Source organism: Panthera pardus, unplaced genomic scaffold (genome assembly GCF_024362965.1).
Source record: "Panthera pardus isolate Hobbes unplaced genomic scaffold, ASM2436296v1 HiC_scaffold_6, whole genome shotgun sequence".
In the NCBI taxonomy this organism is placed as follows: domain Eukaryota; kingdom Metazoa; phylum Chordata; class Mammalia; order Carnivora; family Felidae; genus Panthera; species Panthera pardus.
The window spans coordinates 16,175,837-16,320,015 of record NW_026526991.1 but is presented as its reverse complement, the minus strand read 5'-3'; the positions used below and the strand labels follow the sequence as shown (position 1 = coordinate 16,320,015).

Below are 144,179 nucleotides of genomic sequence, written 5' to 3'. Positions count from 1 at the left end.
GGATTTTCTAAACCGTCATTGGGTATGGATGGTCCTATCTGTCTGGTATTGTTCATCTTGCTTCTCCGATGCAGCTGCAAGTTCCTTGAAGAATACAGGAATCATACTTTTTGGGTTTCCTCTCCCTGGCCTCAAGCAGCCCAGAGGAGCACATACTGAGCTTGGAATGTTCTTTGGTTGAGTGGAATGGGCAGGGGTTGGTGAATCATTTGGTGGACATTTAGCTTTTGCGTTAACATACTTTTCATTGACCTCCCGCTCACCCTCATCTATCCTATTGTCAAACCCAAGAAATGACCAGACTGTATCATCCAGAAAGTTCTAAAATGCATCAGAGACTCTTACGTACCAAGAAAAAACAGGGTTGCTGGAGGGGAGTTGGGTAGGGGAATGGGTTAGATGGGTGACGGGAATTTAAGGAGGGCACTTGTTGGGATGAGCGCTGGGTATCATACATAAGTGATGAATCACTTGGTTCTGCTCTTGAAACCAGTACTATACTGTGTGTTAACCGACTTGAATTTAAAGAAATAAATTTGAAAAATGAAATAAAATGCAGTGACAAGTGTTATGTGCTTACGACTACAACTGTGTTTCATCTCAAACGTCCTAGGCTTAGTAGATAGTACGCAGACTTTCCTGCGTCTCTCAGAGCACCACGGCCAGCATGGTGTCTGAGAACGAGCACAGGGTTGGGAGGTAGGAAGCATGTGCTTGAGTCCTCTTCTATCATCTTTTGGTTGCAATGATGGCACTTACCACCTCCTTCTCAGCTCGAAAATGGGAATAATAAAATACCTGCCCCATGAACGCGTAGGTCAGATGAGAAGATATGACGTAGGGGAAAGTTCTTTGAAATGGTAAATACACCAATGTAGTGATTGTTCCCATTATCAAATCTAAGAATCCACCAGAGAGAGGGTGTCTCACAGAAGAGGCACAGGCCGTTGACCTCCTAGTGTGTGTTCAGCCTAATTAACATTCACCCAGAGAGATTCTGAGACTGAGGAATGAAAAGAATGGGGGATGTGGGCATGTGGGTGGGGGAAGGACAGTTGGGGATGAAAAAAGAAAAATCTAATCTTCTGATAATACTGAGGGCCCCAGCTTAAGAACACACAAGTAAACAGTGAAGCGTGGTGACCCCAGGACCAGCTGGGGGACCTCCTGAACAAAAGCTGTTAACAATACTGCTTTCTTCTGAGCAACTCACCAGGGCCTGCTCAGGCCTGGGGCTGCTGGAAGAAGGAGCGGGGTTCCTGCCTGGAGCCCCAGCCTCACGGTCAAATGTCAGCCCATCAATACCAAGTGAGCAGAAAGGAGCCTGATGCTCAAGGCCTTTGTTTCTTTGTTTTTAATTAATTAGTCTTTTGTTCGTCAGTCTGGGTCGTAAAGAAATCTCTTTTGCAATCCTTTCAAAATCCAACTCCCCCACATGTACCCACATTAGTGAAAACAGAATAAAATCTGTGGTTTTGGCTCATTGCCTTGGCCATGTGGTCAAATAGGACTTTGAAGGGCTCCTTTTTTTTTTTTTTTTTTAAACAAGTGTTTATTGAGTGACTGCTATTCATTCAACAAACATGAAGCGAGTGCCCTACTACACTCCTGGCCCTGTGCTTGGTGTTAGGGGCACAAAGATGAATAAAACCCAAACTTGGAACTCAATAAGCTCTGTAGGGGAGGTCAGAGACCGACCCCAGTTAGCACAGTGCCTGGTAGAAACTGCTAGCTGCCATGAGACACAGCCGGATGGGATGCCCAGTGAGCTCCCAGGAGGAAGAGAACACTGCTCTTGGGCAGGAGTAGGGAAGGCCCTATTTCATGACGGCATGTGAGTGCCGAAGTACTCAGGCGTGCATTCCCCCACGTGTTTACCACGTTAAAATAATAGCAAACTGGTGCAGAACATCCACTGGGTGTGCCAGGCTCTGTTCTCAGCACTTTCCCACTAGAACTCACACAGTGATCTTTAACATGGGCCCGCTGGTTATCTCCACTTTGCAGATCTGAAGCCAGGCAGCCAGGCTCCAGAGCCCAGGCTCCTGACCTCAAAGCTCTGCAGACTCTGTGTTCCAGACCTACCACTTCTGGGAACCACCCGCCTCTTACCCCGGCTCACCCTCCAACCCCCACCGCGGGCTGTCAAAAGCAGGGGACATATCTTACTGACCTTCATGTCCTCGGAGCCCAGCACTATTCCTGACACGAGTTGAGCCTTCGAAAGAGCCGCCTGGAACTGGTGGACTGAACCCTCTGCCGCCAGATACTGAGATCCCAGCAGGCCCCCGCGGTAGGGACTGGCGGGTCAGAAAAGCAGGGAGGCCAGAGCCGGGCCTGGGCTGGGGTGGGGTGGGGAAGAAGGGAAGACACAACAACGCGTTTCATAAGGCCTTGCTTGTGGCTTTTTCCCAGCGCAGGAATGAGAGCAGAGCTGGAATTTGGGAAGTGGAGGCCCCAATCCTGCACGACCCCATGCACATGCCGCTCCTCCTCTGGGCACAGACCTGCCCTCGGGTGCACTTTTGTGGCTGTGAGGGCAGGGTTTGGGCTTTAGATAATAATTGCATAGATTTGCTTAGTAAACACAGGGCAACCGTAGGATAATGACATGTTCTTACAGAGATGGGGCTTGGTAACTACTTTCAGTGGCCCCAAAGTATTATTTAACACATATTCTGGTTTATAAGACAGAAATAATGATGAATTTGCTTGGTAATTACACAGCACTTACCCACTCCATATCCTGCCAATAGCTGATACTTAGCCCGTCATTAAGGGGCTAGCAGTCGCTTTGGTAAATAGTAACTTCTTCTTCTTATTGGTCTCTAGGCCCATAAAGCATTATTAAAACACCATTAGTGACATTTCTCCAAAGACTACATACACAAGTCTGTGTGAGAAGCCAACTTTCCTTGAGCTAAATGCTTTATTTTTATCTTTCTGACAGGAGCAATAGAAAAGAACTAATTCTAACCTGAGGCTGTGCTCGCTGTAGACATCCCCTCAATGAAACGGAGTTGAAGAGGCAAATGTGCCCTGGCTGAGGGAATGGGAGCCGAGTCACCACCGTCTTCAGTATGAAGGTTGCTCTTTAACTCACCCAAATCGTTGCTCCAGTTGAGAAGGAGCCCCAGGTCTGGCGCCACAACCCCGGTGGGGGGCTGGGTCAGCAAACTGAGAGCCAGGGCAAACCACAGCCTTTCGATGGGTCCCGTTGGTTGCATCCTCAAGGCTTCTCCTTGGATGGGGCCTGAGAGGCTCATGGGGATGTGGGGCTTGGGGGGGGGGGTGCTGGGACTCTGGGAGAGGGGGCACCTTGGTTCTCAGGCCATTTGGGGTACACGTGGAGAAGGAACATACACACACTGGATACCAAACAAGGGAGATGCAAGTCCAGGACCAGCCTCCTTGTCCTTGGAAAGGGCTCTTGGGAAGGCTGCCTGACATATTTTGTCCGGAAGGCAGTAATTTGGGGGGCTATGGCGCAGCTGTAACTGCCCTTGGCTTAGCCACTTGCATCAGAAGAAATCAACCCTCTGTAATCAATAGGGGGCTTAAACAGGGTGGTCAACCATGATGGCTGGTGGGAAGAATAGGGAGTGGGCCCTCTGGAGCAAACAGAGCCCTCATTACCATTCCATTCCAACCCATCTCGTTTCTGGAGGGTACGATTCAACACCAAATATGAACTCAATTCCAGATCCCAACTGCCAAGGCAAGTGGCCAGTTGCAATGGTCTGTTTCTGCTGTAATGAACTCCAGGACTCTGACTTTGGCTTTGGGAGTGACTTCAGTTACCATGGAAGCCAGTGGGGAGTAGTTGGGAAAAACTTAGGGTTAAAGCCAGAAGACCTGGGTTCAGATCCCAGCCCTGCTCCTTACTGGCCCGAGAAATCTTTGGCAGTCACCTCTCTGAGCTTCAGTTTCTTTGTGTGTGAAGCAATCTGCAAAGGCTATAAACTCCATTAGGCCAGAAACCATTTTATTCACCATTGACTTCCCTGGGCCCAGCCCAATGCCTAACACTTTCTAAATATATAATCAACATATTTCACCAAATAAGATTGGGGAAATGCATCACACAAAGAGAAGGAAATAAAAACAATTATTTAAATAGTCCAGAAGATTCTATTTGATAATCCACTGAATGCACACGTGTCCCAGGATGATCTTAAAAACAAAGATGTGAAACTATTCTTCTCTCCCTTTCTGGTTGTGAAAAACTTGCTGCATTAGATGCATAAATGGCTGTATTTTGATATTGCACTTTGGGAAATGTTCTCTCCCTAAATAATAGGCAATATGTTCGTTTATCCATTCCACATAATTCACAAGTATTCCTGTATTTGGTCACAATCACAAAACCTTTTAAACTGTACTTTATGGATGATTTATAGGAGTTTCCAGGGAAATTTTGATTACACCCAGTTTTTGCCTTAGACTTAACCTTGAAGCTTACCCCATAGCATTTGGATTATCTCACAGGGTCATTGTAAGTGAGCCAGCAATGTAAGTATTGTGAACCAGAAGCACTAGACAAAAATAGCTGTTATCCTGCTCTGTGCTCTCTTGGTATGGCTACTTAGCTCGGCAAAAGTCAAGAGACTTGATTACAACCCACGCCTTTTGATTTCCAGGCTTGAGCACTGGCACCTACATCACAATTTCACAATAAAACCCGTCGGGTAATTGTTAGGTGCTCACCAAAGTACTAGATACATAGGGTGGTATAAGAAAAATAGAAGGCATATGGCACTGACCAGCAAAAGCTCAATGATTCACACAGACTCAACAAGTGTTTGGCTGGCCCCAAATCACAGCAAATCTTGGCATCCCATCTGAACCTGGAGGCAGCCACTGGGGGGCCTGAGATGGAGAAGCACTCATACATACAGGTAGAACTGGCCCCAGTCCTTGTCACTAAGGCCCGTTTCTTCCCTGCTCCAAACTAATAAGTGCTGTAACTATTTCCCCCTGATTCAAAGCTGCCTCGTTTCCATTTGATTTCACAGGGTTTCAAACAAGGAAAGGAAACACAATGTGATTCCTGCCCCCCATGTACTACCTATCGCCCCGATTACAGTGATTACTTCATAGGCAAGCACGAATGTGTCCCAAGTGGTCCAATCAGGCCTATCCCCAGGATCACTTTTTCCACACGGGAGTTAACATGATAACATGCAAGACTGGAGCCCATTCAGTGCCTACCTGAAACTCGGGCCAACGTAAAAGACAGAGTCTAGACCTGAAGAAATAGACTAAGACCAGGTCCTGGAAAACTCATTTGAACGCCTAGATCCAGGTGGACCTATCTTTGAAGTCAAGTGGTCCTGGATTTTAAGTTACGTTATTCAATAAATGTAGTTTTTTGCTTCAAGCAAGTTGGATTGGGCTTCACTTAACCTCCATGGAAAGAGTCCTGACAAATTAGATGGTCATAAAGAAGGGGAGGCTGTACAGAAATGGAGAATGACATGAGCAAAGACTTAGAGGCAGGGTTATAGGTTTGGGGGCATCTCAAGCATATTCATCAAGACCATAGAAGATAAACGGGGAGGGGGGCACATATAATGAAAAACACTAAGTGATAGTGACTTGGGCTTCACCTGAACTTCTGAGAACCCAAATCCAGAGCCAAAAGGAGGAAAATACATGCCTGGACCCAAAGGCATCTCATAAGCTGGCTGGTCCAGTTACCGTTCTCATTCAGGGAAATCCCTATCGTATGCCAGATGCTGCACATCTGTGGTTCGCATTGTTCCTTTAAAGAATAGCATAGATTCTTCCCCGGGCAAGCCACACATTTTCATTAGCTGTGGTCAGGAGGGAAGCGTGCTCCTTCAGACAAGTTTCAGCTGACAGACTGCTCTGGGGCACGTCTTTCAGGGAAGCTGATTCATCTTCTCTGTCGGCTGGCTGGGGGGGATGCACACCTGTGTCCTGGGATGACTTCAGAGAGAGGGGAGACAAAAGACCACTTTGGGCTCCAGCTGCCTCTGCAGACACTCCTGCAGTGGGGCGGACACAAGTGCAGCCATGCCTGGTGGGCAGTCAGCACCGGGGCTGTTTATGTTCAGCTCCTGGGAACCACCCCCCCCCCCAATGGGGACTCTTCCCCTGAGTTCTGTCCCAGCCCTCAGCTTGGGTCGGGGGGAGACTGACTGACATCTGGGCTTGATTCGATCCCCCACTTATCCACCTCTCAGCCATCCACACGCTACTCGTTCTTCAACTATTGCAGAAAGCAAGCTGTTCAGAGATGCTTTGATGGTGGAGTCCCAAACAGGGCTGGAGGTGAAGTCACAGCAGGCCCACATTTAATCTAGAAGAATTCCGCTAGATGTGGTTGGCGAGAGGGAGAAAAGAGAGACCAAAAGAGAACAATATGTTATGGACATGACTTGACCTTCCAACCCACTTAGACGGCACCTGCTCCAGAGTGACTTTGAGAAAGCGTGTCATCTGTGCTCTCTGTGTTCATACGCCTCTCATCACCCACAGCCTTGCTTTGCTGACCACAGTTGTCAGAGTAAGTAGAGCTGGCTGCTGTAACAAACAATACCAAATCCAACAGGCATAACACAATGGAAGTCACAGGGTGAAGTGTGTCTGGAGGTGCTCCTTAGTGACTGTCCTCTAAGCAGTGATGATCCAGCACCTTCCATCTGTGACACTGCCATATTAAACACTCCAGAGGGAGATGACAGCTGCTGCTGGCTGGATTCCCCAGAAGCAGACTCTGAGGGTGAGATTAGAATGCACGATGTTTATCAGGGAGGGAGGGCTCCTGGGATCAACACTTGTGGAAGGGAGGCAAGATTGGGCAGAGGGAGAAGATGAGCTGCATTGCAGCCCCAAAATAGTCTCCGGGAGCCCAGTGGAGAATTCTGGAACTGGGTGGCCTCCCAGAGATGCCCTGCGTCGGGGCAAGGTGGTTATGCTGTGAAGCCTCGGTGTTACCAGTCGGTGAATGCAGATGAGACCACCCTTCCGCAGCACTCCCAGCAGCTGAGGAATTAAATTTTCACTGCTAAAGAGGAAAGCGGGTGGTGCGTCAGAGCAACCACTGCAGGGGGACTAGAGCAGATGTCCGTGAACTTTTGGTAAATATTTTTTTCCCCAGGTTTTCCCCCTTCTAGTGTTTTTAATTTTAATTCCAGTATAATGTACAGTGTTCTATTAGCCCCAGGTGTACATTAGTGATTCAACACTTCCAAACCACAGCCGGTGCTCATCGCAAGTGCCCTCCTTAATCCCCATCACCTATTTCACCCAACCCCCCACCCCACCCCCTGTGTGGTAACAATCAGTTTGTTCTCTATGGTTAAGAGTCTGTTTCTTGGCTTGTCTCTCTCTCTCTCTCCTCTTACTTGTTTTGTTTCTTAAATTCCACAGGTGAGTGAAATCGTATAGTATTTGTCTCTTTCTGACTTACTTCACTAGCATAATACCCTGTAGCTCCATCCACGTCATTGCAAATAGCAAGATTTCACTCTTTTTCTGGCTGAGTAATATTCCATTATATATATAATGGAATATATATATATATATATTTCTTTATTCAGCTATCGATGGGCACTTGGGCTATTTCCATAATTTGGCTAGTGTAAATATCACTGCTAAACATAGGGGTGCATGTATTCCTTTGAATTAGTGTTTCTGAATTGGGGGTGGTGGTGGTAAATACCCAGTAGCATATTTACTGGATCATAGGGTAGTGTTATTTTTAACTTTTCAAGGGATCTCCATATGGAGATTCTGTTTTCCACAATGGCTGCACCAGTTTGCCTTCCCACCTACAGTGAAAAATGTTCCTTTTTCTCCACCTCCTTGCTAATGCTTGTTTCTTGTGTTGTTGATTTTAGCTATTCTGACAAGTGTGCCGTGATATCTCACTGTGGTTTTGATTTGCACTTCCCTGATGATGAGTGATGTGGAGCATCTTTTCATGTGTCTGTTGGCCACCTGTTTGTCTTCTTTGGAGAAATGTCTGTTCATTTCTTCCGCCCATTTTTTAATTGGGTTATTTCTTTTGGGGTGTTGATTTGTATAAGTTCTTTATATATTTTGGATACTAACCCTTTATCAAATATTTCATTAGCAAATATCTTCTTCCATTCAGTAGGTTGCCTTTTAGTTTTGTTGATTGTTTCCTTCACCGTGCAGAAGCTTTTGATGTGATGTAGTCCCAATAGTTTATTTTTGCTTTTGTTTCCCTTGCCTCAAGAGACACATCTAGAAAAATGTCGCTACAACCAATGTCAGAGATCTTTCTGCCTGTGCTCTTTTCTAGGATTTTTATGGTTCCAGGTGTTTAATCCATTTTGAATTTACTTTTGTATATGGTGTAGGAAAGTGGTCCAGTTTCATTCTTTTGCATGTGGCTGACCAGTTTTCCCAACACCATTTGTTGAAGACAATTTTTCACATTGGATATTCTTCCTTTTGGTACATATTTTAGGTTTTGCAGGCCATGTGGTCTCTGTCACAACTACTTGTGTCTGCTCTTGTAGCATGAAAACAGCCAGAGGCAATGTGTAAACAAATGAGTGTGGCTGTGTTCCAATAAAACTTTATTTACAAAAACAGGCAGCAGGCCAGACTGGCTTGGGGCCATAATTTGTCAACTCCTGGGCTATCGAATGACAGAAGTATTTAAAATCCAACACTGACAATGACGTAGATCACTCCTGTCCATATTCCATTGGCCAGGACTCAGTCACATGGCCCAATTTCACTGCAAAAGGCTAGGAAATGCAGTCTTCCTGTGAGTCCCAGAAGAAAATCAATGAAATTTGTGAGCATCCAGCCAGACTCTGCCAGTGCGATTCTTGTGTTGAAAGCCATTTTTTAAACATGATACAGACCCGAAATATATTAAAGTGTTCTACATATCTATTACTAAGTAAAGTAGTATCCACTGTACTTCAAAGGAGACTTGGGAGATTTTCAAGAGTTCTTTTCATGGTGTGTGAATTTTGCTCCATGCACCCACTTGGGAACCTAATCCGCCTGTGAACTGTGATTCTACGTCAAGTGAAATGGTGAAGGGCCAAAGAGGCAGGATCTAGATAGACCCAGGTTTAGAGCTCAGTGCTGCCACTAACCAGCTCTGGGTAGCCGGTCTCATTTCCTTCTTGATCCTCAGAGTCTCTTGTTCTAAAATGAGATGCTAATAGGGCCCGCTCCATGTGGTTTTTGGAAGGACAAAAGTGCCACTTAGCAGCTGGCACATAGTAAGTACTCAACAAATGGGAAAGACCATCATCAGTTCTTCATTAAGAAAGGGGGCATATAATATAGGCGATCAAAGTCTGCTGGGTGACGAGAGGCAAGTTTGTGCATCTCCCCAAACCTGTTATTACATTTGTAAAATAATCAGACAGTCCCCCCAGATGTGAAGTTGGGATGAGTAGGAATTTCTGTGACTCTAACAATTAAAAATAAATACAAAATGGTAGTAATACTTACCTGACAGGGTTGTTGTTGGGAAGATAAAGCTTACTTCCATAAGAATGCCTTGAGGGCAGAAATATGCCAGGCAATATAGTAGGTTCTGGGGAAACAGGCATGAATAAGTTGTTTTATTGGTTATCTATTGCCACAGAACTCATTAATTTAAAACAACAGTTTAAGTGCCACAATTCTGTGGGTTGGCCAGGTGGTTCTTTGACTAGTTTCACTTGGGCTCACTTACGCAGCTTCACTTAGCTGGTGGCTTGGTTGTGGATTGTGCTCAACAAGGACATCTGGGAAGGCTGTGTTCCATGAGAGCAAGCACAAGCCTGGAACAAGCTTCTGATTACATCATGATTGCTGACATCGCATTGGCCACCACAAGTCACATGGCCATCATGTGAAAGGGAACCACATGAGGGCATGGATACCAGAGGAGGAATTCATCTGGGACCGTTATTGTAAAAATTTACCACAAGTACCTTATATGCTCTTAAGAAAGCTGCCATGAAATGTCCATCTTGCTCCAGTAGACTCATTATTTTCCACAGCCCATCCTCCCTGACATCTCTAAAGGAAGCATTGGTAAAAGAACCATCTAGTGAGCTTGCATAAAATTGCGTAAGTCAGAGAAAGACAAATACATGACTTCACTCATGTGAGGACTTTAAGAGACAAAACAGATGGACATAAGGGAAAGGCAATAAAAATAATATAAAAACAGGGAGGGGGACAAAACAGAAGAGACTCATAAATATGGAGAACAAACAGAGGGTTACTGAAGGGGGTGTGGGAGGGGGGATGGGCTAAATGGGAAGGGGCATTAAGGAATCTACTCCTGAAATCATTGTTGCACTATATGCTAATTTGATGTAAATTTAAAAAAAAATTGCATAAGTCAGACTCTCCACCTAGAACATCAGGCATCATAATGTCTATCTCACATCATCAGATCACTCCTATTCAGATCCCATTGGCCAGAACTCAGTCACATGACCCAATACAACTGCCAAGGAGGCTGGGAAATGTGGTCATTCTGTAAGTCCCAGAACTGAGAAATGGCTCAGCTTTCACAGAGACTCTTACACTGATGTTACTTCTGCCTCCACAGGTTCCTTCACACTCTGGGAAGCTCATAGTAGGATCTTCCTTTACCTGTTGGCATGGCTTGGCTGACAGTGTAGCAACTAGGAGGACGTAGTAGGATCTATGGAGGTTGGACAGTTGCCCAGGCCTCAAGTAGGTTGGGTTCAGGAACATCCAGACATTATACCATGGCCCCAAAGTCCTGGACATGAGCCCCTCAAACAGACACTGGGTGGGACAGCCCTGGAGAGTGTGTCTCTCCTTACATTCTGGGAAAACAGTGTAGGAAGATAATTGGCTTCACTGTTTTTCTATAAAGGTAGCATGTCATGGAGTCAACTAGGACTTGTCTCCTCTTACCATTACAAAGGACGAGGACACTTGGTTCTTGGGGGTAACCCCTACGTGTCCAGGGAGTATCCCACATGGAGTTTCTCCTCCACTTATTCTCTACTTCTCTTGTCTCTCTGCAGACCTATAATTCTCTCTTTTTAAGCCATCCCCTGTATAGTATCTCTGCTCTGCTGTTTCCTAGACATGCCAACCCTCCTTAAAGATTAGGGGGGAGGGGTATCTCACAGAATGATGGAATTGAGGGATATGAAGGAAGGCAAGATAATGAAGAGATAGCCAAGCTAAGAAGACTCAAGGGACAGAGAGAAAAGATATTTAATTGGTAGTACCAACAAAATTCGGTGATGTGGGGCTCTTGGCCTATTTCCTACCCAAGGCCAGCTTCATAATTTGCAGGCCTCAGTGTAAAATAAAAATGTGGGATCCTACTTAAAATGCAGGAAGAAAATTGCCATCAAAGGTACTAATTGTTGTTTTTTTCTCTTCTTCTACAGTCTCTCTTAGGATTTTTCATGGTACTTTTTATTTTCTATTTATTGTCATTCTAAGTAAAGAAAAAGTAAAAATTATAAATTAGTAGCATGAATGTACCATTCACCTTTATACTGCTCACTGTCAATTTTAAAGTTTTTATTTATTTATCTATTTTTGAGAAAGATACAGAGAGCAAGGGGGGGAGGGGCAGAGAGAGAAGGAGACAGAATCCTAAGTAGGCTCAATGCTGTCAGCCCAGAGCCAATGCAGGACTCAAACTCCCGAACCATAAGATCATGACCTGAGGTGAAATCAAGAGTTGATCACTTAACCAACTGAGCCACCCAGGTGCAATGCCAGGTTGTTGTTTTTTTAATTTTCAAAAATGTTTTATTTCTTTTTGAGAAAGAGACAGAGAGACAGAGTACGAGAGGGGGAGGGACAGAGAGACAGGGAGACACTAAATCTGAAGCAGGCTCCAGGCTCTGAGCTGCAGCACAGAGCCCAATGTGGGGCTAGAACTCATGAACCGTGAGACATGACCTGAGCCGAAGTTGGATGCTTAACCTACTGAGTCACCCAAGCGCCCCCAATGTCAATTTTAAATGCAAATAGAAGAGCATTTAACTCCTATGTATAACCATCAAAGGTGCACAATTCATGCCTCTTACTTGCATACGTACCTCGTTTTTACCACAACAGTAGAAATGCTGCACCAAACTAACTCAGTTACTTTCATTTCTTAAATCACCCATCCTCTACCCAGAATTATGAGTAAGGAAGGAACAGAAGGAAAAGGAATGATAGGTTGCCTATGTTTTCCTTTCCTTCTGTACCTTCATTTTCAGCTTAAGTAAGGATCTGATAGGGTTCCTTGGTTATTTGTGGTTCTTAGAATATCATTGTTTTCCTTCTGTGTTCTAAGAAAGTTGTTTTAAGTGGAAGGTATGGCTTCTGGGGGTTGTCGGTGCCCTCATTTGGCCAATCATAGATGTGCTCACCTTGTGCACCTACATTGTGCTCACTTTGAGAGTCTCACTGAACTCCTACTCACCATGAATCTACTAAAATTTGTGCTGGGGACATGACAACTACTATATGTGAATGGGGGGACAAGGAATGGCAGACATGCAAACTGGGTGTATTTCTTCTGCTCACACACGTGCTTCATTGTCCAATCCAACTTCACTTAATTATTGGGAATTTCAAAATGGCAATAGGAGAGCATTAAACCAAGCTCAGGAGGGCTCATCCTTCTAAGCAAAGAGCTCTGCACATGCCCACGAAGCTGAAATAGGCATTTGGAATTTTCACAGGCACCTCCATCTAAATGCATCCCAAACTGATGTCTTGATCTACCCACTACCACCGCCATCAAATATTCTCCTCATCTCCTCTTCCCATCTCAATGAATGGTTCCACTCTCCACTGTCTTGCTTAAGTCACGCACCTGGTAGACACCTTCCTCTCCCTCACCACCAGCCCCTCTCCTCTACCACATCCAATGCATTGCCAAATCCTATTGATTTTCACCTCCAAAATACACCCCCAATCTGTCCACTTGTATTTATCTCCACTACTCCTAGTGTAAGCCACCATCAACTCTTACTTGGACAACTGTAATTACCTCTTAGTTGGTGTCCCTGCTTCCATTCCTGGCCCTTACAATTCATTTTCCACATGGCTTTCAGAGTGATCAACATAAAATGTGAAAATGAAAGTGTGTCAACCCCTGCTGCTGAAATCCATTCCTTAACTGGCTCCTTCTGATCCTTGAGATCAGAAGTTCAAGTGTTCAAGTGTTCCTTCCTCAGAGAGGCCTTCTTGGGCCCCCAATATAAAGTAGGCCTGCCCTACACCTCCCCCATTCTTCTCTCTCAGAGAACCTGTTCTTTCCCTTTGCCATGCTTATCACCACTCGAAACTATATATTTGTGGGTGTTTCTCGAGCCAGCATATAAATTCAAAGAAGAAAATGCTCTGTTTCATTCACCACCTTATATACCCAGCAACTAGCACAGTACTTGGTCCTTGGTGGGAACTCAAACCTTTTTTTTAGGAATGAATGAATGGACTCATGAGGTCAAGGAGAAGGAAGAGCCTAGGCTACCTCCCAGACCTCTGGCTAAAGAGGACAGGGAGCTAGTGGTGGCACACAGAGGAAGGAGCGGTTCTGAGGGGAAAATAATCAATTTGGCAAGAGAATGAGCTGATGTAGGTGAAATTGTCTTATAAGCTATAGATATCATAAATGCGCAGTAGGAAGTAACAGAAGGCAGTTCCTGTTGGTGTGAATTGAGGTGAACATATCATCAAAACCAGTGTACTTTAAGAGTAAATGGGACACTAGAAATAATTATGTTTGGGTAATAGGATAAGCCAAGACTAGCCAGGCAACAGGACGTATGGTCACCCTAGGAACAGATTATAAAGACAAAGACACAGGTCTATGTTATAGGGCCCAAGAGCAAGAGTGCCCTGCTTTGGCCAAGTGCCAATCCCCTAGTTCACTCTACTAGGAGCAGGGGGAAGAAGACCACTTCACAGACATGGTTTCCAGGTAGTACAAGAAGCCAGGTAGATTTGATCTAAAAGAAATCAGTCATAAGATGTTAAGGCATTCCAACTTAACTGGCAAGGCATGATGGCACATTAAATAGGTGGTAGTTGAATGTTTGCAGGCTCCAAGCTGGGAAAGGTAGTCAGGGAAGACTTCCTAGAAGAGTTGCTCCTTGAGAGATTGGTAGACTTTGGACGGAGGCAGACGAACTGGAAGAGTGTTTCAGGAGAAGGGAACACATGAGCAAAGGGCAGGAGGCAGGAAAAATGAAGTTAAGTTGGTCATTCTCATTCATCCTTTGATATTATCACCCCTCACCACCATGTAGCCCATAGTTCCTTATTGTGGAGTCTTTTCTCCAGTAACAATCTGTTCGAGGATTTGAAACCTTGATCCTCATCATCGTCCTGTCCCGTGTGGGTGAGCAACCAGAGCAGCTGACCGTAACTGGTGTCATCTACGGGGTCCGGGGGTCCGGACCTGGGACTGACTAATTAATGAAGCCATTTTAGGAGAAGCTGTTTTTTGACCAAGATGTCTATAACAGAGTTTTTCCAATCATGCGTGAGTGGGTCAACCAGTAACTTTTTTTTTTTTTTTAGTAATATAAAATAGAGTGGAAGAGAACATTCCAGAATTTATTACAAAAGTAAGGGTAAATATTGCTTTGTAAAACTTTTGTTTCAGTCACATTCACATGGATGTATGGGTCATGCTCACAAATATTTAAGAACACTGCCTGAGTCAGAGCCTTTTTATTACCTCCTCCTCCCGAAGAAATGGCTCCTTGGGAGAAAGCGGGCTGGAGGTCTGTGATGGTAACTGGATGCTTTCCTAAGATTCAAAATGCAGACAGAAGAGAATGCTCCAGCTTTTGGATTTTGCATTCTAAAAAGGAGCCAGAAAAGCATGTCATGGTAAATTATAAAGTGCTTCTGTTACCTTCCTTTCCTTCTCCACCTCCTACCCTCCTTCTATCCATTAATAGGTTCATCAGTGTGGACCAGACAAAACAGAGATGACACAGGCTGCCATGTAATACTGACGCATGGAGTGGACACAGTGACTGATCATGACCCTTAACCGTCTCTCTAAGATACAAAATGACCAGACCTCCCTCCCGTCCATGAACAGATCAACGCTAATCCTCAGACAGCCATGCCAAGCCTTTGGGTTTCCCAGGTTGCTCAGGGTGAGCCAGAGACTGATAAGCAAGCTAAGCAAATTCCCAGGGTTCCAGCTACTAGGTCAAGTTCCTAAGAGCCAACGGATCCTGCTGTACTCTTCCCCACCCATGGAACATTGCAGCTCGGGTCACTGCACAGGCCGCTGAACAAATGCCCAGTTGGCCCGTGAGCCACGCCTTGATCGCTTCACTGTGGGAGGTCAGTTTCCTTTTCCCCCAAGAATCCAACATTGAACTTCCCAGTCCGTCTTTTCTCATTATATAAGCCAGCTGTTTCCTGCAGCCGCCTGCTGGGATGAGAACACTGGCCCCAGGACCGGTCTCTCCCGCAGGCCGTGGCTACGGCCTCTGTCCTCTTGGATCTCCGTTTCCTCATCTGCAAAATGGGACAGCCCTCCCTTGCCTTCCCACAGGGCCGTGGGGAGGATCTGGTGGCCTGGTTGCCACTTCCTTCCCCTTCTGCGAGCGAGGTGGTGGTCGTATCATAAGCCACTGCTCCTGTCTGCCGTCTTGGGGGAGCCCGAGGGGTGGGGGTGAGAGAGAGGCTGGGGTTGGTGCTCACGCGAAACGCTGACCCAGGGATACCTCCATCGTACTTGGCCCCCGGCCCACCCACAACTTCCCCAGCAATCTTGCCGCTGCCGCACCTTAAAACCACCCAGCAAGAAAAGGGGGAAAGTATTTCTCTCAGTGAAGCCCTCAGGTCCTCCCTCTGAAACCAGAGCTTCGGGGAGAGCAGCGAGTGAGCGGTGACTCAGTGTTTAGTCTGTGGCATTTCGTGTGCGGACGGACTCCGGAGGGTCTAGCTAAGCTCCCAGCGGCTCTAGGAGGGGTCCATGTGGGAACGAAGCACACTCAGAGGGCGGCTGAGCCCGGCACAGCCGAGGCTGAGGGGAGACACCCGTCCAGAGTGAGTGAGGACAGAAAGGTTAAAAGGTAGCCCTGAGTGGGCGAGTTGGGGTCAGGCAGGGGATGGTCTGGGGCCAATCAAGATAGACATCCAGGCGGAAGCTTCTGGAGCCAACGTGAGGCAGCTTGGCAGCCAGAGAGTTTCTTCCCCCCCATGGATCCCTGGCAGGGAATGTCAACAGCACGGGGTCTCGTCAGGGCCCCACGCGTGACCGAAGCAGGGGAAGAGCTGCCGGCCCACCTCAGGCTTCCGGTCAGACCCCCCACCTCGAGCCCAGTGAGCAGGCAGGGATGGTGCCCCCACATCGCAGCCGCTCCAGACGAGGAGAAACTCACATGAGAAACATCTGCTCCTCTTCATGGGAGTAAAATGGCCTCTGTGTGTGCTTGTCTGTTTCCTCCTCATGCCTCCCCTCTTCGATCTCTCTTTCCTCTTGACTTTTGTAAACATAAAGTGTGGTGCCAGGGCTCGCAAACCAAATCCCAGAGATATTGGGGTGGGTTTGACGTGTCATTTGCTACCGCGAAGGCCTGCTTGCCGGGGGAGACATGTCTGCGAGGAGAGGGAGGGAAGGAACGGGGGGCAGGGAGCACGTCGGAGGTGTGAAAGGAATCCAGGGAACGGGGACGAGCTAGGCTCACACCTTGGAGATGTCACCACCTTCTCAGCCCATGTGCTTAGTGACAGCTGTGGAAGCTTTGCTTGGTCCCATCCTTATGTGGAAACCTCCTCAGCCCCAGGCCATGCCTTCCACCTGCACCTTATTTCATCCAAAGCCTACTGCCAGGACTCAGCAAGTCATAAATAACGGTAAAATAAAGAACATCCAGTGGACGTTAAATAGTTCAATAAATCAGGCTAACTAGACTTCTTCCTGCTCTCACTGGAGGGACTGGTCACAGCAAAAGCAGCTGTTCCCCGCTGGCCACTAGCCACTCCCTGCATGGCCACGCCATGCATTTGGACTAATAACTCGATCAGTTTGGAGCACCCATAATTATTTCCTTCTAACGTTATTGCAAAGTCTAGCTACTCTCTCAGGCTCTGCCTTTTATCTCCTGGCTTCCCATTTCCCACTTATAGGAGACCAGATATACTCCTGCTGATGACCCAAATGTCTTCTGAGGAATGTCCTTCTGATTCAGAGACTGAAATGTGAAAAGAGAGTGGTGTCCTGAACACAGAGGTCACTCGCTTACTGGTCTGGATAGGGGGAGATATGACGAGGAACAAAATAGTCCTTGTGTCATAGCAAGAGAGAAGGTGCTTAATCCCCTTCCTTCAGAGCATATCATTTTATCACTGCCTGACATCATAGTTTATGTTTTATATGTATCTTCTTGCTGTTCCACTACAAGGTAAGCTCCGTGAAGGCAGAGACCTTGACTTTTAGGGTTGATTGCTCACTACTGTATTCCAGTGCCCCAGACATTGCCTGACACATAGTAGGCATTTGGTAACTATTCATCCAATGGATGAATGGTTGAATGGACCTCTCTGATCAGATTGGATCATGCATGACAAGTAAAATGTCTAACCACATGCACACAATGAGCACAGATATGCACGCACACCCACACACAGGGGGTAGTGAGGGTTTGTGAGTGAGTATGATAATGATTCTATTAATTCAGACAGTCATGGCAAAAAGTCAAGCTTTTCTGTGCCAGGGATTGTGCTAAGAGTTTATGAGCATTGACTCAGTCAATACTCCCAATGTCTTGTCCTATTTTAAAGCTGATAGAACTTTCAGAGAGATTAAATGACTTGGCAAAGTCAAGACTTAGTTAAGAGCAGACCTGGGACTTGAAATCAGGTCCATCTGCCTATAATGTCCCTACCTCTTAACCGTGATACTTCCTCAAAATCATCTTTTCAGTCAGACACTCATTGTGTTCAGCAAAACACTATTAGATGATTATTATTTGACTTCTCATGGTTGCCTTATCTCCACTACTAAATTAGAACTTCCTAGTGAGGGACTATATCTTATTTCTTTATTACATTCCAAACAAGACCTCGTACTCTGACCTGCACATAGCAGAAACACAATGCGTGTCTATTCCATTAGTTAATTAATATAACCATTAGGTACATAACAAAAGAGAAGTCAACCACAGATGACACCCAAAGAAAGAAAGAAATGATAAGATGAAAGTGTCAAAATGGCCCTACCTGGTGGGAAACCTCTGGTTGCTAGGGTCAAGTTTTATTCCTCTTTATATTTTCAATTGTTCACAAAAGTCTTGGCATCATCTTTGATGCATGGATTAAGAAAAACTGGTTCACAACCTGTGAATTTCAGAGTAGTGGAATTAAAGAGTCTTGAGGGGTGTTTTATCTAGATATTCAAAGGCTTTGATGGATAAGCACCTATTATGATGCCCAACATACAGAAAATACTCAAACACCTTGTTGAATGAATCAGAATGGTATCTGACATAGAGAGAGGATTCAATAACTGGTTGCCAAAATGTACGATTAAATGATTTTTGCTGGTCTAATAAAAATGTCCCCATTTATCTAGTCAGGCACATTTTTGCATATATTATTTCAGTTAATCCTCATATCAACTCTATGGATCAATAATAATATAGGAAACTAAGGGAATGGCCTGGGAAAGAGGGCCTTCACAATTCCATCTAGGCCTTGTCTGATGTATCACCTGTATTTTACAGGTAAAGAAACTGAGCCTCAGAAAGGTTAAGTAATTTGCTTAAGGTCCCACAGATATAAGGGGTGGATATAGGAATTGAACTGCTTGACTCCGAAAGTTTAGCCATGATGCTTGGTCCTGTCCTGTCGGTTCCTTCTGGCAGAAGTGCTGTGTCCTGGCATCATAATAGTCCTGGGAAACCCCTAAGCCAGCTACTGGAAAGAACTTCAGATACATGGCAGTGGCTTAAGGTGGCCCTCAGTCTCTGACTTCCCCAGTGTTCCACAGCCAGAGTCCTCCCTGCTCTCCCTCCTTGGCAGTAACAACTTCAAAGCATGGGAAAGAACACACAACAATTGAGGGCTCTTGGCCCAGTGAGGTGTCCAGTATCCAAGTTCTTTGCTTTTGTTATGTAATTTAGGTCTCTCAAAAACATATGAAGTGGATTTTGATCTTATTCCCATTTTATGAAGGAAAATACTGAGGCTTAGGGAGGTTAAGATATATGTCTAAGTTCACACAGCTGGTAAGTGGCAGAGCTGAGTTCAAACTCAGGTCATCTGGCTTCCCAAACTCTTAAGCACCATGACTGCTTTATTTACATTTATGGTGTTTAGAAACTACCAGTTAAGACATTACTGTTGATATAATAATTATAATCATGGCAATCATGTAGTTACTTATTGTTTGCAAGGCATTTCAAAGTGTATTCTTCATCTGATCCCTCTGCTAGTGTTATGGAATGAGTAAAATGCCACATTTTACTGATAAGAACCTGAGGCTAATGCAGGGAAACAACTAAAGAACTGGGAATTTGAACCCAGGCCTGGATGATTCCAACAACTGGATAACACCAACACCCTCCTGGTATCCCTGTCCTTACCCTTAAATTTTCTGGCATTCTTATTTTGATGTTACCCTTGCCCTCGAAGTTGTACTACACACCTCATCTGCTCTCCATGTCTTGTACTGTATATTTCTTGGGAACTACAGTCAGGAAGATTACAGGGAAATACAAAGACTTGATGTTGATGCCTCAACCCTCTACCTTCTACTGCACCGATCAGCCCTGGTTGTCTGCCCTGTCCCACAAAATTATTAGGGCTCCGCTCTCACAAGGACTTTAAAATAGATGGACGCTGGGGTGCCTGGGTGGCGCAGTCGGTTAAGCGTCCGACTTCAGCCAGGTCACGATCTCGCGGTCCATGAGTTCGAGCCCCGCGTCAGGCTCTGGGCTGATGGCTCGGAGCCTGGAGCCTATTTCCGATTCTGTGTCTCCCTCTCTCTCTGCCCCTCCCCCGTTCATGCTCTGTCTCTCTCTGTCCCAAAAATAAATAAAAAACGTTGAAAAAAAAATGTTTAAAAATAAATAAATAAATAAATAAATAAATAGATGGACGTTGGAAGGATGCTCCTGTTCCACCAGAATGCATTTGGTTAGAAAAAATGTGATATGGGGTACCGTCTCATTAACGAGCAGAATGGCTTCATCAAGTAGGATCTGAAATCATCCCTTTAAGCAACTACTAACCAACAGAAATAGAGGTAAATATATGTGCAGAGTAAGAAGTGCAGATGTTAAGTGGAATGCCCTTTAGCATGTAGGTTTAGACCCTTTCAAATTATGTTACAAAATCTATAAAAACCTGTTGGAAAATGAGTAATTCAAAGAGATGCCTCTGGGTGTTTTCCAGAATAAGCAAGTTTTGTTGTTATCATTAGAATCAACATTGTCAGAGCGAGTCTTACACATTAATTGAACTAGCAAATGCTTCTGAGTATAATTTTAGCAATCAACGAATTATATTAATAACCCTTAATGTCTGTATGAATTTATGGCATGCAATATTTTTTCACATATAATGTACTGTTTTGTCCTTACCCCAACCATTGAGATCTTTCCATTTAGATAGAAGAAAACGAAGGTTCAGATCTGAGATCCCCTGAATTCAAATTCATTGTTTTTATTTTTCTATTACTCTTAAATATAATAATAATAATAATAATAATAATAATAATAGAAATTAAGGGAATGGCCCGGGAAAAGCGATATTCTTTCCCACCCTTACAGTTCTGCCTGGGTCTTGCCTGATGTATTTTTCTTCTTGTATTTGACTAAGGATGATGAAAAATGAGTTAAATAGATGTGATTCCTCCCTTCTGGATGATTACATTTCGATAAGGCAATAGTGATGCCCATCTAAAGAGTATGTATTTCTTCATTCATCAAATACAAGGACATGGGGCTTTGCTGGCACCTAAGGAGGTCTTGTGAAAATTACAAAAAGGCTCTTCACCTTCTGAGAGGATGTGACCCCAGATAAAGACACAACTACCAACCAGCAGAGCACTGGTCAAAATTTTAGCCCCCACTTGTCCCTCAAGCTAGATACCTTTGTCTAGTGTACAAATTTCACAACCAGAGGCAGAGACTCACATTCTAGAGGAGGAGGAGAATATATATATAAATAGATCATTACAGTGATGCAACAAATTTCATTTAAAAATTTTTGAGAAAGACACTACAAGAGAATAAACTAGGAGTTCCATTCAGAATTTTACTTTCATACTCTTGCTGAGGTTTGAGAAAGCCCAACTAGTGATGTCCTTTTTTCCCTTCCTCAGAACCAATTGGGAGATAAAATTTAGAAATAAGCTGTTATCAGAGACTTTAGGTCGATGGATAAGTAGACTTCTTCATACTAAAACCCCAGAATCAGACTAATTTACCCATCTGGTCAGTTGCAAACAGTTTCAGATTTTCACTGCATACCGCCCACCTGGACCCACCCTGGGGCCTAGCCATGCCAAACTCAATTTTTGGAGAGACCCAGCAGAATGTGTGCTTCCTGCAAAGTGAATTATATGCCAGAGAAAGCGGGAAGAAAAGGTGGAGACTCTCATTCCCAGTCACCTATCCTAAATTCACAATTTCAAACATTTGAAAGGCTGGGAGCTCTAACAGAGCTTCTCCTCCATGGAAAGAAACACCAGACGTGAGGAAGAACTCCCAGTCTACCCCACTTCCCATTTAATGAACAGAATGATGTATTCATTCCTATTCCCAGAACCGGACCACAAGCAGGGGCCATAGCTGTGCCACTTTCCATTTTATCTCTGTGGTATCTAGTAGGAACTCATTAAACATCTGTTGAAAAAAATGTGTTGACTGAAATGATCAGAAAGGCTTCCAGAAAGGAAATAACATCTGGGTTGAGCCTTAAAGAATCAGTAACCAAGAAACATCAGTGATTAAGGGGATTTGGAAGTCGTTCAATAGGGTCACAAGATTTTGTGAAAAGGGGAAGATTGGAGGCAGCACGGGAGAAAGCGGGTCATAAAATGCCTTGTGTGCCAATCAAGCAAGTATTGGAATACAAAGAAAAATAAACAAGGATGAACCATAGATGAATGTAGTAATGTCTGGTTTCACATGATAGTAGATGTGACCTTATGGGTATGCCTCCTCCAGACCTCCTATTCAAATACCCATGGAGATGCTCCAAAAGGTAAAAACATCTTCAACAGGGTGATCAAGATAAGGAAGCATAGTAAAGTGCATGGTTTCTGGAAGCGATACATATGGTAAAAATTTTGAGAAGAAACTAGAGCAAGGTAGGGAGTCAGAAGTGCTAAGTTGTTGGATGGTGGGGGTGGAGCAGGTCGTAACTCTTTCCAGAGTGTTTAGGGTAGGCCTGCCTGAGGAGGTGGCATTTGAGGAAAGATCTGAAGGAGCCGTGGGAATGAGTATCTAGGGGAAGTGTGCCAGGCAGAGGAACAGCCAGGGCCAAGGGCCTCTGGCAGGGTGCACCTAGACATTCCAGGAGCAACACAAGGTCCAGGGTGGTTGGCGTGGAGAAGGCAAGGGGCGGGTGGGAGGAGATGAAGAAACGGGGCAAAAAGGGATGTCACCACAGAGGCCTTGAGGACACTTGAAAGGCCTTTGACTCTTCCCGTGCAGGAAACTGGAGACTTTGGGGTTTTAGTAGATAAGGGTGTGATGTGACTAAGTCTCTAAAAGGGTCACTCGGATGCTGTATTGAGGCGAGACCATGGGGGACCAAGGATGGGAGCAGGGAACCAGTGTAGGGAGCTATCACAGTAATCCAGCTCAGAGAAGGCGGTGGTTTGGACCACGGTGAAAGACGGGAGATGGGCTTATTCTGAACCTATTTTGAAGGGACAGTCAGCAGGATCTCCCGATGGATTGCTTAGAGGTGTGACCGCAGGGTCAAGGATGATAACACCATTTGTGGCCTGAAAAACCAGAGGGGTAGAATTGCTGTCAAATGACTAAGTTTGGGAAGACTTTGAGGGAACAGGTTTAGGGGATAAAAATGTAGTGAAGTTTTGACGTGCTGAGTTTGAGACATCCATCAAACATACAAACGGAGATGTTGGGTCTACAGCTGGACATTTGAGTAAGGAGTTCAGGTGACAGATGCCTGGGATGGAAGTTTCAGTTTCAGAGTTTTCAGCATGTGAGTGGCATTGAAAACCATGAAGCTGGATGGGATTATCAGGGGAATGAGTGTAATCCAGAAGACCAAGTCCAATTCTCAGAGCTCTCCAACAGTAGCAGAGGAGGGAATAGCAGGGGAAACAGGGAGGGAGAAGCCAGAGGAACAGTAAAACCAAGAAGGTGGTACTCTGGAAGCCAAGGGAGGAAGTAAATCGAGAAGGAGAAAGTGATCATCTGTGTAACATGCAGCTAATAGGCCAAGTAAGATAAGGACTAAGAAATGACCCTTGGATATGGTCTCAGGTTAGGCAATGGGGACCCCAACCACAGTACTTTCAGTGGAACAATGGGGCAGATCAGAATGGGCTTAAGAGAAAGTGGGAGAAGAGAAAGTGGACACAGAGTATAGACACCTCTTAGAAGGAATATAGCTGCAGAGGGAATCAAAGAGTAGAAAGGCTTTGGAAGAGCAGGATCATGAGAAGTTCATTTGTTTTTAAGACGTAAGGGATAACAGCACATGTGCATGTTTGCAGATTTGATCTAGCAAAGAGCAAAGATTGATAAAGTAGGGAAAGAGGGGAGAATCATTGGAGATACTGTCGAGTGATTGGTTTTAGATTAAAGCCTGCGTAGCACATTTAGTGTAAAGAAAGGGCTGGCAAAGAAGGTGGGACGGACACTTCTATGGCATGGACAGCAGGGCAGGTTGGTCATGGAGTAAAGGGCTGGGGGTGAATGGGGACACTAGCTAAATACATTACGGTATTTCTGAATAACCAGTGTACGTATTTAAATTGAAAGTCCAAAACTATAATAAAAACTAAGATGTATATGGCTTTACAAAAATATACAATATTGACGGTAATGACAAGAAGAAGCTGGCTCTATAACTCAAATTTAAACTTAAAAAAAACTAGGAAATACGTGGTAAAGGGAGGCAGAAGGTGAAAAGATAAACAAAACTCCTCATGGATTCAGGGATTAAAAGCAATGGACCCTCAACTCTGATAATTAGAGAAATATGGATTTCAAGCATATTTTATAATTTCAGAGATAACAAAATCTGTAGTAGAATATAAAATAAGTATTTGAAATTTGGATGCCCTAAAATCCAAGAAGTCTGATCGCTTTTCCCTATAAACCACATGGGACAGGCCAAAGCCACGCCCAGAATGAGGCCCCAGGAGTTTGAAGGCTCTGCCGGAGAAGCAGGAAGTAAGTAGCTAAGCAGCTTACTTCACTTTTATGTTTCCTTCCAGGGGATTTGAATTATTTGTGAGATTTGCAAATTTGAAGGCAAGCAAAACCCCCCACATATCCACTGAGCAAACAAGGACAGGTTCTGTCACCTGTAGCCATCATCAGTGTCATATAGATTATAATCTTGGGGCATCTGCTGAGTTTGGCTGCAGGAAGATCCCTGCTCCTTCTTAAAGACAGTAAGAAGCCCACATTCCTCTTCTCTGCATTCTCAGAGAGTCCTGCTCCACCCACCCTCCCTTCCTCTCCTTCTCCCCAACTGCTACCCTTCCCTACACACACACACACACACACACACACACACACACACACACAGCCCCACTCCTTCCCAACACACAAGCAGCTGGGTTCTCATGATTGGAACGATACGAGGTCTATTTATTTTGGGTTAAGAAGAAAATGTTTATAATTCACAAAGTCAATGAATGGTTTCCTAGCAACTTCTTGTACAACTATTGTGAAATAATATTCCCTTTCTTTCTTTCTCTCTCTCTCTCTCTCCTTTTCTCCCTCTCATATCCTCTTCCTGACCACTGAGGATTCGGTTTTTTTTCTGTTTTAAATAACAGAACACATTGAGGGTTTTATAAAAACTGGGAATCTTTCTGTAGGAAATACATGTAAATATGTACATATTCACTCACAATTCAATTGTGATGTACTCAATTCCATTCACGATTCAAGGAGTTCATGGAATTCCTGAAACCTACCCGGTTAATAACCCTGTCCTACACACAGGTAACATAACATTCATTTTCCATCCCTCTCATCCAGACAAGGAAAAAACAAAACAACAGCACGTGGTTATCCCTGCAAAAATATGATGGACTCCACTCACTTCAGAATATTTCTTCCACCCTTCCCCAACATTATTCGTTCAAACCCCAAAGCATCAGTGCTCCTGCCCAGAGGGATCTGATCTGCCTGCTTCTGCCTGCATTCCCCCAGCCAGCAAGCATTTGGGAAATGGGAACATACCTTATGATGGCCTGAGGAGAATGCCATTAACATAGGCAACTCGAAAGCCTTCCAAACCCAATAAAAATGGCATCAGTGGTCTCCTCACCCGGCTCCATTTCACAGGCTCATCACCACTGGGTGTTGACCATCTGTGAGTGCCCAAGAGCCAAGGCCAAGTGCAGAGGCTGTACTGCCCTGGACCCTTAACAGAGCCCAAAGTTGACTTCATTGCGTCATGAGGCCCCAGGGGCCTTTTAAATGTCAGCTTAGATCCTTGGTCACATCAGTGTCACCAAGTTGGAACATCTTGATCAAATCCTTTACAAAATGAAAAACACATTGAATAAAAGAAGATATTAACAATTGTCTTGCCCTGAATATTCTTCTTTAGTTCTCCTCAGAAACAACCTTCTGAAATATCACTTCAAGGAGCCAATATGGCATGAGGATTAAACAGGTAGCCTCTAGAGTCAGAGTAACCTAGTTGGAAACCCATTGCCACCACATATCGGCTCTGTGCCTCAGTTCCGTCTGTAAAAGGAGACCAATAATGTTGAAAAAAACCTCTGGTATAGGGTTGTCATGTGGATTAAATGAGTCACTATGTAGAAGACACTTGAAACAACATCTGGCGATAGGAAGTGCTCAATAAATATAAGCCACCACCACTCTTCCCATTTTACAGATTAGAAACTAAAGCTCAGAGGGCAAAGTGACTCTCTCAAGATCACACCTCTAAGCTACATCTCTAGCAAGTGATTCTAAGGACTGGGGTCACAGCCAATCTGTGATGCTTCCAATCTTCCTTGAACACCAAACCCTTCAAAACGATCGCCTTTTTAAAATCAGTCTTTGTGATACTGCATCATTCCTGTGATAGTCCTGCCCAAAATGCAAACCTGCATCTTACTATAAGGAAACATCACACAACCCAAATTGAGGGCCATTCTTTAAAAACAACTGGCCCATACTCTTGAAATATGTCAAGGTCATGAAAGACAAAACGTGAGGGCTATTCCATATTGAAGGAAACTAAAGAGACATAACAATCAAGTTTAACACACAGTCCTGGATTGGACCCAGAACCAGAAAAAAATTTTTTTTTTGCTACTAAGGATGTTATTAGGTCAATTGGCTAAATTTGAATAAGGTATGCAGGTTAGATATAGCATTATATCAACATAAATCGCCTGATTTTGGTCATTGTAAGAGAATGTCCTTGTCACTTAAGAAAATATACATTGAAGTATTTCAAGATAAAAGGACACCGTGTCCACAACTCCCTTTCAAGCAGTTCAGAAAAAAAAAAAAAATATATATATATATATATACACATATACACATATATACATACATACACACACGCACACACATGGGGCGTGGGGGGAGAATGACAAAATAAATGTGGCAAAACGGCAACATTTGGGGAATCTAGAAGAATATGAGGGAATCTTTGTGCTATTCTTGCAACTTTTCTCTAGATCTGGAATTACTTCAAAATAAAAACATTTTGGAAAAAGAAACACAAAGAACCAATCTTCTCCCTGCCAGTGATTGCCCCTGAGCATACAAAGTGTGGGGTAGAATTTCTCTGCGGCCTCACCTACAGATACAGCTTCATTCCAGAGAAGACTTCCTTGTTGATGTTAACACAGTTGATTTGTTTTTCCAAGAGAAGATACTCCACCACCACCCATTGGACCCTTATAAAAAGAGAGACATTTCAAAATTAGAAGGCATTATTCTCTCTTGTCCAAGAGGATGTAGCAATTTCTCACTCCTTTTCCCCACTCCTGAAAACTGTCCATGGTTACACTCATCACTCGACACCCACTGACAAAACCCTTTTTTGTCTGCCAGATTTTCACAGGCTTCTAAAGAATGCGGCGAATTTGCCCTGCCTGACTGTGGTTCATTTGTGCAAAATTCCTCAACCCCCTTTTCCATTCACACTTTCATCGTCCGTGCCCTTTTGTCCCATAGGCCCCTTAAAAACAGCACCACAGAGTGAGTGGATGGTCGGGGCCAGGGGGGAGGCCGCAGGCCGCTGAGTCAGCAACGGTAAGCACCTACTGGCTACTGCCAACTGAGCCAGCCGGGAAGGAGGCAAGCCTGGCCCGCCCTCACAGAGCTTCCACTGGGCAAGGGAAGTGGAACCAAAGTTTGGAGGGTGTTGCCGAAGGGAGATGCAAGGTGCTGGGGGGGGGGGGGGGGGGGGATGGGGAGCTGTAGAAAGGGAGCTGACTTATCCTGCCCAGGTCAAGGGAAATCCTGTGCCATGGATCAGGGGGAGTTGGGTGGGGAGTGGGGAGCAAAAAGAGTGTTTACCACTCATAAGAATAAACACCTGTACTTTTTTTGGAAACAAAACAGCACCAGGGGTAGAAAAAGGAGTGAGTGATTCTTCCTTATCTTTTCACCCACGGGGATACCTATTCTCAAACTCCGTGTGCACTTCCCCTCCTACCTCCCTGCCACCTGGGGTCACCTGGCCACACCCAAAGCTGGATGGCCAGTGGAAGGAGAGCACTTTGACTGGCACTCACCAATCATGATTCATCCCAGGGCTGGGTAAGGGCTCAGCCTCTCCAGAACAGCACAGCCACCATAACGCAAAGCCAAGCTGTTCTCCCGGTGGTGGGTAAGGTAGCCCTGGGGCTGCTGGGTAGGAAACCAAAGGTATCTGCCTCGTCCTAAGCCAATGTCTCCAGCCTTCCCTCACAACTCAGACAATCCGGTTTTGCATACAGCCTCAGGGCAGTGGTCCTCCAACCTAAACACGCATCATTATCACTCGGAGACAGAAGCTTCTGTGCTTGGCATCCTTCCAGATTTTGCCCTACGTACCACTTTATCAGCTATTCATTTGTATCTTTTATAATGAAATGGTATCATAAGTATAGCCCTTTCTTAAGTTCTGTTAGGTCATTCTAGTGAACCATCAACTGGGGGAAGGCACAGGGGTCATGGGAACCCCCACTGGTGGCTGGCATTGAAGAAAGGGCAGCCTTGGTGGGGAGCTTGCCCTTTAACTAATGGATCTGATGTTAACTCTGGGTGGTTAGGGACAGAATTGAATTGAATTGTGGGACACACACTTGTCAGAGATCTGGTGTAGGAATGCACTCATTTAATCCTTATATATATCACATTATCATCATTGTCCCCAGTTTAGAGATGAGGAACAGACTGATAGGGTCCCACATTCCCATGGTCACATAGGAAGCAGTGGAGTCCAAACTGAAACTCAGGTGGGGGTCTCTAGAACCTGAGCTCTAAATCCAGGTGACAGCTGAACACAAGGCCAGGGTACCACGCACCTGTTGCGTATGTGAACGATGCTCCGGTGTTGCGCCACGTGGAGCCCCGTAATCACCTCCCCAGTCTGGGTTAGACTCATTCGGTCATGAATCACCTGGGGCATTTGTTAAAAATAGGGATTCCCAAGGCCCTTCCCCTGAGGACTCTGATTCAGTACGTTTGGGGTGAGCCCTGGGAACTTTTATTTTTAACAGGCTCCCCAGACGGTTCTGACCACCTGGCAAGTTTGGCAAACGTGGTGCTGTGCCACTCTTAGCAGCCTCCTTCCCCAGCTGCACGGGAGGGCCAAAGAACCTGCCTTGCTGCCACCCAGTATTTGTCTGAGTACCTGACACGTCCCTATACAGAGATCCTAAGAGCTGGATATGGTCTCCTCCAGTCTCCACACCGTGGCTCAGTCTTCCACGTGGAGGAATTTTAATCAATTAGGCAGTACGAAACCAACGCGACACGGCCAAAGCCAAGCCCATCCACAGCCCCACTCCTGCTTCCTGCTCTTCCTCCTGTGTTCTCCAAGTCAGCAAATGACCCGCCATCCACCCAGACGTCAGGGCCACGAATCCGTGGCACATCCTTCCTGCACTTTCTCCTTCACTCCTCCACTCCTGGTCACCATTTTCTAGCCATTTCTTCCTCCTTTGTGATACAAACCAGCTCGTCCTCTTCTTCCTTCCGCTGGGGGACACCCCACTCTATTTTTCCCCCAGACCTGCTTACTCACCAGGCTTTCCGTCCTCGTCCTTCACACCCACCCCATACATGCACCCTCTGGAGGCAGACTGTATACTCCAAAGATGATTACGACAACATCTCCCATTTCACATGCTCTTCTAGAATCTTCTCACTATTCCAAAAGAGGTAGGGTCTAATGTCCCTTCTCTTGAGCATAGGTACATTTTTGTGACTATTTCAATCAAGAGAGTATGCAGAAGCGATGTTACCTGACTTCTGAGGCGACTTCCTGGTGGTGACTCAGATACCCCTTTGCCCACTGTGACTGACACTCACTCTTGAGACCTTCAGTCTCCACCTGTGCCTCCGTGTCGGCAATCAACTGCCCTGAGACTGCCGAGCCAGGAAAGAAGCCCAAATTTGCCCACACTCAGAGACCACATGGAACGGCCCCGAGGCTACGTGAAGAGAGATGCCTGACAGGCTCTCAGGGGCTCCAGCCCCTTCGGCCACCATTTGGCTGCAACCACGTGAAAGACCCCAAATCAGAATTGACCAGCTGAGCCCCTTCCCAAATTCCTGACCCAAAGGAATTATGAGAGATGACAAAATCATTGTGGTTTGAAGCCAGAAAGTTTCTGGAGTGGCTTTTGCATGCAGCAGCTGCTAACTGGAACCCTCTTTAATGGACACACAGTGGCCAGAACTATATGAAGCCAGAGAGCAAACTATTTGTTACCACTCAGCATGGATATTGAGAGGAAGTGCTTTTGACAGGGGGATTTCCTCCTCATTGAATCCTGTCTTAAAAAAAAAAAAAACAAAAAAACAAAAAAACAACTTGGGCTTGTGCTTTGTCTGGATTTGGGCAGATCTGGGTTCAAAGAAACCACTTTGGCTGGGTTGGTTAGACACCACCCTTCTTGGAAACTGCACTGCATTGAAAGAATGAAGAGAGGCCATGGATGAGGAGGGAAAGGAAAAACACACCAGGCAGAGGCAGTAGTGGGGGGGGAGGGGTCCCTATCTAAGGCAAGAAAAAGAGCAATATGTACTCAGGACTGCAAGAAGGCGAGGGGCCCTTAGACAAGTGCCCACCTTGGAAAACCCTGTTCCAGGGGCTTAAACAATTCAAGGTTTATTTTTCTCATTATATTAGAATCGTGTCCATGAGACGCCCATATGATCTTGGCACTGGACAACATCTGTGCCCACCAGCCAGTCTTCAACTGCCCAAACTCGCAACTGTTTAGGGGCTTTTTCCCAAGTCAGAGCAGGTCACTCTGCCCTCGGGTAGGAGAACCGAAGTGTGCGTTCCACAATGGCTCCCACAGTCCCCTCGAAGGGTGAAGCTCCAGGTGCCCATGAGGGATTGTACTTCATGGCTCACCCTTTATTGCCTTTCTCCCCATCCTTGTCTCCTGTCGCCTCTCCCTTTTCAGCATTTCCTGGGATCACTTACCAAATAAATGACTTGCATTCTGTGAAGCTAATGCGGCAGAAGCAAGATGGGGAATGGCAGGTGCCGATGCTGGAAAAGTAGGCAGGGACCAGAGAGGCAGGGACTTGCTTGAGGACACACAGAAGTTAGAGGCAGCGCTGGAATCGGCCTCGGCCGATTGGGCAGCACATCTATCCATTTCAGGCTGCCCTAAGCTCACTAAGAAGCCAAGAAACAAAATCACAACTTATAATCTTGGTATTTCTTCCTGCAGATGACCTCACCTGAATTCTTACCTCTCACGGCTTCCTCCCACCAAGTAGCACCCACCACAGAGCATTTCTCTGATGCTGAAACCATCAGCAGACCAAAAAGCAAACAAAAACAAAGATTCAGTAGCAGCTGGGAGCGCCTTACAAGTATACCCACATCAGTCAGCTCAACGTCAAAGAAACACCCCAAGTCAGACTCTGCCCAGTGTATGCCTCCTCCATGTGCTAGCTGTGTGGCCAAGGACGATTTTCATAACTTCTCTGTGCTTCCTCTGTAAGTACAGATACACTCATAATGCTACCTCGCTGGGTCATTTCACAATAAAATGTACAACATGAACAGGTGCCTAGGTCATGCCTGACCACCGTATATGCTTGGGTAATAGCCAGCCCCTCTCATTCCTCCTACACATTCGCTTTTTCCGAACAGAATGAAAGATCAAGTAGAGGTGTATTGGCCAAATAATGGACTCCATTTGCCTGGCGTTTCTTAGCCTACTAGCTTCACCTGATTATTTCTAGGAGGCTAATACCTCATTACAATAACACTGCACTCTAATACCAGTGGGCCCATAAACAGAGGCCCCACTGAAATAAAACCATTATAATCATGGCTCAGATTTAATCACTGGCTAGTGGGCTCCCCAGTGGTTTGACCAAGAGCCAGGCAATAGTCAAATAATCAAACTGCAGATGCCGGGATAGCAAATCAGCTCAAATTTAAACAGTGGCAGAGACCCAAACTACAGTGGGGAGAAAAGGGGGATGGGGAGGGGGGGAGACGCAGGCTTACACAACGTCGGAATTTCCCTTCCACGGCCTCCCAAGTTAATTGGCCCGTAAAATAACTGGGCTTGTTAATGAATAATAGGCTCGTTCCTGAGAGGCATCTAGGTCAGGCAGTCACTCTGGGCCTGCTGGCTGTTGAGGCTGCTCTTAGAGGTGAAAGGGAGCCCTCTTGAAGACAGAGGCATTATGATCTCCATCCTACTGGTTGCTCACGGGCACTCCGCTGCTTGGAAAGAGGACCCTGAGCCATAGAACCAATAATGGGAGGGAAGGAGAGGCAGGTCAGTTCTAGCGGGCTGAAGCTTACACAGTTTGAGTGCCCACTAAAGAAAAATAAGACTGGGCACCTGGGCAGCTCAGTCAGTTAAGCGTCCAACTCTTGATTTCGGCTCAGGTCAGGATCTCACGGTTTGTGAGATCGAGCCCCGCATCAGGCTCTGTGCTGATGGTGTGGAACCTGCTTGGGATTCTCCCTCTCCCTCTCTCTCTCTCTCTCAAAATGAATGAACATTTAAAAAAAAAGAAGAGACAAATAAGACAAACTATGCATATAAAACATGTTCGACCATTCAATACCACCTTGCATGAAAGAGTGGTCATGCCAACCAACCAACCCAAGGAGAAGTTTGAGGGAGGGGAACTGGAATGGGAAGAGTTAGCAGTCTTAGCCCACTGCAGCTCAAACACCTTACAAAAACGTAGGGCCACGTGGGCGTCAAGCTAGAGCTGCTCCTCGGCGGGTGAGAGGTCTGAACCTTCATTAGCTTCACGGTATGCCCACTGCAGTAGGGAACTAAGACCACCAACTCCTGAGTGTTTCCCGTTTTGCTTCCCGCTGTCATCCCATCAGCCCATGAATGCTGGTGCTACCTAACTTCAGAGATGGGCTGCCACTAAAAGCATGGCGAGTGGAGCCCATCCCGGGGTGAGTGTCTGAGGGCACACCAGACTCTTTCCAAACCCGAAATGCCAAGTGCTTTTGATTTCTCGGCGGGCAGTGCTCTCCATGAGAAACTGTGTATTTAAACACTAGGTGCTTCACGAAATAGGTAGACATATTGTTTCAAGGAACCCAGACGTTCGAAGAGAATTGCCATTCAGACCCTCCCCAGGCAGGCTGACCGTGGCAGGAAGCATCGTGGCTAAGAGGAAATTCAGCAGATTTGGGTTCAAGTTCTGGCTCAGTCACTTGCGAGCTCTGTGACCTTAGGTAACTTACTTAACCACCTTCAACATTGATTACTTCTTTTCTTAAATGTTTTATTTATTTATTTTAAGAGAAAGAGAGAGAGAATATCACAAGCAGGCTCTGTGCGGTCAACACAGAGCCCAACATTGATTACCTCTTATGTAAAACTGAGGTAATGATAATATGTTTCACAGAAGTGGAAAAGGCTAATGAAGGTAAGTCACATAAGTCACTTAACCTCATTTCTGACACATAATCATAGGAGACCAAGATTCCCTGGGATTAAGAATAAATCTACTGTCCCTTCCCATTATAGAAGGAATGTCTATTCAACCCCGCCCCCGCCCAAATCCATACCTTGAAGTCCCAACTGCCAGTGTGACTGTATTTGGAGACAGGACTTCTATGAAGGTAATTAAGGTTCCATGAGGTCATGAGGGTGGGTCCTTGCTTCAATGTGATCAGTTCCCTTATGAGAAGAGACACCAGAGAGCTCTCCAGCATGTAAGGACACAGGGAGGAGGCAGTCATCCATAAGCCAGGAAGAGGACCCTCGTCAGACACAGATACTGCCAGACTTTGGCCTAGGACTTCCAGCCTTCAGAACTGCAAGGAAAGAAATGTCCGCTGTGAAACCACCCAGACTGTGGTGTTTTGTTACGACAGCCTGAGCACATTAACACACTTTCACATCAGTCCTCTGCAGCCAACATTGAACTTTCTTTTTGCAAATGTGATCAGTCCAGAAGGAAAGCACCATCCAGAAACATTGAGGCTGGTCCTTCCAGACTGGGTTCTCAGGGGCTCAAGAAGGAAACAGACATGCATGAATAACTTCAAGTGATGGCCTTCTTGCCAGGATCCTTGGAAATGTGAGAAATGGAGGGAGAAATCGACACACTGTACATCAAGAGTACAATAACCTCATCTTGTTCTACTTTGAGATGGCTTCAGGGTGATGGCAAATGTTGCCCACTGAGGCTCAGAAAGCAACTTAAGTGAGGGGACCCATCCTCCCTAAACTGAGCCTTCATTTGTTCTTCCTATAGTGAACACAGATTTTTATTGTTCAGGATCCCTTCCATCCTGCCCACTCCAACTCCTAGCTCTGGGGACTGCCAGTCCCCTGCTCCAGCTCCAGGATGACCAGTCAGAACACCTTATTTACCTCTCCAGCCACAGATTGCACAAGAGGGGGGCATTTGGCCTGAGCCAAGCGAGTCAGTCTTCATCAAGACTTTTCAGCTAAAGCGATCTGGGAAGATGGCTTCCTATTACGGGATTGCTTGAGAGGATGTGAAGTCAGGGTTTTTGGTGGTCGTCTTCCTCCATCACAAGGAGTTAACCTGTCTGTAGGAGAGAATAGGAACAATGCAGAGAGGGAGGAAAAAGCGTAAAGCGATGAAAAAACAGAGTACACTCTGAAGATGCCTGAGGCCTGGATCCAGCTATGCCTGAAACCTGTGGACTTCCCAATCACGCAAGCCAACAGCTTGCAAGCCAATCAGCTTATGTTTTCCTTAAGCTGATTCGACTTGGTTGGGTTGATTTGTTGTTGTTGGTGGTGGTGGTTTGTCACTTGTATCAAAGTCTTAATACATTTCCCATGATGCCCAACCTGACTAGAAATCGTTGGCACCATCTGGTCAGGTGGGTCACTTTCGGGCAGCAAATTTCCCACAGCCCTTCACACTCAGTGGGGGCTAGACTCCCTTGCAGCCTCCTCTTACGACTTTTCGGTCCTCAGCCACCAAGTGGCTCGGGTGGCATCACATCCGCAGCTACCCACACCGCAGCATTTGAAGCAGGAGGGACAGAGCAGAGGCAACGGGCTGGTGTCTATTCCAGGCACCTTAAAACCTGCAAATCCAGTTTTCTGAGGGAAAGTTAGTGGACTGCCAGCCGAGCAGGGGCAGCACAGAGCAGTTACAGTTTTCCTGTCGCCCAGACGGACGGCTTCCAAAGCTGGTACCACACGTCCAGTGTGTGCTCTGCGGAGAGATGCAGTTCGTCTGCCGTGGCTTGTCTTTGTGCCACGGGGAGGGCGGGGCAGGAAGAGCCAGCCCCTCCATCCACAGGACACAGAGACGTGAAGTCGGCTTGCATCCGAAGACCATCCTGGCCGTGTGACATGTGACCAGGGCACCAACTTCCGAGGAAAGCACAGCCCCACGTGTTCATTGGATAGTCCAGGGTCTACCAAACAGACCTGCTCCTGTCACCGCCCCGGCCCTGTGGGTGACAGCACATCCGGGAAGTAAGAATCCACAGCTTGATGGCATTTCCTTCCCTTCGGACCCGTGAGGGGCTCTCACAGGAGTCGGCTCCCACCAAGTCTGAGGACAGGAGGAGGGGACAGGGCAGGAGTGAGTCTCTTCCGTGTGTTTCATGGAGAGAATGAGGTTAAGTGACACCAACTGCTTCCTCAAAGCCACATTGTCAGCCCCATGCCTCACTTTCCCTTCCTCAGCCTCTCCCAGCTGTACCTCATCTTGGCCTCTGGGCCCATCCACCCACAGAACTCATGAAGACTTAAGCAATCCTGTGGCAGCCTGCCTGACCAGCCGGGACTGAGGCAGAAGTTTCTTCAGCACACACACCAGCAACCACCTAAACACACACACATCCTTACACGCATGCCTATACACACGAACGTACGCTCACATGTTCCCACGCACGTACGTATACACTATACATTCACGCATACAGGCTCGCGACAAGCACACACGCAAACGTCCATGCAAATAAATACGCAGCAGAAAATCACACCCACACATTCACCTAGGGTGGCCTATCGTACCCTGGCACATTTTTTAGTCAAGTTCATAAAACTGAGGCCTTTTTCCTCCATTGAGCTGAGTCACTGAGCCCGTAAATCCCTCCCCTCTACCCCCCATTCCAGTTATTTCATCCAGGATGAAGATCTGAGTTTTTCTTCACTTACAGCCTCTCACGGATGCTCCAAAGATATAGCTCTGTCATGACAGCTGGAACAAAATCTGTCACTAACATATGTGGAAATGAAACAGAGAGGAGCCAGTGGAAAGACCACGGACTCACTTGCGCCAAAAGCCCAACACCGAGAGCACACAAATAAAAAACCATAGTCCACAGGGGCGCCTGGGTGGCTTAGCGGGCTAAGCATCCGACTTCGGCTCAGGTCATGATCTCGCGGTCAGCGAGTTCGAGCCACGTGTCGGGCTCTGTGCTGACAGCTCGGAGCCTGGAGCCTGCTTCGGATTCTGTGCCTCCCTCTTTCCCTGCCCCTTCCCCTGCTTGCATTCTGTCTCTCTCTCTCTCTCTCTCTCTCTCTCTCTCTCTCTCTCAAAAATAAATATTAAGAAAATTTTAAAAAACCATAGTCCATATTTACTGAAATAGATGATAAATTCCAAATGAATATTAACAGATCGCTCTCAGCACTCTAATAACTAAAATACAAGCATCATGAAGTAAGGCATCTATTATTGTAATTCACTCCATTAACATTCAAAACTAGTTATTGTGTTATTTGAATACTCACTCTTTGCCAATGTAGTATTGGCTTCATTACAGAGAATCAGAGCAAAATAGATGGATGAATATGATGACGACTATAAATACATTAATAGGAGAGGAGATTCCAGAGACGGACCCACACAGATGGAGAAATTTAATGGTAAAGGTGACAATTTTTTTTAATTAAATATTTTTTTAATGCTTTTATTTATTTTTGAGAAAGAGAGAGAGAGAGACAGAGGACCAGCAGGAAAGGGGCAGAGAGAGAGGGAGACACAGAGTCGGAAGCAGGCTCCAGGCTCTGAGCTGTCAGCACAGAGCCCGACACGGGGCTAGAACTCACGAACTGCGAGATCATGACCTGAACCAAAGTCGGATGCTTAACCCACGGAGCCATCCAGGTGCCCCAGTGATTGTTTAAATCAGAAAGGAGAAAGGAAAGACCATCAGTATGTGGCCCTGACACAACAGTTCATTTACAGGGGAAAAATAAAATTAGATCCTGCCCCACGTCATTCAAAACAATAGATCCCAGATGCATGAAGCTTCAGTATAAAAACCCAAACCAAGAAGCTGACTCATAACTACAGAGAACAAACTGAGGGTTACTAGAGGGGAGGTGGGCGGGGCGGCGCCTTAACTAGGTGCTGGGGATTAAGGAGGGCACTTGTGATGAGCGGCGGGTGTTGTTGGAAGTGTTGAATCACTATATTGTACACCTGAAACTAATATTACACTGTGACTAACTACCTGGAATTTAAATAACAACTTAAAAAAAAAAAAACACCAAAACTACAGAGCATGCCCAACGGCAAATGAATTCAGATAACATGACGGGGCTTGCCAATTAGCAGAGTAACACTGAGTCCACATTTTGAGCCATAATACTTTGGGCCCTGCTTCTAGCATTATGCTGGGGTTTCGGTATGCTAGGAGAGAACACGGTAGAACGTTCTTACAAGCTTCGGACGGAGAGACGGTCTTCCTAAGCAAGAGGGAAATCTCGAAGCTGCAGAAGGAAGACTGACAGATGTGGCTGAATCAGAATTTAAGATTCTAGGGGTGCCTGGTGGCTCAGTTGGTTGAGTGTCTGACTTCGGCTCAGGTCATGATCTCGAAGTCTGTGAGTTCGAGCCCCGCATCGGGCTCTGTGCTGACAGCTCAAAGCCTGGAGCCTGTTTCGGATTCTGTGTCTCCCTCTCTTTCTGACCCTCCCCTGTTCATGCTGTCTCTCTGTCTCAAAAATAAATAAACGTTAAAAAAAAATTAAAAAAAAAAAAGAATTTAAGGTTCCATCAAATGACCACCAAGTGAAAGTTCAGATGTGAAGCGCTACATTTTTTCAATAGAAATATCATCAGTGTGTTCGATTACATCATTTATTATACAGCCTTAAGTAGTGGTTACCAAAAATGATGCAAAGTTGTATATACAGGTTTGGTAAAATTTCCAAGACACAGAGCTAAGGGTCCAAAACAAGTTACAGAGCTGACTAGATAGACAGATAGATCCCATTCATGTTTAAAAAGTGTGTGTGGTTTGGCCATAAGAGACTCTTAAAAACCGAGAATAAACTGAGGGTTGATGGGGGATAGGAGGGGCATTGAGGAGGGCATCTGTTGGGATGAGCACTGGGTGTTGTATGGAAACGAATTTGACAATAAATTTCATATTTAAAAAAAAAGTGTGTGTGAGGGGCGCCTGGGTGGCTCAGTCGGTTAAGCGTCCAACTTTGGCTCAGGTCATGAACTCACGGTTTGTGAGTTTGAGCCCCGCGTCGGGCTCTGTGCTGCCAGCTCAGAGCCTGGAGCCTGCTTCGGATTCTGTGTCTCCCTCTCTCTCTGCCCCTCCTCCACCACACTCTGTCTGTCTCTCTCTCAAAAATAAATAAACATTTAAAAAGTTTTTTTAAGTGTATGTGAAAATTATTATAAAACTTCATGGAGACTCCTTTTTAAATTTTATTTATTCTTGTTTATTTTAGAGAGAGAGAAAACCTTAAGCAAACCATGCTCAGCGTGGAGCCCGACGTGGGGCTCGATCCCACATCCCTGGGATCACGACCTGAGCTGAAAACAAGAGTTGGACGCTCAACTGACTGACACACCCAGGCGCCCCAGCGGGGACTGTTATCAATAGAGAACAGACTGAGGGTTGCTGGAGGGAGTGGGTGGAAGATGGACTGGATGGATGATAGGTATAAGGAGGGCACTTGTGATGGGCACTGGGTGTTGCACGTAAGTAAGAATTACTGAATTCTACTCCTGAAACCAATATTGCACCGTGTGTTGGCTAACTAAAGTTAAACAAAAAAAAACTTTATGGAAAATGGACTATATTCATCCATAATGAACTGTTCGTGCTGGTATCTCTGGGCAGGAGGCTGGCATCAGAGGGTGAGGGATGGATTTCACTTTCTAGTCCATAAGCTTCTGAATTACTGAGTTCTTACAAAAAGAACGGATTCATGCATTTCATTGTGTCACAGGTAAGAGACAAAGAAAATCATAACATTTGGAATCGGGCCATTGTCCTGACTCCCATGTATTTTTAGCTTTGTCGCCTGTGGCAATTGGCTCCATCAAAATGAGGCAATAACCGCCTGCCTCATAATAATGATTTGAGCACTGACTAAGATAAATTACAGCTACCCTTTATTGAGCGCCCACTGTATACCGGGCTTTATAAATGCACTGTTACCTTTTCAATATACTATCGGCTAATTTTAGTGATTTGCATATAAGGAAACTAAGGCCCAGAGAGGTGAACTAACTTACCCAGGATCACAGAGCTGCTACGTAGCAGAGCTGGGGGGAAACCTAGATTGTTCTGATTCTAAGATCAAGCCCGTTCACCCATGTTCGCCACTCGAGCTCCTTTTGTTTGCTCTCCCAGAAGGGTTCTGGCACTGGCTTAGGCAACACCCAGGGATCGACCAGCTCTAGCACAGCCCCCAGGCTGGACCCTGCAGAAAGGGGACCAGGAATTCCTGACTCATAGCCACAGCCGATTGCTCACAGGCCGTGTCTGGAAGCGCCCATCTCCCACTTCCTCTGAAATAGATAACAGCTATTTTAGCCTCAAATGCCCCTGGCATAAACACATGAACAGTAATAAATCTGAACTGAAAAAAAAAAAAAAAAAAAAAAAAAAAGAACCTCCTAAAATAGCAGCCAGGGACCTGCATTATAAAACTCTCCACCCCTCTACAGCCTGCTAGAACCCTCACTCTGGGGACCCCACCCCCCCCCCTCCACCAAGGAAAGGGAAGGAAGAAGAGATCAGGAGACAGGTACCACAGTCAGTAGGGACTAAATAGAAATAATCAGTGGCGGAGGCTAAACATATGTTAAGGACTAGGAATGGCTAATTGGGTATTCTAACTTTTCAGAGTATACACAGTCTGACTTCTCTCTATGAACCTGAAATTGTAGGTGAAGTCAGATATACCTACAAATACTAGCTAAGCCCTTCAAGGACTTACTATGTGCCAGCAACTGTTTTAGGAATCTTCACAAATTAACACATTTAATCCTCCGCAACAACTCAATTGTTACCCCAATTTTCCAGATGAGGAAGCTGAGACACAGAGAAGGCAGGTATATTCCCAAAGCTAGTAAGTGACAGGCCCAGAACCACTTCAAACCGCCTCCCACATGCTTGGCGTGGGGAAATTGTTTGCACTGAAATCAAAGAAGGAGCTGGAAGTCTGGATTTATGCAGTGCAGAGAGGTTAGCCTCAAGACGAAAAAGACCTTGAGGATATCAAGATACTCAGAAGTCTGGAGAGAAGAGAGTTGGACTGGCCAGTGAATGGAATGAGGTTTCAAGCTGATCTTATCTGGATCAGAAGGTTCAGAGACCCAGCTGTCACCTGGGTTATGCTTCCGAAGGATGTTACCCTTCCTCTCCTCCAGATCGCCCTTGGGGGTGAAGAAGTCCTACTGTGTGCCTGGCCTGGCATCCTCTGGTCCTTGGCCACTGGGGTTCTCCCTCCCAGTTCCCCTCCCAGGTGTCCCACTTCTGCCATACCACTGTCCTTGCTTCGTATCACTGGGACTTCGTATCATTCTAACTCTGCCCCACGACCTCCAGGACAAAATACGTCTAGAACTATAATCACAGAGGTCAAATGAAGGATACACAGCCTGGCTATATTGTTGGTATCGCCTGAATGGAGGGCATGGCTGGTACTCCCTGGCTAATTGGTTCCATCAGCTTTCCCTGAAGTCTAGCCCAGTGCCATCCAACGGAACTTCCCGCGATGAAGATGTCCTGTATCTGCTCTGTCCAATAGGAAGCCACAGCCATGTGTGGCTATTGAGCAGCTGAAACGTGGCTAGTACAACTGAACAAGTACATTTTAAATTTGTACTTAATTTGAATGCCAAGAGCTATATATGCCTAGTGGCTACTGTTTGGGACGGCACAGCTCTAAACCATGGGGAAGAGCCAGACACCATGGCAGCAAGAAGGGGAAAAGAAGCCTAATGTCACTCGAGTCTGTATTTGTTTCCTATTGCTGCTATAATAAATTACCAGAATGTAGTGGCTTCACACAACACAGCTCTATTATCTTATAATTCTGGTCGTCAGAAACTCAACACATATTTATTTCACTGGGCTAAAACCATGGTGTCACAGGGCTGCATCCCTTCCGGAGGCTCTAGGGAAGAATCTTTTCTTCATTCCTTGGCCCACAGCCCCCTTCCTTTATCTTCACAGCTGGCATTATCAACACATCACCTTCCCTCTTACAGGGATGTTGTGATTACATTGGGTCCACACAGATAATCCAAAAGAAGCTGCTCATCTCAAAATCCTTAACTTCGTCACATTTGCAAAGTTCTTTCTTGCCATGTAAGGTAATATATTCCGAGATTCAGGGAATTAGGATGTGGACATCTCTGGGAGAGGGAAGTCATTATTCTGCCTACCACAGAGCACTATACTGGGACAGTGAGAAATGGACTTCCAGATCTGCCTCTAAAGCCTGTCTCTGGGGCCTGATCCAGAGGTGTTTACCCCATTGGGGCTGGAATTGGAAAAGAATACAGGGTACCTGGATCAACTCCAGGGAGTGCAATTTGCTCCTTTTATGTAAAGGAGACGCCATGGAGTTTTTGCAGCGCACAACCTGAGCAATTGTACATGGGGCTCTGGGAGAAAGCTTCTATCCAGCAGACAGGCCATCACAAAAGGAGAGAGAGAGAGGAAAGGTAAGCACACACACTCAATTCCTTTTCCTGGTTTGGTGAATCAATAAGGCCTTCTTCATCCCTTGGGGAAAGATTCAGTGAACAAAAGGTAGGAAATGCATTACTTCCAAGTACTTTCCGCCTCTCCTGGAAAGTGGGGTGAAAGTTCCTCATAGAAACATTAGGATAGGAAAAGAAATTTCCACTAAGGGGCTGTCTAGCTCAAAGTATCCAGATCCTAGTTGGCTGGAGATTCCTCCCCACACCGCAAGACATATCCAATACCTCCCCACCCCAAATGCTCTTGGACTGACGCAGCCACAAGACTGATAAGACCAAATGTCCCTCACTGGCAAGGATCGCCCTTTACGACAAGCCCACAAAAATGTCCTGTGACACTTGGCCTTTCCCCACTGTGGAGGACTCAGTGAAATCAGCATTTTTTACAGTTCTCTCTGCCTTTGGCCAGTTAACTGAATCCCAGCTCCCTTAAAGAAGAGCGTTTGTCATTTTAGCCTAAATTTTCCCCCTGAAATTCCCAGAATTTCTCTGGCTCCTTCCCCACAGTTGGGCAAGCTCTAACTACCATGGGGGAGTTCTCTGGGAGTCCTCGGGGAGGGCTCATGGGTACTCACCAATGTCCCCTCGCAGCCACAAGGTAGCCTCATCGGACACTTTCTCTGCTGCTCCAGCAATGGCATCTCGTGGCCCCTCCCAGCGTCCAGGTGCATCCGGGCCTCTCCAACTTCTCTGATGGTGTGGCGGGCTGGGCCTGCTCCCAGCTTGACCGCTCTTTGTCCCAGCCCCTCCCACAAAGGCTACCACCTGAGCTGCCTCGAGTGTCCAGGGTCTGACGAGAGCCACCGGCATCATTCCCTTAACGTCGCCTCCTACTTTGTCACCATGGCCCCTTTCTGGGGCTCTGTCTTAAATAGCAATGAGTGTCAGGAAAGCAGTGAAACACAGAGCTCTGTGTGTGACTTGAGGGCGACGGGAGGGTAACTTTAATCAGGTGGGCGTGACGTCTCCTCTGAGGAATAAGATTTGATTCCTCCCTTAACCTGAAGGAGGAGACGAAGCAGCCTGCAAGAGTGCCCCAGGCAGAGACCCCCAAGGCCAGAGCAGGCTGGCTTCCGTCTGAGGAACAGAAAAAAAGAGCAGGGTAACTGGCACTAAGGGAGTGAGGACAGAGGGCCCAGAGACAAAGTGGGTAAATGCAAGAAAAGAAAGTGGTCAGGTCATCAGGGCTTTGTCGGCCACAGCCAGACATTTGAGTGACTCCTAAGTTGGGGGGTCTCGGAAACTCAGTAGTTGGGGTACCATTTACTGAGGTGGACAAGTGGGAGAATAGAGGAACGGGTCTGTGAAGGATTGTGAGGTGGAGTCAGACTTCCCATCCAATGGAGCCAGTAGGACTGACTGCCGCGAGCTTGACGCTTGGGACCGTTGTCCCAGCGAGAAAGGTGATTTGAGCAGGGTGGCCCACAGTCTCTCTTGTGGCTGCAAAATCAGAACGAAACTCATAGACACACTGACAGACGGCATTCCCACTCCATTAGCCCCACCCTCGCTAAGTCAGCTAACAAACTACTCTGTCCGAAATATTAAAGCAGCCACGATTTAAATCAGGTGGTTTTGTGCTCCCGCTGAAAACCTTCTGCTGAGCTCCCATTATAATTAAAGGAGAAAAAAAAAATCATGCCCCCTTTCCAGGTGTTGAGGCAGCACTAGCTGCCTCTCAGGCACATCCCCGAATCTTGGTGGCCAAACCCAATAGAAGTTTACTTCTGGCTTATATGCTTTAGACTGAGTGTGTGCCCTGCAAAGAAATATGTGGAAGACATAAGCCCCAGTGTGATGGTGCAAGGAAGTGGGGCCTTTAGGAGGTAATTAGGTTCAGATGAGGGGTGAGGGTGGCGCCCCTGTGATGGGACTAGTCTCCTCCTAAGAAGAAGAGACTAGAGCTCTCTCTCTCTCGCTTGCTTTCTCCTTCCTCTGCCACAAGAGGATACAGCAAGAAGACAGCCTTCTGCAAGAGGGCTAGCACCTGACCTTGGACTTCCCAGCCTCCAGAACAGTGAGAAATAGATGCCTTGGCTAAAGCCACCCAGTATGGTATTCCATGATAGCAGCCCAAGCAGACTAAGACAATCAGCACAGTCCAAACAGGTGATCCTGGTGAATGGTCAGCAGGCCTCCAAGTAGTGACTCAAGAATTCAGGTCCCTGTCATCTATGCCTCCACCATCCCAAACATGTGGCTTCTAATGTCACCATATTGGAGAAAGAACAGCAAGCACTGCACCATTGGAGGTGCCATTGGCTAGAGCTCAGTCACATGACCACACCTGCCTGCAAAGAAGGCTGGGAAATGTAGTCTAGTTGTGTGGCCAGGGGGGTGAGGAGGACAACATCTAATGGGCTCTGCCCTCCACGCTTCCAGAGTCCCTCACAATCTGGCTCTTGTCTACATCTCCAACCTCATCTGCCACAATTCTCCCCTCACCTACTATGCCTCAGCCTTCTTTCTGTTTCTTGAATACCCAAACCCAAGCCTTCCAAGCCTTTTCCTGCCTCAGGACCTTTGTACTGGCTGTTCATCTACCTCTCACTGGCCGATTCTTCCCATCATGCTCACTTTCATTCAGAAATTACCTGCCAGACGCCACAAGATTCCAGCCTCCAGTCAAGTCCCAGTCCTTGATTGGGACTTTGATTGTCTTAATTACATTTGCAGCATCCAAAACTATATTATTTATTTGCTTATTTATTGTGTCTTCCTCTATTAAAATGGAAACATCAAGAGTCCAGGAACTTTGTGTTGTCCTCCGCTGCACTCTCCAGCACACATAGGGGCTCAATAAGTATGTGTTGAACAAAAGGATCAATATCACCAGGATTGCATCTCTATCAGGGATCCCCTCGGCACTTTCAAGGCAGCCTGGAGCAGGGCTTAAAGTGTGAGTTTTGCAACCACGCAGCCTGGAATCAAATCTCATTTCCACATGGTCTGGGACAATAAATTGACAAGCCTCTTAGCCGTAAATCGTAATTATACCGACTTCAGTTTTTGTGAAGATTAGCAGTAATGTCTCTTAGATGCCTGAGATGTTATAGGTGCTCAGATAGGTGGTAAGTGTTGAGAGAAATAAACGGCTATTTTAACTAACTTTTGAAGAGATTCCACTCCATGCCAGCCACTGGGCTGGTGACTGGGATGAGTGATCGTGGTGATCATATCATGATCATAAGAGAGGGACTCCTCCTATTCCTACTGTGCAAATGAATAGGGTTGCCAAATAAAAACATAGGATACTTAGTTTAATTTGAATTTCAGACAAATGAATGATTTTTCAGCATAAATGTGTTCCATGCAATATAGGAGACATACCTATGCTTTAAAAAATTGAAACACAATGGTACAACTGAGTTTTACGTTGAAATCTGTATTGCATAATAGATGTCAGGCATGGCCTAGTAAACAAAGGTAATAAAACCAAATCCCCGTCCCTTGAGGAATAATGTTGTCCCAGCTGCGAGCATTCTGGATCAGTCTTTTGGGGGGAAATTTGGCAATGACTATCAAGGGTCTTAAAGACATTCTCATTCCTGGGGCACTTGGGTCGCTCAGTCGGTTAAGCATCTGACTCTCCGTTACAATCTCACAGTTTGTGAGTTTGAGCCCCGCGTCAGGCTCTGCACTTTGGATTCTCTCTCTCCCTTTCTCTCTGCCCGTCCCCTACTCATGCTCTCTCTCTCTCTCTCTCTTTCTCAAAATAAATAAATAAACTTAAAAAATATATATTCTTATTCCTTAACCTAGAAACTCCACCGCATATGAATTTCTGACATATTAGCTGATTTTCTAAGTCCTTAATATATTTCACAATTTTTTTTGGCAAAGCAGGTTACACTTGCAAAACATCTGTTGTTTCATCAAGAAAAATAAAAAAGAATGATCAGGACTAATATCCTTACGGTAGTAATTGGGAACTGTTATCGATTGAAGTGTGTCCTCCCCCCCAAAAATTCTGCTGGAGACCTAACCCCCAGGACCTCAGAATGTGATAGTACTTGGACATAGAGTCTTTGCAGAGGCAAACGAGGTAAAATGAAATCATTAGGGTGGACTGTTATTCAATATGACTGGAGTCCTTATAAAAAGGGAAGGTTGGGACACAGAGACAGACACACAAGAGGGAAAATGATAGAAAGAGGCACAGGAAGAAGGTGGCCAACTATAAGCCAAAGAGAGAGGGGACAGGTCATTCCCTCACAGGCCCCGGAAGGACCCAACCTTGCTGATATTCTGATTTTGGACTTCTGTTTAAGCCATTCACTTCGTGGTATCTTGTTACGACGGCCGTAGCAAACTCACACAGGAACATCTTAGCTCATTTTCAAATTGGGGTATGAAACTAATCATGAGTTTCTTTTTCCTGTTTTTTTTTTTTTTTAATTTGGCACACGATTTGAAACCCATCTACCTTTTGGGTTAAATGAATCGTGGTACAATAGAAAACACGGCAGCCATAGTTATGCACAAAGTATTACTATGGCAAGATATTCCCATCTATTGTTAAATGAAAAACATTGGAGGTCAAGCTGCCAAGATTCAAATACTGGCTCCATCACTTATCGCTGTGCCACCATATTTAACCTCTCTGTGATTCCGTTTCCTCATCCCTCATTTGGGGATGATTGTATTAATACTTACCTCTTAGTATTATTTTGAGGATTAAGTAAGCCAGAACAAAAAAAAGATTAGAATAATGCCTGCACATAGAAGGTCCTCTATAAATATCAGCTATTAGAATTAGTACAGTTTGATTCCATATTTGTAAAAATCACTTATTTAAATGATATAAACGGTGTCAGGGATAGAGATAGAGATGATAGAGAGTGAGATATGGAGATGATAGAGCGAGAGAGAGAGATGACAGAAGAGAAATAGAGATGATAGAGAGATAAATGTCCTAGGTAAATAACAGCTATTAATTCTGGAGGTGGGATGACAGGTGATTTCTATCTTCTTTTTTTTTCTTTATATTTTTTAGCTGCTACAAGAAGCATGTGTTACTTACATAGCACATTTTAGTGAATATTTTCGTTATTTTAGAAATGTTGTGTCTTTTGACATTCCTAAAATTATACTGCATCACAGTGATACAGAAGGAGTTGATCAACAGCCAGTTAACAAAAGAGCATTTCATCCCTGTGGCCTGAGCTTGGGCTTTTGGTGGCAGAGAGAGAGACCAGCAAGTTTGCCATTGGCAGAGCTTGGCAGTTCTTGTTTTGGGACGGTCAGCCTGAGGAGGAGGACTGTGGGCGAAAAGGGGAAGGGGTCACGGACCGCAGCCCAGGAACAGAGGGAAGAGCTAACCTCTGCCAACAGGTGGCGTTTTGATGATTGCTTCCTCTGTATACGATGTGTGCCTACATTATATGACGCGTGCCTCACGTATCTACTCACGTATGTTCGTTCTACTTACGCGTTCAAGAAACATTTATGAAGCGTCTACCGCACGTCAGGTCCTATGTTAAGGATAAAAAAGACAATTCAGATGTAGTCCGTGCCCTCAAAAAGCTCACAGTCCAATGCCGAAGACAGACGACAGATGCCACACCATGAACGGTGACAATACACACCAACAGCCGCAGCAACGATCCACGCGGGAATGCAAAGGCCCTCAAGAAGGCCGATTGAGCCACAGGAGCTGTGGCCAGCATCTCATCTCAAGGACTCCCGCAGAGCCTGTCTGGTTGATTCGGAGTTGTTACGCCCCATACCAGATCCCCTGCACCCCTAACCCAGGGGCAGGGTCAAACACTGCCCTTGACATTTTGTTCTTTGATATTTATACAACCAGCTGCGGAGATGAACCCGGACATCTGAGAATAAAAAACATTCCAGTCCCACCAAATGCAAGCATTCCACTTTCGGACACAGGTATACCCCTGTTGGCTTAATAACAGGCATCGTAAAAGATCCCGGCCGGTGTTGAGAGATACGTCAATGTTCCAGTAACAAGCAATCATAACTGGATAGCATTCGATAAACTCACTCCTGAATCTCAGGCCTCGGGCCAAGAAACCGCCACTGTTTCCCGTTATGGTCTCCGGGGCCTTGCCTTCCTCCTCAACGCTGAGCCGTCTCCTTTTAAAAGCTCGCTCTGTGGGCTGTTCTTTGCAACAGGTGCTGCCTGTTATCCTCAGGATGCCAGAAAGACCCAGGGCGAGGCTCTGAGGCGGAGGTAGGTCGGAAAAGGAAAAACAAATCTGAACCTGGGAAGGAAGGAGGAGATGAACGAGTCCTTCTCGTCGCCACCGATGCCACTGCCACCATCACCGTCATCAGCCTGCCCTTGAGGAGGTTTTATTGAGCACCAACTCTGTGCTCAGCATTACTGGGCCTGTGGCATGAGCAGCACAGAGGAACTCACGTGGAACTCCCATGCTCCTGGAAGAGAGACAATAAAAAGTTCTCAGAAATTTCCAGATGATGATGAATGTTAGGACAGAGATAAAACAGGGGCACCTGGGTGGCTCCGTCAGTTAAGGTCTGACTCTTGGTTTTGGCTCAGGTCATGATCTCACAGTTGATGGGATTCTCTCTCTCCCTCAAAATAAATAAACATTTTTAAAAAAGAAAAGAAAAGAGCTACAACTAGGTGACGTGCTAGCGAGGAGCTTGGGTGAGAAGAAAGCTTACTAAGGTGATGAGAGGGTGTATCATTGGAGGTTAGAGCCTGGTGATAAGAAAAAGCCACGAGGCCAAGAACCGGTGAGGAGAGTTCTCAGCACAGAGGGAGCCGCATGTGCAAAGGCTCTGAGGTAGGAATGGGCGTGGCCTGTTTGAGGAGCCGAAAGATTGGTGAGCTTGCACAGCAGAAGATAAACTGCTGGGAGAGGGTAGGAGATGGAGTGGGAGACACACAAAGGGCCGGATGAGGTGGGGCTTGTAAACCATGACCAGGAGATTGGATTTTGCTCATAGCTTTATTGAGCACCTATTGTATGCCGGGCGTTTTAGGGACACCATCTCTTGAAGTCCTCCCATAGTGGACGTAATGACCACCACATGATAGACGACGATGGTATGACACAGAGAGATTACAAGATGTGTTTTATCTTGGCAGAGTTAGAACTGATATCCACATTTGTCGGACTCCAAAGCCCGCACAGCTAACCACTACACCATGCTTGGTAAAAAGATAGGACTTTAGCGGTGACAGTCCCTCCACGGGATCCCCTCTCCTCTCTCCTTTTCACACCCCCCAACTTCCTGTCCCCCCCTCACTTCCCCTGCTCTTCCCCCTCAGACTCCTGTAGTATAGGAATAACTGGAGGGCTGGGGCAACACAGCCTCCCCCAAGCCTGACACGACTCTCAGAGCCCAGGACCCTGCACCAACGACCAGTCCTCGTGTTTCCTCCCATGCAGTGCAGGAGCTCCCCTGGGGTAACTCTCTCTGCTTCTCGGGGCCCCTCTCTCCCCTCCCCCCAGGGCAGAAGGGCTGACAACGTGATTGGAGAGGTGGAAAGGAAGCCCCTTTCCCTGCCCTCTCCTCCTCTCTCACTTCTTCCTTCCCCTTCCTCTTAAGACCATGTTGCCCCCCCACGGCACATCCGCTGTGCCCTCCCACATCATGGCAGGCTCTGACCTCACTGGGGTAGGTGGGCCAGGGCTGGCTGCCTGTGGCTAGTGGGCAAATTCGTCCATTGCAGGGTTAGCATCAGAACACCCACGAGTCTGCCATCTGACCCACAGCTAGCTCACCTCGTGCGTTCTGAGGAGCAAATGGCATAGGTGAGCCATTAGTGTTCAAGGGTGTAATGCCTTTATTAAACAGCCAGTGCACGCCACCATCATCCACAGGCCTCCGCTTAGGTCCCCTGAGCGTGGTTGGCACAGCAGGAACAGTTGAGTTAATAATCTGAGCTCTGCTTACCTCCCTGAGTTGCTGTGGGAACCAGCTGGAACAAAGTAGTGAAAAACAAGGTGGTCCATATTCAGAGACCTGGATAATTGGAGCATGAAATTGCACTCATAGCCAAGGTGGCTTGTTCAGAAACAGACACATGAATCTCTTCTCATTCTGAGACTTTAATGGAAACTCTCAAGAAGAGGGGATATCATCCGATTTTGAAGTGGGTAGATTATCAAACTGGAGCTACTGGAAGAAAAAATTGTCCCAACAGGCAGCCTGATTGAGAAGCAGATCCAAGGGGTAGAGAAAATAAGACAAGGGCCTGATGACATTTTCTGAACTCCTGGATCTAGCCATACCTGAAGCACAAAACTTTTCCAATGCAAATAAATTATCTTTATTTTGCTGAAGCCAGTTGGAGAGATAACCTGTTACTGAAAGTTTCAACTAATTGAGCATTTAATTTAATAATGTAGTCCAAGTGCTTCAAGCCATGCCTGGCACACCGTAGCTACTCAATATCTCAAGGCCATTATTCTCAAGCTCGTATGAATCCACCTCGGTAATAAGGCCTGAACTGAAGGTCTTAAGGAGGCTTAAGTTAAGTCTATATCATAGAAAGCAAAGGGCACTTTAGCCCTCTTCTACAGCTTCTTGCCTCCTACAAGGAGCCTGTGAGGCATCTCTGACATTGGAGCCTCTGGCTGCCAGCCAAGCACTGTCTGACACACTAAAGTTCTGCCATCCTCGGGACACTGAAGGAAAGGTCTGATCCCTTCTTATGCCTCAAAGCAGATCCAGTGACTTCCTTCCTCAGTTACATCTAAGTCAGAGTTCCTTAACCTTGGCACAATTAACACTCTGGGCCACATAACTCTTTATTATAGAGGACTTCCTGTGCTTGTAGAACATCCCTGGCCTCCACCTCCTGGATATCAGTAGTGCCCCTAGGATTGCAACAACCAAAATGTCCCCAGACCTTGACAAATGTCCCCTGGTGGGGGGAAGGGGGCGGGGGGGAGTCATCCATCTGAAAATCACTGACCTAGACCAAAGCCATGAATGTTCATTTCATTGAGTAACCTTGGTATTGAAATGTACAACCCAAAGACTCCACAATTTTCAAAGCACAAGCAGTGTGAGGTTAGGAGAATTTAGTGGACAGCTTGGACAGCAAATTACATGATAGTGGCGAGAACCACTCCGTGGGCAAAAAATACAACAAAGCTTGTGAAGCATTGTCATTGTCATCATCATCTCCATCATCATCATCACCATCATCATCACCATCATCACCATGACCATGACCATCACCATCATCACCACCATCACCATCACCATCAGCATCACCATCAGCAGCATCATCACCATCATCATCACCATCAGCATCACCATCATCATCACCATCACCATCACCATCATCACCATCACCATCACCATCAGCATCACCATCACCATCAGCATCATCATCACCATCATCATCACCATCAGCATCACCATCATCATCACCATCACCATCACCATCAGCATCATCATCACCATCATCATCACCATCAGCATCACCATCATCATCACCATCACCATCACCATCAGCATCATCATCACCATCATCATCATCACCACCATCAGCATCACCACCATCATCATCACCATCATCATCATCACCATCATCATCATCACCACCATCACTACCACCAGCATCATCACCATCATCATCATCACCACCATCACTACCACCAGCATCATCACCATCATCATCACCATCACCATCATATCATCACAAACCAGCATGTATTGTGTGCTAGCAAGCACTTTTGACTTACTATCTTTTATAATCCTCATTGAACAGCCCCATAAGAGGCACAAATATTAAGACATAAAGCACAGATGGGTAAACAGAGGCATAGGGAAGTTAAGTAACCTGGCGGGAGTCACACAGACAGCAAGGGGCAAAGGGCTTGTCTGGGATTCAAACATAGGTAGTCTGACTTCCCGGCCCAAATTTTTAACCATGATGCCATATTAAGATTTTGTCTGAGATCCATCAACTGAGTGCTAAATTTATTTGATAATAATCATAGGTGACATCTAAAGAATTCCTGAGACATAGCCTAGATAGATAGATAGATAGATTATTGATAGATGATAGATAGATAGATGGACAGAAAGACAGATGATAGAATCAGAACTATGGAGCCAGAAAAGGTGTTCGATATCATTAAGATCTGTGAGTCCCATCTGGAGACCTGGTATTCCAACACTGCTTACACTGATTAGAAGCCCTATTTGGCTACCAGGGCCATCATAAAAATTCCTAAAATGTGATTTCCTTATACAATCAGAAATACTTCCATATCTGAATCATAGATAGCAGAAAAGAAAATTAGTTACTATTTAACAAATAGTCTGCCCCGAAGATAGTATCTTTCAAAACACAGGGAGGAAAGGAATCAGAAAAAAGTCCCAGGCACTGAAAAGTGTGAGACCCTGCTTCAGTCTGATCTTGTTGCTTCTAATGAAGGTGGGAAATTATGTGAGCCAACGTGGACAAAACCATAAAAAGAAAAATTCAATTTTCCTAAATTCATAGTCCTGTCATAGTCCTGAGGACACTATCAGAGGAAGATGTACACATACAAGTGTATTTTTTTTTCCAGTTATGCGTGGACTGAACTTTCCAAAGGACTTCTTATTATGGCCAGCTAGTTGGCCAACCTTTCTAGAAAGGGAAACATTCCCATAGAGCCTCATAAGATGATCATGTGACCAGCAGGTGGCTCTGGAGAAGACAAAAGAACAGAATCACCAGCCTCCTGTATCCTGCCCAGACTAAGCGGGAGTCGGAAGAAAGGCTGGCTTGTCCAGTTCACACAGACATCGATGCAACACACACACATTTGCAGATGGAAACTATAAACCCCAACAGTTTGCCCATTTACTGATCTCCCTTACAGGGAGACTATAACCTCCTCTTTGCATCTCTAGTGCCCAGCACATTTCTTGCCATACACTCTATGAATGCTGGTTGAGCCATACAGTAAGCACTCCATAAATGTTGGTTGAATTAATTCATTTGAACAGACTAAGGTGTTACTCAACAATGATTAACACAGACTTACAGAGGACTTACGGACCCACAATTCAAATCCTGACTCTCACTGGAAAACTTTGTGACCCCGTCTAGGCCTCCTTGACTTATCTGTAAAATGAGTAAATTTGAAAAGTAAAAACTCTATGTCGTGTTGGTGGAAAAGTAAGTCATTACAGACATTTCAGAAAGCAATCGGCCAGCCCTAAGTGAAATGAAATGTGTATATATCCCGCTGCGTGCATGTATCCCAGAGAAACCCTGGCCTGTGGTAATGGGTGACACTGTCGAGGGGCGGTATGGGGGGGGGGGGAACAAAGTGAAACTGTGATGAATACGGTCTGTGGGAAGCAAGGCCGCAGAAAGAAGCAAGAAACTAGACATCCCTAGAGCAGCGTGGACAGATTTCAATGCAGTGTTAATATGCAAAACAGGCAAGCAGCCAGAAACACATAGAAAGACCTAGGCAAACTAATAATAATAAATAGAATGGAAGCAACCTAAATTTCCAGCAACAGGAAACCGGTGGAACAGCAGGCAACTGAAAAATCACCACCGCAAAGAAAGACCAGAAACCAATGTTAATAATCGTTACTCTTAATGGGTATGGGGGCCGGAAACAGGCTCGAGGGGGAGGGATGCAAGGGAGATACCTTCGAGCGGAATTTGTAATTTACTTTTGCCTGTTCAACTATGCAGCTTACGTAGTCAAAAAGTAAACCAAAGAGAGAAGGGGTGGGTGGGAGACAAACCTCAAAACTGAAAGCAAGCTTTTGAACACAACGTCCTAACTGTTCCTCCTGGAGTGGACTTTATTCAAAGAACCGCACAACAACCCAGGAATTTTGCAAAGAAGTCTTAAGCTTCACTCAGTATCTTTATCGTCAGTCGTAACATTTGTGCTTTTAAAAAAACCATAGTCTTGGGTGAGAAACTAAGGAAAGAGTAAGATTTCTAGCACAGTGCCATCTGTGAACATTAGAAACACATACACTGATGCCACCTGACAAGGACGCACCCCTATTTGAAGATGGAATTAGAGGGAGTGCCTTCTTGGGGAGAGGGAAGGTCACGGGTGTTGGGAGAAAGCGGGAGATAGAGGGCGAGAGTCTTTGTGGGACTAATGGTGACAACGTGCTGTGAGCTGACAGGAGTGACTTACAAGGTTCTCGGAGCTGAGGGAAAAGGTAGTAGGGACATAAAACAAATGAAGTGAATGGTCGGACTTGAGTAAGTGTCTGGAATAATTTCTCCTTGCTCTTATCTAAATTTTAAAGAAAGAAAATTTGAGAAGGAAATGAGCTACCTGATGTCATTCTTTTGCTTCCAGAACCCAGAACATCTGGCTTATGACAGGTGCTCATTAAATGTACATGGAGTCGATGCACATACAATATGAAGTGCGCTTGACTGCCACACGAAAGAGAATTAGAAGTAGGCAGTCCAGGACAAGGATGGTGGATCCCTGGTCGTTAGGGTCACAGACATTTATCTTTCTGCTCCACTGACCCCCATCTTACAGCTTTTGTCCTCAAGGTCACTTCATGGTCCAATACAAATGCCAGAGTGCCGGTCATTTCATCTACATCCCAGGCCAGACGAGGGGGGAGACGTGGAAGACCAAAGAGAAAGAAGAATAGCTTGTCCCCTCCCTTTTAAGGAAACTTTCTGGAAGTACTAAAGAGTACTCGCCATTACATTTCATTTTATATAACTTAGTCACTTGGTCGCACCCAGATATAAGGGCCCAGTAAGGGAAGCTGGAAAATATTGTCCCTTATTTTGGATGATGTGCCCAGCTGGAAATTGGGGTTTGTTACTGAGGAAAGATAGTGATAGTTAACAGGTGTTGGGTAGACAGCCAATAGTCTCTGCCACTGGAGAAGGAAACGATTTTGGTTAGCAAAACCGAGTAATCCTATACCCTTAGGACTTAGTAAAGGTTAGCAGTTGATTGGGAGGCATACGGCTTAGTGGTAAAAGAAGGCAGACTCCAGAGTCTGAGTTCAAATCCGCATTGAGGATATGAACTTGAATAATTTCTTAGCCTCTTCCTACGCTTCAGATTCTTTTAATCAGAAAGTCTCTCTTAGGATGCGCTTGTCAGGATTAAGATGAGCTACGTGAGCAAAGAACCTAGGGCAGAGTATGTCTAAATAGATACAGGAAGTGGGGTTTGGACAATGGACCCCAGCCATCATCTTGTAGTCCCACCTCTCGGACACCCAATAGGCTGTGGTCCAGATAACACCCGTTACCACTGACCCTATACGTTTTGTAATCATGACTATGACCAATCATGATGATTAATCATAATAGCAGCAATTGTAATCATCCATCCACTGCACTTGGCAGGATAGGAGACCCATCCCCCGCACATTAGATCTTCACCGTATCATCTATAAAACACCAATGACGACACCTACCAGTGGCTGATACGGCTAGTGAATGAGATCCTGTGTGTTGAGTGCCTGGCGCATAGTAGGTATTCAGCAATCCTTGCACTTAATTCCTATACTCGACCGCATAGCCCTAGGTGTGCAACAAATATCAAAGATTTATGTATTGACCACTTTGTAGATTTGAGCATTAAATGTATATTTATATGTGTCTCGAGTATATATGTATGTATTAAATATGTACCAGAAATAAATGTCTAAAACGAAGTGATTCTTGCCAGAGCTACTAGTCACCCTCGCAGATGACTTTTCCTGGTGTCCCCTACTGCGAGATCTGAGTGTGGCTTGTTTGCCTATAGCCTGGTCCTCGCACCAGTAACTCAAACCTCTTTCGATCAATGGCCTGTGTCTGGATGTGCTCCAGAAACCCCGCGTCAGGAAATAGGCTCCAAATGAGGGCTTTTTAGTTCTTTCTGGTATTGGCCTGGATTCAGAGCGAAGGGGATAGGGGGCAGAAGGAAAGAACTACACAAAGGTGCCAGACGGTGCCCAGAGTGCTGGACGCACCAGGGGGATCCCATGCCCCACGAATGCTGGGATTTGTGCCGTCGTGCCCAGGCACAGTCCTGGGTGAGTGGGATTCTCAGGACTCCATCTCACTTCCTTTGCAATGTCGAGTGGGGAAGGACAGTGAGGCAGGGAGAGCGTTGATGTCTGGTGTGGGTGGGCAAGACAGAGACAGGTGAGCTCTCCCGATGGTGGTCTCCAGAAGGGCCTCAGACATCCCTTGTCTACATTTGAGGTTGACAGAGGGCAGGCCGTGTCACAAAATAAATGGTACAAAAGGGGACCACCTCGGTGTAGATATTAGAAAGCGTATTTTACCAAATAGGGAAGATAAAGTTCTGCCATGCTCAGGCCTCGCAAGCAAACGGGACAGGACTGTGTCTGGCGGGCTCCTGCTCCCATTCAATCCATCTATCCAGAGTCCTCTGAGCCAAGGACTAAACAGGATCCACCTGGCTCTTCTTTCCTCGGAAGAGACCTGAACCTCGACTTTCACCCAGCAGCAACATCCCATGTGATGTTCTCAAGGCTTTGGTGACCCGGGTTCAAGTCACTTTACCTCCCCAAGGGGCCTCAGTTACTTCATCTAAATGGGGATAATAAGAGCCTCCTGTGGATTAAATGAAATGACATAGGATGATTTGTCATTTGTTGTGGGTCATTTTTTTGGCTTCCCTACATCTGAAACTTCTAGGTCTACAACCCAGTCCAGAGAAAGCAGGCGCACCTGCCCAGGATTTCAAATCTCAGAGTGAGTATCCACAGAAGCAGGGAAGGAGGAGGGTCCATTTTGGCCATTCTGACCCGGACCGTCTCATTTTCTAGGGCAGCCGAGCCCTGTGGCCAGAGGTCAGACCCGGCTGAGGTAGCAAAGCAGCCAGGAGGGTGGTGGAGGTCTCCTCAGCAAACTGGCTCCGTGGCCCGATTCTGGCTGAGGTCTGGCCACTCGCTTCCTTTATATTCCCAAGCCTTTAGTTTCCCAAGCCTTGTTTCCCAGATCTTCTGGAGATTCTGGGAGTCATCTCCCGTCCTCTTCTGCTGAGATCAACTGGGGCTCCTCTCTGGTGTTTGCCGCTCAGGACGTGGTCCGGCCCAGCAGTGGGAAGGACCCACCACAGTGCCTGGCCAGGAGCAGGTGCACAGGGCGTGCTCAGCTCCCTCGGAACTGGCGTCCTGTTTGTACGAGTTTGCTAGGGCGGCCACGGCAAAGTACCGCAAATTTAGGGGCTTAACACAGCAGCCACATGTTATCGCACAGCTCTGCAGTTCAGACATCTGGCTTGACGTGGCTGACCTCTCTGCTCAGGGGCTCACAAGGCCGTAATCAAGGTGCTGACAGAGCCGCATTCCTTTCTGGAAGCTCTAGGGAAGAACCCACTTCCGAACTCCTTCGCAGTGTTGACAGAACTCAGTTCCTTGCAGCAACAGGACTGGGATTCCCGTTTCCTTGACCTGCGGCCCCTCCATCTTCAAGCCAGCCATGGCTGGCCACTGAATCCTTCTCGTACTTGGAACCTCTGTGGCTGTCCCTTACTTAGCCTCCCTCGGCTGCCGTGAAGAGTTCCTGTGATCGCACCTGGCCCACCTGGGTCTTCTCCCTATCTTAAGGTCAACTGATTCTCACCCGAATTACCCGTGCCAGGTAGGTAGCCCATTAGGGCTGGAATCTCGGGGGGGCCCCAAGCGTGCCCACCATACCCTTCTTCCCAAAGCCACTCTGCGATGCGTGAAATGCCCCTCCTTGCTAAGCAGGTCGATGTCACCTAGAAAATGTCTTGAAGTGGGGTCGGATGTATGTTTTAGAATGACAACTCCAGAGTCTGCGTGCCTGCGTGCAGGAGTGAGAAGGGGCAAAGCAGTTGGGGAGTTCGGCTCCTGAGAGAGAAGGTGAGGGTGAAAGCCAAGGTGATGGTGGTGGTGGTGGAAGGAGAGGCAGCCTGGAGACAGAGAGGGGGAGGAGGAGGGGGGAGGGGAGGGGAAGGGAAGCAGGGCTGGCTCCTCCCAGGTTTCCATCCTGTACATCCGGTGCCATTAAGCAAAATGGGAAACCAGCGAGGACGGGAAGCAGGTTTCCTGCGCGGGAGGAAGGGATTCTGATTTGAACGCAATGAACTGGAGAGGCCTGAAGTGTATCAAAGTGAACATGCATCCCCAAGCGCTGCGAGGATGCAGGCGAAACCTGAGAACACCGCAGCTGAAGCAAAAAGCAAAAAAAAAAAAAAAAAAAAAAAGAGCGAAAGCAAGTGAGAGGGGAGGAGGAAGCCGGAGAAAGTGCAGTCGAAGGAGGAAGGATGAGACACATGGCGAACATATGACCACTCTGCCGGGGAGTCAGATGCTGCTGGCTGTGGCCGCGCCACTCCGCCGCGCGATTTAGGCTCCCATCTGCGGCAGCACCCTGCGCGGCCGCCTCTTCCCAGAGCACAAGGCTCGTGTGCTTCCGTGCGAAGCTACAGCCCAGCATGCACCTGCTGTCCCGATTTTGCGGGAATAAATGCTGCTTTGGGGCTCCGTGGAGCTCCAGATGGCACTCCGGGATTCCTGCCCACACGCCTTATGCTTCCCAGCCCCAAGAGGGTCGTCGCCACCTGAATGCCCCTCCACTGCCGCCCACCTTCTCCAAATGTCCCGCGCTTCTTTGCCTCGCTCTCCTTCGCCCTTCCTCTATTGCCTCGTGCCGCTGCCCCATGACACGATGGAAGGATCATGGGCTCTGGTATCCGACAGACCTAGGTTACTACCTTACTTAATAACCCAGCTGTGTGGCTTTGAGCAAGTTACTTAGCCTCTCTGAGACCGAGGTTCTTCACACATGGAACGGAACCCATAACACCTGTCTCAACGGGCCTGTCACATTAACTGCCTAGTCCCTTAGTCTGACACAAAGATGAAACCCAGTCTATGTCAGTCCCCCTCCTCCAGCCTGGCACGCGGGCCTGCGGGTCTCTTGGCAGAGGCAAGAAGGCACAGCCAGAGGCGCCACGGGGACTGGTGAGCGCGAGCTGTATAGTGAGGGGAACGAGCCGTCATCTGTCTTTGCCACATCTTATTGCTAGATCCTTGGGCTTGTTATCTGGCCGACCGCTCTGAGCCTTGGTTTCCTTGTCTAGAAAACAGGGACAATGGCAGCATGTGCCTCTGCTGGGCACCTCCCACCCGCCCCTCCAGAGACACCCTCCGTCTTGCCCCACTTTGCTCAAGGTGACCAGTGGCAACTATGCCAACCGAGATCCCCGCCAGCGTGGTCATTTCTGAGCTTCCTCCCCACAGGGTCACGGTCGAGCAGAATTCCGCACACCAGCTCCAATCCCAGCAAGGACTCTAAATGCTTCTGCCCCCTGCATCTTGGTACCGGAGTTGCAAGAAGAACATGACACAGCCAAGTACCGAACAGAACAATGCTTTCCATACACAGAGAAGAGACAGAACAAGGTCAGCTTCAATAGTGGGCATGGGTCCCCAGGGCTGGTAGGTTTCTCCCAGTGGCCAATGCAAGGAAGTCGGCCTCTGGGCACCCTTCTGTGCCACGGCAGAAGACAACTCTCCTCTCCCCATGGAGGACAGATCATTAACAGTGGGGTTGGCCAAGCACCATATGACATGCATGCTTTGGACAAAAGAGTATCCGTCCTGCCTGAAACAGGGGAAGATATTCCCACACAAGGGGATAAGCCTGGCACGGGCCATAGAGGGTCCTTATCTCCCGGGAAGGCCTGAGAAGGCCTGTTCTTGCATGGCCAAGTGGGGCTGGAAAAACTGCACAGGAGACAGCCTTTTCCAGTGGTCACCTCTGGCCAGCCGCTTTGCCTGATGACAGCGCCTGTCACGGAGGCCTTCCTGACATAGCTGTGTCCTTCTAGAGCCCAGGACCCGCCCCATCCTCACTCCTTCTTCATTACCCCTGGGTACTGAAGTTCCCTGGCGTCTGCCCTACTCCCTAACCATACCCCCAGAAACTGTCCTTTTATGAAAATCTCCTCAAGTTATCCTATTTCGTGCCAGAACCCTGCTGGTGAGAAACGAGTGAATAGATGCCAAGGGCTTAGAACATTTCCTGGCATAAACACTAAATATGTGTTAGCTCTTATTGGGTCATTTCATCAGGTTTTCATGAGAATTCAATGAGATCATTTTTATAAAGTGCTCAGTAGCCTGTCTGACACAGAGGAAGACCTCAAGTAATGATGGTACCAGGAGAGCATTTACTGCTCCTGTTTGGACAGAGGAGGGCGGATGTCCCTCCCTCTTGACAGAAGGGAATATTGGTAAGAGGGGCACACGCTGTCCTTACCTTTTCTCCTCTCTCCCATGGTGCGCAGCAATTATCTGCCTGGTCAGACGGGAAAAGGGGCATAGGGCAAGCTCCCCTGGGGCCATTTGGGGTCACTCTTTTCTTACCATCTGCCCACAGGAATTTCAGTTTCTTCCCCTGGTCCCAGGTGATACATCCTGCATGGAGGAGGCTGTGTCCATCCAGTTTCTCCACCTCTCCCTGCCTCCCTTAAAGACAGAAAGAGCAAAAGCCCCAATATGGCCGAGGGCCCAAGCCATAGCCTCTAATTTTTCTTTATCAGCAATAAAGCTAGTAATCAAGCTAACTACCTAGGTGGGTTTCTCCATAGACTCAGAGCTGAGAGTAGAAAAAGTGAGATTATTCGCTGCCTTATCAATCTCAAACTGGAAGTTAATTTTGTCTCATGTTTATTATTATGATTCTACTAGAAGGTAATTTGCAAGCAGGAAAGAATCAGCGTTCGTTGTGTGGCTTCGTGGGGAAAAAGGCCACATGCACCTACTTTGCAAAGCTCGTCCGACCTGGGCCTTCCATGCAGCACACTTCATAGTTCTTGGAGTTGGGGCTGAAGATGGTATGTGCTCAAACTTAACCTTCCCTAATATGGTCAACACTGTGGGGATTTGTCATCCTATCTGGCTACCTAACATATTTAAGGCATGTGCTATGTCCAAAGACGTCCCCATCTTGTGAGGCATGATGCAACGTAGAGGTTACTAGAGAGACCGGGTAATCACTTCCACTGCCATCAGAGTGCAGGCATGCAACCTCGTCCCCACCAAATCCATGCTTAGCTTTGACCCAGGTACAGACCCCACAGAGGGTCTATTCTAGGAAAGGTGGTGGCAGCTACCTCCAATTTTCAGAAGCAGTCACCGTGACAGATACTGTGTTAATAGTGGCCTGTCCCCAGCATTACCCTGTCAGATGTTGGCAGTGCAGGGGGCAATGTCTATGACCACTGGGGCTGGCTGGGGAGGGGGGGGGTCCCCTCCTGACAAGTTCTACAACAGAATTCTGTTTCTGCACCTATAGTCTCAAAGTCTGGCCTTCCTGAAGGTTCTGTGTTTACTGAATAACCTTCAATAATTTCCATTTCTGCATAAAAGAACCAGAACTTGGTCTGAAGTGTCTGAAGCTAAAAACTCTGACTAATACAGCCATTGAAATGACAGCCCTTTGGACCATGAACAATGTGAGGGCAGAAGCCAAGTTTGTCTTCATCACCACTATTCTACTAAGAGTTTCTTTTGGCTTTTGAGTCCATGTTATGCTCAGAGACTGTATCAGTCAAGAATCCTTCAGTTGCAAGGGACAGAAATCCAAATCAAACTAATTAAGCCAAAAACCAAAACCCAAAGCAAAAAACAGGGACTAAGTCTCATAATTGTAAAGTCCTGGGTTAGTGTTTGCTTCAGGGACAGCTGGACCCAAGAGTTCAAATAAAGCTACAATACACATTTAATTTACCTTCTTAGTTCTGTTTTGTTCTCTCTTGGCTTCATTCTCAGGTCATCTTTCTTACCACCTGGTGATAAAACTGGCTGCCATTAGTATCTCTAGGTTTCCATCAGTCCCATGGTCATTCCAAAAAGAAAAGAAAGAAGGAAAAGAATACAAGTCACTCTACCCCAACATGCACACTTAACCACCCACATGGTACTGCTGGGCTCTGTTTTGGAGTGAACCCAGGACCAATCATTGAGTCCAGGAGAAAAAGAAATCCAACCAGTTAGGGTGGGTGAAGAGCTCATTCCTCCTTCAGGGTAGAAGGTGACGCCCGCCTGGAGCCACCTTGCATTGGGAGTGGTTGATCCCCACAGAAAGTGGTGCAGGACCAACAAAAAGAGCAGATTTGTATTATAGAGCTTTCAGTGACAGAATATTATTCAACAAAAGCTACTAGAATGGAAACTAAACAGGCTCGTCTAAGACTGATACATTTCTCTGTGTCCCTCTCTCTGTCTCTCTCCCTCCCTCCCTTTCATTGTCCCCTCCCCCCATGCACATCTCACATACGCATACAAGGCAGCGATTTCAAACAGTCCCTGTGCCACTAACAGAGGAAAAGGACCGTGAGGATCCATCCCAGAATTGCTCAGAGGACAGAGCTAAAGTCTCTTGTTACATCAAGAGGAAAAGAAAAATCATGAGCTGAAGCATAAACTTCCAAATTGTAAGGACCATGATTGCTAATGGCAGTGAAAACCTCATCATTCTCAACTAGACCATAATCTTCAGGAAGCTTTCAATAAATAACCTGCTACTTTGACATGAATAAAGTTGAGAAGAAGTGAGCTGTGCTGCGACAGTAAAGGCTGAAAGAGAAAAACAAAAGTTGTTTCTGATGTCCCTTGGTGTCGCTCTCTTATCCAGACACTGAAATTGAAGCACCACAATGAGCCAAGTATCATATTCTCAAAAAATCTGCCAGACATTCCTGCCATTTCAGCTTTATTGAATTACTATGGAGTGCAAGCTTAGAAATATAAATCAAGGGGAAGCAGGAAGTGCGTTTATTTCATTAACCCATCTAGCCTTCATCTGAGGCCTGCCGGTGCCTCTGTTGTAAACAGCCTTGCAACCTCACCCTGCAAATACGTTGCATTTTGTTTTCCAACGGCAGCAAACCAATGATAGGCTATCGCTTTGTTCCTGCTCTCCTCAGAAGCGTTTTCTGCCCAATTTAGTTGCCCAGATGGAGCGCAGAGCTTTAAGATGAGAACATCTCTGTGTCCTTTTGTTTGTCATTTCTTGGTCTCCCAGGCGCTCGTTGGCCAGACTTGCTTTTCACATCCATTCCAACCGACCAGCCACAAAGGGGAAGAACTGGTTCCCAAGATGGGCCACAAACATCTGGAGGACACGCATGAGCCCAGATGACCTTTGGCACAAAACGTAGTGCTGTGTAGAGGGGTTGCACATGCAAAATGCTTAATAGATGGCAGGGGTAATGAAGGCAGAGATTTTTTGGTCAAAGCAAGCAACTTTGCATTTTCAGATGACAGAGCAGACTTGGGACGGGAATCCCCGTAGTCAGATTGACTGAGTTCAGGTTCAGACCATGCACTTACCAGCTGCATGACTTGAGCCCGTGACTTCCCTTCTCCAAGCTTCCATCTCTTCTGCGGTGTTGATGTTTACTTCCAGGGACTATCAAGAGACAGGACAAAATGAGCTTGGGGGGGACCCGTAACCTACTAGATGTCACTCACCTTGGTTGTCATTATGACACCCAGACCGAAGAGGGCAAGAGCCAGACCCTTAGACGGCTCAGCTTGAGGCAAAATTTCAGTCTCTCTTGCCACCTTTCTTGTGAGAATTCCCTTGCCTTCGCCTTCTGTCCCAAGGATTCCCAAGGGGTCTGTGCTGTTCTCCATTCTTACTCCCAGTTAGCACTTAATAAATCTTTCCTGAAACATTAATGGCTGGCTAAGGTTCAGCTGACAATAGCTTAATGTGTGATATCCTCCCAGGGATCCTGGTGCTTATTTTAATATGGGAAGAGGCCTTAACTTCCCTCCTAGCCACTCAGAAGCTCCACCAGAATCCAGGGAGAGACAAACCTACAGTGTCACCATCTGGGCCCTTTCCACATGCTCACGTTAAAGGTTTGGGGGAGTGAGCAAGGAGAGGGGGAAAGACAGTGAAAGAAGATCTTTAGGAGTTCCCTCTCCCTTCCCCTCTCAAAGAGAAGCCTAGTGCCCGGAACACAGTAGGTGTTCCATAAATAATCTTGAATGGATGAATCAATGATAGAATTGGTAAACGAGTCAACAAATAAATGAAGAGCTGTCCCACGCTTTCTCCACTCACTCACCGGGGAAGAAAATAAATGAAAGCTCACTTTGGCAATGGCACCTCTGAGAAGCAGCCCAACTATAATAGCAAACTCCCTGGCTAACCCTTTTTACTGAAATTACCAGCAAGCAAAATAACCAATTTGCTTTTCACTGATAGAATTTTTACTTGACTTCTTTCTGGAATGTGATATTTTAAAAAGAGAGAGAGAGAGAGAGGTTGGGGGGAGAACAGGATCTTGATAAGAGTGAAAAACATAGGGGGCCCCTGGGTGGCTCAGTTGATTAAGTGTTCAACTTCAACTCAGGTCACAATCTCACAGTTCATGAGTTCGAGCCATGGGGCCCTGTGCTGACAGCTCAGAGCCTGGAGACTGCTTCGGATTCTGTGTCTCCTTCTCTCTTTGCCCCTCCCTCACTCACAGTCTGTCTCTCTCAAAAATAAATAAATATTAAAGAAAAAAAAAGAGTGAAAAACATAGGCTTTGACGTTTGTCATATATGAGTTTAAGACCCAGTTCTGCCATCGCCTATCTCTGTGATTGGGCAAATGGCTTAATTTCAACTTTTCTTCTATCTATGAAGGAGAAACTCCTATGAAATACCTCCTAACCCCATTGTAAAAACAAAATACAAGACAGAACAGATTATATTAAACAATTGTGCTCAGACATCAGGCAACAAGCAATGTAGAACTATGATCCCCGGTAGAAAAGAAAACACAAGGTAAACCCTCCAATTATACCAGCTTAACCTGGGGGAAATTTCTATGATAAATCTCTTCCCCAGAAGGAGGAACCCAAACAGAGATCATGAAGGCCATGGGCAGCTAGATTGTAGGGCACAGAGTACTGGAAAGGAGGGCACTATACAATCAAAGAGCTCCAGAAATCTGCATGGGGATACTGAGACTTCAGATAAATACTGATCCGTGCATGTGTAGGGAGAAAGCCCATGAAGCTGGGCAAAGGAAAATAACAGGAAGAAGAAGAAGAAGAAGAAGAAGAAGAAGAAGAAGAAGAATCATCACTGGGAAGCTACAAGCTAAACAGTTCTCAGAGTTCACCCAGGGCTGGAAATATTCATGTTTCCACCAGCCAGAGTACAGAGACATTGCTGAATGCATATGTATACCAAATGGAACTTATAGGGATGAAAAACACAAAATCTGAAATACAATTTCACTGGGTGGAATTAAGAGCAAATTAAACACTATCAAAGAAAAGATCAGTGAATTTGAAGACACACCAAAAAAATCCAAAACAAAGCACAGAGAGAAAAAAAGATTGAAAAATGTCAACAGCCTCATTGTCAGAAATGTCGACAATATCAAGTGGCATAACATGTATGTAACTGGAGTTCTAGAAGGAGAGGAAGAAGAGGAATAAATATTAAAAGTACTTGAATACATAATGGAAATTTTAAAAATCCAACTTTTGGGGACACCTGGGTGGCTTAGTTGGTTAAGCATCCAACTTCAGCTCAGGTCATGATCTCGTGGTTTGTGGGTTTGAGCCTCACATGGGGCTCTGGGCTGATGGCTCAGACCCTGGAGCCTGTTTTGGATTCTGTGTCTCCTCTCTCTCTCTCTGCCCCTCCCCTACTCTCACTCTGTCTCTGTCTCTCTCAGAAGTAAAAATGGAACATTAAAAAAAGTTTTAAATACAAGTTTTGATGAAATCTATAAACTTATAGACATAAGATCAATGAACCCAAAGAAGGCTAAACACACACACACACACACACACACACACACACACATACACAAAGTATCAAGAGAAATCATAATCAAATTGCCAAAGGAAAAAATAATAAATAAAAAATATTAGGTGTTGCACAGAAAAGAAAAATGTCACAGAGAAGAGAGAGAAAAATGATCACAGACTTCTAATCAGAAGGTATGCAAACTAGAAGATAATGGAGTGATAACTTTGAGGAACAAGAGACAAAAATGATCACCTAAAATATTATAACCAGAAAAAATATCTTTGCAAAATAAAGTTGAAACAAAGATTTTTATTTCAAAGAAAGAAAACCTGAGAGAAGTAGTCTCCAGCTGACCTTTACTAGAAGAAATGTTGATGAAAGTTCTCCATGAAGAAGAATGATACCAACGGGCAGCTTGGAACACAGAGGATAGAAAACACAGCAAACATAAAGTTATGTGTAAATATGAAAGATATTGTCTGATTTTTAATTTTTAAGGTAATTCTATTTATTTGTTTCTTCATTTAAAAGGTCATTTTAAGGTCATTTAAAAGAAAACCAGTAATAATGCATAGCCATCTCAACAAATTGCTCTCCAACAACTGAAGATCTGTATGTAAAAAAAATGAAACTCGACCCTTTCCCACACGGTAAACAAAAGTTTACCTCAAAATGGAGCATACACCTAAGTGTAAAAAATTCAATGTAAAGCTACTAGAAGAAAACAGAGAAAACATCTGCAACACTGGTGTAGGCAAAAATTTCTTTGGACACGAAAAGCACAAACCATTGAGTATTTTATGAAAAGGATTCTGGCAAGATTCAAAACATCTGCTTTTCAAATCACTCTGTTAAGAAATACAAAGGCAAACAAACAGAATGGGAAAAATATCTGCAAACATATATCTCATAAAAGCCTGTGTCTAGATATATAAAGAACTCCTACAACTCAATAATATGAATATTACCAACCAAATTTCTAAAACTGGCAAAATTTTGGAGAGATACTTTACAAAGGAAGACACTCAGCCCAAAAGCACATGAAAAGGTGCTCAATATCATTAATCATCAGGAAAATTCACCTTAAAACTATAATGAGATACTACATACCCACTAAAGTAACTAAAATTAAAAAGACTGACAACGTCAAGCGTTGGAATAGATATGGAGCAGCTGGAACTCGCCTATGTTTTCGGAAATACTGTCACACGGTACAACCACTATAGAAAACTCTGCGGTTCTTTTAAAGTTAAGCATACATGTACCATAAAATCCAGCGATTCCACTCCTAGGTATTTACCCAAGAAAATGCTAACATATGTCCCAATAAGGATTTTTACGCAAATGTCGAGAGAAGCTTTGTTCGTAATAACAAGTGGTGGTATGTTCATACAATGGAATACCACATAGCGATAAACAGGAATGAACTACATGGGGCGCCTGGGTGGCTCATTCGTTAGGCATCTGGCTGTGGCTCAGGTCATGATTTTATGGTTCATGAGTTCATGCCCCGGATCGGGCTTCCTGCTGTCAGCACAGAGCCCACTTCGGATCCTCTCTCTTTCTCTCTCTCTCTCTGCTCCTTCCCTGTTCACTCTCTCAAAAATAATAAATAAAAAAAAATTTTTAAAGGAATGAACTACGGCTACTTGCAACCACATGGATGGATCTCAAAAGCGTTGGGCTGAATGAAAGAAGCTGGACATAAATGAGTACATGCTGAAAACTTTCATTTATATGAGATGGTGTCAGAAGGCAGATTGGGAGTTTGCCTAAGACCAAAGGTGTGGAGCGTAGACAAACTGGGAAGAAGCATTAGAAAGACTTGCGGGTGGTGAAAATGTTCTCTATCCTCACTCTGGAGGTGATCACGTGCACATACTCATTTTTCAAAACCTCCTCAAAACTAAACTCACGTATGTTTTATTGTATGTGAATTGTACCTCGATAAAGCTTATTTTTAAAAAGACACCCCCTTTATAATGGTACAGATAATGGAATAATAGCAGCCTCTAGCATTCTAGGTCGTAGTGATGAGGAGAGATGAGATGTGAGCACCGCGCCATGTGTCACTTCCAGTGGAAACGTAAAGAGCCAGGACGCATTTCTGCACCCTCCCTTTCCAGTGGGGCACTGGACACAGAAGAAGCACATGTCAAGATGCTCTCTCATTAGCTCCAACAGCCTCAAGGGCAGCAGCATCCCACGATTCTGGATCCCAAAAGGATCTGAGCATGTGATTATGAGTTGTTTCTCTGAAAAGGGGAGCTGATGTTTCCCAAGCCTCCACGAGTCTTTACTTTATCACCATGGTGCCCAGATTTACATGTTTATGAGAAGCCAGTCTAAGCAGCTTCCCCTGCCAGGAACCATCTGTAACCCACAGGGACTGAACCCACAACCATGGCCTCTTAGGAGCTGACCAGCAGGCCTGGTTCAGAGGTCTGCATCTGGCTTTCTGCTCTGCACACATCCTTTTGTCTGGGCTCCAAAGCCTAATGGTTGAAGCTTCTGGAATGCCCCAGGCACTGCCGCATCAGATGTTTTTCAGCTTCAGCGATTCACAAATTTCTATTTGAAGTACTTTCTCAGGATAGCTATATTATTGGAGCCCCTTTTCTCCAGCTGCCTCCAAAATGAGCTGTTCCCCACCCTCAGTTTCTCCTGACAGGGAGGTGTTCCTCTGGAAGTCTGATTTGAGGCCATGCCTGTATTGTCACCTTGCTCTAGGTTTTGAAAACACGGTGATGTTCTGTTTTTTGTGATAGAAGTTTTCGTAATGCCTGATGCCAAGCAGGTCCGTGCAGCCAGCCTGGCATCCTGTGTTTCCATGTGACTCCAAAGCAGTTGCTTTGAGCTTTCAGCCCTCCGATAGTGGGCTCCCCTGAGATGACACATCAGCACAGGAGAGAGTTTATACAGCACTGTTGGGTGTGTGTGAATACACATCTTTGGACAGAAGAAATCTAGCCACTGAAGGCCTACTACTGAGTTTGGAGCCACAGCATGTGCTCAGAATAGAGAAGGACTCATTCTCCATCCCGTTCCACTCAAGAGGAGTTAAGACGCCTGAACCCACTCTATTAATTTTATCTACTGAGATGAAATCTTCTAGACCATGACACCATATTTGTTCGGAGAGTGCATTGATTTGGGCCCGTGTCTTCATTCCCGATTGTGTCCATTTAGCTCCTGCAGGAAAATGCCATTTACGTGGACAAGGATAGTGACAAGAAGGGCCTTATGATCAAGGAGTTTGACTTAAGGAAGGATCATCCCAGGGGCACAACACAGCAGTTAAGAGCTTAGGCTCAGAAGCTAGTCAGCCAGGCTTGAATCTAGCTCCACATTTAATAGTTGGGTGACTCAGGCAAGATGCTGCACGTCTCCAACACCGTTTCCTCATCTTTAACAATGGAGATCAGGAAACATTGAAACATTAAAGGAGCATTAAAAGGGATGATGTATGTAAAGGGTAAGCACACTGCCTGCAGCACAGTAAGCACTCAGTTAATATCAACAGAAATGACTTTTCTTTGTGCTGGACCTCCCTGTGGAGAGCAGACATAACCTGTGGAAGAGCCGTTGTTATGTGCCCATCTGACTCCATTTTATTTTCCACTTTTTAAGTATTATAGGCTCAAAGACTACCCGGGAAATTAGGTTGGAGTCAGGTGACTGAGTTGTGGCCAACGGGAGGAGGGTACACGTGACGTATACACATTCAGGCCTGACCCTTACAAGGTCCTCACTTGTGGTCTCTCTATCCCTCATTTGCATAGCTAGAAATGGAGGACCCCAAGATGGCGGACCCACAGGATGGAGGAAGCTCAGATCCCTGAGCGCCTGTGTGGAGAAGACATGACAAAGAGAGCTGCCCCACATGTTTTGGACTTGGTGACAGTAAGAAATAATCGTTGATCATATTGAGCCACTGACATTTCAGGACTTGTTACTTTAGCATAACACAGCCTATCCCGACTGATTCACAAATGGAAACCAGCACAGGGGCTGGATGGGGAAAAACTAGCGGGTCGTGACGCAATGCACATTCCCAGTCAGGTGGAGACGAGCACCATAAAGTTTCCTTCACTAGGAAAATAATTGTCATAATTTAAAAACATTGACTGCCAATTCCTCCCCCGCCGCCCAATTTCCCACCAGAACTAGACGGTTGTGACAGCATGGGGCAGGTTTTGTGACATGAAACCCTTCGTCTGAACTTTCTGGTCTTCATAGAGCACTACTGTTGCTCTGCTTCCATGCCCCAAGCTCTGCATGAGTCTGCGGATTAAAAACATCTTCTCCATAAATTTCAATAAATTGGCAGTGATTTTTCTGCAGTGGAAACATATTCTTATTTAAAATTGCACGTCATGGCATGTATCTCATCTGGGGACCACCTGTCAAAGGAGGCAGCCATTTGTAATTAAGGGTACACAGAGTCCTAAATGATCATAGCCAGTCCATGTGAGAACCTGACCACATATGTTTAGCAAAACACCAGACTCCCGGGACCAGGACTGTCCTATGCCAATGGGCCAGAAATTAACCCTGTAAAGCTCTGTTTTGAAGACCCCAGGGCCTTTGCATATACTATTCCCTTTGTCTAGAATGCTCCCTCTTCATAGAACTAGTTCTTCTTCCAATCTCTTACCAAATGTCACCTCTTCAGAGATACCTTCCCTGACTATTCTTTCTATAAAAGGTACCCCCTCCCTTAATTCTCTATCTCTGTACCCTATCCATATCCTTCATAGAAATTATTACAATCTATAATTTGGGTGGGTTATTTGTTTACTTGTTTATTATTCATTTTCTCACTCCAGTCCAGTTTGAAGGAACCGGGCCAGTAGTCTCTTCTGGAACCCAGAACTGAGACTACCTGCAAGGTATGGGGTAAGTCATAAAATCAGGGAGAAAGCAAGGTTACAAAAGGAGGAGAAGAAGAAAGCTGGTGGGCAAAGAAGGGCAGAATAAAAGGGCCTGGAGTTCTCTTGGCTCCTACTGCTCCAGTGCTGGTTCCAGCTGCATTTCCTTCTCCAAAAACTTCAAATAAATTCCCCTTTTGTGTTTCAGCTAGCTTGGGTGGGTTTCCGCTACTTACACCCAGTCTGTCACTTAATTAACTCAGAGGAAAACAAGCAAATAAAGAAGCAAGGTCCCAGTTCAGTTCAGTTCATTGCAATTTATTTAATTTAAAAAATAAAAACGGAAACAAAACAAAACGAAAAATGAAAAACAAAACAAAAATCAGTTTCCAATGAAAATACACACACTTTGGGTGGTTATCCAGCTTTTTCCCCCCTGTAGGCTGTTCTGGGCTCAAACCAATCAAATGAATGAAAACCAATTTTGACTGGAGCCATAAAGCATGTTGCACCAATTAAATTACACCAATATATTATTATAATACCTTTGAAATGCCTTTCAGACCAATAAATAAAAAAAGACAAATTCAAATAAAAAAGTCAACTTTTTATTACCAAAAAAAAATAGAAATTAAATAAAAGTCACAACACGGATTTAAAAAAAAAATGTGCAGTCAAGTTTCTCTCTCTTTTTTTTTTTTTTTTCTTCTTCTTCTAGGAATGATACCATGCCAGTAAATCCCTACAAAACATTTCCAGTTTGGCAATAAGCAGTCAGTCGATCATTCACATTTGTACTCAAGACAGCAGGCCAGAGCAACACTCACCTGAATTCCCCACCCCCCGCAAAGGGCTCCCCATCATCTGAAGAAGCAGCACCTTATAACAGGGATGGAAAGTCAGAGAGCACTTAGCATTTTCATCTCGCCTAGGGTCTTGAAGCACTTCCTGAAAACTGATCATGCCTTAAAATTTACCTGTAAAAAGAAGTAGAATTCTACTCCTTTGGCAGATGTGTAAACTAAGACACCGAGAGGCCCACAGAGGCAGGGAAAGGACCAGGACAGCTGACATGGATTCTCCTGCTTGGTCCACCAGGTCATGAAAGTGTCTCTCACCTGTAAATTCCATGGAAATGAATCGAGCATGACTTCCTTGGTTGGGGATTGACTGGTAGGGATGATAGGACTTAATCAGGAAGCAGGGGAGCTGCTTGTCAAGAGCTCTTCTCTCTATTCCAAGGTTTTCCTTGAAAGGACACAGTCAACATGGCATCTAGAATCACAGGATGTTAGCAGAATGTCGGAACCAGGCAGGGCGTGAGAGACTGGCTAATCCACCCCTCCAGCCCTCGCTGAAGGGAGAATTTAGCCCTCAAAACACTGCAGGTGCCTAAGGCCATCAATTGGTTAGCAGCACACCAGGACTCAGCTCGGAACCTCCGCCTCTGGGTGGAGGCTGTCTTTGCCACAACCCACTGTTGGTGTTTATTGACAAAAGAGAACATGCAGGTGTGGGGCTTTGCGGGGAGGGGGAGAAGCAGAGTGATTTTCCTTAATAGTGTCATTTTAGAAGGATGGAAAATATTAAACAAATGCAATCACTTGGCAAAAGGAAAAAAACATCAACCAGTAGGTAGGCGCTATACCTTCATAGGTGTTATACCTTAAGTCATACTGACAGCCACCAACTAGGCTGGCCGAGCTGCCACGCATGACGGACCAGCAGGGTGGCAGTATAGGCTGTTCAGAAAAGGTTGCATGAAACGAGACATGGAGTGGGGAACTCACAGGCTGCAGGATGCCCTCCATGCACCCACACATCCCCCACACACAATTAGCTATCTACAGATTCTTTTCCCTTTGAACCTATACTGGAGTTCAGGAAGGAGGCGGCATTGAAGGAAAGAAAATCGAGAAGCTTCCCGTAATGCACCGCTCAGTTCAACCTGAAGGCACGCACAAGCCACAACCCCAGAGCTAGCGACAGGGGGCAACTGGAGCCATCTCCTCAAGAAAAGGGCACTTTCATTCCAATGACTGTTCTCAGTGCCTTAAGGTGAATTCTTTCTCATCTCTTTATGAACTACTGTCTATTGGTTTTCCCAAAAATACCCCCAAGACTAGTCCTCCTTATATATCTATGTGGCTACCAGAGGTTGGCCATCTTGAATCAAAGGGTTCAATTTTCCCAGGCCAGTAGGATCTGAAGTCATCCCAAATTCCCCAAAGAAACCACTAATTCCATACCCAGTATCTGAAGATGTCCCACTGTGAGACTGACATCTTACCACCGGCAGTCTGGGGGTCCAGAAGTTAAATACTTAGTTATATTACTTTTTAACCAAAGAGTCCTGCTACACCTCTTTCCTACCTCCTCCAGAACCATCTGGATGGCTCCTTGGGAAATGTTCCCTCTCCTGTACGCTTTCTCCCAACCCACTCTGCTCTTTCAACACCTTATTCATTTGAATGGATTCAGCTTTCTTTTCCCCCAAAGCCTAAGAGTTCAAACCCATGACAGAATACTTAGATATGGGCGGGGGGGGGGGGGGGGGGTTGGTGAGGGAGTACCTTCTGCCTAACTTTCCTTTTCTCATCCAAATATCCCACACCAAACACAAACTCCCTGGAAGCAAACTCACCTGCCTCTGTGGATTCCACACTCGGTGGATGGGAACCCATCTGCTATTAGCAAACAGGGTAAATGGTTGAGCCCGTGACTCCTATGGCAACATCACATCCAATTCGTGCAGGTGAGAACCCCAGAGGCAGCATTCCAGTTAACAGTGAGATGTTAAAGAAAGCGACAAGTTGCCCCCTTGCTGGTGAGGATCAATTTCCATTCATCTGCCCAAAGACCACAGAGGGTCCCGAGCTCAGTTACACACCATGGTTTGACCTCTGATGCCACCAACTTTTTCCCTGTCCATCCTCGGAAGGCTGTGCTGAAGAGCAAGGCAGACATCAGGAAAGAAGAGGCAGACGGCAAAAAAAGCCCCCAAATCACCACGGGCTGACTCTTTCTTCTAAGTCCTTAGCAGTGTTCAGAGCATTCTCCTCTGACCGAAGCCCTGTCTTCCATTCCAGGTAGACTAGCAAATTAACAAAGGTCACACTAGCGGCATGAAGGACAAACACAGAGCCCACAGGATGCCTTGACCCAACACTCCCAGGGCTGAGCTGGGTCCAGGATGGCGACTACGTGGCGCGGGCACTACCACCCTCTCTTTCCAATCCCGTGGCACCACTGCGGTTCAATCACGACACTCCTTCCCATTGTGCCTAGGCGACTCGAACCAGCACCCCCGGCAGCCACTATCAACAGATCACTGACTCAAGTTCAGGTTGCTGAAATCTACTTGCCGACCCCATGCAGTCAGACCAAGCCTGCCAATGTGAGGAGGAGAGAAGCAAGCTCTGAGCTCACCCCAAGCAGACGGCCCCAGGCTCTCTTGCCCCTCCTCCAGAAGCATTTGGATGATGTTTAGGGAGATGCCCCCGCTCCCATATGCTTCCTCCCCACCCTCTTAGCGCTGGCCACCACCACCTCCCCCGGACAGCCGGTCCTCCGAGAGGTGCCTCAAAGTAAATGCCAATTCGGACCCAAATTCTGACTGGCAGCTGGCAGGACTGGCAGAGAACCCACTTCTCCCTTTCAGGTGTGGCGCAAGGCTGCGGACTTGGCCAAGCAAGATGGTACCAATCCTTTTTCAGTCTATCATCGTGGCCAGCAAAGAGGTAACCAGCTCACAAGCACAAGTCATTGCTCCCACTCCTCCCCCAAAACCCACCCACAACCCACCCCCTGCACCCTGGGGAGCTAGTTAAGCTTGTTGCAGATCTCCAGCGCTTTCTTGTAGACCTGAGTCACATCGTCCATGTCCACGAGGAGGGAGAAGCTGCTGTCTCCCAGCCGGTTCCGGTACCGCTTCAGGTACTGGGGCCGCGGCCGGTTCTGGAGCCCCTCAAAGTCCTGGATCTGGAGGAAGTTTTCAGCAGAGACGCAGCTGCGGATGCGCTGGCGGGCAGGGCGATTCTCCTGCAAGTCCAGCAAGTCGAAGGAGTCGCTGGACAGGACGCTGTCGTCACTGATGACGCTGGAGGGCCGGCTGTAGCTCCGGGAGAGGCCTTCGGCGGGGACGCCGGGCTCCAGCAAGGATTCCAGTGTGGGCATTTCGGGGCTGACGAGGGCCGGGTCCATGGTCCCTGCTGAGTACTTGCTGCTGTGTTTCAAGATGCCCTTCCTGCGGCAGGAGAGGCTGTGGGAAGTGCCCCTGGCTGGGTCTGGGGGGCTGGGGGATGGGATGCTGCTGCCCAGCCCATCGTTACTGTCCAACAGCTCGGAAGATTCGCTGCGCTCTGGGGAAGAATAGTACCCCGATTCTCTCTGCTGGGTCTTCTTCAAGATGCCCTTCTTGGGCATCGTGGCCGACTGCTTGGGGCTGAGTTTACCCGGCACCTCTGCCTCGGGGGAGCTTGGGAGGGGCACACCAGTCCGACACAAGTCCTGCTCCATCTTGAAAGCAGAGGGCAAGGCAGGGCTGACCACGCCTTCGATGAAGCCCGTGCTGTGGGAGCGATGTTCGCTGTTGCTCCGCTTCTTCAGGATCCCTTTGGGCCTCTTGGAGCTCAGCTTGGATGGGCTTTCGGGCACCGAGTCCTGGCCAGACTGGGCAAAGTCATTCTCTTTCTTGGACTTTTTCAGTGACCGCTGCCGCTCCAGCATGACTTCTGAGGCCCCGGGTTTGGCCAGGCCCTTCATTTTGGCTTCAGCCTCGGCCTGCAGCCCCGTGGAACGGTGATGCCAGTCGATAATGCGAGCCAAGAGCGGTGACTCGGAGTTGTGCAGTGCGTCACAGTCACAGACGCTGCTCTTGTAGCCCCAGTTCACCCACCAGTGGTTGGCGATGTCCTCAATGGTGGCCCGGCGATCGGGGTTCACCATCAGCATCCACCGAATGAGTCCTCGAGCGTCTGTGGGACAAGAGAGGAAGAATGATACGTCGCACGGAAGCCTTTGGCCTTGACGGGGCCACCACTGTAGGGGTAAGGAGACCCTACCAGGGAATGGGAGCCAATGTCTTCCAGACAGTACATCAAAAGCATCATCAGGACGCAGAACCACAGGCCAGTGCATTGTCACATCTTGGCACGTTTTTCCATAGAAATAAAGGAATGTCCTAGAACTACCAAGCTCTCCATCAGCTCAGATCTTCATTAAATGGGGAAGTCCAGGTAACCAGAACAGATTCCAGACCCGACCCCAAGCAGGCCCCATCATTCCTTCGGTGGCTATCGTTTTACCAAAAGGGAAAACAGGTGGAGGTTACCGAGGCTTTTCTTTCGACCTCCAAGGTAGGCTCGTGGAAACACACCATGCTCAAGGTCATGGGGAAAGTGTGTCAGCATGAAAAGGAAACTGAGGGCTGAGATGGTGAGAAAAAGGCTCCTCATCAGAGAAGGAAAGACAGAGAAGGGTGGAGAGGGGCTCACATCTGGCATACCTGGGCAGGGAGAGGGGCCATCCCCAAGGCTGGCCTGACCCCGGGCCTTGGCCAGGTTCTGAGACCCACACCCGGTGAGCTCACCTCTTCTCCCTCTCTGACATAAGCTGACGCCTACCGAGCTGTCAGATCCGAGAGCTCATCTAGATCTGCTATCTGCTTATAGCCTGGCTGAGACATACCATGTGCAAATCTCTGCTGCCAGAGGATTAGGGGAAAGGCCCAAAGGGATGTTGAGGAGGCCACAGGAACCAACTGACTCTCACAGCTTATAAATTGACTTTTCAGATCAAACTGTGCTTCCCCCAATGGGAGTTGAATTAGATCCTGGGAAGGATCTAAACTTCCCAGGCCCCACCTCCCCCTCAGCTGCTTGTGTAGGCTAATGAGTAGCTGGTGGGGGCCAGGCAATGAGACCAGGGGTGAGCTACACCCCTGAAAAGTAACAGGATGATCGTTCCCTTCAGACATTCAGGAAATATCTTCTAAATTCCTGCAATGTGCCAGGAACTGTGTTTGTGTGTTGGTTAGCCGATGAGGCAAATAAGACCACCGCGAGGGTCACCTGGAAATTTCTTAAAAAAAAACAAAACAAAACAAAAAACACCAGGCTGGCCTATTTAAATAAATAAATAAATAAATAAGCATCTACATATATACATATATGTATAACACAGTAGTCAAGAGTCAACCCTCATTCTTCACCTTCTCCTGCTCACTAAAATGGATTTGTAACCCCAAAACCAATACCCGGCCACTCTCCCTGTCATTTGTATACATTTGCAAAGTGGCAAAAATTTGAGTCACCCCCAGCCTGTATGTGTGTTCCCAGCTGAGTTCGAAGGAGGTGATGACGCCCTGCCTTCTTCTTACCCTCATACTGTAAAAATGTGTACTTTTTACAGCCTGTAATAGTCCATTTTTTTCCATATTTTTGTCCTTGTTTTTTGGTGATTTCACCGTGTAAAATGCCCCCCCCCCCACCATAGTGCTAAAGCACTGTCTATGGTTCTTAAGTTCGAGAAGGCTGTGACACACCTTATGGAGAAAATATGTGTGTTAGATAGGCTTCATTCAGATAGGAGTCATAGCGCTGTTGGCTATGAGTTTGATGTTAATGAGCCAATAAGATATTTCAAATGAGGTGTCTTTAAACAGAAATATACATAAAACAAGATCATATGCTGATCAGTTGACAAAAATATTGTGACCAGAGATTGAACCCTGTATTTCCTCTCAGAGTCGTGCTTCAGTATTCACTACCTCAGTGCTCAGAGCGACTTTGTAGAATGTAACTACTGGGAAGAATGAGAATCCATTGTGTGTGTGTGTGTGTGTGTGTGTGTGTGTGTGCGCGCGCGTGTGTGTGTAGCATGTCTATCTATGAAGGTCTGTGTTAACTACATTTCAAAGATGTGCACAGACTTTCCATCCACACATGACCTTCTCCTATCAAGGGATGAAGCTTATGACCTTGGCTGCTTTGACCCACAGAACATGGCAGAAGTGACATTATCTGGCTTCCCGGTGCTGACATAAAAAAGGCCTGGAAGCTTCTTCTTTCTCTGTCTTAAGAGCCCTGAGCTGTCATGTTAGAAGTCTAGGCTTCCTCCTGGAGAGAGAGGCCTGGGGAGGGACTTCGTGGAGGGGAGCCCACGTGGAAGGGCAGTGAGCAGGGGTCATACAACCAGACCCAGCCAGGTGGCCATCTGAATGCAACTGTAGGAGAAACCCAAGCACGGCCAGGAGAGCTCTAGCCAACCCAGGGAATCGAGAGATACGGCACCTAGTTGTTGTTTAAGCCACCGAATTTTTTTTTTATTGATTACTGAATATTTTATTTTGTGATTCAATTTTATTTTGATATGAGAAGAAAAATCAGGAATTGAATTAGATTTGTTATCCAAAGTAGTAAAACAGATCAGAAAAACTTCATGAAAGAAGAACCATTCAGAATCCTTCATGACCCAGCTCGTCTATTTTCATCCTAAACATACAAAGAAAAGAGCTAATTCAGAAACCACTAGCTGGATGTGTTTTGATAATTGTTCGTGAGTAAGAATATTAGAGACCCAGCTCCTTCTAAACCCTTACGTAGCTACTATTTCTCGAGGTGTGTATAGTTCTTCTCTCACTTCTGATCGGTAACTATAATTCATGAGAGAACACCTTATTCTGTAAGAGTAAATGTCCCCTGCTTTTGTATATTCAGCTCAGCTGAATTTGTTAATGCTGTCTCTTACAGGACAACTGGTTAGGGAAAAATTTAAAAATTGGATATATTTAAGGTGTATAACATGATTGGTATACATACACATAATTAAATGATTACTACAGTCAAACCAATTAATTCATCTCCTGACATAGTTAAACTGTGTGTGTGTGTGTGTGTGTGTGTGTGTGTGTGTGTGATGAGAGCATCTGAAATCTATTATCTTAGCAAATTTCCAGTATAAAAAAGAAAGAAAGAAAGAAAGAAAGAAAGAAAGAAAGAAAGAAAGAAAGAAAGAAAATAAACCACCAATTTACTTGGAGTGGTGGGGGGAGGGGTAGAGTTGCTATAGCAATAAATGATGCAATAAATGATGCCAAGCGCCATACCACATGCCCCCGGGGCACAGCAGTGAAAAAGAGCGGTTGCCACCCTCCTGGCACTGAGTCTAGCTGAAGGTGGTTTATATGACTGCATGGGCTAGAAAGGACTTCATAGGATATCTCTTCCAAAATTAAAAAAAAAAATTTAATGTTTACTCATTTTTGAGAGCGAGAGAGAGACAGTGAGCATGAGTTGGGGAGGGGCAGAGAGAGACAGACACAGAATCCAAAGCAGGCTCCAGGCTCCAGGCTGTGAGCACAGAGTCCGATGCAGGGCTCGACCTCATGAGCCATGAGATCATGACCTGAGCCGAAGTCAGACGTTTAACCGACTGAGACACCCAGGCGCCCCTCTTCCAAAATTTTAATTAACAGTGGAGAGACTAAATCCAAATGGTAAGGGACTTGCCCAGGTTCGCGTAAGCAGGACTCCCAGCCTGCCTACTGTATAGAGCATTTGCTCTAGAAATTCCATTTGGGAAGGTTTGGGCAGAGCAGCGTTATCAAGCCAGCTTTGCCAAAAGGCAAAAATCTGAAGAGGAAAAACAGGAGACTCCTTATAGACATTCAAACAGAAGCAGCAAGTGTGAGCAAAGGCAGGACAGCCAACCACTCCGCTCGACCTCTGACCCTCCAAGGGCACCGCACCTGAGGGCTGCGTGGGCTCCCGATACTCTCCACTGCTGATCTGCCGAATGAGGTTTTTGTGATCGAAACCATCGAAGGGCATCGTTCCATAAACGAGGGTGTAAAGCAACACGCCCAGGGCCCAGCTGTCCACCTGGAGCAGAGAGACAGGGTATACAGGAGCTCAGAAGCAGGTTCCAGGATGCCTTCCAATCCATCGGCCTCACTGCCTGTGAGCAACCACCCACAACGACCCCAGGAACTGAACGTAGCCCCTGGCAGACAGGTTCCCGCCCGCAGCCTGACAACTATAGGCAAGGCAGCTGTGGGCTGCTTCAGAGCCTGACCTTTCCATTTCCAACAGAGACCGACAGTACCAATCTACGTGAGAATTTTCTTAAAAAGATTATCTTCTTGGATCCTCAGTGTAATGTGAAATAGGTAGGGCCTGGATTATATTCAACCCCATTTGACAGATGAGACTACTGAGGCATAAGAAAGCCAAATGATATTTCCCCAGAGCCCCTCTCTGCCAACGTGATGGGTACAAGACTGGGCCATAGGACCCTTCATTCTGAATCCAGGAATCAATTCCTTCCTGCACCTTCTTCAGATGGGTCAGGGGCTAAAGACTCAAATGCTTATGAGAGCCAGGCACGCAACAAACATGAACAAAGCAAGAGAGAATCTGGGGTACGACGTGGAGCACTGGGGACGGAGACAAACTGTAGAGTGCATTGATCCACCTTACAGAGGCAGCCTCCCCTTGGCAAACTGCTTCCACATAGCCAGGCGAGCCCAGTACTGCCAGATCCTCTGGTTTTTCAGGAGAAGTCAGAAACTGGACTTTGATGTGAAATCTCCCAATTATTAAAGGTTTGGTCAATTTTCTTTTAGAAAGACTAATGTGGCCAAATAAAGCCTGCTTGCTGGCCAGATCGCAGGCTGCCAGCTTAGAACCTTGGGAAGAGATCATCGAAGATCAAAGAAGCATTTATTACCTCTGATAAATGTAGTGTGTCAGGTTTTTAGAGTTTCGTAAATTGAGTCTGATGCTCCTTCCTTACACTCTTATTTTAGAAAGACTTTCTCTTCACTACAATTGGTAGGGGGCCTTGGCATCCTTCTTTCACCCTTCAGCCCTGCCTTCAAACACTCTCAAACAGATAAATATTTGGAAGGAAACATTTCAACCCACTGAGCAGCTGCTATTTAAGGGATAACCAGCGGGTGGATCTCTCCATAAAGAGAACCTTCCTTTTAAAGAGAATAATCACTCACAACTCACGCATTTTCAAAATAGCATTTACACATACACATCTCTCACAGTGGCCCTGAGAGCCTTTAGGCATATAAAGAAATAAACACATTTCTCTTGAATTAGAAGGTACAATTAAAACTGTAATTCCTTAATCAAAAATACATGCTGTCAAAAATACATGCTAAAAGACAGTCACTGCAGAGTTAGGGGTTTGGTGGTTTGTTTTTTGATTTGTTCTAACAGGGAAAAACTAAAAACAATCTGTCTAAATCTAGGGAAGTGATTAAGTTATGGTATATTCATACAGTAAAACATGTCTTTATCAGAAACCGCGCTTTTAAGTAATAACAAATTTAGAAAATGTCACAATATGATTTTAAGCTAATAAAAAGCCAGACACACATATGTATACACATATACATAATGACTGCAATTATTTTTTGAAATGCAGAGATCTACATTGGAAAAAAGTCTAAAAGAGAAGTCACAAAAATGTTAAGGTAACTTTATCTTCTGGATTTCTCAAATTTTCTCCCAGGTGTCTACATTATGGCTTTTATAATCATATAAGGAAAAGTCTTCTTGCATGGCATGCTTTTTTGTTTGTTTGTTCTTAAGTATTGCTTAGATTCAATTCTCGCCCTCCCTCCTCCCTTTCCTCCCCCACCTCCACCCCCCACGCACCAGCAGCTTGCTCACCTCTGGGCCCCGGTAAGGTCTCCCATTGACAATCTCAGGAGAAGCGTAGAGCGGGCTCCCACAAAATGTTTGCAAGAACTTGTCCTTCTGGTACAGGTTGGAAAGCCCAAAGTCAGCAATCTACAAAGAGAAGCAAGGCCAAGGGGGGCCTGTTAGTGTTCCAGTGAATGTCTACATTAGATCATCTGAGCACGAGGGCGCCTGCGTGGGTCTGCGGCTGGGTCACCATTCTCTCTCCGGTCCTTAGTCTTCATAAAGGAAGGAGTCCACAGGACCGGGCCAGGGACTCCCAGCTGCAGTCCCTGCCACCCACCACAACTCTGTCACATCCGCCCACTACATGCTCTCTTACTTACTCAAAATTACTCCCCGCGTGGCCTTTACCTTCACTGCAGTTTAGGCCTGCCCTGAGAAACACCCAGGAAATCACTGGCTTGATGTTTCTGATGCACAACGAAGTACACAACTATTAATCTGGAAACCGCCCATCTGTGGCCCAGCTAAACTCACTCTGCACCCACAGAGCGTATCACACTTTGGAAAACCCCGACCAGTGCCGCTGATACCCCGGCATTTTCATCTGCCCGCACTCTGACCAGAACCGTATTTTGCCAAACCTTGTGACCCTAGATGAAATGGACCCGGAGCCCTGGATTTTGAGTCATTGTACAATCAGGCCAAGCTCTGCCGCCAGCCCTCTGTGCGACATGGAACAGGTCCCTTAGCTACTCTGAGTTGAACCACCAGAAAATGGGAACCCAGGATCCTTTCCTGTTCTGGATCACAGGATTACTGTGAGAATTTAAAAAAAAAAAAATCAATCCAGATGAGAACATGAATGTAAACCTTTAAGTCTTCAAGCTCCACGCAAATGTTTTACCCAACCCTGTTTCTCTGGTACGGCACATCCCTTAGAATCACTGTCTTCTGTCCTGGTTTCATTACCCTCTATGGTAGTACTCTTCTCTGTGTGTGTATGCGTGTGTGCATCGTGCATAAATATATACATCACATAAATACACACCCATATATACACATAATGTACATTTATGTACGTATGTATACACACATGCCGTATATATAACTTTCCCTTGCCTGTTAGACTCCAGTCCCCGAGGCAGGTTGCATGTTCCACGTCTTCCCTCCCCACCCAACGAATACTTGTCACGCCAATAGGCAAAAGATTTTGAAAAGCACAAGGTAATTAATAGAAAAATGAAGAAGGTGGAGGAGGAGGTGGAGAAGGAGGAAGAGAAGGGGAAAAGGAAGGAAGGAAAGAGGAAGGAGAAAAAGAAGGGGAAGGGGAAGGAGGGGAAGAAATTTGCACCACTTACTGAACAACCTCCAAGTATCAAGCACTGTTCTGAGCACTTTCCCCTTCTCTAATCTCATCCAAAACCCCATTTACACAACAATGCAAATGTACTTCATGCCACTGAACTGTGCAGCTAAAAAGATGGTTAAAGTGGCAAATTTCATGTTATGGATATTTAAACACAATTCTTTAAACAGATGAGGAAACGGGTTTAAGGAGACGAGGTGATGCATCTCAGGAGAGCTGACTAGTAGGCGGCCGTGGAAACCCCGTGCCTCTAAAGCTTCAGTCCACTGCGTGCACAAGACCACCCCCCGATAATCTGCAAGCTTCACCCCAGCCTTCCGAGCTGAGCTTCTGCCATTCTCCAAGCCGATTTCCATTTGGGGCTTATAAATAGGCTGAGTGATTCACATGCCCAGAGCTCAGCCTGGCCCCAGTGGCGCTGAGGCTCTGTCTTGAATGCAGCCCCCAGAATAAGGCTATTTTCTAAAAGTTGTCCCTGAATGAATGAATGGAATGTCATTGAAAGCAGCTGGTGTATAACCACGCTCAGAAAACGCATTCTCTGGGCTCACATTGCACTTAATTGCCCTGAATTCCACTTTCTTATCAAGGCCTCCGATTTGCTTGCAGGAAGTTGGTTGGAAGCTTATGAAGTGTGCCCTGTGGATCAGGAAAGGAAGGGAATGGCTGGATGCCCTGGGGCCTGCCCCGAAGTCCCAGGGCTTCGGCCTCTGCAACTGCAGCCAAGGCAAGGTGCAGACACAGAGCAGTGGGCTTCCCGAGGAAAACGTATCCCCTTCCTACCCCGCGATGTCCACGGTTGCCAAATACATGCGTCAGAGGCACCCACCACCATGGCGTGCAAATCCCTGCACGCACACACTCGCGCCAGACTTCTCTAAGTCTGGGCACCCTTGCTTTCTGTGCAGCTGTCCTGAGAAGCATGTTTATGTTAGGGACCCCTCCCGTCCTCTCAGACTGATGCTTATCAGCCTTGCCCAGTAAAACTGTCATTGCCACTGACAGATTTATAAAAATGTAGATTAGCCCCGTGTTCTTGGCACTTCAACGGAAAAGAAATATTAATCAACACACACATACACACAGAGTTCTTAAACCTTGAACCACCTAAACTTAGGCTCCAGCTCTAAGATTTCATACCATTGGGAGTGTCTATCGACCATAAGAGCAGAAATGGCCACTGGTTAAAACTTCTCAAAGCCTCAATTTCTTATCTGTAAAATGGAGGTAGGGAGGCGCCTGGGTGGCTCAGTCGGTTGAGCGACCCGCTTTTGGTTTTGGCTCAGGTCATGATCTCAAGGTTCATGAGATCGAGCCCTGTGCCAGGCTCGGCACCAACAGCAAGAAGCCTACTTGGGATTCTCTCTCTCTCTCTCTCTCTCTCTCTCTCTTTCTCTCTCTTCCTCTGCCCAGCTCATGCTCTCTCTCTCTCTCAAATAAAATAAAATAAAATAAAATAAAATAAAATAAAATAAAATAAAATAAGATAGAGTTAGGAACAGTACCCACCTCCACAGTGTCATGGTGAAAATTACATGACAAAAAGTATGTAAAATGCTTAGGACAGACATTGGCACAGAGTTGGGCCTCCATAAATATTTGCTCCCCACCATTAAATCTGTATCCATAGCTTTATCAACCTCACGATATTCAAAACAACACTGGCTTTCCAGTTCAGGAAATTATTTAAGGCCCCTTTTTCAAATTAATACACTTTTTACAAGTGAACGGAACAAAATAAAAATATGAAGTAAAATAGCACAGAAGATACGAGGGAAAGGCAGAAACCATGAAGACAGTGTAATACAAAAAATCTGGGAAATTTGAAAAACCTGAAATTTTGGAAATAGTGATTTTAAACATAATAAAACAAAAATAACCGAATTAAAGTCGTATTTTGCCGACACATCAGTAACCTTTGGAGAAGGTAACTACTTTGAATTTTTTCTGGTGATGGGCTTGTTCTGCCCCGTATCGGCTCAAAATCACGTCCCCACACTGGGCCAATACCCGTTCAGCCTGGGCCCCAGAAAAGAATCTGAGAAGACAACACGCAGGTCCTTAATTTTTGGAGTTTTTGTTATTATCAAGCCATTCTAGAAGGATGTCCTGCTGGATAAAAATCAAAGGTAGAAAGATACGGTAGGAAGTGATTATTCACATTTCCAAATAGCCTCGCGACAACACAGATGCACTTTGAAGACTCCCAGCTAAGTGAAACAAGCCAGACACGAAAGGGTAAATATTATATGGGTCCACTTATACGCGGTACCTAAAGGGGAGGGGCGGCGGTTAACCCTGGGTCTCTGTGAATAATTGCTGTGAGCTCACAGGATGAAAAAGGAAGTATCTGCTTGCCGGTGGGTAAACGATGGGGGAAAATGCTGACGAGGAGGGTGTTGGAAGCAATGGTCTGACGGTCATTTGCAGTGTCTAAGAGGAAGTACAGCAGACTGGACAGATCAGAAGAATCTGGGGCTGACCGTGGACGTGGCACTGGTGGGACCTGCCACGTAACTCAGTTTCCTCACCTGCAAAATGGCACTAATAATAGAACCCACCTCGGAAAGCTGCGTGAGAGAGAAGAACAGGCACGAGACGCCCTTGGAATAGTCCTGGGACGACAGACTCTAGATTACAGCCGTCATGATGTTGCTGGTGGTTTGGTCTGCTTAACAATTGTTTGCTAAGAAACAGTGCCCACCAAAGAGCCAAAGGGAAATTACCATCACCCGCTTCTGGAATAGGCATGCCCAGGGTGGGAGGCTGTTCTGCACGACGGGAGAAGTAAGGGATGAAGGGTTTGAGGGTTTGGGTTCAAATCCCAGCCCTACTGATTACCAGCACTGAGTTTAGGCGGTTCGTTAATCCTTCCCTGCTCCACTGAGGTCCGTGGGTCAGCAGCTTCCGCACCAGCTGGGAGATGACCAATCCCAAGTGACCTGGGAAAGCTCTTAACTGAGAGCACCTCCGAGAAGCAGCTTCTCAGGGGATGCTAATGAGCAACCCATCACGGCTCACCACGCACTCGACTGGGGCGTCCCGACACAGCGGCCCTGGCCATCATGACTCCGGCAGCCTGGCCGGTGGCTACCAACAGCTTTTGGAGAGTCCCTCCTAGGAACAACTGTCTACAAGCTGCCTCCAGACAAGGCAAGGCAGACTGAAGCAAAGGCCAAGAAAGTGCCCGTGTGTGATGCTTGCCTAGATTTGGGGCAAAATTGGGTAGTAGTGGTAGAAGGCAGAATTTATCAGGTGCCTGGGTGTTTAGAGTCCGGCGGCCTTAGGTTTGCAGCCAGCCCCATTGCCAATATCAGCTGCAGGAACCTCCTCATCTGTAAAATGGGGATAATCAGACCCACCCCAGTGGAGACGTTCTGAGATCCAAATGATGTAAGGCATGTGGCAGGTCTGGCACAGGACTCCGGCTTCTAGCAGAGGCTCAATGAAGGTCACTTTCCTTTCCCAGCCTCCGTGCACTATTCTTGTGCTTGCTGCTCCTTCCCTGCAGAAGGCTGTTGGCACATTTCTATCAAACTCCTACCCATCCTTCAAAACCCAGTTCAATCACCACTGCCTCAGCAAAGGCTTTTTGGTCCTTTTATAATTAACAGAATCACTACCTCCTGCTCAGCACTTCCAGAGCACATTATACGGGCACTATGAGGCACATAGCAAGGCCATCTGGTCCTGCCAAGAGAGGATCAGGGAAGGCTTCCTGAAAGAAGAGGCATTCAAGCTGAGACTGAAAGGAGGGGTAGGCAAAGAGCAGTGGGAAGAGCATTCCAAACACAGGGAACCACGTGTGCAAAAGCCAGATTGTCCTCACCACCGGACAATTACATTCTATATCTGTTCGTCTGTTGCTTGTGTCCCCAGCTGGAATTCTAGGTCAAATTCAGTACCTTATCTTCCTCACTCACCTCTATATCCTTCTCATGGCTCATTATGCTGGTTTAACAACTGTGAGATTCCGAGCTCCGAGAAGATAAGGACCTGGCCCTCTGGTTCACGCTTAAATCCCAGCATCCAGCACGCGGCCAGGTACACAGTAGGAACTTAGTACATGTCTGTGGTCGAATATGTACTGCCCATAGGACATAACTCAATTTGCTCAACAAGTAAGTGCGGAAATAGATGAGTGAATGCAGCCACGCACGGAGACACGCATATACACAAACACACACGTAAATGGGTGAGTGAACAAATGAACAGATTAATTAATGCACAAATGCAGAGTTCTCACGCGCATGTAATCAAAGCCCAGAGGCCATATCCTGAGCTGCCCCATTTGGCCTTGTGAAGCCTCAGAGATTTCTATCTCATCTTAGCCCTAGCCATTCAAATTTCTTTTCTTGTCCGCAGCCGCTTTGAGTCCATTGTCATCAGGGGCAACAGGCCATCTCCCCTATGCCCCTCTACTCTGAGCCCTGGGAGCTCACCAAATTCCCAGCCCTCTTTGAGGAGGCGAGCTGACCCCAGTGCTTGGACCTCTTACTTCAAGGCATTTTTACAGGACCCTTCTATGGGAATTGTCAGCATTCCATTCTCCCAGAGAGTGGGATGTGAATCTGGCCCATTTTTATTAATTGCAAATTACTGCTATGCCGGGCGTCTATTTTAGTAGACATAGGCTTACTCCACAGAGGCTTTAACAGGCCTCTCCGCAGTACGGAATGCAACCCAAAGAGGCACATTGCTCTCATTCTTTCTGCCAACAGACTATGTGAATATTTTTAGAAGCCACGCCCTCTCACAGTGGCCCGATAAATAATTTCCAGTGCCAGATGTGCCCTTTGCAAATCAACACCAGGCAGAGAAGAGGGGACAACGAGTTACCTGGCTCGCACCAAAGTGCAGCGGCATGGGTCACATTTAAACCAGTAGCATGCTCAGAGGCTTCCTGGGCCAAAGCCCCCCTCCCCCCACCCCCAGCCTTGGAATCCCGGAGAAGGAATCGGAATCGAGGCTAGGGAGGCACCAGCGGGGGCTGTGAGAGGGACCTGGCTGCTCTTATCCCGCTGGCTTTCTCCCTCCGGTCCAGACGCTGATGCCACGGGCTCTCCAGAACACGGAGGCCGGTATGTGGTCATGTGTCTGCTGCCTCTGCCACCAATGCCCTTTCTAAGTATGTTTCCAGCAAAGTGCTGAGTCAGGAAGAGAAGAGCCAGGCAGATACAGCCGGAAGACAAATCAACACCAGCTGAAACGTATTTAAAAAAAAAAAACCTTGGGAGTGCGTGTGAAATGATGAAAGAGAATTTGCCCAGAAGTCAAACATGGGAGTTGTAATCCTGGCTGTCATCCTTTCACCCCAAACCCAAACAGCTTAAGGGTACCCGCTGTGTGGCAAGTGCTGGGCCACACTCTGCAGAAACAGAGACACAGAAAGCCCACGTGGATTCACTGCACATGATCATGGGCATGTCACCTAGACCTCCTGGGCCTTCATCATGCAAACAAGGGGGTCAGAAAATGACCCTCAACGTTCTTCAAGCTCTAGGATTCTCAGATCCTAGCAGCATCCCTTGAACAAGCAGAAGGAAAAATTCGTGTTGGGGAATGGGGAGGTTTGGTTTCTGTGCGGAGGTGGGGGGGAGGGGCGCGCGTGGGCCCATGCTTGTGTGTTTCACCTTGGGCAATGCCAGGAGTAGAGATTCTTAACGAAAAGACAAGGAAAAAAAACATGACCGACAGTTCAATTTTATTAACGTTCTGTGGGTCTGCTATGCACCTACACAAAGGACAGGGAGCGCAGACTGAAGGGCTCAGTCCTGGGAGCCTTGAGGCCCAACACCACTGCCCTATGGCTCATTTGCATGAGCCATGCCCCTGGGCTCCTGCACCATTGTTCCCAGAACAATTGCCTTCAGAATTCTAACTATTCTTCTCCTCCATTGGGAAATTCTATGACTCCATAGGAAGCTATGTGCCTTATCACTTCTGGGACTACATCATGGGACCAAGAGGTCACATTGTCCCACAGAAGCCAATCCCCAAGCCAGAGGCTCACATTCCAGGCCTTGTAAAGACTACATTTCATTTCGAGAGCTCCCAGGGCAGGTGGCAGGACGAATCGCTGAGAAAGTTACCAGGGTGGAAGGCACAAACCCTTAGAAATGTGTCCCTTGGACAAGAACCCAATTATCTAGCCATGGCCTGGCCACCACTCCCCAGGACCCAGGCACCTTCCCAGCAGCTGACTCCCTGTTCAACGTCCTCTCTGGTGGCCAACCATTTGCACAGGTGCTTCGGACACGAAGACCTGAGTGCCAAGTGCTCTGAGTATATATGGTCTAAAATCCTCACATTTGCCATGGACTCCCCAGGACTGGGCACAAGTCATGGCACATGGTAATTGCTCAGGAAGTACTCACTGTAAACTTGGACAAGTAGACAACAACCCCCAGGACAGGACCAGCATCCCTACTGGACAGACAAGGAAACTGAGGCTTAGGCAAGTACTTTATCCAAAATACTGCCATTAGTAAGGGGCAGAGTTGCAGTTCAAATTCAAATTCCAGGCTACCCAACTTCGAAGCCGCCGCTCTGAACCCTGACTCACTGCATGGTGCTCAGCAATGTATGAAGCTACACACGGGGTATCTTGCTTAGTCCTCAAAACAAGCCTGTGAGCATCACGGTTACCCCATTTTATAGTCATAGAAGCAGGATGAAGTGGCTTTCCCGATGGCAAACAGCTAGTAAGCCATGCAGGACAGAATTTTCCAACCACACAGTCAGTGCTCCAACGAGAATAATCCAGCCACTTTGCCAGAAAGGGAGAGACCTTGAGACTGCACCGCCTGATCCTAGGAAGAAATTGTTTGACCAATTGTTCCCTCCTTATTCTGTGGACTAACACAGAAATGTGTGACCACAGTCCACTACTCGCAAAAACAAGACGTCACCTTAACATGGCTTCTGGGAGCCTCTCAAAGGATGATGCTAACCCATGGTTGCCACCATGATCTGCAAACAGAATCCAAACTCCAAGAGAGGAAACAGTCTCCCTGTGATGCACCCCCTCAAATGAAAGCAACAGCAACAAAAAGAGGGGACGATGCGAGGTCATTCCCATGCTTTGTCCCGGGACCAGGGATGAGGCACTAACGTCACCAGCGGCCAATTAGAGGGATCCCCTGGTGGCGGGAGTACTGAGGCCATTTCATAATGAAACCCATGCGGCGGGCTCCGTTTATTTTGAAACCGTATTTGCTTATTTTGCAGACGTGATCAAAAGGACATTCAGAGAGCTCCGCAGGAGGCACTTGAACCCCGTTGGCCGGGAGAGCTTGCTTCAGCTCCAGCGGCAGCCAGCAATAACACTCTCCGTAAAAGTACGCCCATCCCTTGATGGTATGCTCCTTCCCGGCAGCACAGGCCATCGTCCTGTCCGGCAGCTGCCCAGTCCCAAGGCTGGCTCCGGGGGTGGGAGGGTTGGGAGGGCGACGGAGGCGGCACGGCAGTGACAGGAGGGTGGCAGGGAAGGAGTTCCAACTCTTCCATAACCTGGGACCCTGCTGGCAACTCAAGCATTCAGGAGTCACGCAGACATGGGCTCACACCCCAACTCCACTACTTACGGCTGTGTCACCATGGGTTGGTTACTTAACTTCTCTGTGCCTCACGTCCCAATCTGTGAAATGACGTAAATGACAGTGCCCGTGTCACAGGGTTGGGAAGATTAAATGAAAGTGATATCAGGCAAGTTGCATATCAGTAACATGTGCAACCTGTTACTGTCCTAAGTGTTTTTATGGAGATGATTATAGACCATGAGCTTCCTGGGGACGGGGACTGTATTGTAGTCATCCCAGCGTGAAAATCAATGTGTGGCATCCAGTTGGAGCTGGAGAAATGCTTGTTGAATTTCAGTGTTGGAAGTGAACTGATGGCTTAAGCCCCATGACTGCCTGCACCTGCCTGCCAGGGCAGGACCCAGCAGCCGCCTGATGCCTGACTTCTGGGCTGCAGCCTGGGGCTGCTTGAGCCCCACCAGCCACAATCCCCAGGCTCCGTATTATCAATCAACGAGACACGAGCTTTACCTTAATATTGCAGTTGTCATCAAGCAGTATGTTTTCCAGCTTCAAGTCCCGGTGGACCACACCGTTCTGAAACGAGAACACAGGCAGGGGACTGAATGGGATGGCTGGGATGAGATCAAGAAAGAGGGAGCAGGAGCCGGGGAGCAAAGGGAACGATTTGACAGATTAAAGAACTGCGCCAGCCCGGTGGTCTTCGCCTCCATCCTTCAGGGCCTTTCTCACTGTCATGAAGCTCTCCGCCAGCCAATGACCAGGGACAGGAGAGCATTAGTCACTTGCTGTGTGGTTAAGGGAAAAATGACTGGAATCCATTCTCCCTCAGAGCCTGTAAAACAGCAGGGGGATTCTTTGTCGGAATGTAATTCCACTGTGTGAAAGCAATATAGTCGCAGGCAGGGACAAACAATGTCTGTCTGTAGTGTGCTTCCCAGGGAAGAAGCAGATATCTCTGCTGGAGACTCAGAAAGTGGGGCTCACAGACCTGGCTTGTCTGTCTGTCTGCCTGCCTGCCTGCCTGCCCAAGGCTGGAAAGGGGACTTGCTCAATCTATTCTGACCCATGAAACTAATCCAGATCTGTTCAGAGCAGAACAGTAACACCCCCATGGAAATTTCCTAAGCAGCTGGGAGGGAAGGTTCAATAAGTCCCTCTCTGCTGGCAGGACTCAGGTGATGGGAGGCGGTGGGAGGGGCCAATGAGACCCTAGCCACTGGACTGACCAAAGCGGGTTCCTGCCATCCTATGTGACCTTTCCATTCAAGCCAACTCTGGCAAGGCTGGACGCTGAAGTGCAGTGACAGGCTGCTAGCCTACAGAGGGTGAAAAGCACTCATTAACCAACAGACTGCTGGTCTATACAGCAGTAACAACTAGTACTCATGATCCTTTGTAAAACCCAATGATCTTTTAAAGAGGTGGGTGGGCGTGGGCAGAGAGGTGGAACGGAGACAACCAGCTACATTGGGCTGGGTGCACAAACAGCAGGGAGGAAGTTTTTAATATCATTCGGCATAAAGGGCATTTGCAATCGAACCTGCTGTTGTAAGCAAACCAACTGGCTAGAAGCTCTTAGTGTTTCATTCAAGATTTCTTTAGGGGAGCCTGGGGGGCTCAGTCGGTTAAGCTTCAGACTCTTGATTTCAGCTCAGGTCATGATCTCACGGTTTGCGAATTTGAGCCCCCACATCAGGCTCCGTACTGCCGGAAGCTTGGGATTCTCTCTCTCTCCCTCTCATTCTGCCCCTCCCGTATGCACTCTTGCTCTCTCTCTCTCAAAGTAAATAAATAAACTTAAAAAAAAAAAAAAGATTTCTTTAGTTCAGAATCTGCATGTTTATAGTTGGTGCTTTATTGTTTATTTTCCTTTCCATCTGACAGTTCCTAATATCCCCAAAAGCACTGGCTGAAGACACAAAAGTTGTATTTCTGCTACGCTTTTTCTAACACAAAACTTCAAGGATGTGTTTTGAATTCAGAAATATACAAACCAAGGCTCCTGGAGGAAAGATACAGAATACAAGCTACCCCATTTTTCTCTAGTTTTAAATATTGGGAGCAGTTTGGTTTATATTATTGCACTTAGTTTTCATACTAAGATGGAATGAGTCTGATAAAGCCCCATTCAAACAAAAGCCTAAGTCTTCACCCACTTCAAATAATGAAAATATGATCTGTAGTGCTTTAAGATGATGCCTGATGATAAAGCATAAAATACTGTTTGATCTGATCGGTGCCTTTGGAGTCAGCAAAGTGAAGTACAACAGTGTTCATGTGGATTAAAGGTTTTAGATTTGAATTATCAAATTTTTTTCAATTTTTTTAATGTTTAATTTGAGAAAAAGAAAGAGAGAGTACCAGCAGCAGAGGGCCAGAGAGATAAGGAAACAGGGGATCTGAGGCAGGCTCTGTGCTGACAGCAGAGAGCCTGATGCAGGGCTCAAACTCCTGAGCCATGAGATCATGGCCCGAGTGGAAGTCGGCCGCTTAACTGACTGAGCCACCCAGGCGCCCCTGAATAATCATCTTCTAATTACTTACAGAGCCACTGTCAATTAACCAGAATATTTAACAAGCCAGAAGGCCCCATGTGGCAATCATTTGAATGAAGAAGCTGACTCTATTTTGGACGCCATGTTGGATTCAAGTCACTATTGTCCTCAAAGTGAAAGAATGTTCCTGAAATAAACAGCATGAATAGGATGGGATCATGATTAACATAATTAGTAACAATGATGGCTGAAATACGTCTTGGAATCATTTGTGCCCTTCATTTCCTTCTCCAGAGACAAAGGGTATCCAACCTGGCTGTATCATGAGCACATCCCATTAGGCGTGTTGCAATAAAACGTACGTGTAGGTACGTAACCTTTGTGGGTGTAATCTATGTGAGGAAAGATACCGAGAGCACAGGAAGTTCACAACCAGCGGCTTAGTAACGCCACTTCTGGAATATCCCTCAGGTAAATCATTCAGATGAGTGGAAGAGGTTAATATATAAAGATAGCGATCACTACAATATATTAACCAGAAATTGGAACCAGCCTAAATGGCCAACAATCACAATAATTACAGAGAATTTTTAGTAATGTGGGAAAATGGTTTACATTAAAATACTAAGTGAAAAGGCAAGACACCAATATAAAAAATACACATACTGTGGTGCTCTGGATCCTGGAATGGAGAAAGGCCATGGGCGGGGGGGGGGCGGTGAACTGGTGAATTCGAAATAAAATCTGTAGTTTTGTTAACACCAATGCCTGAATGTTAGTATCTCGGTTTCAACAAATGTACTGCCGTAATGTCAAATGTTCCCATTAGGATAAAAGTGAATGAGGGGCAAATGGGAGCTCTCTGTATTATCTTGGAAACTTTGCTGTACCTCTGAAATCATTCAAAATAAGAAGTTCGAATTAAAAAATAGATGTTAGGAGTAGGAGGAAAAAGACTGGAAAGCAATGCACAGAAGTGTCACTTGTGGGCTATGCCTGGATTCTGGAATCACGGGGGATCGTGATTTTCTTCTATTTTATAAGCTCTCCATGCATATGACAATGAACAGATATCACCTGAATTCTATGAAAAGGATCACGTGGCACCATCAAAACCATCTGTGAGCAAAGCCCCGGCGGGGCGCAGCCGTACCTTGTGACAATAGTGCACGGCGGAGACGATCTGGCGGAAGAAGTGTCTGGTCTCCCTCTCGCTGAGGCGTCTCCTCTCACTGATGTAATCGTACAGCTCCCCCTTGCTCGCGTACTCCATGATGATCACAATCTTGTCTTTGTTCTCAAACACTGTGGGGGGAACGGCAACACACAAACACCCTGTTTATCCAACAAGCTCACTTATGACCGCAGAGGGTGCGAGGGAGGACGACGGAGATGTCACTGAGCAGGGGCCAAGAGACAGCAGTCAGGCCATTCCACGTCACGAGGGGCTGGGCGAGTGTTCCGGCCAGGTAGATGATGACATCACGCTATTGTTACTGGACACACCTCTGTAACCCTAAGGGAAAGGTGTCTCTCTCCTCCGATGGCCCCCTGCCCTTGATCAGGATCATTTTCCTAAGCCCCGCCCACCAGAACAGCCCCCTGTACGACAAACAACTACCATCCATTAACCATTCGATATGGACCAGCGACCTGGACCTCACGAGCTACTCTGAACCCAAAATGGGTGGCTGGACTTGTCACCTCTTTGCTCAAAACCTTCTAGACTTTTCCATCTCACTCAAAATAAAACCCAAAGTTCCAAATGTGGCCCACCAGGTCCTGTGTGGTCCTGTGGACCCTTCCCAGCCCTATTCCGTGTATTCTGCATATTTATTGATTTAGTCACCCCCACTAGAATGTAAATGAGGGTTGGTCTATTTCATTCACGGCTGTATCCCCAGCACCCAGAGTGCTGACATGGGAGCTCAATGAACAATTATCGAATGAGCGAGCTCAAAACTTCCTAAATGCATTCTGGACAGTTACAGTAAATAATTACATAGCCTTTACTCTGTGCCAGGCGCCTGTACAGTTTTGAGTGCCCCACATGTACTGACTCATTTAGATCTTACAGCAAACTTTCAGGGAAATACCAGTAATTGAAAAATGAGGACACTGCGAGCGAGAGAAGTTCGGAGACTTGCACAGTTTGGCTGAGCTGCCAGACTGGGACACGGCTCACCTCTGGCTTCTGGCCTTGGTGAGGACCCGTGATGACATAGCCTAATGTGGTGGCATGTCAGGACCACTGCAATCCCCCCCGCCAGGCTGGGTTCCCTGACTCAGCCCCTTCCTACTCAACCCCCACACAACCAGGGAACTTGTTTTCCAAAACACTTGTAACCGCTTCTCTCTCCCCAACCCTGATACTCTCTCTAGCAGTGATGTTCACACTCTGCCAGACTAAGTCCTTGGGAGGGAGCATCAAGCAGATGTCCATGGGTGCTGGTCAGGGGAGGCCACAAAGCACAGGCACTAGGTCCTCGACACCACCTGCACCAAAGCCACTTTGCTGCTATTGGGCTCCACTGGGCTTTCACAAAGATGGACATCCTTTGAGCAAAGACAAAATAAAGAATAATTGTTTTGAAAGCCATCACTCCCAAGGGACATGGTATAAAAACCTTTGTAGGGTACCCAAGACCGTCCCTGAAGGACCCCTGCCTACATCCCTCCATCTCATCAGTCTCTACCATTCCCCCATCAGGCCCCTGATGTCCACCAGTGCTGGACCATTTGTCGTTTCTCACAATATCTCTCTCTCTCTCTCTCTCTCTCTCTCTCTCTCTCTCTCTCTCTCTCTCCCCTCCCCCCCCCCCCCCCCCAATGACTGCTGTTTCCCACCTCCTTCCCCCTGCCTTTACTCCTCCCTGTCTTACCTGTCTGGGAAACTCCGGCCCATCTGTCAAGATTGAACTCAAATATGGCTTCTATTTTGCTTCCCTCTGCCCCTCACGGTGGCTACTTAATACGTGTATCACTTTCAAACCGCATACATTTATGTGCTGATCTACATACCCATTTCCTCTGCCTGGACTGTGAGTCTGGACTTTTAGACATAAAACATTTGGTTTTAGAATCAGACATGCCTAAGTAGGATTCCTGGGTCTGCCTCTTAATTGCTGTGTGACTCTGGGGGAGTTGCCCGCCCTCTCTGTGCCTCAGTTTGGTCAACTGTAAAATGTAAATAACATTAGTAAGCACTTCTTAGAACTGTTGGGAGTGTTTATTGACACTGGGTTTGTTAAATGCTGAGAACAAGGCCTGCACTTATGGCAGGTGCTCAGTGACATTAGCTAGTATTGTGACGATTGATATTATCGGACCCCAGGGCCTTAGCACTGAGCCAGACTCCCAGATACACTCAATGAGAACGGAATGGAACTGGAACATGCCCCAGGCCTGGGTCCTCTGTCCTCCCACACCTTGTCACTGGCTGTTAGAAGCTCAAGCCCCTCCAGTTCCTTCTTGGCTCCTTCAAGTCCAGCCAAACGTCTCTGATAAAATGAAGGGGGAAGGAGGAGGAGGAAGGAGAACAGCCAGGCAAAATTGGCTGCTTCTGCGTCTGCTGGCCTCGGGGTACCCTGCAGCCTTGGCTCCTGCCAGGGATTTCAGCCTGTTGTGCCCTTTTCATTAACAATAAACTATGGAAACTGGAAAAGCTGCCTCGGGAGACATGGCTCAGGCTCCAAAAATGATGGAGCGATATGTCCTGGACAGGACGGCGGGCTTTCTAATTTTAAAAGGTGGGGAAGGAAGAAAGAGGGAAGGTTCCCTGACAGGGGAATAAAGAAGGAGCCTCACCCCCCTACACACAAAAGTCTGATGCGTCCCCAGGGGAGGCCAAACCACTGGTCCCCTCAGTGACTATCAGAAGGTGTGGGTCACTCGCCTGGTACAGACACAGGACCGTTTCGGTCTCTTTCCAATCGGCTGACTTGGTATCATGCAGACATAAACACACTCATTTCAACAGTTCACTGCACCGGACGTTTTCCTACACAGCTTCCATCAGTAAGTCCTGCTAGGCCTCCCTCTAAAATACATCTCGATTCTGTCCTGTCTGACGTCCCCAGCCACCCCTTGCTCTGCAGGCCCCGTCCTCACTGGTCTCCTGCCTTTCACTCTTGCCCCTCAGCTGGCTTTCTGTATTTAGAGGGGGGCCGGGGAACGGTTCCAGATGCATGTGCTGTGGAGCACAGTCCTGCAAGAGACTCTGGAGGAAAAATAGGGTTCCGCGATCAAACGTAGGCAAAATGTTTGGAAAATGCTAATTAATGCTCCATCGCCCTAGGAGAGTCTGGTTTCTTTGACTCTGAGTTTGGCGGGTTGATTTGGCCATTTCAACACCCCTACTGACATCCAGAGGAACTAACCAGGAGCCAGGCTGGGGAACAATGGGTGAACGAGGTAATATCCAAGTGATAAAATCGGCCCCTCAACTGTTGCAGGCCGGGCTTGCGGGCAGCGGGTGACAGAACTGTCCAAGTGGCCACGCTGGGCTCTGCGACCCCACCCCCACCCCTCCCACAGGAAGCAGCACAGCCAAGCCTCAGGGTCAAGGCCCTGATTGTAACCCTAGATTAGCTAAATGCAAACAACAGTTCCAGACTTGGTACCTCAATGACTCACCAAGGAGGCCACACGGTGATATGTATGAAGCTTCCAGTCCCTCCTGGTAATAGCGCGCTTACTGAAGGCTACTGTGTTCAGGCACTGAGCTGATCAGTGTTTTGCAGGAATTGTGTCATATGGCTTTGGTCCTATGAGTATCCTCACTGCACACGTGAGAAATTCTGGGTTCACCCGGGTTAATAACTGCCAGGGCCACAGAGTCTGAGGCGGAGCCAGGCCGAGGCCCGCAGTCTGACCACACACACCACGCTCTTAGCCACTACACTAATACACCTATACGTGAACCCCCTGACCCTTGGTCTCATCAGTCAAACACAGGGCACTCCGTGAGCTCACGGGTCTTACTCCTCCAGCGTGCTGCCTCGGCCAGTGCTCCATAAACGGGAGCTCTCCTCAGAATTACTTCATCTGCCTCTTAGCCAGCTCCTGCAAAATAAAACCCTACAACTTTGCTCTCCCCGCTGCCATCGCTCTTTAAAACGTGTTGTGGCTGCCGCAGAATCACAAAATTTTCAAGCAGGAAGGGCCTTAGAGATCAAGTACTATTTTTTCCATAAGAGCCCAGGGTTTCTAACATATAAGAAAGAGCAAGGCCTTGGGGGTCTATCCTGAAGAATAACCAGCTTCCGCGCCCTTGGCCCCAGACTCCTTGCCCACGTTAAGGTCACTATCAGCGAGGTGATAGGAACTCTTGGCCATTCTTCTGGCAAAAAGGGCCGCTTCCCTTGGGCACTTTTACAACTGGTTATTTATAAGCCCAGAAATCTTGTCTGTGTTTATGTTATTAGTCACTAAGCAAAAGCTTATTTTCCACCAGTTGGGAAGGGTTTCCTTTCTGAAAAATGAAAGCCTGTGTCTCTTGGCCAGTCTTACCCAGAAGCCCAGTGGCTCCAGAATGGTAAGGAAAACTATGGCCCTTGACATGCCAGGCCTACCAGGAAAATCAAAACCCTGAATAGAAACTTAGCTCAACTTGAGTCAGCCCACAGCACTGGGCCATGTCCATTTGCTGCAGATCCAGGATTTAAGTGTAACGATACACTTCTGTAAAGTACCCACGATGGGAATGGCACGGGGGGGGGGAGTCACTTGAGAGAAGACTTGACCAGGTTAAGACTGGAGAAGGCAGGCCAGGCAGAAGGAGCTGCATGACCCAGGGCAGAGACAGGAGCAGAACCAGCGGCAGTTGGCAGGTGCTAGGAACTAAGGGACAAGAAAGGAGAGGAGTGCTATGAATGAGCCGCAGAGGCCTTGAATGCCCACAAGGAGTTCTGGGGGGGGGGGGGGGGTAGTCAGATATGCCCAAACATTGCGAAGAACCATCATAAATAGACGGAGCAAGGGACAGGGCAGCACCCAGGATCCTGGGCCTAAGAAATAGACCAGAGCTCCCTTCCCCTCAAGAGCCTTCCCTGTCAGATGGTAATCTCTCCTTCCTCAGAAGGCTTATTTGTGATAACAATAGTTAACACTTAGTGGACAATTACTGCATGCCATGGATTGTCACCTTTAATCCTAACAATCCTACGAGATAGGTATTAACATTATCCCCACTTCATAAATAGGGAGCCGGCACTCCGATGGTGAAACAACAGGGCTGACCCCCTGCAAGACTACATCCTCCGTGATGAATATCGGTCAATATCAGGGATAAATTTTGCCAATTTTCTAAAAATGGAATCATGCAGTATATCTTCTTTGTGTCCGGCTGGCTGCATTTAGCTCAACACTGTAATAATCCATGACTGTTTCAGGTAATGGAAGATCGTTCACTCTCCTTGCTGACCAGTACTCCGTTGTGTATGTCAGGGCTGTGTCCACTCTACTGTTGATGGGTATTGGGGCTGTTTCCAGGTGCGGGTCATTGTGAATAGTGTTGCCATAAACATTCTTGTGCATGTCTTTCGATGCTCATCTGTACGCATTTGTGTTGGGCGGGTAACCAATATGGATTTGACCCCAAATTTATATGACTTACAAGTTTCTGTTCTTCCCACGACTCTCCACCACTTTCCACCATCATCCATTTACTTTCCTTGCATAATACTCAATAAAGAGCCTCCTTCATTGAAGAGACCAGCATCACTGCTTTTCTGAAAATGCCTTTTTACCAATCTGGAGCACTTTTTGCTTTGTTTAGTTAAAGGGGATACAAAGGCAACATAAGTCACTGTTTTTGCCCTGAGGAGCTGCAACCTAGCTGGATACAACTAGCAGTGTTTATAAAATAAATCAAGTGCTAACCTGTGTGATACAGACTTTAAGTACCTAGATGATCAGAGAGAAAAATCTGTGAGATAACTCCAATGGCTTGAAAAGATTGCTAAAGAAACAGGCATGGAACTGGACCACCCAAAATGCCTTGAGAGTTTTGCTTGCATGAGATGGTTTTACCATTGTTTCTGCACAGACTGATATGCAAACTCTGTCCATTTTCTTCTACTGTCCCGCAGAAAGGCCTTCTTCCCAGACACCAACTTGAATGATTTCTCTTGTTTTCTGTTTATTTTCCATTTCAAGGGAGAGTGGGGATTGGTTACTATAGCAACAGCTACTTCTCCAAATTAATTCTGAATTTCATCAGATGTTCAGTTTGACAGTCCAGCTCTGCCTTCTGATTGTCTGGCTTTCACAACCAAGCTAATTACCCAGCTCCTAACGACTCCCTCCTGCTGCCCCCGGGGGGAATAACACAACTTGTATAACTCGAGAAAATGAGTATTACAAAACAATGCTCTGGCCTGGGAGAAACACTGATGAGTGAGGAGATCTTGGGATTTTAACCATCCGCCAGCCATTTTAGAACCAAATACACAAGGCCATTTGGGAAGAAGACGGGCTTGGGAAGGGAGAGGGTGGGAATCGTTTTACAGGATGCTCCGTGGAGAGCAGGTTACAAAAAATGGAGGATGTCTTTCTGGTTTACATGTAACGTCAGAAGAGGAACATTAGTTTCTGTCGATGTGAAGCAAAATGGCCAAGGGCCTTAGCACCTGGGTGGCTCAGTCGGTTAAGCGTCCGACTTCGGCTCAGGTAGTGATCTCGCAGTTTGTGAGTTCGAGCCCTGCAGTGGGCCTCTGCTATCAGCACAGAGCCCACTTCAGATCCTCTGTCCCCCTCTCTCTCTGCCCCTCCCCCACTCATGTTCTCTCTCTTCCTCTCTCTATCTCTCAAAACAAACATAAAAAAAAAAAAGACAAAGACAAAGCCAAGGGCCTAGAATGGACCAGTCAGGATTCTCCTCATGCCTTTGCCTTCAATTAACTCCATATCTGAAATTAGTTCATTCTTTCCATGGGATTGCCTCCCTGCATGACAGCATTTTACTGCTTTCCTGAAACCTCAAACAGACACACCGTTCCACTCCTCAGAGATGTGCTCTTATTAAAGGTCATAGGATCCTCATGGAAAGTAGTTTATTTTTCATTTCAGAAATGGAGTTATCTTTCCTTTGCAAGAACTGTCTGCAACCTAATTATAGGCCCTTTAGTCAATACAAGATCCATTCTTCAAAAGTTTCCTCCCCAGAACTAAATTTCAAGCACCTCATGGGCTCATGGCTTCATAAAATGGTCCTCTGATCCCTTAAGTCCGAAAGCCCATGGCAGTGAGAGCGAGAAAATTAAACTGGGCTGGCAGCTCTCCACTGTCAATGAGTTGGTCAGAGTTGAATCAATGTGTTTCCTGGCTTAGACAATGAAAGGCTCTTTAGTTCATTAATTGTCTTTTCTTAAACCAAAACTCTCTCTGGATGTCGGTTGGCATGTGCAAGGAGAACCATAGCCAACCAGGCCACCCACTACCAGCAGTGGACCCCACAGAAGGCAGAAGAAATAGTAAGAAAGTGTATGAGCTACCTGCAGAAGAAAGGATGCAGAAGGCTTGTCAAGAACCATCCATTCCTGGTAGGACCATCAGTGCTACTTGGGAGCCCAATAACAAATCCTAGGAGGGCAGGGGATGTGGCCAGGAAAAAGGAAGGAGCTTCATGGGAGGGAGAATCAATGGCACCATGTTGGCCCAGCCATTGGACTCCATCTTCCTTCCACAACCACCCCCTGGAGGTATTTCCATGGAAACAAGCAGGGCTATAAGGTGATGCGTTCCATCAACCATCACCACACACTCATCAGCCATGCCCCACAGTCTCCCTGATCGTTTTCTCTATTGCTCTGTCCGGGCCTGTTTGTTACACACACACACACACACACACACACACCCAATCCTGAATCTGAGAGAGCCCTGACAATTGATCAGAACATCTCAGAACCACCCCAGGCTGATACTAAGGCTCTTGTACTTGACACAGTGAAGTTCCAAAAAAAGCATGCAGTTTGGGCAACGAGTATAGTAGAACCTCTCCCCACGGTGAAGACCACCTTACTGTTCCCCTCCCCACAGAGGGCTTTGCTACAGGGGCTCATCCCACCCTTACCAGCAGTCAGGGTGGAAAAGTCAGCCCTGCTGTTATCACACCTCTGCTTCTAGCCATTGTTTGCTCCACCACGTATGGTTCAGGACTATCTTGTCAACTCTGAATTCTGATCTGCCTCATCATGCAACACAGTACCATAGTTAAGAACCTGACTCCCTGAGCCAGGCTACCTGGGTTCAAATCCAGGCTCTGCCACTTACCGGCTGAAGGACCTTGGCAAGTTACCTTACCTTTCTGAGCCTCGGTTTCCTCATCTGGTAAGTGAAGATCACCTATCCTCATTGTGCAGATTATCACAGCACGTGTACATGTGTTAGCCTGTTATTAGTAAGGAGCGAGTCTTAGTCATGCCTGAATCAAATCCAGGACTATTAAGGATATGTATGGGCAAAATCTGCACCTGAGGTCACAAGTGTGCTCTTGAGGGATGAAAGGGAGGTGGGAGAACAGAGAAATAGAAGACGAAGACTCAGGGACGTCTTCCTCAACGCATGCCTCTGACCTCTGAGGCAAATTAGCAGAGCCATCCCACTTAAGTTCAAAAGATCCTATATTAAACGACAACACAGTTCCATTTTTTTTCTCTTTAAAAATTAACTTCAAGTGGTATTATTTGAGGCATTAGAAAATATTGAATTCCAGGAAACCCAAGAGGGCGAGGCAGGACAACCACGGAGTAGCATTAGTTTTTAGTTGTTTTATTTCTAATCTCCAGCCTCTAGAAAAATGACTTGGGTGTAATCAAATGAAAACAATGAAAATAATACACTTGAAGGTCAAATAGCTAACTTAATAGGAAACTCATTAGAAACGTGGCTGGACAGATTCAGGGCCGAAGAGCTCGTTCGTCTGACTAACAGTGAAGAAAACTCCGGTGCTGTGTTATTAACCAGGGAAAGTCCTTACTTTTGGATCCGGTCTGCAGAGACGTCGCGTGGAACTTGCGAATCTGGCAGCAAAGGCAGTGTGTTAAAATGCTCAGCGATTCGCCATGGGTTCAAAAGAGTAAACACAAGCATAATACACTACTTTGCCAAGTTCAACAAACTGTTTCATGGGGCTCTGAGTCCCTGATGAGGGCAGCAACCAAATGGCTAAGTAAGTAAACCCAAGCCCGAAGGTATCGCTCACTGCTCACTGGGGATCACTGCCAGACACACGTTCTTCTCTGGAATTCACCGATGACAAATGATCGGACCAAGACAAGTTTCTAGAGCAGGGCTCATTTCCTCTTGGTTGCGGGATTAAGTCCATATTTCTCAGGCTGGCCAATTAAATCTGAATCCCCAGGGGTGAGGCCCAGGCATCAGCATTTTTTACAGACGCCCCATGAAACTTCAGTGTGCATCCAGCATCCAGAATCCCTGATGTAGGCGATCTGGCCTCAACCTTCTCTTCTAGCACCTCCCAAAAGAAGGTGATACTCTAGCCATGAAAAGACCTCTCAGAGCCCTAAACATCACATCAGGAATAATCAATATGCTTTATTAAGCATATTTATTAAGCATGTACCTGCCACTGTACTTAGCAATTTCATTCATGATCTGGTTTAATCCTCACACCCTTATCTAGAAAGTATGGAGCTACTGGCCCAATATTATAGATAACAGAACTGAGCCTCAGAGAGGTTAAGTCACTAGCCCAAGGTCACATAATAGCAACTAGAAGAGCACCTGGCTCATTCAAATCGAAGCCCACTTGGATCAATAAAATATATATTCACCCTACTGGCAAAGTACCTGGGACATAAGTCCTCAATAAATTTTTGTGAAAGTAATAAGTGATCAAATGAATGCATGACTAGACGAGCGAATGAATGAATGAATGAGAACACTGGGTAGAATTAATGACCAACAGCCCTTGTTAGATCAATTCTGCCATCCCCTGCCTTCAAAAAGGCCTCAGTCAGGATCTGCTTGCTGCCTGAGAAAGCTGGATTAAGGCACTCGAACCTGAGAAGAAAAATGTGAACTGCTTCGACTGTAGGCATTTCCAAACAATTGATGCTAGAAATGAGCCCTGCCTTGTTTGTGACCTGCTGAGCTGCTGTTTCTCTAATAGAGTGGTTCTCAAACTTGAGAGTGCATCACAGTCACCCAGAGGGCTGGTTATGACACAGAACAGGGGACTCCACCTCCATGGGCGGGGGGGGGGGGGGGGGGGGACAAGCCATGTTGTCACTGTGGTCTGGGCTCCCTCTGAGAACTGTGGCTCACGTACATTACTGGAGTTTATCAGGGTTCTGCCATTCTCAAGGGGTTACTTTCCAGAGGCAGCCATACTCTGGGACTCCAGGACCTCTGCTGTATCCCAGGGACGCACGTCTTGCACCAGCCCCACCGCCCCTGGCTGTAAGTTGAGAGGTGGAGGTAGAATGCTGTCCTCCAAGCCTGCAGCGCACAGTACAGCCTTTGCGCTCTTGCAAAGACCCTGTCTCTTGGTTTCTCCTCTGCATCTCTGGCTGCAGTTTTACGGCAGTGATTTTCGCCAGGAGGCAAGAACAATAATATGCCCTTCCGGAAAGGTCTATCACATCCTCAGGAGGCAAAGGTAGCTTGAAAAAGCATACTGTAATGTACACATCTAGGAAGGTGGAAGGAGCTTTTAACTGATAGAAAACCCACCCAAAGTGTCTTTATGGTAGGAATTCAGAGAATTTTCTAGAATGCAGACTCCTTTACATCTTCTCCAGGGCGGCAGGTCTAAGGCTCACAAGACCCACATGCTTATCGAGGAAGGCACGTTTGTTTGTTTGGTTTTGCTTTTTTAAGCTTCAGAAACTCTTCCAAAGGTGGGAGATCACAGCTGACCAATGCCCAATAGGCTTCCCACTTGGTTCCAGAATGCCAGGACCACCCTTACCTAAGATAGGAGACGTGATGAAAGAGTTGGCCCGGTCTAGCATATAGCAATGCAAAGGGCCAGTGAGGCGATATAATCTTGCAGGGCCAGGAAGAGAGATTTCCAGGAACAAAAACCAAGGGCAGACACGTGAAGGCACCAGGGGAATCTCCCCCACTCACTCCACACACACCCATCCCCCTCCCTCCCTCCACCCACCCCTCCCCCCCACCCCTACCCTGAGGGGTGCTGTTACCAGACAGGGTGCTAAGTTTCCCTAAAGTGCGGTGCGGCAAGAAGTTCATTTCTGGTGGTTTTGCGGATCGGTCTCCTAGGCTTTCAAAGGGGAAGCCAGGGCGAGACAAAGTGCCTTTGATGTTTGCGCTCTGGGTCCTGAAATCAGAACCTCAGGCAAAAACTGTTTTTATCTCTTCCACCCTAGGCAGCCGAGTTGAAAGCTCTGGCGGGCACTTCCTTTTCAGCTGTTATTTCCATACTGTCAATTCCCACCCTGCTGAGAGAATGGAATTCCTTTGACTGGAAACAGGGTCCATCTCAGAGATGGTGCCGGAGATTTCTTTTTTCCTCTTCTCTCTCCATTAAGTGATTATCCTTAGTACCACATACTAGAAGGTGTAGGTCTATCCTCTTTTATTTACTTAGCATTAGAAACCAGTTACGGCTTGTGTTGACACAGAGTTGACAAATTTGAGGGTTAATCACCTTCACCCACAGGTCAATAGGAAAGTAACCCCAGGGTCTGGTTTGAGAAAGAAACATTTGAAAGGAAACACTTGATCTTCGAGTTTACCAGATCTGGGCCCCACACTTCTTCCTGAGATGTCTGCAGAAATATTTTCTAAAATACCCACAAAGCTGGGATTTAATGCTCTCACATATTTAGGGCAGCAACCCCTATGAACGCCAGGGAATTCTCTCGATCATGGGTTCCAGAATAACGCTTGTCCCCAATTAGGGGCATCTGCAGACCACTAGATGATCTGGCTTGGATCAGGAGCACCAGCCTCAGAGTGCCAGGGACTAGGTTCAGCTCTCGGGTCCACCACTGGTTAGCTGGTGTGACCTTGGGAAGTTATTTGGCCGCTAAGACAAAACTTCCTTACCATAAACTAGAGCTGTTAACAGTATGCATTTTGTGGACATAAGGAATTAACTGAGATGATGCAAGCACACATCCTAGCACAGGGTAAAACTCAATAACTCATAGCTATTATTAGTATTATTTTAAAGTGCAAATAAAAACTATTCTCTTCCTCAAAACCGGTGGCTTTGCCCTATTCCTGGAATGAAAGCCACAGCCCTCCTTTAGTCAATGTGGTCAAAATCTGGCCCTCCTCAGCCTCCTCCACCCCCTCCTGCTCACTGGCTCCCTCAGCCTCATAGACCCTCTGTCACTTCTGTCAACACGAGGTCCTTCCCTCCTCTGAGCATTGGTTCGTTTGCACATGCTGTTCCCCTTGCCTGGCATGCCCGCAACTTCGGCGGGCTCACTACCTGTTCCACTGAGGCTTCAGCTCAGTAGCCACGTATCTGTTCACTCACTGAATGTCAGCCCCGTGAGACCAGAGCTTGTCCTGTTCACCCCAATATTCTTAGTGTCTAGAACAGGCCCTGGCATGTAATAAGCATCCAATTTGTATTTTTATTTTGTTAATGAATGAATTGCTTTTTCTCTGGCACTAGTATGTCAATATCATGGATAGTACAGTCCAAGATAGTGCCTTCCCCTTGTGAAAGCCCAAAGTTCCTAAACATACGGAGTTAGATACATCATTGCTCTGCCACATTGCTACTGCTGGGACGGCTGCTGCTGCTACTGGTGTGTGTGTGTGTTGTGTGTGTGTGTGTGTGTGTGTGTGTGTGTGTGAGTGCGCACGCTTTAAATCATACAAGTCCTGGCTAAAGAAGAAATTGTAAGGATCTTCAATAGTCCTATTCACTTGGCTAATGTCCAAACAGCCGGTTAGATGCGAAGCACTGATTTTTCCTTTGGCAAATTTGTACATTTCCTACTCAGCTAAGGCTCTTGATTGGCCTGTCAGGCAACCAATCAGCTTCCAGGGAAAAGGTTCCCCTTCACACTGTGATTGGCTGAGAAACCACACACTCAGGTCCCCCAACATTGTTGCCACCATGCTGCCCCTACCACACCCCAGGGATGCAAAGGATTGAAAAGGCCAACCTAAGGAGGATGCCTAGGGCACAGAGGTAGGCTGCGGAGCCTGCAAATTAAGACACAAGATCAGAAATACAGGGTTGAGGCCCGGCGGAGGAAAAGACAAATGGGGTCGTTAGGCCTGTGTGCCAGGGCCACCAGCTAGCCATGATACCCTGTGTTATGAACTGAATTGGGTCCCCCAAATTCATAGGTTGAAATTCCAATGCCCAGGACCTCAGAATGTGACCCTACTTGGAGACAGGGCCTCTAAAAAGATCATTAAGATTAAATGAGAACATCAGAATGGGCCTTAGTCCAGCGTGACTGGTGTCCTTATAAGAAAGGGAAATTTGGACACAGATGCATACAGAGGGGAGACCACATGAAGACACGGGGAGAAGATGGCCATCTATAAGCCAAGGAGAAAGGCTTGGAGGAAAGCTACCCTCTGACTCTGACACCCAGAACTGGGACTTCTAGTTTCCAGAGCAGAGGAACAACACGTTTCTGTTGTGCAAGCCACCGAGTCTGTGGCGTCCTGTTGTGGCTGCCACACCAAACTGATACACCCAGCAAGTCCTAACCTTCCAGAGTCTCAGTCTGTACAACTGGAAAATGGGACACCCGGCCTGCCCACCTCACAGGTTTGCCACAGGGAGCAAATAAGGTGAGACGTGGGGGCGCTTTGCAAATTATACAGAGTTCTACAGATGAGATCGAGAGATCCAACTTAGCTCTCAAAGCCGGGTCCCAGGGTCCTGGGCAGCAAAGCAGATAAAGTCAGAAGACCCTGGAGACTGTGGGGTCACAGGTGGAGGTGTAGGGGCTAGAAGAGCGCCTTGGCGATCCCTGGCTCCAAACCTCCGGGGAAGGGAGGGGAGCTGCCCTCCTCCACAGTTATTTAGTGGATGTGGGAGAAACAGAACTTGCGTGGGAGAAGGGAAAGAGAACAGAACAGAAACCAGAGATTTCTAAGAAATTAAAAGCCAAAAAAAAAAAAAAAATCCACATTTAAGTCCCTGGGAGTTTTCTGGATAAAAACAATTCATTTCATTTGTATGGTATTCTGCAGGCCATAAAATGTTTGGTGGCAGTAGAGGGTTTTTTTTAACCTATTTGAGGTCAGGAATCCCTCTGACAATCTAACAAAACCTACCCACCCTCTCCTCGGAAAAAACTGATGTAGGCACTGCCCAACATCTAAAACATTACATACCAGCATGGTCCTATCCTGCAAGGATGAACAAGATCTGAATCTACACTGTCCAATATGGCAGCCAAGACTCATGTGGCTATCGAGGACTTGAAATGTGAGTAGTGGGGCTGACAAGTTGAATTTTTAATCATTTTATTTTAGTAATTCTAAGTTAAATATCCACCTATGGCTAGTGGCTTCTGTATTGGACAGTGCAGTTATACACTATTTCAGGGGATTTATAAGCACTCTGCAGTTCACCCACTGGCCCTTGCCAATGGACCAGGCCAAAGGAACCACTTGTAATGAGTACACTGTCTTCACGATAATTACCTTTTTTGAGCTTACCAGAACATGTATCATCTAATTTACTCCTGTCAACAACCCTTAGAGGTAGAACTGTTACCCCCGTCTTATAGGTGTGGTTACTGATGCCCTGAGAAACCCCTCAACTTGCTCAAAGTCTCATGTTGAGGCCACGGTGAAGGATTTGGGACTAAAACACAAGAGTCTCATGTCAGAACTCAGGCTCTTTCCTGACTCCCGAAAACCTATTGATAGGGTTTTATGAATTGAGGCCCAAACTCCCGCCTGAGACCTTGACGGAAATTATTTCTAGTCACCCAAAGAACTTTAAATTATGTGGTACCCATCTTTAAAATTATAAGCAAGGGCTTCTCTTCTTCTTGAAGCCTCCAGCAGGAGCTGAACCGAGACCAACCTGACCTTGATAAGAGAATGTTTTTCCATTAAGTTTCATCTCTGTCCTTCCCTTGAGAGTACAGATTCCTGTTCTCCATTCCACCTTCAGGATTCCCAAGGCCAAAGTGAGCACGATGCCAGTGAAGAAGTCAGGCTTCTCTGTGCCAGACTTCAGTTATCACAGACCATCTCCCAAATAATCTGCAAACTTCATACTGGGCTTGCACTCTCTCCAACTTCCTGATAAAGAAGGCTCCTCCCCTGAGCCAAGAAATCCCAAGCACAACACCGCACACAGAGCATGGCACCCACACGGGTCCACATTGTACTGGTCATCCTTTACAGCTGCCTTCAGGTTTTCATGGTAATCAGGTCACATGGAGGAAAAACACTCAGAATTGTATAAAACTCACTCTCATCCTGCATTTTGTATCTCCACTCACTTCTAAACTCTAGAAATTCCCCTCATTGACAGGCATATTCAGATTCATTTTATCAACGTAGAATTCTACTTTTGCCAATTCTTCCTCAAAAAAAACCAAAACAAAACAAAAACAAAAACACACCTCCTTCATGGCCCAGCCTGTATGTCATGAAAACATCTAAGCTCCAGGACTCCACAGTGCTAGATATGTTGCTTGTATATCTACATAGTATTTTTCTATCATGCCTTGTATTGTGCCTTGAAAATGAGATTTTTAACCACATTTAACACAGTGCTTAACCAGACACTCGGTAGGCCACTGGTTCCCATCCTCGTTAAAACACAGACTTCTGGGCCCCACCCCAGAGTTGCCCATGCATCAGATCCTCAGTGAGGCCCTTGAATCTGCATTTCTAACAATCCTAATTTATACTAATGTTACTGGTTCAGAGTCTGCACTTGGAGAATGACTGCAAGGGATGTTTGTGGAAAGAATAAATGAATGAACGAAGATTTCCCTCAAGCATTCTATCCTCAAGGGCTCCAAAAATGAGCTTCAGAAAAATCAAGATAAAACCTGTTACCAACATTTACTTCTGGATGAGGAGAAAAAATAGAAACAACAGGGGGAAAAATGGCAAAAAACAGCAGAGAACCAGAAGAAGGAGCACTTAGAATAGATACCAGAAAAACTTTCAGGTTACCATCTGGCTTCCTCTTAGCCACTACTGTGTAACTTATTATGCTCAGACCATAATTAAAAATATTATGATTATACCAAATTAAAAATAGGTCCATTTTTCTGATTCAACTGTATATTTAAAAATATTCTGGAGAAACACTTTGACTCAGGAAGTCCAAGCCTAGAAAATTTCTCATAAGAAAAAAAAAAATTACAGAAATGAATATAAAAATGATTACAAGGAGGATCACTAAAGCTCTGTTTATAATAACTAGAAATCTGAAACAACTTAAATATTTAAGAAAAGGAATTAGATTCAGTAAATTATGATACATCCATAAATGGAATACTATAAAGTCTTTCAAACTGTCCCTACAGGGAATATTTATTGACATAGAAAGAGATGCATGGTATAAAACATGAAAAAATTTTAAGTTAAAAAATGGTATAAACAGTAAGATCTAACTTTGGATAAAAATCATGTACAGATATAGAGAAGTAGATAAAATATAAATAAATATAGCCAGAGTGATATTAGAACTGGGGGGTTAGAACTGAATTATTTTTTAATTATTTTTTAATTTTTATTTACTTTTGAGAAAGAGAGACAGAGTGCAAGCAGGGGAGGGGCAGACAGAGAGGGAGACACAGAATCCGAAGCAGGCTCCGGGCTCTGAGCTGTCAGCCCAGAGCCGGATACCGGGCTGGAACCCACGAACCGCAAGATCATGACCTGAGCGAAAGTCAGATGCTTAACTGGCAAGCCAACCAGGTGCCCCTGAAAATATTTTTAAATTTTAACTTTTGTATTTCAATAATTCCTGCAATAAATACATATTGCCCAAGTAATTTTTTTACAAGATATTAAAAAAAAGAAAAGATAGACTATAGGAAGTTTATACTCTCCATTTCTTCCCAGGAAGGACCAACGAGTTGAAGTTCAAGCACTTTTGTGACTTTTTTCCCAGCCCCACTCTTCCACAAACACCACTTATGACGTGGACTCCATTTGTGAAGCATCTGCTCTGCCAAGAGATCCCTCCTCTTTCTTGGTACTTCCCGGACCTGCTCAAAGCTAATTCCCAACTCAAAGAGCCTAACTTGGAGTAACTCATTACTCCACCACCGGGGCATTTGCGTTAGGCAATGACCTTTACAATGGATCCACCATGACCCTGGTCACCCAGCAAACCGCCATTTTTCAGAAACCATGGCTGTCTCGCATACTGGCTTTTAATAAGGCGGGTTGCCTAGCAACCGCCAAGGAACTGGCCGGGAGGCGGAAGAAGGCACCAGCCGGAGCTATTTATGACCAAAGGGAGCCGTGCTCCGTGTGTCTGGTTGCGTTCGAGGTAACCAAATAGGAGATAACACCCAGCTATTTTTGCATCATGAAGAAAAAAACTACTTGGCTCTTGCCCAGAAGGGCAATTACCTAAAAATCTTGGCAGGCCCCATGGTATGAGAAATGGTAACTGACACGCGGGTGAAAAAAAAAAAAAAAAAAATCACTGACCTTCATAAATACTGATGATATGAGGATGGTTGAGGGATGACATGATCTCAATCTCTCGTCTGATGTGAACCATGTCTTGTTCATCCTTAATTTTGTCCTTACGAATGGATTTTATAGCAACCTATAAAGTCAGGAAATGAAATGTTACTCAGAGGACTAAACAGATGCAAATCAGCCATTGGGGGAGTTTGGAAAATAAATACAGATGTTACTTGTTGGCAGAACCGACAATAACCAAAACAAAGCTTCAAAATACCCCCTGTCACGTCTTTCATTTATAGCAAAAACACCCTTCTCCTGACAACAGAAAACATCAGAGTCCAAGAGCCTGGGGTTTGGGACGCTGGGTTAGGGGGTTTTATTTTGGTCTTGTTTCCCTTGTTTTGTTGTTGTTGTTGTTTTTCCATAAAGCAGAGGTTGCTTCACGTGGCCAAATTCGTTTACTCTAGGAATCCTGATGCTTTGAAAAAAGGAAACCGAAGAGCTCAGTTTACAGGGTATAGATGATTAAACATGGATGGGTGAAATCAGTATCACTCAGCCCCAGCGGGCAGCTGCCGCAGCAATGGCTGGTAAAAGCTTCCTTGCACGGTGCCTCTCCAAGCCAGTTCTGCTCAAATGCAGGGTTTTAAGACTCCAGCCTATGCTGCGGTTGTGCAACTGCTCAGAGGCCAAATCCTTCCTTCATCCTTCCTCTGGCCCCGGGCACCTTCCATCGCACGTGACGTGACGTGACGAGACAAAAAGGCTCTGCTACAGAAAAATCAGGATGAAACAAAGGGAGGGACAGCCAGACTCCCTGCCTGGCCCCAGATGATCCCCGTGCCAATGTCTGCAAATGCAAACTGTAGAGGGCTGCCAGGGCCAACGAGCAGAGCAATCGCTCAAAAGAAACACATAAATAAAAAGGCATTAAATGACAACAGGAATCTAATGAGGAAAAATATGTTGGCCAGTGGATTCATCTTTGCTCCTAAACAAGTTGCTTGGTAATTTAGTTCACCCTGGCTCTAAGGGAGGCAAAAAGTACTCTGGGGGTGGGGGGGTGGGGGGGGAGGAAGGTGTCCGTGGGTAACAAGGAAGCTTGTTACCAACAGCCAGCTTAGTCCCTTCCAAAGTGGTCCTCCTATGACGTCAGCTCTCACCTGGGCCACCCTCTCCTAGATGAAAGGCATTTAACTCATCCCTCTGGATCACAAAGACATGAAGTACTCTGGAGAGACAGCATCCTCATTACCAACAGCCCACGACCACACCTCGATTATGACAGGGGGAAGCCCTGTCAGCCTCAGCAGGAAGCTACTCACATCTGGGAACGTTTGCATCTTCTGGTTAACACCGGGTCCCCACCAGGCACTATACATGGAAACTACAATCAGCCCATCTATAATTCAATGAGAATTGGGCAGCTACTATTATTATTGCTGTTTTTGCCATTTGCTGCCCTCCCAACAAATGTAAATGGACTAGCAGGCCCACATATCCCTCCTTTGCAAAAACCTCCCCAGCTGTAATGAAATCAGTATTTGTGTCATTACTTGGCTCTGAACTATCGGGGATCTTATTCACTGCTTTATCTCCCGTGCTTAACTCCTCGTTGGCACGTGGCAGGCCTGAAAAACCCTTAGTGTGGGCAGGCGGGCAGGTGCTAGGTAGACAGAAGGGGAAGGAGGAGGGAGGAGAAAGGAGGGATGGGAGGGGGAGGCAGGGGTGATGTCTGCGGTTAGGTGATGAGAGCCCAGACCAGAGAGGCGACAGTGAAACCGGAGCATAAAAAGAAGGACCCCTCTAGTCAAACACCACCATCAAGACAGGCACACTGGGAAGATGCTTCGTTTTTCTCTGGCACCCTACTGCAAGGGCAATCGAGGAATGGACAAAGCAGACTGGAAACGCTGGACGCCCTGCTGTAAACCCAGGGAGAGGCACCGTCCTCCCCTAGACTGGGAGCAGACCCCGAGGCGGAGGCCGGATAAAAGGAGGCTGCCCAGAGATGAATGAGCCTCCAGCTTCAAGGCCCCTTTTCACCAGGGTGCCGGGCTCAAGGCCCTCCGAAAGCCCCATTCAGTATGCAGCGAGAAAAGCCTCCCTGCGCTGACGTCAAATGTAAAGATATGACTGGAAGGCTTTATTTTGTCTGAGCAGGGCCTGCGATCCTGGGAGCTTGTTCTGGGAGGAAGCAGACAGTGAGCACACACAGGCCATGGAGGATGTGGGTGGCTGTTTGGACCACCTCCTGCATTCCTCCATGGACTAAAGATGGACCAGGGGAGAAACCACCCCTTTGATTATGCAGCAGGCTGAACTTGGCCTCAAGGAGGCTCTACTGTCAAAGGACAATAGGAAGAAATTCTTTCCCCATCCAGGGTCAGGGGAGGGTAAAGACATTCTGGGGGGTAAGAAAATAAGCCCACTGGTCAGTTCCCCCCAACAGTGGGGCAGGAGGCCGACTGTCTCACAGCGCCGTTTGCCAGGGGGATGTTTCCAGCCCAGTGTGAAAAGGAAAGTGCTCACATTCTAACAAAACCCCACTCAGCACTGAGGAAACTAAAAGGGCTCCATAAATGTTAATAACCATGGTGGTTGTCCCTCCACAAAAGTTTCCCTCTTCCTACAATGAATCTTCTATTGAAAATGTAAAAGAGGGCTCATTCTGCCCCCCCCTTTCAAAGGGTCGGTGGGAAGTCCATCGAACAAGGCGGGCTAGAAATCACTTAGAACCATGCAATTGTCAAGGCCAGGGGGAGACTCTCGTTTCAACTCCCAAGGGCAGTGAGATGACCCACCCAAGGTCGCAGAGCCAGTTAATGGCAAACCACGGACACAGTAACAACCACTGTAATAACAGCAGGTGGTCGTGGAGCACTTCCTATACGGTGCAGACGTTATGCCAAGTGTTCTACACGTCACGGATCTTTACATCCTTATTCAGGCTTCAGCTCCAGGATCCCTTAGGTTTCGGAAACCCTCCCTGACCCCTTTAGGGGATGAGGCAGCTCCTGGCCACCTCCCTCTCTCCACACCTTTCCCTACTTCATCTTCGTGGGGACATTCTGCACCATCTGAAATGCTTCTTGGTTTGCTGCATAGTCAGCCTGTGACCAAATCCAGCTCATGGCCTGTTTCTGTAGGTACCCAGAAAGCTAAGAATGGTTGTCACAATTTTAAAGAGTTGTTTATAAAAGGAGAAAGAGATCTATAAGTGTAGTTCCTGTAACTTAAGGTGGTGCCTGCTTCATGAAGTCGAAGGATAACCTGAGCCAGCACAAGGCAAAGCCGTGTTGTGTAATGGTCAGGAACATGGCTTTGAGTCCGGGCTAAAACCACTCATTAGCTGTGTGACCTTGGAGAGGTGACATAAGCTTTCTGTGCTCCAGTTTCCTCATCCATCAAGTAGGGAAAGAAGGGGACCTGCCTCACAGGTACCCTGTGAGGATGAAACGTCAGGTGCTTGGAACATGCCTGGCCCAGAATAAGTGTTCAATAAACGGCAGCATGTTTAACCTGAAGAGACTGCCCCCTATATAGGGCCTTCCTGCTTTCCTTCCTTTCATTCTTGGAGCACACTTGAATTCCTCCTGGTTCCTCATGGGCCAGCAAGTAAAGGCCTAGGGAACATATGTTCCCCAAGTACGTAAAAGTCAGGAGAATCTCTCTCCAGGTCTTTAAACTGTACCCTCACCTGACATGTCAGGAAGCCCAGAGCAGCTGGGGCTCACCCACCATGATCACCATGGCATCTGAGCCTGAGACCAGACAGAAGGATAAAGCAACCCCAGGACTATCCCCCCCCCCCGCCCCCATCTCCTTCTTATGGTCACCTGTGCAGGTGACCAGGGGAATAGAATGGCCTAGAATGAGGCCAGAAGATGGCCTCAAGACATCCACTTCAGCCTCTCTGCATGTGGACTGTTCATTCACTTACTCCTTTTGGGTACCTACCAGGCACCAAGCACAGTGCTGGGACTACACAAAAGGGAAAACCAGCAAGATTCTGCCCCAGCCCTCAAGGTTGGGGTGGGGGGTGGGGAGCAGAGGAGGGGAAGGACAAGAGCCACAAGCAAAAATTACACAAGTGATCACGCAATTTTCCTCGTGACCGAAGGCTACCAAAGAAACACACACGGGTGCCAGAATTCTGGAGAAAACCTTCTCTCCAGTTTCCCTCAGTCCTCGCCCACATCGACAAAGAAAGATAGAGGTGGGGAAAGGGCCCAGCAGGAAGAGATTACCAAATGTCTGAAACCATACACCCTCCCCCCAAAACATCCAATTCATTCCTGCACGAGCCAGAGAGATGTCACTCCGCCTTCAGAGTGACGGGAACTCACGCGCAGTACAACCACTTTCATAAATGTTCCCAAGTCTAGACAGCACCGTGTGCCTTATAAAACGGTCTGCCTTTAAATAAGGCCACCCTATAGTTTAATGTTTAAACCGTAGGCAGCAGCGGGGCTGGCTGCGGACCTGTGAATTCTGCCCTGCGGTGCCTGCCTGTTTAAGAGGCACACTGAGCCCAGCCAGTCCCCAACCCTTGTTAAATGTAACAGGCCCAGTCTCCTCTTCCATGGAGGCAGTTTTTCCTTTTTGGAATAATCACCATCAGCCACCTGTTCTGCAGCCTGCTGGGTGTCCTTTGCCACAGCGGCTGCTGTGAATGTTAAGAGCTTGGTCACTGGGCAGGGTTCTGGGAAGCAGACGGTGGCTGCGAAAGCCAGGCTTTTACTGACTAGCTGACCTCGTTCCGGGAGCCTGACCATCACAGATCTCAGTGTCCTCATCGGTAAAATGGGGCTAGCAATGCCCACCTCTTGGGGCTGTTGTAAGGAGTGGGAATAACCTAAGTAAAGTGCCTGGAGCACAGTAGGTGCTTTTACTGATGGTGATGACTATAAACGAGGCCTGGCAGACACAGGGTCCTGGACCATGTTTTCGGGGGGACGAACCCACAGCAAATCATCTTATAGGCCTCTCCCCTCCCCTTTCGGTACATACCTCCTCCCCTTCCCCAGATTTGTAATAAGTAAGCAAGAGCAGGTTAAAATTCACATCCAGCCTGTGCGCCTGCAGAGAGGGGGGCAGCCAGCCGTCTTCCTGTCCTGCTTTGGGGAGTGGAGGTATTTCTGGGCAGGTTCTACATTTGCCAGGCTCTGACCAGGAGAATCACTGCCCTTTTCCCTCCACAGCCACCTCCCACAGATGCTCATTCACTGCCACGTCAGCCTGCAGACACTGTCCTAGAACAGTGTTTCTCAGACAGGGGCCACAGACAGCTTGTTAAAATGCAGATTGCGAATGCAAAGGTCTAGCGTGGGGCCTGGGATTCTGCACTTCTGGCAAGTGCACCCCCAGGTGATGATAGCGATGCACGTCCAGGGACCACACTTTGAGTAGTGAGGTCTTAATGCTCTTTGGCCAGGACATAGCAACAGTTTAAGATCAGTGGCAATATTCTTAATAATAGCAGTAACTAGCATTTATTAAGTGTTAGCTGTGTGTCAGGGGACCTTATCTCATTTAATCCTAACTAAAACCTCATTTGTTACAGGAGGAAACTGAGGCACAGAAAAGACAAATACTGCCCAAACTCACACAGTTTGTAAAAGATAGTGCTAAGACCTCACCCGCGGCAGCCTGAGTCCACCACCTGCTGATTCTAGAAGCTGTGGATGAAGCTGGGGTAGACAGCAAACACGGCAAGTGACAGAAGCTCTCAAAGGTCAGTGTGAAGGGACCCTCCAAGCACATGAAGTTTTATAGGGTCATATGTGAGGTCTCAGGAGGCAGAATTGGGGGTCTGAGTAGCGGGGAAGAAACATGACCATAAACACGGCATTAGAATCACTTAGTAGGAACAAGCTTGCATTCTAATCCCGGCAATAGGAGCTGGCAGCTTCCCGGCCATTCACAAGGTGTGATCTCATACCCGGCCACGTTCCACGGGAGCTCCAGGGCACTGAGTCAGAGCAGCTCGGGGATCTTTTCTCACCAAGGGGCCCGGAGGCCACTTGCAGTGGAGGTAAGCAGCCAAATCAGGGCGGAGGCCGGTGTAGGGGTTCCTGCTCTTATCTGGTTGATGGTCAGAGTTCATGGCAAGGCACAGTTCCACACCGGCCACACAGATCCAAAGACCCCAGGATCACCAAATGGCTTCCATTCAGAAAGGCTATGCGTGGCCATCACCACGGTGATGCCACCCAGGAGGCCATCCTGCAGCCAAAGCCCCTAATTAATTAAATGACCCCCAGCTCTTTGTGAGGAGCCTGGCCAACTCGAGACAACACCCGAGCAAGTTGCCATGATGCAACCGACCCTACAGGGACCTGAGCCAAGTCCTCCACAGGGCCCATGGGCCTCTTCCTCTCCAGCTTGTTGATTCATGTCATTACATGGATGTTTTTTCAGACAGAAGCAGGTTGGAAGCCAAGAGCTGTATCAACACGCGCTGAGGAGATGCGCCCAGACGCCAGGGAGCATGGCGTGTGTAAGGAAAAGCTTTTTCTTCAAAGAACGGCAACCCCCTTGTACCACCACCAGCCCTTTAATCTTGTAAAAGGTTCTGAAAATATAATCCTCTCTAAGTCGGTTCTCCATCCTTGATTTCCAAAAACTCCCCATCAGACATGATGTGTCCTCCGATGATGCTTGTTTTTCTCCTGCCATGAAAAATGTGTTCTATTTCCAGAATTTGAACAGCAAATCAGATTTTTATCCGACGGGGCTAGGGCCTGCTCACAGGACCCCCAGAGAGGCCTGGGATGTTTATCGACGTGCACAAGGCTTCCCTTGCTCTCCACACCCCCTCTTCAAGGACTGGCCTAAGCGTGTCATTGTTGCATGGGGTGATGCCACAAAGGAAGTGGAATTCACAGCTCAGAAATTACAGGCACATTTACACTCCTTGTACTGCGCTGGGGTTTGTAAACACCAGATAGCGGCCATGGCTGACCAGGCAGGAATCAAAGGATGGGGGGCAGGGGTGCAGAGAAAGGCCAATGGAAAGTTAACAACAGCGGCCATGGCAAAAGCAAGCAACAAGCCAGTTCAGAACACATAATCTGATTGTCTGGGAGCACAGTTCCTCCCTCAAAGAGTGGGGAGCGAGAACACCACCTGCACCAGGCCCCGGCAGCCCAGTGGGGGCTGTGGGTGCTGAGTGTCAAAATGCAGCTTCCGGGCCCCACCCCAGATGTACTGAATTCCAGCATCAGCAGTTGCTACAAGCTTCCCAGGTGATTCTGCCGCACTTTGAAGCATGAGCACTGCCATTATGTTACTTAAACCAGAGTTAATGTCGCCATGATGGCACTTCTTACGCCATAACCCAAACACTACACGGTCATATTCAACACTGGATGATTAATGAGAATTAATGAACTGCCCATCTATATAGAGGGGGACTGAACACAAGCTGCTTCCCTGAGGGGACACTGCGACCCGCATTAATTTAACCCCCGGCAAATGGAAGGTTTGCTCCCATGCTGCGAGGCCCCAGAAGCTGGCTGCTAACGGGTTACTTCATGCTCTGCACACAACCTGGGGCTCCCACACCTGAAAAAGTAAATGTCTCCAAAGGAGGAGAGAGGAAGCGAGCCCCGGAGCCTCGCGTTCTGACCGCTCTGTGACAGAGGATGTGGCTGGGGCTGTGGGGAGCCTTCTCTTAGCAGAAGCCTCCAGAAGTCTCTCCAGGCTCTAATGAACAACCCTAAGCCCCCCTGTGTAAAAAAGGCCTCTGCTAGCACAAGAGATGCTACACAGACCACAGCAGAGTCACAGAGAGACGGAAAACGCAGGCCTGTTTAGCTGGAACTCGAGTGGCCAGGCAGCTGTTTATTTTTGGGCTTTCACGTTTCTAAAAGCCAAATGCAACACCAACTCAGAATTCTAAAGTGCAGCTGCTTTTCTTCCAGATTCCAACTGTCCTGGGGAGGGAGAGGAAGGGCCTGGCCGGAGGGCAGAGGTTGGACAGCCTCGACCGGTAGCATCCAATAACTCTGATGCCGTTCGTAACCCGGCTTGGATATGCTTAGGGTTGTGTAACTTGTATTTATCAATCTCCAAGCCCAGCAGAACCACGGCCAGAATTGCCAAGAAACCACATCAGCACCTTGGCCTTGCCGTCAGTCACGGCAACTTGGCCAGGGGCCCCTGAACAGTGGTACTCAGGCAAGCCTACCATAGACTCAGTTTCCTCATCTGCAGATGAGGATGACAAGCGGTCCAGCCCCACCAGGTTGACAGATTGTGTACAGGGTGGAAGGCTGAGAAGGCAAACAGTCACAGGCATGAGGTGTAATGATCACTGATCACCGTTACATCAGATGTCAGAGCTGCGAGGACCTCAGAATGTTCTATGCCAACCCCCTCATTTTATAGGTGAGGAAACTGAGTCCCAGGGAGGTTAAAGCACAGGCCCAAGTTCACAGAGTTAATAACAGCACTGGAGCTGCAGGAAGATTCCTGAATCTCACTTCAGTCTGAGATTAATACTCTGGGCAAGGAGTGCTAATCAAATTCCAAGCCACAGCTGGCAGCAGGACTAAAACGGCCACCCAAAGATTAGCCATGCACACACGAGGCAGGCCCCAGAGCAGCCAAGCCCCAGACCTGCTGCGTTAGTAATAAGCCAACATGGGGAGATACTCCCAAGCGTGCTGGCAAAGTAGGACCTGTCTCACAGCACGGCACAGTATCTCACCTCCATCTAATGTCAGGGGGCTCTCTGCCCACAGACATGCAGGGGACGCGGTCTTTAGTCTAATTCAGTCCAAACCTCGTTCCAATTTCTGAAGCCTGATTTGATATCACACATGAATAGGCATACTTGGGAGGGTTTTATCCCATTATTTCTTAATTCACTGAAAACAGTGCTTTTAAATATTAACTTCAGGCTGCTGCTGTAGCCCTGACCTTGCGAACAATGCACAAGGGCCATAAAAGACCTGAGAAACATAATTAGTTTTCCAAAGGGGGGCAAAAAGAATTAGTCACTTGAATTTAGCTGATCCGGGTGAGCAGAACAAAGAAAACAAAGTGTTTTTTTTAATTTCTTAAGATGGTGAAATATATAGAATGTGCAAAAAAAAAGGGGGGGGGCGTAGCTTTATATTGCATGTTTTAACCACAGATGATTTTATAAATAAGTGAAAGGAAAGATTCTTCAGACGTTATTTTCATCCTGACAGAGCTCCTATTCGGAAAGCTGAATCGTGGCAATCAGAGTGTGCAAAGACATACCGGACAGGTAAGGAACAATGGATGGGCTACAATCTGTCCTTCTGGGGGCCTCATTCAGCATCTTTTCACAAACCAGAGTTTCTTTTCCGTCCAAAGGAAGCTCTCATTGTCCACTGCCCAGAGAGTGAGCAGGCTGGGCTCTGCTCCAGAGCCCCACTGCACAATCTACCCCGATGCTTCCCAGCCTGCTAATCAACTCCCTACAAACCTGCCGGGCATGCCTGTCACAGCAGCACCTCCAGCTATACATGCCCAGCCCCAGGCAATGCAGCCTGACCCCCAAGGAGCACGCTCAGTCCCCAGCGGGGCATCTTCTGCCACCCCCTTAGGCAGGTGACCTCCATGAGCTTCATCCAGCACCCATCACTCAGTGCCTACCCCCAGGGAGGTTGGGGCAGGGGACTGTGGTTCTTACCGGGACCCAAAGAACAGCCCGAGTGGAGAGTGTGATGCTTCTGGACATCTGTGCTTTTCATTTTTTTTTTTTTATTAAATATAGTTTTTTTAATGTTTATTTATTTTGGAGAGAGAGAGAGATACACACACAGAGTGAGAGCAGGAGAGGGGCAGAGACAGAGGGAGACGCAGAATCTGAAGCAGGCTCCAGGCTCTGAGCTGTCAGCACAGAGCCCGATGCGGGGCTTGAACTCACGAACCGTGAGATCATGACCTGGGCCGAAGTCAGCCACTTAACCACTGAGCCACCCAGGCTCTCCTGTGCTTGTCATTTTATCTGCCGGGATCCCTCCACTCCCTATCATCTGCAACTAGCTTCTTCAGCTGGCCAACTCCTCCAGATCTGTCCCCTACCATGAGCCCCCAGAATGCAGATATAGGTCTGCTTTGCTGACCTCGGTTGCCATTCACACAGAGACCATTTCTGTTTTACTCACCTTACCCTCCAGTGCCTTGCGGGCAAAAAGCTGGGGCTCAAATGGACTCCAAGATATTAAAAAGGAGCCTGAACATTTTGTTAAGTGAAATAAATCATACACAGAAAGGCAAATACTGTACGATCTCACTTATACGTGGAATCCAATAAAGCAAACCTCATAGAAATAGAGAATACGTTGGTGGTTGCCAGGGCCCGAGGGGTGCGGAAATGGGAGATGTTGGTCAAAGGGCACAAACTTCCAACTACAAGATGAATAAGTTCTGGGGATCTGATGTGCAGTGTAATGACCACAGTTAACAACACTGCCTTACGTACTTGAAAGTTGTTAAAGAGAGGAGATCTTAAGTGTTATCACCATGCATGAACTTGTGCACATGCACGCACACGCAAACACACACACACACACACACACACACAATGATAATTATGTGAGGGGATGGAATGGCTAACTAAGGGTTAACATTTTGCAATATATATGTGTATAAAGTCGTCACGTTCTACACCTTAAACTTACATATGTTATATGTCAATAATATCTCAATATAGCTGGGGGGGGTGAAAAGGACCCTTAAAAAAATGTCAAAACACAGCCACCTGCCACTGAGTCTTCTTTTATTTATCTGCCTCTCAAGTGTTGAATCCCTACTTGTCCTGGAATCACTGAGCCTGACCTTGTCTCTAAAATGGAGATAACATGATGGTACTTAGAAATGGGGCCTTCGGGGAGTGATTAGGTCATGAGGGTGGAACCCTCAAGAACGGATTAGTGCCTTTAGAAAAGAGACCCCAGAGAGCTCCCTGGTCCCTTACGACAAATGAGGACAATGTGAGAAGATGGTCATCCACAAACCACGCAGGGAGCCGTCCCCAGACACAGAATTCCCGGGCACCTGACCTTGGACTTCAGCCTCCAGAACTGTGAAAAATAGATTTCCATTATTTACAAGCAAATAAATACATCAATAAAATGGAGATAATAATAGTACCCAGAAGCACTGGGAGATAATTCACAATAGCTGAGAGTAAGCCTAATAATTACTGGTTATAAGCCCTGACTATGGGCCAGGCACTGGGCACCACCCTGTTTCTCAACCTTTCACTCATTAAATTCTTGCAAAAATGTTATTATTTCTGCTTTCTCAATGAATATAAACTGAGACTGAGGGAGGTGAAGTAACTCACCCTAGGGCACTCAACTAATACATAGGACATCTGGGTCTCACTAAACCTAATAACTGTATTCTTAAGCTCTGTATCTCACCCACAAAGTGAGTGCCACAGTGCCTGGCACATAGTGGGTATCTGATAAATATGAGCTGTATCAGTCTCTGAAGACACCGCCTTATCCCCACCCCACGTCTTGTTTTAAGCTAATATTTAAATGCTTCCATCTTCAAAAGCACATCCATTGGTCTTCCTTGGTTTTCTCTGTGAGCCCAGCCAATGCACTTGGGCAAGAGGCAGAATCGGAGAGGAGGGTCTGGGAGGTGTGGCCCCAAAATGAAGCAATCATGAGTCAATTCTCCTGCAAGCAATTTTGGGAGATCTGCTCTGGATTAGGCACTGATTCAGGTCCTGCAAAACATGACCCAGGCATTCCCTTCAAGTTGCTTGTAATCCAACTGGAAAAGGAGGGGGACATGGGAGCTCCTCCCTGTCCTGCACCCATTCATCCTTCTACTGGCAGAAATGCCCTGACTTTGCTCTGAGATGCCATTAGACACAGTTTTAAAGAGACTGTCAGTCAAGATAAAGCACCCTCCCAATACCAGTGGGTGGACCCATGATCCTAGAATTTGGCTAAGAAGACGCTCTTTCCCCAGAATTGAATTTTGAGTGGTTTGAAGATGGCTGGGGCATTGGGTTTTTTCCTTCCCCCAGCCTGGTCCTGTGGGATACACCAGACCTTACAAATTAATTTTCTCCTTAAATGAGTCACAGAGTCATTAGCAATGTCATTTCTGTCATTAGCAACCAAGACCCCTAACTTCTACTGGGAGATGTCAATGCATTGGCGTGAGAAAAGAGAACAAGGTTACTAGGGAGGCAAGCACCCTCGGTGTCATGGGCTAGAGAAGTCAAGGCAGGTGCCTGGGAGCAGGTGGGGTGGGGGATGGGACCAGAAAATACAGAGGGTTTAGCATGGACAAGGAAACTACCAGTCCCTCCTGATGCCCATAGGTAAACACATGACCCTAGAGTTTGGCCAAGAAGATGCTTTTTCTAGGACTCCCAAGACCCTTCCCAGAAAAGTGTCTTTTTGTGAGATCACAGGTGAACTGATATATGTGCGCAGAGGTGGGGCCTCCTGAGAAGTCCTTCCATGCATCACCCCCCCCCCCACACACACACACACACTTCTACTTCCGTGTCTCACTCACACTCCTAAATAAGACCAAAATTGAGTCTTACTTTACCCACTCATTTTTCCATCCCTAAAAAGGACACATCTCCACTGTCCCTTTTGCTCACACATAGTGCATGCCTTATACTCAGTCACCTCCTCCATAAAATGGGCCATGTCTCACTTGACTGGTATGAGTCAAGATGCCATCCTCAGGAACCATCCAGATGTAATTTTTACAATAATTTCCTCTCACACCACAATAAAGCTGTATCCTATTCCCGTGCAGTTTTGCCTTTTTTTTTCTGGCTGGTTGGGGGTTCCGTAAGGATCATTTTGACCTATGTTGGTGGAAAAAGTCTAGCCATTATTCTCTGCCAAAGAATGTTCACGTGTATAAAATATTTACCAGTTATTGTAGACTGAATTGTGTCCCCCCAAATTCAGACCTTGAAGCTCTAAACCCCAATGTGACTATATTTGAAGAAGTGCCTTTAAGGAAGTAAGTAAGGGTAAATGAGGCCATAAGGGTGGAACCCTGATCCAACAGGGCGAGTGTCCTTATAAGAAAAGGAAGAGACCCCCGCGAGCATGCAAACACCCACAAAGGAGCTGCGAGGACACAGTGAGAAGGTGGCCGTCTGCAGGCACAGAAGGGAGGCCTCACCAGACACCAAACCCTGCCAGCACTCCAGTCTTGGACGTCCAGCCTCCAGAACCGTAAGAAAATTAATTTCTGTTATTTAAGCCATTTGATGTATGGAATTCTGTTATGGCCGCCTGAGCACATGAATATACTAGTCCTCATCCGTGCTACCTGAATCACAGTCAACATATAACCCAACAAAAGGGAGGATCATTCATGGTCAATACCACACACACAGCAAACAGAGCCTACAGGACAGGAACCCTAACTGCCTTGTTCACCCTCGTGTCCCCAATATCTAGGAAAGACTCTGGCACACAGCAGACATTCCAAGAACATTAGTGGTGTTGAATTTAATCAGACATGATGAACATAATATTGTCTTAACTTCTGTAAGGATGAGAACATCCATCCACTCACTACCACCAAGCTGGCCCAAGATCTGCAAGCTGCTAAAGTCAGACAACCCACCCAGATAATATCCCGGATTCCACTCCAGTCTACATCGCCTCTGTACTTGTAGGTAAGACCACAAACCCATGGATGGAATACCCGGGTGTGCAAACAACCCCCACACACTATGTTAGAAATGCTGCCCTACTTGACTGTACTCTCCCCACCACCCCATGAGACAGGCGACTCATTTTGCAGGACAGGAAAATTGACACTAAGAGAAAAGGACTCCCCAGGCCCCCACAGGGTCATAAAGACAACATGCAACTGTCAGCCCAGGTACTTGGATTTTGTGGCTGGTGCTGGGTCACACCTGTTCCTACGTTTCATCAAACCTCCGGAACCATGGGGCAAAGAAGAAACACCCTGAGTCCTGGCATTGCGACCCTCCCTTCTCCAGGAGTTCGGCCTTGGGGAAAACGAGCTCAGATATCAGACTGTTGAGACTTCGTGGACGAGCCGGCCAGGGAGCTAATCAGAACAATTTGAGTGCGCGGCTAAGCAAGCACAGCCCTTCCTGGAGCGAGCCTTGCCTTTATGGCAACACTTCATAAGAACTTTTCCCTTACAACAAAACTGTCAAATCCAGCAACCACAGGCCAGAAACATCCCAGCTGAGCCCCACCAAGCTGCTTTCTGATGTACTGTACACACAAATACCAATATTCCCCAGATGTTCTCTATGTAAAACATTTGGTTTGAGACACAGCCCTTTTTCCCAAAAACCCTTACATTTGTTTAATGGACTCATACAGTTCAGCTAAAATGTCCTGGATCAGACATCTGAGGCCAGCCCGGCTCTGATGCAAGCATCCCATCTGCAGAAAAGACGAACAAGTAAATAAGACAGTCCTCCCCAAGATTTATGCTCCCTGCATCTTTAAGCAGGTCATAAAATGTAAGCTATGTACGGATAATAATGCAAGTTGCTTTCAAGTGTGTTTCTGAGTCCATCTCGGTATTAATCTAAGACTGATGTTCAAACAGAGAGTGGGTCTGGTGTGCCGAACAGGAGGCCACATTCTGCTACTTACTCCCGCAGAAAAGAAGTTTAAAAATCTGTCATTGGAGCCCCCTCCAAGGTAGGTCTTTTCCTGGTCTTAGTTATTCAAATACAGCAGCATCTCCTTCATTCCAATGCCACATATCCCTTAACCCGCAAACACAGGGAGACGGTGAAATGGAAAATGTACTGGACCCAGCTTGGACGCGGGCTCCCTGAGTGACCCTGGCCAGCCCTACGCCCCCCACAATGGTTCATCCTGTTACAGGAGAAAACGGAAGTTCACTAAAGTCACCGTTGGGGCCTGTTCAGCTGTGAAGATTATACAAGGAAGGGAAATAAACCCTTAGGAAAGCCACCCAAGAAATGTCATCGAATCCATGCACTGAGCCCCCACAGATGGTAACCCACAATTCTCCTACTAATATTTATAACAAGCGTGGTCACAGCAAATCTTTGGGGAAGTGGAAAAATGGAAGTAGAAGGCCGCCAGAGGCAGCCTCACCGACAGAATCAAGACAGGACAACTTTAATCTTTAACTTTTCTGTGTTGTGTGAGCTTTCAGTATTGGGCACGCATTATTTTTGCTATAGGGGAAGAAGAATTTTATCATTTAAAAAGGTCACAAAAAGCAATGACAGCTGATGAGGGAGAAAGCAGACAAACTATAAATAGCAGACACAAGAACTCCAAAACAAAGTTCTGAGGACCATTCAGGAGAAGTTCCCCAAAGACATCAAAAAAAAAAAGTCTTATTTTCAAGGTACTTTGTTTTAAGAAGGAAAGAAAGCATAAGAGATTTCCATCATAAATGGCTATAATTTTTTAAAAGACTGGCTCTTCAGTGGGTGAGCTTCAATTACCTGCAAAAATACACTTAGAGTTCTCTATGGTAACTCAGTATGTCCACTTACCCGATGCATCAGATTAACCCATATTCTCCATTTCTTTGACTGAGGCTCAAGGTAGGTTGAACACTAGAGGCTGTAGCACCACCCTCTGCTTTCCCTACACCCTCTGTGCAATCAGCCAACTACCCATTGTCATCCCCGCCGAGTCGACTGCCCCAATATGGCGGCCTCTACAGTCCATGGAACCCTGCATCCTCCGACAAGGCCAGCAAATCATGACATGATTGTAAGCCCTTCCATGCTAGGGATCAAAAGCCCTAGATAGCAAACTTTACTCTCTCACTGCCAGGAAAAGGTAAAATACAATAAGATAACGCACAGAAAATGCCGAGCAGTGTGCCCAATGCTGCTAAGTGCTCCAAATTACTTTTATTATTATTGTTAACAAATGGGTCTTATGCAGAGATATGCGTAAGTAAGAAAACTACAATGAGACCTTCAAAATCTCAAGAGGTCGAGAGGACAATGTCAGAGGGTAGAGTGAGAAGGGGGTAGGAGAAGGGGACCAGCTGTGTCCTCTTTCAAGAGGACATTTCAGGTCACCCCCACTAAAAGAAATCCCTCCAAATGTACTTCTGTAGCCCCCAGGGAATTGATTTTGCAGGATGGAATTATTTCCCTGAAATAAACAGACACACAAAGGTCGCTACAACTGGGGCCTAGAAAGAAAACAAGCCAGCTGCCGATTTACGGGCAGTCTCTGATGCAACAGAGCAAAAGGTCCCGGCCCAGGTCCAGTGGGATGGCTTCGGACACACCACTCCTCCCTGGAGAAAGCAAACCGGTGGAAAGGCTCGGGGAGGGGACCTGCCTTCTTGTGGGGAAGGTCCCCACTTGGCCAGGCACCAACGGGGGCATCTTCAGGAGTACAGACCCTCGGACCTCTGCAGTCAGCGTGCGCCGGCCAGGGGCTCTCAACTCACTGCATGACAGTGACGTTGGGGGACTGTTAAAAAATGCCGATGCCCAGGCCCCATCTCCAGAGAGCTTTCAAAAGGTTATTTATTCCACTGCTCAGCCAGGACTGAGAACAAGTGGTGTAGTGGGAATTGCCCTCAGCGGGGTCGGACGGACCAGAGCTAACCCAGGTGCCGCCTTGACCCCGTGGGCAGATCAGCTACTCTTCTTTCACTGCAAATTGGTAGTTACCATCACCCCATGACAAAGCTGCTTGAAATGAGAAGTCACGTGTCAGCTGCCCTCCTTCAGTGTGTCTTGTAGGAGGCACATAGGGAGTACCTATCGGTGTCTATCTTTCTCTCTAAGTGTCTATCTTTCAAGGCTCTCACAAGTGAGTCGAAAATTCTGGGCCGCTCCCCACTCTAAGGGGTTTCCTGAATTTCTAAGTGGTTAAAAAATGGTGGGGGAAAGACCCCTGTCACACATACACACACACACACACACACACACACAGAGGCCCTACTGGGTGACAGGCATACAGCGGAACTATGTAAAACAGCAAGAGTCACACGCAGCAAAATGAGGGAACACCTAGTTTTTAAGATGTACGTTGCTTTCCCTGTCCAGAAGAAAGCCTATCCTGGGTGTGACACTTTCTCAGGAAGCCCCTGCCTATCCCTCGTGTCCCCCGTTAGGTCAAGTGCGAGTCCCTTACACCTGGCGGTACTGCGCAGGGCTGGCACGTGGTGGGCTCAAGGGAGTATCTGACAAATGGCGTGAGTTAATTCCGCTCCTCGAGGCCAGAGATGGGCATTTGTAGATCAACAGAGCTCATAATGGCCACAGATGTTAATCCCCTAAACAGGCATTTCATCAACACACCTGAACTTCGCTTGCAAGCAACTGGCAGAAAAGGATATAAAGCCCCGTCCAACATTCAGGAGACAGCTGCTCAAAGCCCAGTGACTGTGAGCAGCGGCGTCACAGCATTTCAGGGTCTGAATTCCATCTACGGGTACCGCAAACGTGGGCAAGTGACTTCGTTTTCTGTGCCTCAGTCTATCCACTGTAAAATGGGAAGAGCCATGGTGTGCACCTCTTAGGGTTAGCACGGGGATGAACTTAGGTCAGTGATTTAACACGCTTAGGCTACAGCCAGGCACGATCACTGCTACGTAACTGTTTGCCATTATTATTACCCCATGGGAGGGTATCAGGCAAAGAGACCTCAAGCTTCAGGCCCGATATAAGAACCCCAAGGTCATAGGGTGCTCCGGTTACCACAAGAAAAGCTGTGCACTGAAGAAAGTGGGGTGGTGTATCCAGATGAATGCAGCAACTAGCTTCCCACTGTCCAGAGCTGTGTTGTTTTTTTTTTTTTTTTTTAATTTTTTTTTCAACGTTTTTTATTTATTTTTGGGACAGAGCGAGACAGAGCATGAACGGGGGAGGGGCAGAGAGAGAGGGAGACACAGAATCGGAAACAGGCTCCAGGCTCCGAGCCATCAGCCCAGAGCCTGACGCGGGGCTCGAACTCACGGACCGCGAGATCGTGACCTGGCTGAAGTCGGACGCTTAACCGACTGCGCCACCCAGGCGCCCCCAGAGCTGTGTTTTTCAAAGCAGAGACCACGAACCAATTCCACCAGGCTTACTTGAGTTGCTCGGTTACAATGCTAAAGACTCCCAGGTCCCCCTAAGTCCTACCCCAGCCGTGCTGGATCAGATTCTCTGGGGTACATGCCACGGATGGTGCATTTCGACAAGCAGAGGAGATTCACATGTCCCCACAAATTTAAGAACCGCTGGATCGGCTAAGCTAGAGGATCCGTGTCTGTATCACCCCCGGAGCCTCCCACATCGCCGGATACACAGTACGTGCTCAACAAATACCAGGTGAATCCATTCAATGATTACAATCCTCTTAAGTGTTGGTTCGATTATCTGAAGACCCCCTATGCATAAGCCACATGCAGACCAATGCTGAATCAGACTTCATTCATCCTAAAAATCTTTACTGGGTGCTTACAACATACCAGGCAGTGTTCTAGACCCAAGATACAGAAGAGATGATGAATGAGGTCGCTCAGAGATAATCACAGAGAGTGACAAACACTGCGTATGGAGCCAATAACGCCAAGTAAGGGGGTGGCACACTTCTCCCATTAAACTCCGCATCTAGAACAGTGCTGCCCTTTGGAATTTCTATGGCGACGGAAAAAACATTTTCAGCACCGTCCAGTGGTAGGCACTGGCCGCACAGGGTTATCAGACACTTAAAAGGGGGCTAGTGTGAGCAAGGAACTAAAGTTTTCCTTTTAACTGTGATTAATTTTAACAGCCACATGTGTCCTTATTAGACAGCACAGGTCTAAAGGCAGAACAAGAAATGGAAACGGGAAATGATAACACAGGCAATATGTACTACGGGGGCGGGGAGGCGGGGTGGGCGCTTAAGAGCACCATGTGTTATCAAATGCCTCTCACCCAATTACCAGATGCCCTAATGTTCTCTGGCTCCAAGAATTGAAAGTACAAGGTCAGGTACAAGGCATTGTACTCGGGCTGGAATTTTTATAGCCCATGATCAGTTGGAAGAGGTATGCAGCCCAGCCAAGCCCCAGAGACTGCAGTTCAGGAACACAGCACCACCCGCAAAGCCTGCCCACAGCTGCCAGAGACATCTCTCCCGGCCCCGCCACTCTCTTGTTGGTCGGTCATTCTGTCCCTGGCTGGAACGTCCCACTGGGCCCAAGACACTGCATGGATTTTATGAGATTTCTCCGCTTCAAGCATAAGGACAAGGACAAGCCTCCTAAATTCCACCGGAAAATTGGTGGCTAATCCAAACATTTCATAAAATTAGAACTCATTGTGGGGCTGAAAGGAATTCAGTCTGTGCCGCCACCAGAGAAATGCAAGATATTTGTTATAATTTTTTCCTTCATGAGCTGTTTTAAGAAGCAAGTGCGTTTTCTGCTTGAAATAAAGAAGGCATGCGGCGGGGGGAGGGGGGCTGGAGGGGAGAGGGGCGGAGGGGCAGAGTTTTTGTTTTTGTTTTGTTTTCTCTGTGGTTTGCAAAAAGCATCACCAGATGACAAATGGAGGAATCCTGCCTGACTCCCTAATCCCACAGCTAGCAGAGATAATAAACCTGCCTTCCCAACCTTGGCTGCATCTTGCTTTTATAGAGACGGAGTTTTTCCTGGAACATGGTACTTCTGTGCCTTAATTTTCTTCTTGGGCTTGAGCCCCAGAAGTTTCACAGGCAGTGATTTTATTAGCAAGAGAGATACCTGAATCATTCATTTGGGCCTGCGTGCGTGCACGTCACTGACATTCATTCACCAGGCATGGGGCTAGGCACTTGGGATTCATCGGTAAGAAAACCGACGAAATCCCTGCCCTGGCAGAGCTGGGATTCTAGTGGAGGGACAAGGGAAGCCTCGGTGACCGCCACTTCAGAGCAGCGTGGGCACAAGACACACAGACTCGCCGAATGCGGACTCTGGAAGAGGCTGGGAAGGGGGTTCTGGGAGAGCAGGAACCCCATCTTCCGACCATCACTCTCTCGCTATCACCCAGAGCAGAGCAGTGTCTGACACACAGCTGGCCCTCGACAAATGTTTGTTGAATGAATAATCAATCCTGACAAAAAAATCTGCCCCAGAGCCCTCATCTTACAGACAGCCCTCATCTTGCAGCCTAGCAGGGACAGTTCAACTTGTGGCAAGAATGGGACGGACCCCAAGACTCCTGACACTATTCGCTGACTCTTAACGCCCCACAGCCATTCAACAAGTATTTGTTGCATCCTTCTTGTGTGTGAGGCCCTGAACTAGGCACCGGGAGGACATAAACGAGAAGGATAACTGAATTAGTTGAGATTATGCAACAAAGTTCCTCCAATTGCCATGTTCACAAGCTTGGAGACCACTTCTCTGAGCCTGGGTTCAGTGGGTGTTCACCATCCAGTGTGTGGGTGAAAAAAACCAAAGCAGGGGGCTCCAGAAGCTTTCAAGGTCCCATCCCACGAAAGGCTAGGGAACCGAGGGATTATGACCATGACCCTGATGTCAGATAGCCCTGCCCTAAATCCCAGCTCTGAGACTTTGGGCAAGTCGTTTGACCTTCCTAAGACTCTTCTTCCTCAACTGCAAAATGAACACACTGATGATAGAGGACAGAAGGCATATACTCAGAACAGCACCGGCACACACACTCGTCACCCAGTAAATGTTTCCTGCTATTAAGACTGTTAGGGAACATACCCTCCATCTGCTCTGAACCTTCCTACACATTCGAGAAGGTGGATGGGTCTCAGTGGAGATTTCCACTTAATTCCTCCCCTCTCCAGGATTTCTGCTGTCAGCTGCTTGCATGCCCATTCATGCAATGAGGGAGGTTTCCCTCCCTCAATGTTGCTTTTTTTAAGTTTATTTATTTATTTTGAGAGAGAGAGAGAGGCAGAGAGGAAGAGAAAAAGAACCCCAAGAAGGCTCCGCACTGTCAGCACGGAGCCCAACACGGGGCTGGAACTCACAAACCTCGAGACCATGACCTGAGCAGAAATCAAGAGTTGGGCGCTTAACTGCCTGAACCACCCAGGCGTCCCCAGGACGTCCCATTTGATTCTGCCTGGGAAACAGATATCCCATGACCACGAAGAAAATGCAAGCTGGGGTTCTCCCTAGAGTGAGCACATCCTTGCCTTGCCTTTCCATCCAAACACATTCACATGCTGGGCTCGGAGCTCACCTACTCAATGGAGTGTTAGCCTCTTCCGCCCCACTCATTCTGCTAGTTGAAGGAAAAGTTCACTTTCAACTCTACTAAGAACCATTACAAGGTAATTATCCACCTAGGAGGCATGTTCTGCTATTACCGTCCCACTTTCCACATGAGAAAACTGATAGGTTCTTTAAAAGTGAGAATTTTCTGTCTCACACAGAATCTGGCACAGAACCTGCCTCACAGACATCCTTGAAAAAGCGGTGCCTGCCTTGAGCTGAAGGGGAGTGTATACAGATCCAATGGGATCCGAGAACCGGGAAGGTAATGGCCCTCCGCATGGGAAAAGTCTCCTTACACTTGTCAAAGCCTGCACCAGACAATCGGAAAAGAGTTTTGAGAAATAAAGACACTTCCCTTCCCCTGCAACAAGGAGTCCTTTGGCCAAAAACCAAGCAACAGGAAATGAAATCTACATTCTACCAATTTCCTTCAGTGAATCCCAGGATTCTCTTCCTGTGAGCCCGGAGAACAGTCTGTCTCAGCCCCTCGATTTACAGGTGAAGAAAGGGGGTTCAACACTAGGGTACCTACTTCAAGTGACACGCAGCACCCAGGCGGCCGGGGATACGAGGACAGCCGGCACGCTGGCCTGCCTTTCCCAGGAGGGCTCCTTCCAAGAATAACACTTAAGGAGCGTTTGCTGTGGACCACACACTTTTCTCAGACCTTGACACACAGCTCATTTATCTTCACAGCCACTCCCATGTCACAGATGAAGAAACTGAGCCAGGCTGACCATCTCAAGGTTACACAGGAGGTTCAGGCAGGCTCTGAAACCCAACCCGCCCCCCTGCTCCCTTTCAGATCCATAGATTGGATCATCCACTTCCTTTTCACCATCCTGTAGAAGACACAGAGTGTCCCTTGGCAGTCATGTCCCTTGGCACTTAGGCAAATCACACGTGAGCTGAGCCCAGGGCATGAGGGAAAGACAATGGCCAGCAAGGATTCCAAACCTGCAGCAATCAGCGGTCTTGGTGGCTTTGGAGCCACTTGAATATGAGGAGCTTGACACAGAAGAGGGAGTGGGGGAGGGGAGGGGGCCCTTAGAAAATTCTAACACAAAGAAGCAGCTCCCTCCTTCACACTGGGAAATTGCCCTTGGGCTCTGAGACACTGGAACCCGGCTGTCCCCCTCCCCTCCCAGGGAAGGGGGAACCTACCACACATGCCTCCTAGCACGGTCCCCGGGGAAACTTCATGCTGTCTCAGTATCTCTAATGAAAGTAAGCGACATGGAATTCTTCTCTTGAGTTTAAAAGGCAAATCATGATGGTGTTTTTTCCAGACATACATTAACTCTGCACTCCAGTCGGTTTACAATTCCTAAAGCACTTGATTTACAACCCAGGGAGAAAACGGTTTGCAAATCTTGCAAATGCACTTTGCATCTAAAGCTTGCCTCCTCTGCAGAGCTGACCACCAGGCTTCTCAGATGGGGGGCTGTGGGAGCAGCCCAAGGAGGCGGTGGGGGGCGGGCGGGGGTGGGGGGGCAGGGACAGCTGCCCAGGGTGGGAAACAGGTTCCTCCCTCCTCCTATTCTTCTCCAGCAGGGGTGCAGAGCTGCAAGAGAGAGGCACTTACCTGACAATGCTAGGCTCTCCACACCTGTCCACACAGTGGTGAGGAGGGGGGTGACCCAGAAAGGGAAGAGGGTGGGGACCCAAGGGACCTTTCCTGCTGCCTCCCATGGTCACAGAGCCTCCCTTCTCAGGATTGCTGCTGCACTCCCCAGTCATTCATTCATTCATTCATTCATTCATTCATTCATTCTTACTGAGCACCTACTATAGGAAGGGCACCAGGCCACAGGCCAGAATGCAGTGAGGAGTAAGAAGGCACCCCTGCTTCCCTCCTAAAGGGGGAGGAAGGGGAGGGCATACACAGACAATTCGTCAAACCCACATAGTTCATATGTTCTTTTTTTTTAAATTTATTTACTTTGAGAGAGAGTGTGCACACATGGGAGGGGCAGCGAGAAGGAGAGAGAGAGAGAGAGAGAGAGGGAGAGAAAGAGAATCCCAAGCAAGCGCCACACTGTCAGTGAAGAGCCCGACGCAGGACTCAAACCCACGAACCGTGAGATCATAACCTGAGCAGAGATCAAGAGTCGGACGCTTAACCAACTGAGCCACCCAGGCGCCCCATAGTTTACATGTCCTGAAGGGAACGGACCAAGGGCCGAGACAGAGTAATAAGGAAGTGGGAGTCTGGACACCCAGGTGGGAACCTTGAAGGACGTGGCAAATTCCGTGTTTAGCAGGGAGAGTCATGATCCAAGATAAGAAGGTCACCGGGTACTCTATGTGGTACTTCTCACCAAAATAGTAGCACCAGCCCTTGTTTTCAAGAGCCTGCTAGGCGCCGGGCTCTGCGTCAGAAGCTTCCAAATCCTATCTCTCCTACCAATCCCACTTGGTGGGATGCCGGCAGCCACACTTTCTAGACGAGAAAACAGAAGCTCGGAGACAAAGTGTGGCTCGCTCAGGATCATCCAGCTGCCAAGTAGCAGGGACGACACTGAACTTCTTCCTCTACACCCCACTGATAGCCTGCCTTGCATGTTCCCAGATTATTCCAGATGTATTACTCACACGCCCCAACTAGGTTCTCAGGATCTCGGTGGCAGCACTTGTCATATTCTCTCCTCTGAAATTGCCAACAGTCCTGAGCACTTAGTACGCACTCATTCAATACATCTGCTTTACCACTAGATTAAAAGAAAAAGAAGGTACATCAGCCCCCAGCATATGTTGTGTCTTTGTTATGTGTTTTTATATGTCGTGTCTGAATATCACAACTCAGCCACAGAGCAGCGATGAGTGGCAGCTAATAAGAATATTGAAAGCCACCGCCAGGTATGCCAGGTGGCGGTGTGCAGAACATATACACCCGGGGGCCCGGTGGAGGGACGAATGAATGGCATCGGTTCTCCCAGAGCCATCAGTCTGGGGCTGCTGCAGGCCAGGAGGGGAGCCTTTTCCTATTCACTCGCCTAGAGGGACGCCATTTTCTAATTCAGACAAATGTGCCCTTTTAGACCAGCAAAAGCCCCAGCTGCATCCGCTATGCATCTGTGCATCCGCTATGTGTGAGGCACGGGTCTAAAGGCTCAGCCGCATCGCGGCATCTTCTTCCATCTTCTCAACAGTCTGGGGAAGAAGAACCATCATAAGCCCCAGCTGAGGAAACAGAGGCTTAAAGGAGATGAGTAACACCCCCAGGTCACAAAATTGTCAAGCGGTGGGACGGAACGTGGGTCCGGGCATTCCGGTTCCAGGGTGCTCTCGTGGCCACGGCACACAGGTCACTGCTTTCCTCGTCTTGTCCAACATTAGCACGAGACTTCTATGGACCCACAGACTGGAATCTTGGCGGCCTGACAGACATGGGCCTCCACCCCCCAGCCCCTTACTCCCCCCACCCCCCTGAGCCCCGGCTTGTTGCTGTTTTGTTTGTCAATTTTTTTAACATTATTTATTATTGAGAGATAGAGAGAGAAAGAGCACAGCAGGGGAGGGGCAGAGAGAGAGGGAGACACAGAATCCGAAACAGGCTCCAGGCTCCGAGCTGTCAACACAGAGCCCGACACGGGGCTTGAACTCACAGACCGTGAGATCATGACCTGAGCCGAAGTCAGACGCTTAACCGACTAAGCCACCCAGGCACCCCTGTTTTGTTTTTTTAGTAATAGCTTTATTGAGATATAATTTTCATATCACCAAATTCACCCGTTTTAAATGTACAACTCAGGGATCTTCGGTATATGCCCATATTTGTGCAACTGCCATCACAATGTTAGAACATTCTCATTACTCAAGAAAGAAACCTCGTGCCCGTCAGCAGCTGCTCCCCACTTCCTTCCAACCTACTCAAGCCCTAAGCACCCCCTCATCTACTTTCTGTCTCTACGGTTTGGCCTATTTGGGACATTTCACAGAAATGGGATCAAGCCATGTAAGATCTGTTGTGACTGGCTTCATTCACTGAGCATGTTTTCAGAGTTCATCCGTGTTACAGCACGTTTCAGTATTTCATTCCTTTTCACTGTTGAATAATAACCCATAAGTATTCCATAAATGGAATTGTGGAATGGATCAGATATAACATTCCACAAAGAAAAAGAACACACCACGTTTGATTTACCCACTCATCAGTTGACGGATGTTTGGGTTGCTCTTACTTAGGGCTCTTGTGGATCGTGCCACTGGGAACATTTGCGTTCACGTTTCCGTGTGGATGTGTGTTTGCATCATTGGGTAGGCTGACGAGTGGAACTGGCCATCCCCGTTTTAAAACGCAGTTAAAAGTTTACCGAAGGGCCCCGCCGTGAAGTCAACATCTGGCTGCTCTTGGGCCGTTTCCAGAGAATGTTATCAATACAGCCAGACTCTGCTCACGGGTGGGTCATCTGGCCGAGCCCCTCCTACTCTGGGGCCTGGGATCTTCTCATTCCTGCCCTGTGTAGCGTCGTCTGGGCCAGCGCGATGATAAATGCATTCTGCTTTAAAACAGATACTTCACAAATCATAACTTACAGATGCTCCAGGACTTTCATGTGGGAAAGACAAATGAGACTGAGGCTGTCTGACTCCGGAGCCACTGAGGACAGGAAGCCACGGCCAGGAAGCCGACAAGCCCTGGACAGACGTCTCTCTCCCTAACGAGTGCCTGAGCACATGTAACAGAAAGGGAATCCGTGCGGAGAATGGTCTGCCTGGCTTTGCAGACTTCGCTGTGTAACCGGCCATTCGTTTCCAGCCGTTGTTTTTTCTTCCCAGCAAATCAGAAAGCTCCTTGAGGTCAGAGACGATGACCTACGGCCTTTCCATCTCCTAAGATCTTCCCTAGCTCAATGCATTCACTTCAGTTCCATCCTACAAGACTTTGTTGAGGACCTACTATGCGCTTGGCACTACGTGAGGCAGTGACAGGAGGTAATAAGACAGGGCTTCCCAACAGACAAGATACTTTGCCTCAATCCTCCTTTCCTGCGGCTTCCCAGGAGGAAGTGAGACGTCTTGTGCGGTGTGGGCACATCTCTACCTGTACGCGGGGAGGTGAACCAGCTGACCTCTCCAGACCCGCTAGGGATTCCACAATCAGAGGCTACTCAAGGAACAAAGAACTCAGTGTGTGTCCAGATGGAGAGCTCCCTGACTTGACTCATTAAAGCATACTCACGGCCCAACAAGCAGTTTGCCAGAAGCAGACATATCAACGCGGTTCCGATCCTTATCTTCTCATACCTCAATTCTTGCGAAAACCTGCAGGCTAGCCTCCCCTCTCCAAGCCAGCACACCAGAATGTTGGGCTCAGAGCCCCGCTGCGACCAGAACCCAGGTCAGCCCACCTAGAGGAAGAGATATGGTCAAGGTCTCTGCGTTCACACTGCCTGGGTCCAAACCCTGACCCTGCAGCTGCATGTGACCTTCACAGCCGGTGACTCGGTTTCCTCGTCTAGAAAATGGGCTCATTATGAGAATTAAATCAGTTAATATGTACGTGGCAATGGGGGCGCCTGGGTGGCTCAATCAGTTAAGCATCCGACTCTGGCTCAGGTCACGATCTCACGGTTCGTGAGTTCGAGCCCTGTGTCGGGCTCTGTGCTGACAGCTCGGAGCCTGGAGCCTGCTTCGGATTCTGTGTCTCCCTCTCTCTCTGCCCCTCCCCTGCTCATACTCTGTCTCTCTCAAAAGCAAATAAACATTAAAAAAAAATGTAATATGTACATGGCGATGTACCTGACCCATGGTATAAGCCCTCATAAAGTATTAGCTGCTATTACCATCATGAAATATTATTATTACTAGCCCCATCCTATCTTGTCAATCTTGCCTCCCAGCACAAACCCTGCATCCTAAGCAACACGGCCTGCTCACCCTAAAATCTCCCTTTGTCTGAAATTCCCTGTATCTCAGTCTCCTGAAACCCAAATCAAGGGTCATCTTGAACATCAACTGCCCTCGCTAATCCTCCACTATGCCACTGCCCCTTCCCAAACAGCGCAAAGAAACCCCCCCCCCGCCCAGGGAAAAGAATCACCCCATGGCTGGTCTTCTGACACCATGAGCAAAGAACCACGCCCAAATCCAGAGGCCATCCATTGTGCAACATGAGGAAAGTTCTCCGTTTCTGTAGCAGCAGCGGGTTTCGAAAACGACTACTTGACATTCTTTAGCTGTATGACCCTGGGCAAGTTACCCAACTTCCCTAACCATCATTTTTCCCATCTGTTAAATGGGTCTAGCTAGACTGCACACCTCTCAGGGTTGTTGTAAGGCTTCGATGAGAGGAAATGTCTGTAAGGCAGTTAGCATGGCACGTCACACCCCAAGCTTTCAAAAATATCAGCCAGTAATAATCACAGCAGCGGCGGCAATCGGGGAGGGGGTGTTCCTGTCCAGGACTGAACTCAGCGAAATGTACTAAGCTTCAGGGAGCTACATTCCAACGTGAAAATCACCTGATATGATCCAGTCCTACACAAAGGAGGTACTCAGACCTAGTGACTGCTTACTGCCTCCTCCACCAGATGGGTAGCCCCGTGGGTCTCAGTCATGCCTGTGTCCCGGCCTTTCACACGGAGAGAAACACAGGGGAGATGGTAATAACTCTTGGTTGAACTGCACAGAATTAGCTCAAAATTTGTAAGTACATTTTATCTTTGCTACTGGACTACGAGCTGTTTAGGAGTGAGCATCACATCTTGCTCTAGTAAAGATTTATTAAACAAGTGATGGAAAAACACCAAAGTGAGAATCAGATTGGTTAGACCCAGCTCGGTTACTTCCTAGCTGTGCAACTGCAGAGAAATCACTTAACGATTCTATGCCTTATTTTTCCCGTCTCCAAGAGGAGAAGTTTGGACCACGTGTTTGCCAATGTCCCTTTACTCCCTGAAAGTGGGTTGGGGCCATAATTGCAATAAGGCACCCCAGCCACCCCCACGGGACAGCCACACGTCACCTGCCTCAGCAGGCCCGCTTACTACATTGTGCCCCTCATTTGCAGTTTCCCGGCACCAGGCTAGGAGCAACTTTGGGCTAGGGTTTCAAACACCCATTTTTGGTGAAAGCAGTTCCTTTGCTAAGTGAAGACGCCCCATCACCCAAGCTAGAGCTCCGGCAGCCAGGAACGCCGCGGCAAACCAGGGGCACACTCTGCCCGCTGATCCGCCACTCCCGGGCCAGACCCCTCCTGGAGACCTCGCCCCCCGGCTCGGGAGAGACGACCTGGTGCAGGGGAAAAGTCGAACCCTTGACGGTGAGGTGATCACATGACACCTCTCCTCAAAATGTTGTTTGTTTTGGGGGTTTGGGTTTTTTTGGCAATAGTTTGAGCAGCCTGAAGGTCTGCGCAGTTTGGCTCAAAGAAAATGCATGCCGTGTTATGCCACAGGGCTCCACTCAGCAGCCCTGCCCAAAACTGTATCAAAACAAAAGTTGTGCAAGAAACAAAGCCCAAATTCAAGGCTGTAGAAATGCTTTCAGATCCTATCACAATCTGGCTGATTGTCTCGGCTCCTCATGGGCGCACTTTTCTGTTCACCTTGTGTTCCCTAATCAAGCCGAGAAGCCGACTGTTTCCCCTACCACTCTGAGTGATACAAGGCTAATTTGTCCCATGCACCATGTCCCTCTGATGGTCTTAAAATCTAAATGAAAGTCCACGTGAGATGAGGAAAAAAAAGAATCTGCTAAAAGAAAGCAACTAAATTGGTGAATTTCACTTTTTGAGGCTTTCTATAGACGATTTTATTCAATTATTACAACAGGTCCATGAAAATGGTACCACTGCCAGCCCATTTTACAGATGAGGAGGCTGAGGTTTCAAAGTAACATAGCCTGCACAAGGTCACAGAGCTGGCGAAAAGTCAGGATTTGAATGTTGGCCAGGGCTCTCAGCCCCTGTGCGAGAGTGCTTCCTGGTCGGATGTGTTCATCTCCGGAACAAGCCACTCGGAGCCCTTGTGTCATTGACACCCTCAGGCAGTGGCCACAAACCACATTTGGGAATCAGAGGGGAGCATGGCTGGACCAGGCCAGGCCGAGTCGGCCACTCTGAGCTTGGGATCCTGCAACTCTCTTCGGAAGTGGCTTTCACAGAACACAGAAGACGGTGTTGTGCAGTGCTCTGTTTGATTCCGAAGGCCCTTCCAGATGTGCAATTAAAAGCCACAACATTTTCATTTTTAAACACTTGTCTGCCTCTGAGCTGCTTTCAACAGGGGGAGGGGGTGTCCCACTGATTCCACAGCATCTCCCACCTGGGACGCCAGCTACTCTCACAGGCAAAGCAGCTTCAAGCCTCTGCACCTCTTGAGAGGACGTGGGCACAAATGAAAACAAAACAGAAGACTGAAAAGGCAGGCCGGAGACAGTGCTCTCTCGGGTTTCTTCAACCGCACCCCAAAAAGCAAGGTGCATCCTTAGAACCAGAAGCAAACTCCAAGTCCACACTTCAGATGAAAATTTCTTGCTGCTCTGGACAGATTCTGAATCGCCAAGCGCTGGACAGGCAAAAACGACTTGCTGACCGATTTTTTTGTGTGTTTGTTTTATTTTCTGTTCAGCCAGGCATAGGGAATTTTCCACCTGACAATTCCTGTTTCTCACTTAAGTTCTTACACCATCTGTGAGCACTGTGCTCAGCAGGGGGAGGACTCAAGGCCAAGGAGGCCTTCCCATCTCCAAACCTCAGTTTTCCCATCTGGTTAATGCAAGGTTCTCACCACATGATTGTGCTAACATTCGTAAGTTTATGTATCAAATAGAAAGCAGTTTGAGGATTTCCAGCTTCTGAGCTGGGATCTGCTACCAGACTCAAAATCTTCACCTAATTTTTTAGTAAAACAAGAGATTTAGCTGAAATTAAGAGCACAATGGGAAACAACCAGAGCTGGACAATAAGAGAGCAGGACTTCAGTCTCCCTGCTGAGAAAGGAGCTTCTCCCGTTCTCAGGGCGCCCCCTAGCGGCCGTCCAACTAAATCCCGACGGAATGTTCAGAGTTTCTGCAAATAAAGGGAAAGACACCCACCAAAAGAGAAAGGCAGGCTCCCGTCTCCTGATGCAATCCCTTTCACTCTAGCCTCGTCTGTGGATCAGACAGCAAGACGAATGCTTGACAGGAAGCCCCAGGAAACTCAGAAAGGTGTCTCCCATAAGACGAGATCTCATTCTTTCAAACAGCTGGCGGCCGCTCCCCAGCATTCGGGCTTCTGTGTCCTCCAGACACACCCTTACCACTCAACCCCTCACAGGCTCACATCCTCAACCTGCAGCTCCAGCCGCGTCTGTTTTTCATTATTCCGCCTTCCAGCTTCCCAGCGCGATTCTTCAACAGCTATTAAGACAACACGAGCAAGGAGCGAGGCTTACTTCTTGCTTCTTCAACATCCAGCCTGGGGAATATCACCTCAGAAGAAAAGCATGAATGAAGTGCACGTTTCTCAGCCTCTTCTTCCACCAACCTGAAAGTGCGTTCCTCAAAGTACATCTTTACAACCGTCTCTACAGAATTTTCAACGTACAAAAAAGTGGCACCTGCCCAGAATGAATTCTGAACCACTTGTTGGCTGTAGGATTTGTTTACTGAAGACCCCTTTCAAAATACAATGCACAACGTCTCGAATTTCCAATTAACCTATCACAGACCCTTTTTTTTTTTTTTTTAAAGCTATAGAATACAGTTGGATCAGCCCAAACAGGGAAACTTAGGATGCGGGGAGTTATCCAGGTATCCAAATATTTGAGAATTGAGGGGCTAAACTTTCTGACTGGTACCCCCTACCCCCACCAGAACTGTTCCTGTAGAGATTGAAAAGAAAAATACCAACATCAATCTACCACTTCCCTCGCCAGTTCGTTTTGCTTTTTTGCCGTGGTCATTTGTTAAGTGTATAAGCAACTCTGGGCCCCGAAACACCCCCCAAAAGTGCACGCAAGGAGTATCATAATTAGTTCCTGACTTTGGCCCTAAATCGATTAAAATACATCTGATACGCTTCAAATCAAAGAACCATGTTAATTTTCTGCCACACACCACACGAAATCTTTCTGCAACAGTCAGTCACTTTGAACCCAACCCTCTAGCCACAAGCGGTGTGGATTTCAAGGGCCTGTTCTGCAGAAAGGAAAACGACAACAAACCAAGTTCAGGACAACGCAGAGACCCCAAGGCACTCAAGGAGCTGCAAATGGGGCTGGGACCCTGGCAGGGTTTCAGCTGTCACGAAGAGTGGGGCGGGTGGGCCAGACCCCGCAATTCAGTAGCCCTGAAACCAGGACCTGAAATGCAATGGAGTCGGCTGCAACTCGGCATCGGTGTGGCTACCCATGCCCTGGGCATTTCAGTCCTCCCAGAAGCAGGAGGCAAACTGTCACAACCCACAGGCATGCAGCAGCCTTTAACTTTTGCTCCCAAACCTTCTCTTTTAAAAACAAACAACAACAAACAAAACAAAACAAAACAAACAAACAAACAAAAAACAGAGGCAGGAGCCCACCCTCCCTTGCAGCTACAGCAGCATCAGGGTGATAGGGAATAGGAGTGGGAGTGGGGGGTCGCATTCATCTACAGGACACAGGACTTGGGGAACCACAGCACCCCGCTGAGGATGTGGGTCTGTTCGGAGTTAGAGCAGCGAGGCATTCCAGGGCTTGGTCTGAATGCGTGCCCGCGAGGGAGACCTCCACGGTCCCAACGTTGCAAAGTGTTTGCAAATCATAAACACTACTTTGCTGCTGGGAGAAAAACCCCCAAAATATGCGCAGACAGGATGTAACAAGTGTTTCGAGAGAGAGAGACACGCCTGAGCCACGGCGAGCTGGGGAGAGCGAGGAGTCTGTCTGGGGGTTCCTGGGAAGCCGCTCTCCGACGAGAGAGTCTCGGTGCCCAAGACCCCCGCCCCGCGCGCCCTGGGTCCGCCGCCGCGTCCGACCCCGCGCCCCCGGGGGCTTCCCGCACTCACCACTCGGCCCGAAAACCTCTCGGTGGCCCTCTTGACTTTGCCGTAGGTGCCTTTGCCCAGGGTCTCCTGCAGTTCGTAGCGGTGCTTCAAGTTGTGCTTGTGGTGATGCCGCTTCACCCCGTGCGGCTTCCTGGGCTCCGGGGCCGCCGCCACCGCGGGGGCGGCGGTTGCCCCCGCCACCGCCTCCGGGGGAGAGCCCGGCGCCCCCGGCCGCAAGTCTGGGCCGTCCCCGGCCGCGGGCGCAGCGGCCCCCTCCATGTCCGAACGCGGGGTGAGCCGGGCTGGAGAGGGCAGGACCGGACACGGCGCTCGCGGTGTCGGGGTCCCCGCCGAGGAAGCCGGGGCGCGCTCAAGGTCGCCCCCGCAGCATCGGGGAGGCGGCCCGATCCCGCTCGGGCTGCGGCTCGGTCACTGGCGGCAGCGGCGACTGCACATCTGGCGCCCCTGGCGCGCACGGTCCGCGCACCGCCCCCCGGCCGCGGCGAGCTGCGGAGCGTCAGGCGAGGTGGCGGCGGTGGCAGGGGAGGCGGCGGTGTTTGCAGGAGGGAGGGGAGAGGGGTGGCTCCGAGCGCAGGAGGGGGAGTGTTATGTGGGGCGCCGCGCCCCCCGACCCCTCCCCGGGAGGACGCGCAGACGGGGCGGGGGCGGGGGGCGGCGCGCTCGGCCGGCCCCGGGGGAGGGGAGCGAGGGGCGGCGTGGCCGGGGCTTCCCCACCTCCCCGCCGCCGCCCGGGGCCCGGGGCCACCCGAGCTGGGAGGGGGATGGGTGCGTGTCGCGACTCGCCCTTTGTGCCGCGCGGGGTAGGCCGCAGCGGCGGCCAGGGGGCTTTGTCCTCGCTCGGCCGGGCCGGGGCCCGGGGGCTTCCAAGCCCCAGCGCCCCCTCCCCGGGCTCGCCCGCCGCAGCTACCGCGGGCCCGCTCCCGCCGCCGCCTCCT

The 144,179-nt window shown here is 47.3% G+C and overlaps 1 protein-coding gene across 1 annotated transcript; it reads right to left on the bottom strand.

Moving 5' to 3' along the window:
• Positions 1-70,707: 70,707 nt before the first annotated feature.
• On the bottom strand, positions 70,708-143,904 carry NUAK1 (NUAK family kinase 1). The gene is made up of 7 exons (XM_019446663.2): positions 143,245-143,904; positions 111,087-111,207; positions 93,628-93,779; positions 90,487-90,552; positions 81,094-81,213; positions 79,155-79,287; positions 70,708-75,381 (listed from the first exon to the last, which is right to left on the bottom strand). The coding sequence occupies exons 1-7, from the start codon at positions 143,500-143,502 to the stop codon at positions 74,228-74,230; spliced, it is 2,004 nt and encodes a 667-aa protein (XP_019302208.1). The 5' UTR covers positions 143,503-143,904; the 3' UTR covers positions 70,708-74,227.
• Between the last annotated feature and the right edge of the window lie 275 nt (positions 143,905-144,179).

Excerpts from the sequence above, each read along its gene's own strand:
- NUAK1 (XM_019446663.2), bottom strand. The coding sequence starts at position 143,502 with ATGGAGGGGGCCGCTGCGCCCGCGGCCGGGGACGGCCCAGACTTGCGG. Across the intron at positions 111,208-143,244 it reads AGAGGTTTTCGGGCCGAGTG|GTTGCTATAAAATCCATTCG; the intron begins GTGAGTGCGGGA and ends CTGACTTTATAG. Across the intron at positions 81,214-90,486 it reads ATGACAACTGCAATATTAAG|ATTGCTGACTTTGGGCTTTC; the intron begins GTAAAGCTCGTG and ends TTCTCTTTGTAG.